Source organism: Xiphias gladius, chromosome 21, assembly GCF_016859285.1.
Source record: "Xiphias gladius isolate SHS-SW01 ecotype Sanya breed wild chromosome 21, ASM1685928v1, whole genome shotgun sequence".
Classification (NCBI taxonomy): domain Eukaryota; kingdom Metazoa; phylum Chordata; class Actinopteri; order Istiophoriformes; family Xiphiidae; genus Xiphias; species Xiphias gladius.
In genome coordinates this window covers 11,696,734-11,840,912 of record NC_053420.1, presented here as the reverse complement: position 1 = coordinate 11,840,912, position 144,179 = coordinate 11,696,734, and the positions used below count along the sequence as shown (strand labels likewise).

At 40.4% G+C, this 144,179-nt stretch overlaps 4 protein-coding genes and 1 long non-coding RNA gene across 6 annotated transcripts in view; 1 reads left to right on the top strand and 4 right to left on the bottom strand.

Annotated features, from left to right (window-relative positions):
- The window catches only part of shmt2 (serine hydroxymethyltransferase 2 (mitochondrial)), a 23,521-nt gene extending 21,178 nt beyond the window's left edge, over positions 1-2,343 (top strand). The window contains exons 11-12 of the mRNA XM_040115823.1: positions 250-357; positions 621-2,343. Coding sequence (XP_039971757.1) covers positions 250-357; positions 621-748 — 236 coding nt within the window. The 3' untranslated portion in view covers positions 749-2,343. The remainder of the gene's footprint in view (positions 1-249; positions 358-620) is intronic.
- LOC120783099 overlaps positions 1-4,021 on the bottom strand; it is a 4,336-nt gene extending 315 nt beyond the window's left edge. Inside the window, exons 1-3 of the long non-coding RNA XR_005706300.1 lie at positions 3,829-4,021; positions 207-334; positions 1-126 (exon numbers count right to left, since the gene is read on the bottom strand). The exon at positions 1-126 is cut by the window's left edge and continues 315 nt beyond it. This is a non-coding gene — a long non-coding RNA (uncharacterized LOC120783099). The remainder of the gene's footprint in view (positions 127-206; positions 335-3,828) is intronic.
- Positions 4,022-12,920: 8,899 nt separating this feature from the next.
- LOC120783257 (cytochrome c oxidase subunit NDUFA4) lies at positions 12,921-20,605 on the bottom strand. Its single transcript, XM_040116124.1, has 4 exons — positions 20,564-20,605; positions 16,461-16,546; positions 14,609-14,672; positions 12,921-12,977 (listed from the first exon to the last, which is right to left on the bottom strand). Exons 1-4 carry the CDS (start codon positions 20,603-20,605, stop codon positions 12,921-12,923), a joined length of 249 nt encoding a protein of 82 aa, XP_039972058.1.
- Positions 20,606-37,947: 17,342 nt separating this feature from the next.
- fam210b (family with sequence similarity 210 member B) lies at positions 37,948-47,494 on the bottom strand. The gene is made up of 3 exons (XM_040116365.1): positions 46,790-47,494; positions 41,062-41,261; positions 37,948-38,399 (listed from the first exon to the last, which is right to left on the bottom strand). Exons 1-3 carry the CDS (start codon positions 47,324-47,326, stop codon positions 38,183-38,185), a joined length of 954 nt encoding a protein of 317 aa, XP_039972299.1. The 5' UTR covers positions 47,327-47,494; the 3' UTR covers positions 37,948-38,182.
- A 7,485-nt stretch (positions 47,495-54,979) lies between these two features.
- ppp1r16b (protein phosphatase 1, regulatory subunit 16B) lies at positions 54,980-138,484 on the bottom strand. Of its 2 annotated transcripts, none has more exons than XM_040116165.1 (11): positions 138,317-138,484; positions 110,641-111,053; positions 82,703-82,773; positions 69,857-70,002; positions 67,817-67,920; positions 62,969-63,093; positions 57,526-57,651; positions 57,358-57,433; positions 56,862-56,991; positions 56,430-56,577; positions 54,980-55,802 (listed from the first exon to the last, which is right to left on the bottom strand). In XM_040116165.1, the coding sequence occupies exons 2-11, from the start codon at positions 110,906-110,908 to the stop codon at positions 55,329-55,331; spliced, it is 1,668 nt and encodes a 555-aa protein (XP_039972099.1). In that variant the 5' UTR covers positions 110,909-111,053; positions 138,317-138,484; the 3' UTR covers positions 54,980-55,328. The 2 variants fall into 2 exon arrangements, with proteins under 2 accessions (XP_039972099.1, XP_039972100.1); XM_040116166.1 differs by lacking the exon at positions 138,317-138,484 and adding an exon at positions 112,321-112,429.
- Between the last annotated feature and the right edge of the window lie 5,695 nt (positions 138,485-144,179).

Sequence of the window (144,179 nt, the reverse complement as noted above, 5' to 3'; positions counted from 1 at the left end):
GCACCTTCGTTACCCATCGACTATCAGCATCTGTGTAGATTTAACACATCTGGAGTCTGTGTGGATTCATTACTGAAATGTGAAGAAGCTCTGGGATTCTTCTTTTTTCCAAAGACCATATGGTTCCTAAGTAGGAAAAAAAGCAAGAAAATGAATAACAGACAGTTGAACTGTAAAAGTAAAAGGAAGAAATTGCTGATCCTTACTTTTTATTTCAAGCTGCAGGATTTGTGTTCTTGTCTGTCCCAGGTGCTCCAGCCCTGACCTCAAGACAGTTCAAAGAAGCTGACTTTGTGCAAGTTGTCGAGTTCATGGATGAGGGCTTCAAGATTGCCTTGGACGTCAAGAAAAAGACAGGTAAGCTTAATGTGAGAAGGGAGACAGATTACAGTGTAGCCTGGTGGTTGGCAAGAACGTGTGTCTAAATTTTTTGGTCTTTTTGTTCAAATCACAGTTTGAAACTATGTATTTTCTAGAAATGCAACAAATGTACGATATGCTGCATTTTATATTGAATTGTTGGATACCAAAACAAAAAAAAGGCCCTGTGGTGATAAAACAAAAAAAGCTAAAAATGGAAAGCTGAGCATTCGCCCTCTGTTTTCCACTGTCTTCTCCAGGAAAGCTCCAGGACTACAAGAATTTCCTTCTTCAGGACCCAGAGACTGTTGCTCGCATCGCTGATCTGCGCCACCGTGTTGAAGCTTTTGCCAGGCCCTTTCCCATGCCGGGCTTCCACGATCATTAGGCCAGTCAGAATGGAGTCAGGAGGCTGAAAGCCAGGTGGTGGAAAGCTGGCTGAGCAGAAGTATTTAAGGAGAGGGAAAGAGGTCATGAGGTAGTAAAATGTGATTGGTGACTGTAAATGGGGATGAATTTTGAGTTCCCTTTATTCCAATCAGATCTGGGAAACCACATTTTTTTAATACTTCTTTGCAATCATCCATCAGTCTATTCTAGTAAAAACATGGCCTCCATATCGAGGTAAAGGAAAAAAAACATGAGTTTTTTTTTTTTTTTTTTTTTTTTAAGAGCCGAAGAACTTATTTTCTATTGTACGTGTGAAGATTTTTCTCCGTTGTTTTTACACCATTTCTTTAATGTGTGTGTATGGGACGAAAAAATAACATTTCAAATCCAACATGACCAACAGGTACTGGGGTCACAGACTCTGTGACTTGATTAATGTATAAGTAGTTATTACAATAAGTTACACTGAAGAGTCTTAACGCTGTAAAGAGACTTAACTAAAGTCACTAATGTAGATTATTATATTCACCTGTGTGCATGGTAGTTTTTCTAATCTCATTTTCTCTTTATGAAACCAGGTAAAGTAGGAAGCTTCATGATGCAAAGGGTTGCTCTGCCAAACAATGTTGTGTTGGCCTTCTAACATTTTTGTGGGGGAAATTTTGCTGAAAATCACAAATTCACTCAAAATATCCATATTTGAAAGTTAGCCCTTTAATTTAGGAGAGAATCGTGCAACTTGTCTCGAAAGTGGAAGGGTCCAAGTCAGATTGCAAATTATAATATAATATGTCCACCTTGTTTTCTTTTGATGCTGTTGTGATTGCATCATCTTTTTTTTTTTTTTTTTCTTCCGGCATATCATAATGTCAGATTTTAATCACTCTATATTTTGTAATGGCAGATAAATAACCAAATGGAATAATAACAGCAATGTCATCCTGGATTATTTCATACTTTCCTTTAAGTGCGTTTACAAAGAGTATATACTTTTCTATATATTATTTTAAAGAAAAATTAACTATGTGAACTGTCATCATTTCACATATATCTTTTGGTTTCTAATACTAGTATGAATATCACTTGTTGCGCAAGAAAAAAGATGATCTGTGGTGAAATTTGCCAGATTTAAGTGTCATTTATTTCACCACGGTGTTCAATGATGGAAACTGAAGCAGCTGGAGTTGATAAAACATTTTCAGAGAATTTTGTCATCTGTCTGGTTAACAGATTAGCACTATTGTCATTATCACTGCATCAGTGAGGAAGCAAGATTTCTGTTTGTGAAATGGTCTTACAGCACAATCGAGAAAAAGGATGTTAGAAACGGTGTGGTAGTGGCTTACTTTGTGCAAAACCCAGCTTCTAATGTAAACCGAATATGAATTATCCAGATGACTAGTTTTTGACAGCCAATAGAATGAACTTTGCCAAAACAGACCAATAAGTATTTTACTGCACTGTTCATAAAGTCACTGTTTATCTGTTATCATCTCTGACACGTTGCCAGGTACTGTACTTTAAGTTTGAACTGTCTTTTACAGAACGCTTTTATTTTATTAGCTGATACCTAATAAAATTCATTAATGCAAATATAATTTGTGTGGTGTAACTAATATTAATATACATTACTTGTCACACACTAGTCATGACCAGCAAGGTGTGTGGGAAGATGTCATTCTGTCAAAATGTATCATGTTTGTCTGGACAGTCATGGTGCACGTTTGTGTTGGAGCATAGATGTGTTTGTGTGTTAGACTGTTTGAAATTGTGAGCACAGTAGTAAATTCTTAACTAGATATGTACAATAATAATTAGTACAATCACTTTTGGTTTTAGAGGATTGGTGCTGGGGTTATAGTAGTTTATGTGGAAGGGTTTCGATAAAAAAATGTGAAATAATAACATGTAATAACAATCCAAAATTAGTTTCACCACGTTTTACTGTACACTTTGTGCTGCAGTTTTTCTTCACCCCTCAGCAGACCTATTTTGCAGTTGTGAAATGTACGTAAGTACTTTTACTATACTCAAGTACTGTATTTAGGTATTTTGGTTTGTTTTGGGTATATTTTGGTGTGGTATTTTTTTTTAGGGGGGGGGGTACATGTACTTTACATGACTATTTTATTTCATTTCACCTTTATTTCATACACCTTTGATTCTTTTACTCCACTAAATGGAAACAATCTAATTCCTACTCCACTACATTTATATGACATTAACATATGCAATTTTACATACAAATCACACGATAAGCTCATAGAATACCGAGTACTTTTATCTTCGATACATTTTTGTAATACTGCTTGAGGACTCTCAAGGCAGGGCTTGTACAAGTATCTTCACAGTTAAGTGTCGATTCCTCCGCAGCTGTTTGGAAATGTTTTCCAGTCAGCAAGGGGTTGAGAGACAGCAGTTAGAGATGTAGTTACAGTCAGCCAAACTAGGTCGTATTTTGTTTTCAGGGGTCCAATGGTGGCATAAATCGCCCTTCCAGGTGACTATTAAAATCCCGACCGTGAGCCTTGCGAGGTCGTTCAGACCTAATCCGCGGGGGCGCGGCCTCCCTCCCGCACATGGCCTACTCTACCAGCGGCAGCACAAATCCAACGCACCCTTCTTGATAGGGCGGGCTATTTAAACCCCTCAATGCCCCGCGCGCTATTTGCCGCCGTTCGCCTGCTACCTTACAGTCAACCTTTGAGCTGAGTGCTGTGACACATCTTCAGATACTACTACTACAGTACTACTTACAGCACATGTCGCGTTTAAAAAAGACAAACAAAAAAAAAACATGCCGGTAACATAGCCTAATGTAGATAACGGCTTTGCGAAGGACATAAAGCGCCGCTTGCTGCCGCTAGCTGCCGCTAGCCTCTGTTAGCCTCTGTTAGCCTCTGTTGCCATTCGACTGCTCTGTTCAGTAACGTTTGCATCGATTAAGGGCTTCACGAATCACTTGGAAGGGCCGCACTGGACAACTTGGGACAGTTGCGACTCTTACCAAAGGATTTACTGTCCGCGGAGGGTCACTGCTTCATCGAGGTAAGCGGTGGCTACTCGTGGCTAACATACCTGTCATGATCATGTCCGGGCTCTGTCCATTTTGTTTCTTCCTGCGCCTGGTTCCATCCGCTGCCTGTCTTTCTGGCTGATTTATTGCCGATGGTGATCTGCTGGTTGTATGATGGATCCTATACTGCTCACAAATGCAGTGTTTTCTTTTGTGAAATACTTTCTTCTTGGCGTGGAGGTTGTTTCCTTTGGTTGGTTGGCGCCTGCATTGTCCTGTAATTCTGTTTTGTAGTTTACATAAATGTTGCAATACTGAGGGTATTTTTGTTTTAGGGAGGTTCACTGTATTGGCTCACTGTAAACCAAGTCTCATATTGTATAACTAAATTAGATATTAAAATGTGACTTTTTTTTTTATTGTCATCCTTGAATCTAATGCTTATTTCTCTGTGGTCAATGCCACTGCTGCAGCCACATTTTATTCTCAACCTTAAGATCATATCAATGTGCTGCTGTTTTTTTTTCTTTTTTTTCTTTTTTTTTTTTCTGCTGATCGGCAATGCCACATAGCATTTCATGAGAGCGGTTGCTCCAAAACAGAATATTTTTTTGTAATTTTAACATGCGTAAATAAATGATTATCTGTTGCAATGTTGTGGTCTGCTGCTGCAATATCATCCGTATTGCTGTGTTTAAAGGGATTCATCTCAATTCTCTAAATACTAGACAAAGTATACTGGAGGTGCTGTGTTGGGGAATGGCCACATGGCAGTTGGTTGCTGCAGGGTTTGTAGTAAAAGTCGATTTAGGCTGGCACTGGGCCTTACAGCTAATGCACTTTTGATGGGGCAGTTTATTATTGGCATGCCTGCACATTTACATCCAGCTCTGTTACAATCACTAATGTGCGGAGGTTGGTGTATGCTCGCAGGGTTGACAAAATCGGAGCCTAGATACCACACATCACCTCTGTACGTACCCATTGTTGGGGCCATTTTAGTTGTATGGCTATCTTTGTGTGAAATGTGTGCGCGTTAACACCTTATGAGCACTAGGTGGAGCATTCATCTATTTATCACCAGGGCATGGCTAAAGAAACATTTGAAGTGACTAATGGTAACTGGTTTTAGGTTTTCTGCTGTGAAATGATACAGTTTCTGACTATGCTAATAAAATACCCAACAAAAGTTCCCCTGTTAGAGCTTCATCTTTTGGTTATATATATTTTGGTATAGTTTGAAATGAAAGTGGATCAATAGCTTGTGCATTAATAACGTTTGGTGAGATATTGTTTTTGATTAATCATTTTGTTAATAAAATGTAAAATAGTATCAAAATACTTGCTTAATTTTACTCCAGTAATCAGTTAATCGACTAGTCGTTGCAGCTGTATTATTGTGTAGTGGAAAATCCATATCTAGCTCAGTAGAAGCTCTAGTACAGCAAATTATCCCTTTAATCTGTCACTATACTGGGTTTCAGATGATGCATATAATGGTGTGAAAGATATTAGGACAGATTGATCTCAAAGTTGTTGTGTACCGTAAATATTCTCTGCAAAGGTTCAGGGTTACGAAGACTGCGGATAAGCACCCAATAGGCCACTTCTGCTATTTGACAGTCGTGCATCATTGTTGAACACTTCTCACCGTGAAATTATCACTGAAGACTTTTTAAGTAAAAATTCTCTTTGCTAACATGGAACACCTGCGTGAAGACTCGAACATAAAGGGGGACGCATACCCATTCTTCTTTTTTCCGTTATGCCTGCGTAGAACAATATATGTGCAAATGAATATGTGAGCAACGTGCGCAGGTAGCATTGTTTGAATTGCATCAAAATTTATTTAGGTAGGAGAGTTTTAAGGTTCCCTTGCTAGTTTTTTGTCTGTCATTTCTTATAATGGAGCTTTCTCTTTACCCTATGGCAGTGTTAACACAATTTCTTTCCATTCCTTAGAAGCAACACAGATGAGTGATATCTTTTAGCAGCAGAACGGATTGTAAAATCGCTCTGTAAAATGAATAGGTCCATAAGCAAGAAAAAGTGCAATGAAAAAGTACTCTTCAGTTGTAATTGTCATAATTGTACATAGTATTACCCATCTGGTACATTTCCTCATAATGCGGGTCATATATCAAAGCCTTAAAACTCCCCTCTGATCTGCCCTATGCTGTTGCAGAAACACACACACGCACGCACACACACACACAGTTTCAAGTGAAAAAGATGATAAAATTCAGTTCCCTCGGTAGCTGATCTGACAATAAATCATGTCTCTTTAATGAGGAGAGGGATAAATGACAATGTCAGCAATTAATTAGAAATGTATCTTCAGTCAGTCTTTTGTGTGTGTGGGGTGTGTGGGTGGGTGGGTGGATTCAGTGTGCATGCATGTGCCTCTGTCACTTCAGTACCTGTCATAATTAAACCGGGCAGAAGTTGATATGATATATGAGTATAGACAGGCGGAACTGTCTGTCTGGATGTAATGATGTACCAAGTCATATTTAGACATCCAAGCCACACTAATGCGCTGTAATGAATCCCTTAATGAAACACGAGTGTTTCTCACAGTCTGAGAGGCATCACTTCAGTGTGTGCGGCTGTTGTCTGTCTTTACAGTAAACCTAATCCCGCTCCTAATCCTTTCTTGCCATGGCACCTGCTGCTACGTCTACTGCTAATAACAATAAGACATGTATCTACTGTACAAACAGCCAAATCCTGCACAGCGAGGCATACCAAAAATAGAGCAATGAATCACATGGGGGGGGGGATAAAAAATTCTGAAGGTTGAGAAAAATCTTAATTTTAACATTAATAAAAGACCAAAACACTCTATATTAAAGACACTGCACACCCACGCAGTTTTCACTTTTTCTGGCTATTCCGTTTGAAGGTGGTGAAGCTGTGGAGGGAATTAGAAGTCACCAGACTCCATTAAGTAATAAGAATTTCATTTAGCTGCTTTTGCTTCAGGGTCCCTGTGTTCATCATGCTGGCTCACTGTCACAATGTCATGGCTTTGTGGGACCCTTGAATAGAGCGGAGCCAACGTTAATGTTATTAATACCTCTGTTTTTACTACTGTAATAACTAAAAATGTCTGTGGGGAAAAAATACCTTTTTTTTTTTTTTTTAATTTTTTATTTCTTTAAATAAATATTGTTGCAACTTTGGCTTTTACTTTGTGTAATGTTGTTGGGTGGGGTCACTTAAATCTTTTGACTTCAATTATGTATTGCATTTTCAACATGTAAAAAAACTATATAAAAACTATATTGTATCCTTTTAGCTCCTAAAGCAATACAGAATTTTTATTTGACAGAGAGGATATGTTCCTATCTTTGTATCAAGGCTATTGGCTGGACTAATGACTCTCAGATGATACTCAGGAGGACAAGGAAATCTTTTCATCATCAATTAATTGTCCAACAGTGTCCCAGATCTGCAATCCAGGAAGCTGTATGAGTGTGCGTGTGTTAATGGATGCAGTGAGACTGTGCATATGTGTCTGAAAGAGTCAGTTGTACCTATTTTATACACACAGTTTCGTCTTTTACCTGTACCTTGAGTATACAAACATTTTTTTTTTTCACACCTTCAGTCAACATGCAGCAGGGAGCCAGTAATTGAAACCAATTTTTTTTTTTTTTTTGCCTCCTTCATCTCAATGGAAGCTCTCCTCGCTCCCGAAGCGATGAGTGATTCTAGGAACAAGACTGCCAATGCAGCATAATTCTTTGTCCAGCGTTTCACACAGCGTGAGCTATTCTCATTGTGTATATTATAAACATGCAGCTCGAATATTTAGGAATTCATAAAAGCAGGATGTTACCTTCTACATTGTCATATTTTATATGAAAATGTACATTCTGATGTCTGTTTTCAAGATGTGTTCACAAGTGGCTCACTTATGGTGTGGTTTAGCAATCTCTATTGGTCACCTCAGCATACTGTTATAAATTGTGCTTAATTAAAGTGCTTAAATAAAACTTGAAAATATAACACAAAGGTGTGTACGTCTTTGTGTATATATGTATATACATGTATACACATACACCGGTCAAAATTGAATTTCAAGTACATAAGAATATCTTCAGAAATAAATGCAAGTGAACCAATTTTTTAAAACCAGAATATTTTTGATAAAATTTCCAAGGCTACTGAACAAAAAGGAAAATAAACTTGCTTAATACTGAAATAATACAAACAGTAAATGTACCCCGGACACAATTATTGGCGCCCTTTTGATTAATTTTAAATTAGTTCCTCAAACAAACTCAAAAACAAATAAGACTCACCCCTGCTTATTTTTCAGTGTTAACATGATCTAAATTAACCATTGAATGATAATGATTTTACGTCTAAAGGGGCTGATTGTTTCCAGTTTCTTTTTCACAATGGCTCACATAGAGCTATCTGAGAGCACCAGAAATGCTATTATCAGAAAACAAAACAGTTCCATAGGCTAGAAGGCAATCACCAAAGATCTTGAAGTCGCTGTTTCAACAGTTCGTAATGTTATCAAGAAGTTTCGCAGTCATAAAAATGTTCAGAGGCTTCCAGGACATGATGCTATGAAGAAACTCAATGAGAGAAGGCTGTGAAGGATGCGGCTTGGTGCAGATTGTGGAAAACCACGCAAGTCATCTAAAGATCTTCAGGCTGACCTTGAGCAGGCTGGAGTGGTGGTTTATAGGTGAAGAAATGAAGCCCATTAGGAAAACAACACCCTACCTACAGTAAAACAGGGTGAAGGCTGGTGGGCTGCTTTGGTGCCTCTGGCACTGGAGGCATTGAATGTATCGAAGGAATGATGAAATCAGAAGATCACCAAGGCATTTTAAGCAAAAATGTGTTACCCAGTGTCAGAAAACTAGGTTTGAGGCGGAGGTCTTGGGTCTTTGAGCAGGGCAAGGACCCAAAGCACACATCCAGCACCACAAAAGAATGGTTGAAAAGGAAAAGATGGACTGTTTTAAACTGGCCAGCAATGAGTCCTGACCTAAATCCCACTGACAACCTTTGTAAAGAGCTGAAATCTGCCATTGCAAAAAGGACTCCTGCAACCTTAAAAGAACTTGAACACATAGCAATGGATGAGTGGCAGAAACAAAGCAGAAAGGCTACAAGAAACATTTATAGGCTGTCATCGTTGCCAAAGGTTCTGCAACCAAATATTAGTGAAGGCTGCCAATATTTGTCAAGGGTACATTTTGTTTGTATTATTTTACAATTTTGCAAGTGTTTTTTTTTTTTTTTTCCCCAATTTTCTTTTGTTCAGTAACTTGGGAAATTTTTATTAAAATATTTGGATTATAGAAAATATTTGTTTAAAGAGCCTGTGTTGCAAGGCTGCCTTTTTAATTATTATAAATGTAAATGGGATTTTGAACAAGGTTTTCTTTCTTCTGGAACAGAAACCGTGAGTTCTGTTTTTCAGCTTGGCGCTCTTTAGAGGACGTTTGAATTACATGTTCAACGGGTAAACCCCTAGCCACCAGGACACCCACTGGATCTTTTTAAAAAAGAAATTGTGTTACATTGTGAAAATGAAACTAAGCTGAGATGGTTCTTTACAATTCTACTGTCTCCTGGTTTACAGCTGTGAAAATGTCAGAAGAATAATGTTGATATAATACTTATCAAATGAACTATTAAAGCTTTTTTTTTTTTTTTTTTTTAACTCTGAAGCATGTTAAACCCAGGTATTTTTCTGTTTTATTTCAGAACTATTATAGAAGTTGTTGTTCTTGGTTTTGTGCTGCAGTAAAAGAGTTGACCCCCCCCCCATTGACATGGTTTTTTTGAATACGTTATCAGTAGGTCAGCACATGGATTTCATCTTTTTCATATAAAATTTAGTTGGGTAAGACAAACTAGTAAAAGTCTTATGAAGGGTCGCTCCATTTGGAGATATGGACAAACACTGGTTTGCTCTTTTGATTTTGATGTTCCAGCTCAGGGAAAACATGAAAGGATGAAAGGCCTCACTATCTTCACTGAATCAGTGGATCTGCCCAGGGCCTTGCAACAACAGCCTCTCTACCCCAGCGCTGCCACCGTTGCCTCCTGTTTTGCAGCATGTCCTATTTACTTATTTATTCGTCCCTCCTCCACCCACGACTCACTTCTTATCTCACCCATTAAAATTAATCCTCATCTAAAAATATCTACTCTTTCTCGTCAGAGGGGATGTAACCGAGGAGGAGATGGTCTCTCTCAATCTCCCTCCCTCCCTCCCTCTGCCGCCTCCTGACAAGTGCTCAAGTATCTGTGTTGAGATAGGGCTCTCACTTCAGCATCTGAGGTAGAAAAATGACAAACGCAACCTGTGTTTGTAAAACTGAGATCTCAATCACATGCTGCCATACTTTGTTGCCTACTTACTCCTGATTGGGATTGCACGTCTGCCGTAAAGTTTGAGACAGTTGCTAATTGCTGAAGAAACCCTACAACAGAAATTTGAGAAGGGACTGTGTGTTCGGTTTTTAGAAAACAGTCATAGTGAGGTGCACCGGTAGCTGACCTGGTTAAGTACATACCATGTATCAAGGCTGAGTTAGAATCCAGCGCAAGTTCGAAGCCGGCCCGAGCCCTTTGCTGTGTGTCAACCCCTTTCTCTCTTTCCCCTGCCTTTTCAGTCTATCTCTACTATTGTGATCAATAAAGGCAAAAATGCCCAAAATAAATCTTTTTAAAAAAAGAGAAAAAAACAGTCATATGTCATATCATACTGAAGTGTTGGAAAGTAAATGTGAGAGTGTGAATGTTTTTTTTTTTTTGTTTTGTTTTTTTTAAAAAGGGACAACACAAGAAAACAAAATCTCGCTATATTCTACAAGTTGTTATCCTAATTGCTAAATTGTTTGACGGTAATCTGCTAGTGTACGTCACCCTACTGATATTAACACACTGAGGCAGTGCAATCACAACGACCTGTGAAGCTTTTCAGGTTCTATAATAACTATCCCCCCTCTGTGTGTGACCTTGTGATTTTGCCCCAGTGTGATACTTTGGCCTGGCTGATTACCTGTCAGCAGGTTTTGTGCATCTGACGCGCACACAAACAGACAGACACACGAGCACACACACACACAAATTACTACCTGGCAACAGACAATACCCACTGGGCAGGTCACCACACTGTTTCAAGGAAGCATATTGCTGTTTAAAGGGAGCAGACGCGCACATACACATTAATGGTCCCATGCAGGGTCTGGAACATAGATTGTCTATTAAGGGGTATATTAGGAGAACTCAGGGGTCCAACATTCAGACAATTTGTGTGCCATTAGTGCAGGATATTATGATGTTGTCGGTGTCCAGTGATACTGAGTGAAAGCAGATATAAATACACACACACAGGTGCACAAAGACACAAATATTCATCATTTAATGAATGCGCCAGCATGGGAAAATTGTGCCAGTAGGAGGCATATTTGGAGAAAAACTACTGATTTGGAGTCTGTCATTTTCCTGCTCCACACCTAAGTGAAAATAATGTTTTGGTCTTTCCAGACAGGTAGTGATCAAACAGTTGAGTGATTTGTCTCCTTGGACCGCATCTTTCTCGGACTGAAAACTGGTTGAAAAGCGCTCTATGACCCACACAAATATTCATCTCTCATGATTAATTTCTATTTTGGTCCTCTTCATCTGCAACTTCATATCTCAGCATGTGTGACTTACTTGTCCCAGTAGTGTTGGATTTGTGATGTGATGAGCTCAGTAAATAATGCTTCTCCATTGGAAATTAAAAGCAAGAGTTTGGTTTTATAGAGCATTCTTGAGTTCAACAGCCAACCGCAAATATTGGCTTTTCATGGTATGCATAGCAATGTCACACACTTTTATTAGTTTAGCAACATGAGTGGCATAAAAAGTAGATAGGTTGTCTTTAGCCTGGAGGCCCTGGATAAGTGTCCTCTGTTTTATCCAATACATGAACTTAACAACCCTTGACCTTGACTTTTAAGAACCTAATGAGACTGTGGTGCTAGATTCTCCTGCACATCTCCATTGTGTTGTTGCAAGCCAGGGCACTTCACAGATATGTCCTGGACGGTGGCCTGGCACACCATGAAGTGTCGTTTTGCAGTCTGCTCAGTTGTGTGTGTTGTGGTCCTTGGTCCTTATTTTATAATCCTGTTCAGTTTTCTTAATCTTCCTGCATTGTTTTACTGTACTATGCGTCGCATCGCCAGTTCTTCTAAATATTGCAATCTCTCTCATACACTTTCATTTAATTGCTTACATGGTCTTTGCCTGACATACACATGCCACTGACATCTTTTTGCTAGGATAACAGTTGTTGTTGCAGATGTGGTAGTAAATGGTGGTTGTTATTCTGTTTTCATTGTAGTAGTAGTATAGTAGTCCATTTTTGACGTGATGTGATGACACAGGCAGTTTAATAATTATTATATACAATGGTTTCCCAGCTTGTCACGTTTTGAACGTTGTCTGTCTGCCTCTTGGTGTGGGGCAGGTAGCGTACAGTGAGTTTATCAGAGCTTTTTTCCTGAAAACAGCTCCCTGCTGCAAATGGAAATTAGGTTGACGAGAGCAGTGAGAGTGAACCAGAACAGCACAGTTTGCAGGTCTGAAAAGCAAAACAATGAGCTGAAAGATGCTAAAAAAGTCTGTAGAGCTCAGGGGAACGGCAGAGTTGGGAAATAATTCTCTGGGTTCAACACTCTGAACGACCCATCTCGCATCACTGTAGTAATTTGATTCATTGCTAATATAAAAATATTGATTAATGCAGCTGTTAAGAAAGAAGCTGTGGATCACTACCACCTTTTTAAAGTTGCTTTTTCATACAAGAGCACTAATAGAAAATATTAGCACAGATGATCATCATTATTACTGTAGCCCAAAGTAAAAAAGTTTTGTGATGATAAATACCCAACATGAAAATATGTAGCATATAAAGAACACTGTATATGATCATGTACTAAAAAACCAGCCTTCTGTCTTGTGTGATCTTTAATCATTTTTAATCTCAAGGTTACAATTCAGAGTTGCTGTTGCAGAGCATGAGGTGAGATTGAAGAAATGCACAAGAAGACGTTTCACATCAGTGAGGCAACAGCAGGAGGTCCGGCCAAACTTGGTGCCCCTGGAGTTGCCTGGAGGACCTTTAGAAGTCAGGGCCCTCTTTCTTCAGGCTCTTGTAGTCCGTGTTGATTGCCACAAACTGCAGAAGGCAGGAGGAATACATTTAAATCTGTTTTGCTTAAATTAAATTAATCAGTGCTGTCTTTAGGACAGCATGCCAAAAAAAAAGGGGTTAGGATTTTTCCTTTCCCTCGAGTGCAAACATCAACTCACTTGAGCCCCTTTCACACTGGACAAAAATCCATTAACCACCCACTAACATCTGGCTTTTGTCTTCAGTGGGAAAAGGATACGATCGGCATTCAATCCCGGGTCAAATGCCTCCGCAATAGTCACAGGTGGGTATTCGGCCCCAACTCCAATCGACAGTGATGGAAACATGACACCCGCGTGAACGTGCTAAGTTCGCCCCTTTGCCGGTGCGATGCTATAATGCACGTCGAAGTTCTGGACATTGGCACGTAAATAGCCAGGAACATTTATTAATTTTTACAGTCTATGGGAACAATGTGCCACAGCAATTTTGTTCTTCGTATGCTGCAACGTTGGCAAGAAAGCGAGTGGAGAGAGCTTCTCCTGATTCAGCCCTAACATAGTCACTGTCCTCCATGCTGCTCTCTTCTGCTTACTAACCCTGTTTTCCGATGTGTTTGTGACATCGAACAGGATAGACCAGGAAAACTTGTCTGCTTGCCAGCAGACAAGTTTTCCTTTCTGTTTTTTTTTTTTTTTTTTGCAGGTTTACCCACGTTAAAAAAACCTGCAAAAACACACTAAATTTGGTGTAAAAAGGGTATTAGTGGCAGACGCATGCTCACCCAAAAAAACTTATTTACCATGATTCTTCGTAGCTCATTTATTTCGTAGATTTTTCTTTTGCTTTTGTCTTGCTGTTGTCTTTTAGGGCAACAGTTTGCATATGTCATGGATAATATATATATTGTGAGACTACACGCATGTGTTCTGCATACATCACAGCCCTCCAACCATGAAAAACACACATTTTTGCACTGGAAGTGATTATTTTCTCCCTGTGTATTTTTCTTGGTTGGTCTTCCATTAAAACTCTTGCCTACGCCCTTTTCTCTCTTCTCTCACCCACTTCCCCCTCTTCATTACGATCGTTGTTTGGACTTCATTGGAATTTCGATGTGAGACCTTTGCCTCGCTATCGAGAATTAAACATGCCATGTCCTGACCTTTTGTCTGCAGTGACTTTCATTCCACTGCCAAGCAACGTGGCCTTGAAACCCTCATAAAACACTCTTTTCTCTGAAAAACACATCATCCAGATCTCCTCTTCTGGGGCCTGTAAGTTGGTTATTTTCCTGCTCTTATTTAGGGTCAGGGTTGTTAATATTTTCATTATTTTGTCTAGGGCTCTGGCCCTGTTCAAGAGGTAAGGCAAATTACTACCAACCACTAAAAACTCCCCGATCCATCTGCCTTAATTTGTTTTTGAAAGACACATTGTTTTCCTTTGAACAGATTTGGAGAAAGCCAAGAAGCAACCATGTTGATCTGACATTTTTTTTGCCAGCACTGGCTTGTCTAGCTCTTTTTTGGTGGGGTTTTAAGCTGATTGTGAATGTGAGGTTTTTAATGTGACTCAATGAAATGATGCCATTCTAGTCTAGATACATTTTCTGGCAAACTTGATTGATGTGGACAGGGAGGGGGCCATGCAGTGTGTGTGATGGGAATAGTCACCTTGTACTGGTAGGTTGGGTCGAGCTTGTTCCAGGGCTCTGGGTTGTTCCTCTTGTCCCAGAGGCTGCAAATGTGGAAAGATTCAGGGCATGTAGAATGAAGAGGAGAGGAAGAGGGAAGAGAGAAGACGGGACACACATGACAGAGGCATACATGATGATGGCAAAGAGCAGATGCAGAGAAAAAGAAGATATGGAGAGAAACAAATAAATAGGAGGAAAAAGGAACAGAAGGGCAGAGACAAAAGGAGATAAATACGTAGATGCCGGATGGAGACAAAAGATGGAAAAAAGAGAAGTGATTATGAGATGATGTGAACTCAGCCCAGTGACTTGGCAGTGCTCCTCTGTTCATTAACCAAAGTCTGGATTTCACAGTGCTCCACTGCGACTGTCCTTCCCTCCTCCTCCTCCCCCTGTGGCAGCACATCACGCCGCCAAAGCACAAACAAAGAGACTGAGAGGCTGATGGCAGAGCGAGCTCGTCTCCCCCCTCTCTCTCTCCATTACCACAAACACTAGACTCTCTCTGAGAGAGAGGCAGCCACTGACCACAGCACTCATCACCAGCTGGTGATGAGGTCAGGCTTTATGGCTGACCCTCAGAACAAGTGGTTCTGTGTGGCCCCAGATAGGACATGAGCAGTGCAAATTTACTGTATGTGAGCAGTCACTGAGTTCAGTGTGGATGGCGCAAATTGTCATTCTGACACACCACAATTTAGTACAGCATGCTGCGCTGGTTTTAAACTTAAATTTAACATGTTGCTATCAAAAAATACTTTGATTTGATAGTAGTATCAAATTCACTGCGCTCATATGGATGGTGATGGATTGCATTTCATCAAATCTGGATCCAGTGTCGGCTAGGTCTCACTTTCTACATTTGTAATGGAGCCCAACAATTAAATCATCAGGCTGCAATTATCCAGAGATTTTAACTTATCACAGATGTATTTAATGGATGTGTTGGACAATAGATAAGAAAAAAAAATTGCAGTAAAGAAATGACAGTGATGTTTTTGAGGTACTGTACACAGTTTGTGCATCACAGAACAGTATCAAGTTTATTTCTCCAGCCAGTACATATTGTTTTTACAAGTCTTTGGTAACCAAATTAAAGGAGTCCTAATCAAGTCTGTTTTATGTTAAAAAACAGATAAAATGTTAACTGACATTTAATTGTACTTAAGTTGCTAAAATTATAAGTAACTAAAACTTTGTCTTTAATGATATTCAAATTAATGCTCACACCCCACAGTTAAAACCCATAATGAGATGAGCAGCGTAACGTGAAATTTTGATTATATAAGTATCTGACACATTTAATTTAAAGGTGTGCCTTATTTACTCACAATTGTAAAATGGTGTTAGAGTGCTACTTTCCCTAACAAACTCTTTTGCCGAGCCCACATTAAGTAGACAAAAGCCCACTTTCTTTTTGGCCCTGTTAATAAGATCAGCTGATAATCTGCTACTGGTGACATGTCATTTCTTCTGGTGAAAAAGACAGACAGCACTAGCTAAAAATGAGAATCCTGCTACATCCATGTTTTGTGCATTGCTCTTTGCTAATAATAATAAGTGAGGGTAGATAAAGGATTCTATCAGATATTCATTTGTCTCCAAGCTCAGTGAGTCTGGATTCATTGCCAACATGGACCCAGTTCCAAAGCGGGACTGGCTATCGGAACCCAACCCCATTGGCAATATTGAAAATTTCAATATCAAACCAGCCTCAGTCATCCAAGGTTTGGATTCAGCTAACATTCTGTAAATACACGTATTATGAAAAGGAAGATGGAAGATTACTAAAATGGCTTCAAGTGCAGACAAACAACAGAAAGGCTTACGTGACGTGAGGCCCTCTTGCCAGACGGATCAGATAGAGGACGGCCCCTGTGATGCCCAGAGTGGTGAAGAAAAATTGAGGGATTAACTGAGGAGAGGAGAGGAGAGGAGGAATGCATTAATTCCAGACCACAGAGATATATGAAGGTAAACAAACACATTCTATCAAGTGGTTGGCTGTGATATGTACTACGAACATACACCTGTGTGAAATGCACACACACACACACACACACACATACACACAGACATGGATAGTTATTATTCTTGTTTTCCCTCTCGCTGCCCTCCTCCATATGCATGAGGCCCAGGCCATGTGTGAGGCAGCTCACTGTCATCTTGGGTTGAATGGGCAAGGACGCGGTGGAAGAGGGAGCTGCCGCATGTCAGTGTGTGCCAGCCTCTCCTCCTCAACACTACAGTATACCTGTCACGCTGAACAACAGCATCTCTCACACACACACACACACACACACACACACACACACACACACACACACACACACACAGACACACCTTGAGAGTGAAACACATGGATACACTCGCACAAATATGCACAGAAATTAGCTTACACGCCCAGTTTGCAAACTCAAACACACCGGCATGAATGTGCACACACACACAAACACTCTTTTATTTGATGTTCTGAGCAGTGATGATGACAGGAATTAAGATAGAAAAGCACATTAGGGGACAGGAGGATAATGTGATATGTCATCTCAAACACCCAAAGCTTGGTGCTACAATCCTCTCTCACCGCGCAGCATCTATTCATCAACACTACACTGCCATACATTTCCTGTCTACTTTGCTATGTGATGTGTGTGAGAGAGAGAGAGAGAGAGAGACCACTGGCGAACAGCTGGCCTCAGCCCACACAGATCTAGTCAAGCTGTAGAGAGATGAGAGTTTGATCAGGTTGAACTGAAGGATGTCTCCACTCAGCTGTATCTAGACATCTGTCTTCTGTCTGATTGCATTGTCACTTGCCTTGTTGTTGATTAGCAGAATTTCTGGTGTTCAGGCTTGGATATTCACTACTTTAAATCTGCGGTAGAGAGATGAATAAAATATCCTTCCCACGGCTACACACTCAAAACCACTCAGCACACACCTATTTAACAACTGTGACTCAGAGCATGGACTCCCTGCTTCAGACTCCACTGATCAGATGTCCACGTGTCAAAATGCAGTTTGACAGCAAACAGCTGAGTGAATGTAAAGATAATGAATGGGCCTGCCATTAACAATTATTTTTATGCTAATCTGCAGATTATTTTCTCAATGAAACGATGAATAATGGTTGTCTGTTTGAAACAGGATAGAGTGAAATATCACTATTTCCCAGAGGTGACATCTTCAAATTGCTTGTTTTGTTCAACCACCAATCCAGTGATAGATTTTTCACTATACAGTAGAATCCTATAAAACAGTGAAAATACAGTATGCATATTCTCACATTTTAGAATGTTGAATTGGCATTTCTGCTTGAAGAAATGACTCAATTAGGCAACTACCTTGATACTTGATTATAAATTTTCTCTTGAATGACTGATTAATTGACTTTTGTTGAAAACTTTTTTTTTAGTTTTACTTTTTTTGCATAATCCAATAATCGTCTTATCAATTTACTGTCATAAATGAGGGAAACATACCCTTCACAATTTTTAAGAGGCCAAAGTCTTCATATTTCTTCAAGTTCTTTTTTTTGTTCTATCAACAGTCCAAAACCAAAAAATATTGCATTTTTAGTTATATAAGAAAGACACAAGTTGCAATGCCTCTCATTTGTTAAACTGGAACCTGTGAGTGTTTGGAGTTTCTGATTTATGAATTATTTACACAATTAATTGATTTCTAGAATTGTCCATTTTCACCATCTAATCAGTTTTCTTAGACCAACCATGTCTTCTAGAAATTACATTTCTATACAACTAAACTGCAACAGCAAATACCTTTTTTGTAGGAAACCTAATCACTGGCTGGATTATGTTCGGTCTCAGAGTTTCCTTTGAATGAATGAAGCTGCACATTTAACGGCAGCAGACACACCAAGAGGTGGTTGGGGTGAATGGTGGGCGTACAAAATCACACCAGAGAGCAGGGTTTGCATTCACAGTCCCGTCTGTGGTTAGATTTAGGCAACGAAAGGATTTTGGAAAAATTAAGAGAGAGATCGTGGTTTTGGTTAAATGTAAATTAAAAACTTTGTGTCTGAAGTCACCGTCAACTGTCTCTGTATTAAGCCACGATCTTTCCTTAACCTTAACCAAGTGCTGTGAGAGTCTAAATTTAATAATAAAATTTTTTTAATAACACTATAGTCAACAGAAGTGGATATTGTACTTATCTGATATTTTGGCAGAAAACTAATATGTTGTCTGTGAGTATTTTAGTGATAATTTCTGTATCAACATATTTGCAGCTTGCCAAATATGTAAATTAAAGTATTATCCTCATTATGCTAGTGGGAAATGTAATTGCAACCGGATTACGTTAATACAAAGCGTATTTGCTGTTGCAGTTTAGTCCTGTATAAATCTAATTTCTAGGAGACAGGGTTACTTAGTGGTGTACTGCACAGTTAGCTCACCCAGCATGGGTTTTATGTTTGTTGAATTCTTCAACAAGGAGGGTCACTGTAAACTTCTCCAAGGTAGCCTTGGAAAAAAGGTCATACACATAGTGCAACACCAAGTTTTCTTTCTGTCTTTCTCTTTTTCTTTTTCACTCACACATGAAAGTGCAAACATACACACAGAAGCGCACCCATACTGTGGGCTGACTGCAGATGATCAGCTCGATCATTAAAGCAAACGCAAACAGCCACGCACACACGCACATTGCACGGAAGCAGGTCAGCTTTGATCACTGACACACACACACACCAAGCAAATAATCAAGACAGCCCTGCGTGTAGGGAGCTGTCCATTCCCCAGTGCTGATATCTCCACAACGTGCCACACAAGTGAGTGTTTCGCTTTTCACCATTCAGCCTGACTGATATAGGAAGTGTTATATACTCGCTAGAGTTCGATACTGTTACTGCCCTTATTACTTTTCTGGTGCACTGCCAAGCCAACCCCGTCAATCCTCGAATTTGGGTCACCCTCAGCAAAGCTCTAAGGCAACAGGGGAAAAAAAAAAAAAAAAAACCCAAGCACAGGCAGCTTCTGTGTCGCTCTCTTTCTTCTTTCATTTTGTTATGATAGTAATAAGGCAAATTAACATGTCAATGATACAAAGTAATTATGTGCAGTCACAGTACCAGTTTCAAACAAGTCAGTGATCGTAATAGGAAGTTAAAACAGTTGTTTTAATGTCATATGTAACAAAAGAATCTAAGCTCAAAGATCAACTTACTAGTTTTCTGAGCTTTCAACTGAATCTCGCTCTTATTCTGTGATTTGGAACAGGCTCAGGTGTTCATATTATATTAGTGTTAATATTTGTTTTGCCAAATATTTTACAGTAACTTCAATTTTCAGACATAAGTTCTGTAAGTAAAATGGTATTGAGGAGCTGGATAGATGCTAACTTTCACAATCTAGTTTACAACAGCACAGTCACACATTGCTTGCAGGATAATATTTTCCACCAAATGCTGGTGAACTTTTAATGTAATTTTTTTATTTTTTATTTTTTTAATTCTTCTATAATATGTACTGACTTTTCCATTTCCAAACTGCTGCAGGTCAGTGAAAAATGGCTTTTTGCTAATGTGCTTATTCAAATGTTAATTTTCTAAACATTTAGTACATATGTACAGTTTGTGTGTGTGTGTGTGTGTGTGTGTGTGTGTGTGTGTGTGTGTGTGTGTATATATATATATAATATATATCTTTTTTTTTTTTTTTTAATAGGTAGGTAAGTAAGTCCTTCTTACTCTGTGAATTCAAAACTTATGGCCTGAATATATACGGTGAAAGAATATAAAACAAATGTCCTAACAAAACTATTCACAATCATGAATGTTATATACCAACATATACACATACCGTAGCATAGAACAATCTAACATTACAGTCAGTTTATTAGGCCTTGCGTATAAACCAATATTTAGTAAATAGTAATAGAAGTAACCACAAGCCTCAATAAAACCTACCCCTGGGTGTTTCTTCGCATGTTGAATCACAGTCTTAATCATCTTTATTACTCTTCTAAAAACAAATCCACCAAGTAAAAACTAAAACATGTGAAAAGAAAAACTGACAGCTAAAGTCTGACGAATGTATCCGTGTGAGTGAACGTCTCTGTGCAGATTTATAGAAAGAGCTGTTTGTTAGCTGTAAGTACAATGTGTTGGCCAGTGCAGTGAAACCTGTTGCCAATCTCTCCCCCTCTCCTCTGCCCCAGTCCCTCTCTCCTATTGGATAAATGACAGGGGGGGGGGTGCGCGCACACAGTTTAATCCTTATAATCACGTCAGTTGAGGACACTGGTAGCTTCCACTGAGGTTCATTGGGTACGCAGTGTGCTAAATTGTTTTGTTATACAACAACAAAACCGCTGCTACAGAAAGTCAGATTTTTACTGACACAACAGATACAGACAGATGTTTACCAAACATTTCTCCGGGGGGTGCAGCAGTAGAGCAGCCAGTTCCTATAATGGGTTCATATTTAGACCTCACACCCACACTACAGCCATTGTGTTGGATACTTTCATGTATCATTGTTGTTTCTAAAATTGACGAGCCACTGTTTTTGTGGATAGCCATCACTCTATCTTTAAAATCATCCCCCAGCAGCCGTTAGATGTTGCTGCTTTTGCAGAGCATCTTGTTCAGTGTGAAGAAGGGAGAAGTAATAGTGGCATCCTTGGGTTGAGACCTTTGTCTCAGGCATGATAATGGCAATTGATTACTCAATGATGTAGCGCTTGCAGACCTTTCAGGTTCCTTAACAACACTTTGCAACCTAAAGTAATTAACACCAAAATGCTACACTGGGCAAAATGCACAGGTCATTACTTTCCTTACTTAAAGTACCTGTTTTGTTCTCACCATTTATCATGCTTAAGTGGATTAGGCAAAGTGGTTTCATTTTTAGCCATGCTGGTGTCATGGCCCTAGGGATGGCAACGTTAGTCTGCTGGGTCACCACTTTCAGTCTGGTCCAGACTGAAATACCTCAATAATTTTGTACACCGACATTAAAGGACCATAGAGGATGAATTCCACTGACTTTGGTGATACTCTGAATTTTCCTCTAGCTCCTCCATGACATTTTTTATTTTCAGTGAAATGTCTAGACAGCTATTGTATGTTTTGCCATAAGATTAGGTACCGATATCTATGGTATCCAGATGATGAATCCTCATGACTTTGATCATCCCCTGACTTTTAATCAACACCACCAGCGGGTCAAAGTGTTCACTTATCCAGCAAAATATTTCAACATGTACCAGGTGAGATGGAACAAAATCTTGTACACACATTCATGGCTCCTACTACTATCCTGATGACTTTGAAATAGTGTTTTGATTAAAATTTCTCTACAGCAATCAGAAGGATTGACATGAATTTTGGTACGAACATTCTTGATCCACTCAAGAGGACTTGTAAGAACTTTGGTGATCCCTTGAATTTTCCTCTAGCACCATCATCAGCTCAAGTTCAGTTTGTCCCATTCTTCTGTACTATAACCAAATACCTGTAAAACTAATGACATTCTAAAATCAACCTTAGCTTTACTTTGTGTGCTAATTAGCAAATGTTAGCATGCTAACATGCTAAAGTAAGATGGTGACCATGGTGAACATTATACCTGCTGGTCATTAGGATGTTAGCATTGTCATTGTGAGCATGTTAGCATGTTCATGGCACCCCTGCGCCTAAGTACAGCCTCACAGAGCTGCTACTGTAGCTGTAGACTCTTGTTAAACCACAACTTATACTTTGTTTGCATAAACCTGTCCTAAGACATGAACCTGAATGATCATGTTTGGAATAAAACAAATGTTGCCTACAGTATAAGTGTTAAACAGGTTAAAGAATACAAGACAGGACGCTGTAGTAACTTTAGGCTGAACCTCATTTAACTGCCAATTACTAAACACGTTGTTATCTCCTTTAGCAGTTTGTGAGATCAATATTTCATAGTATAGGGAGGATAACAAATCCTTCATCCATGTGTCAAGGCTCAGTTTGCACAGCCTGCATTATTTGGGATGTGCAGCAATTTTCCCAACTTTTAACTTGTGTTTAATGTATCAAAGTTGTCCAATATTTGGGAGTGATTTATGCTGTGGTGCCTTCATCCTGCAGTCTTGTGAGTCACCATAAGTTGTTTTACCTGACATTTGTCAGTGGAAAGAATGCTATTTCTGTATAACACATGACAAGGGTAATGGGTGCAATTTTTCACCCAGCAAGGATAGAGAGATTGATGAAGGATGATAGGGAAGGAAAGATTTTCAACAAAAGAAGATGGGGGGAAATGAGATGCATTAAGACGAAAGAGGAGAGAGAAGAAGTCAATATGTGCTCCCCCTCCCTCATCAGTCTCCTCCATTGTTCCCCCTAAAAGATTGCCAGCTGAGTGTTGAAAAGAAAAGACAGTTGCAATATCCAAATCTGTTTCCCACTGGTGATGAAGCTAAGAGGAAGAGCGGCTTTAATGAGATTTACTTTGTACGAATGGGTACAGAGGGCTGGACCTGTCTTGAGTCCCGCCCCCCCCCCAAACAAACAACCAATACATTCCAACACTTGCTTATACACTTTTGAAAACAAACATGTCACTTTACGTCTTTCTGTTTTTGTTGTATTCTTAAAGCAGCTATAATCATCGTGTGTGTGTGTGTGTGTGTGTGTGTGTGTGTGTGTGTACAGAGCAAAAGTTTTAGGCACTTTAGGTGTTTGGATTGCTATCTGTCATGCAATATCATCATTATGGCACCTGATGTGTCCCCGATAAATTCTGCAACATGTCAACTATCCCAAACATACAGTCAAAGAACCATCTAAGAAGGACAAGGACTTCTGCAATAGGTGATCTGGCCTCAACAGAGCCCTGATCTCAACATCATGGGGTCATTCTGGGATTACACGAAGAGACAGGTCCTCCAAGATGCTTGGAACAACCTAGCTGCCAAGTACCTTGAAAAACAGTGCACATGTGTACTGAGGAGAATTGGCACAATTTTCAAGGGAATGGGCAGTCACATTAAAATGTGTATATTCCCTCATTTCAACATTCCTTTATTTGGTGTTTTGGTGATGGTGGTAGAGCGCTGTCTAACACGTCGGTCCAAAATCTCCCATAGGGTTGAGATCTGGTGACTGTTAAGGCCATAACATATGATTCACATCATTTTCATATTCATCCAACCTTTCAGTGACCCTTTGTGCCCTATGGATGGGGGCATTGTCATCCTGGAAGAGACCACTCCCATCAGGATAGAAATGTTTCTTCATCGGATAAAGGTGATCACTCAGATCAACTTTGTATTGATTTGCAGTGACCCTTCCCTCTAAAGGGACAAGTGGACCCAAACCATGCCAGGAAAATGCCCCCCACAGCATAACAGAGCCACCAAATCCCCTCTCTGTAGGGTTCAAGCGTTCAGGCCTGTACCGTTCTCATGGTGGACGCCAAACATGCACTCGCCCACCTGTTGAAAATATGGTGAATGATGACTCATCTGACCATGTCGCTTTTTTTCCACATCTTTGTATACCAGTGCTTTATGGTTTTTGTACCACTGAACTCTCAAATGTGAATTCATCTTTGTAATGAGGGGCTCTTTGCACTGCAAACCTACTATAATATCCCTATCTATGTAATTGTCGACGGACTGTTCTTGCTGACAGTCTGATCACGTCCTGCACTGACATTCTCAGACACCGGAGGAAGAGCGGCTCTTCTGTTTTTCCTTACATAACCGTGATGCTCGTACACTAGTACGATATCAAGTGTGCGCTGTCAACCACAATTCCCGACCCAATTTACTGACGCCTTTCCCATAGATCTAAATGAAGCTGTCACTTTAGTCACTGTTCCTATTGAAACACTACCCGATTGAGCAGTCTTTGTGACTCAGGCTCCTGCCACCGTGCCAATGAATGCTCTTTCAAATCCACTTAGACCTTTTCCTCTCTCCATCTTGATCCAAATTCAGAATCAACTGGGCCTGCTCAGCGTTTTTTATACATGCCACAGATCATTATGGGATGTTAATTGCTTAATTGTACCATGCAGTGCAGCTGTGTGGAAGCATCTGCATTTGTTATGTTTCTCCACTCATTTATTCAGGTTTTTCCTTTAATTTGTCTCTCGTCTGTATATAAAAAAAGTTGGTATGTCAATGTCGTATTCACAGCTGTTTTCCACTGCCATCAAGTCTCCAAAAAGGCAGTTATTGCAGGTTTAAAAAATTCAAAAATTGTTATTTTTCACTTCTTTTTTTTCCTCATTCTCTGTCTTTGTCTTTCTCTGTCTGTCAAACACACATTCACACACACTTAATGCAAATATACACACTTGGGTAAGTACACATCTTTACAGTGAGGTCATGCAACTTTCTGTATCCCAGAAATCCACCACATCTTGGCACGCACGCGCACACACACAGACACACACACACACACACACACACTCAGTACTCTATAAATTTTCAACAAGTTTTTCTTTCATTTCTTAGAGAGTGGTGAGTAGTAGCGGGTCCCCTCAGTGACACAAGTGTGATACATCCAGGGAATACAGGAGCCTTATCCAGCTCAGCTCCACCTATGTACAAATAAGCGATGACCCCAACATGTGATCCCACTAGGATAGCTTCCGAATAATGGATGGCTCTGTTACTGATTTCTCTCCCTGCAATCTGATTGTAGAGATTGACTGTGACAGTGTTTATTTTGAATTTTGATCTCTATTTCCAGTCACTGGGCACAGGACCAGGGGTGCCACTATTAAATTCTAGTCCACATAAGAGGGTGAGACAGCCCCCCTACCCTGATGCATGTGATTTTTCTCAAAGCGGTATCTAAAACTCTTTTGTGGTTGCTACTCAATAAGAGACAATGAGTTTTTACTTGCTCCAACCTCATGAAAAGTGTAGATGTCCCTAATATTTTGGATATTAAGTGTCGTACAGTGTCACCTTCTTGCATGGAAAGGAATATTATATTATATATCCTCTTACTACTGGAACAGTCTGTCTGGAGAAATGATGATAAAATCTGATGCCTCATGTTGTAATTGAATTTCAATACCAAATAACAAGATACGCTGCTCACTAAACTGTACAGTTTGTGTATGTCAGAAAACTAACTGAACATACTGTATTTCCCAAATGCAGTACTTGCTTTTCGGTATGAACATTGTTTTATCTTGCTTTTCATGTTTTATTCAGGTTTAGGATGAAATCAGTAACCTTCCACAGAGCGTGATATATACGTAGCAATTTCAACATCTTTCTTTGGCCTCATACTGCACTGGCTGAAGAATATACATGTGGGAAGGGATGTAGAGATGGCTGTGGAAATGTACACCACCTTATGGCAGTTTGTTTGAATGACCGTATGGAACGACACCGTGATAAATAACATGCGGGGAGCGTTGTGAAATCCTCCAGTAGATGTACCTTGAAAACAAAGAGCATAGGGTTTATATAAACAGACCAGAACCTTGTGGCCTTGTCAAAAACGGTTAGCGCAGACAGTGTACAGAGTGAATGTGAGCACGAGGGCCTTTTAATAGACCACCAGACTAGTGAAGTGCGATGGCGCGTGATGAATAAATTGGCACGGCTGATATCATCAGCTGATTTTATCAAAGATATATCGGCATTGGCGTATAGGTCAGCTGATACGTAATAAGAAATTACAGTGCCGGAATCCCAGAAATATGTTTGAGGTAGTGTAATGTGGTAAAAATGTCACCATTACATGTTTGTCCACCAGAGACCATTTCTGTTTCAACTGTAAAATGTCCCAGTCAGTGTATGTCTTGGTAACAGTTCCTTAACAACCACATTTTTTTTAATACTACTACTACTAATAATAATATTAGAGCTGAAATGATTAGTTGATTTATTGATGATAAGCTGATTGGAAAAAAAAATAATTACCAGATATTTGATTGATTAATTGTTTCAATCAATTTTCAAACAAAACGCGATACATTTTCTGGTTCCAGCTTCATAAATGACCGATTTCGCTGCTTTTCTTTTTCATATACAGTATGATAGTAAACCGAATATTTTTAGGGGTTTGGACAGTTAATCAGACAAAATAAGTCCATTTGAATATTTGAACTATTTTTAAAAACAATTTTCTGACCTGTTTTTCAAAAAGCAATAACGAAACAATAATTAAAAAGTAATAAAAAAAATCTTAGTTGCCGCTCTAGATTTTTATTTAAGGGATCAATTAACAACATTTAAATCAATAAATCCAGTATGAGTCAGGCTTTAATTATAATCTCCTTAACAAGCGAGCCTTCTCCACAGAAAACGTCACGTGTGTACTGTCGTGCTATTTACCAGGAACAGACTAGAAGTAATAATAATAGCTGTAATGGTAACAACATGAGCTTTGCTTCTTTAACCACACAGAGAGATGAACTTTTCTTTTCTTTTTAGAGAAGTCTTGAAGAATGTAACTCCAAGAATTACAAAGCAGAAGATGAGTGGCGAGTACAACATCTGTGGGGAATAATCCATCTGCGAGTGATCTCATTTCAATTCTGAACAGTTAGTGCATATGTAAGAAAGTCATAGTTAGACTGTGGCCATCGTTATTTGCGATTGCTGTGAGCAGAAGGTGGAAGAGAGAGTTGTTCTTACGGCAGAAGGCATTTCAGCTAATAGCCATGTGTGAATGTAAGCATGAAAAACAACACAATCTGTTTCCAAGTTTTTCAAGAGGCTTGAAAAATACCAATTCCGCCGCTGCTGACAAATTATTTCTGTATGCTGTAGCACAGCAAGGACACACACAGACACACACACACACATTTCACATCTACACAGGCACATCCACAGAAATTACAGGAATCTGTTACCATGGTCTAGCAGGGCACTTGTTTTTATTAAGTGGCACAGTGGTGCATTTCAAACCCTCCACTATGAGCAGCACCTCCCTTCCATCCTCACCAGTGAGGTTTGGATGATGGTCACGACTTTGTGTGCCCAAACCTAGTCCCACGAGTTCTGCAGTTGCTTTGATGCATTTTTCAAAAGGGCTGTGACATGAATGCCAAAAACACATAGCTTCCAGTTCCTCCAGACAGCACACAGAATCCTCGCCATTTCTCCTTTGTCACATTTTCTTTGCCACGCTGGAATTTTCGTAACAATCATATAAGTTCTGTAGAGAAACCTATACTGTACCTCCACACTGCCAGCTGACAGAATTGTGGCAGTGCTGAACTTCTGTTTGGGTACACTTTGTGATAAAACTCTCTTTCTCTCCCCTCCCCTCTTCCTCTCTTTTTCTATTTGTCTCTTTCTCTAGAATGTTTTGTAGGTTAGAGCTGATTTTCTGTTGGTTTGTGTTCATCCAAACCTGGACAAAAATAAACCTGGAATACTTGAATATTGTCTCATCACAATAAACAACTTTACATTTTATTAACATTGGTTTTCTATTGTTTGTTTGTTTGTTTGTTGGTCATTTTAAACCCATTTCCCTTCTCTGCTTTTGGAACTGGATAGATTTATTTAACGCTGCACTAATCAGTATCTTAATATTGACAATGGATCAAATGACTATGTATAATATGAAAGGTGTCGCTTGTAGTGACGAACAAACTCCTGCTCTTACTGCTATTCTCAGCAAAAAAGCAGTTCTAGCCCCGCTGTGCGATACCTGCGCAAAACTGGCCTGGTTCCAGACCTCCAAGTTGGTGCCTACGTATCTGATTTTTTTCAGCGATTTTCAAATAGCTCCTGTGTGTGAGCTCACTGATGCCTGTTTTCTTGATTGGAAAAACAACAGAATTCTTACTTTGTGAGCACACACAAAGCCAAGTGAAGACCAGTGTCAGCTTCATTTCAAGTCCGTAGGATATAAAACATGTTGCACAAATCTTTTCCAGTACACCCTTTTTATATTCATCAACGTTGTTGTCCAACGTTTTAATCCAGCCTCTATGTTTGCTGAGTAAAATCACGGTGCATTGGAGAGGAGGTGTGGGATGTGTTTTCATTTTGAGGGAAAAACAACCAAGGCAATCAAAGCTTTGCAGGCATGATTAGAAATTGGGACGTCACCTTCCTGGTCCCAGAAAAAATTACCACAAAAATGTCAGCAAGGGTGGATTCAATTAATGCTGCTATAAAGGTTGTGAGTCAACATACAGAAATGGCAAATCTTAAATCACCATATTTCTTTGATTAACAGCAAAATATTAATTTTTCCAGGCAAAATAAAAACTTCTTCCAAACAGATAACAGCTGAAATGGATGCAGTGTCAGAATGAATAATGAAGCAAAACAATTTGTCACTTTTTCATCGATTTATCAGGCTTGCACCAAAGGGTTGAAAGGTAAACTTAGTGACTAGCAGGTGAATGTAGTGGAGCATCTAGGAGCTAAAAGGAGAGTGAATATTAACCTATTAATTAACTTATATTTCTCAGATTGCCAGAAATACGATTTCAAATGAATGCTAATGTTGCCCTGTGCCTGCGGGAAGTGCAGGTTAAAGCTTTACAAGGAGATTTTCAGCTTTTTCAAATGAGTTCATGCAACTGTATTTGAAACAAAACACCTCTCCTTTTGCCATATATTTAAAATTTAATAAAGTATTATTATCCAGAAACATGAAGAAAGGTGAATTCACACACTAAAAGGTAAGAGTTTTAAAGGTCCTGTATTTGTTTGCAAAGTCAGCCCCAGCGTTTGTTTCACATCTACTTTAGATGTATTAGTTCAAGGGAAGAAACGAAATGAACCTATTTGATTTTTTTTGTTTGTTTTTCTGCTTTCTCTCTACCCAGCATCCTAATTTGAAAACCTTCTCTTGTTTAAAATTCTATATAAGGTGCCAACAAATACTGCGGTTTCTGTATTCTTGGATGATTTCTAACACCACAAATTATTATCCCTCTGCGGGTTCAGCATGAAGCATGTTAAAAGTGCCTGGTTTTGTCAGTGGGGAAACTCTCTACCAGCATTATGGATTGACTTGAGTGTCATAAATTCTGCCAAATGGCCTAATATCATAATATTAGAGGCGACGTCATATCTGAATATGAGAGGAATAATAGCTTTTCCTCCTTCTGTCTGCAGGTCTTGATGAAAACCTCATTTTATTGCCACAATCATAATGGAATTATCTCCAGGTGTGATGAGGGCATTTAATGAAATCAAAGGATTACTTGCTCTTTTTCATGGGCTTATTAAAAGCGCCTTTGTGATAGAGGGCTGAGTGAGCGAGGCTGTTTTTTTTTTTTTTTTCTTTTCCCCCCCTCTCCACTCTGAGTGATTGTGTGCTTGTCAGTCTGGCAGTCGCACCATTTGTGGCTGGCATAAAAGCCTGCAGGGAGCCACAAGATCTGATTGGGAATCTTGGGGAGAAGAAGGGGGGAAAAAAAAATACATTGGTTGCTGCAGTGTTGTATTGATGTGTCTCTCATTTTCATGCCCTCAAAGCACACATAAAAATGTTTTTTCAATAAACGCTACACTTTGATGCATAGTTTATCTGTTCAGGCTATAATAATGGACTTTCTTTCTTTCTCTCGCTCCCTCTCTTTCTCTCTATTGGTGTCCATCCTTCCTTTCCTTTTTCCTTCTCCTCCCTTCCTGTTTCATGTCCTCTTCCTCTCAGCTCCTCTCTCCTCCCTCTTCCTTCCTTCTTCTGAGTTGTATCCGACTACCTCCTCCAGCTTGCCCAGCTTTAATAACCATCATGTGACTTCACCTCTCTATGGTTTCGAACTGCGTTTAGCATACCCCTGTAAATCTTATCCCGACATTGCTAGGGGGGAGACGTACACTATGGATGTTAAGTTTAATGAGCAGCACAGGCAAATCACAGTAGTATTGCCATCCATAATTCTCTTTGATTGAGTCCCGAATTGTAAAATCAATGTCTCCCTGCCCCATTTTCACTTGTAGTTAATATTTCTCCATATGACAATGCAACTTTGTTTCTTCCCTCATCAACCAGACGTGGCCTGAGGATCTCCAATCCATCACCATTTGATGGCAAATATAACTCAAATTATTCACCTTTTATTGTTTTTATCGACATTGCTGTTATGTTCATTTTTTCTAACGGAAAAGTTGTGTCCACCAGTGTTTTTTTTTTTTGTTTATCTCATCTTGCTTTAACTGAACAACAAAGTCCATAGGCGGAAAGTGCATTGACTTAATGCTTACTTTTACTTCACTACATGTCAGATAGGAATATTGTACTTTTTACTCCACTACATTTATTTGACGGCTTTAGTTGCTACTGCAGTACAAAACATTTGATCCTCTTAAGAATATTTGTTTTAAACTACATAGAAGTTGAAATTAGCACCATCCTACAGCTACAACAGTAAAATGCTACATGCACATGAAAGCATCTGACAAAAATATATTGTTTAATAATATAACACACATGTGGGCCATTGTCTGCATAATGAGGACTCTTACTTTTGATACTTTCCCAGCAACACTTTAAGCCCCCCTATAGAGCATTTCGAAGCAATATAGAAACAGTTATGTTATTATTAACACACTATAATGTGGTCGTAAGGAGATATGTGTTTGTTAATGTATTTGTTAACAACTGTAACTCTTTCTGTGGGCCATAAGTGCAGGCTTGTGTATAAAAAGATAATGAATGACAATATAGTAAAACAGTTGTAGTAATATGAGATGTCCTCATAAGAGTAGTTATAATCGCTGATAAATTATGTACATTAATATATACTTAAAAATGTCTTTATATCTGCATGAATGATAAATATGGGTACTTAAAGTAAAGTGGTTCCCTGTTTTTCTACTTTTTTCTACTAATACTTATAAAGTAAAATTTTAAATGCAAGACTTTCATTCATGCTTGTCTTTTTACATTGTGGTATTGCTACTTTTACTTAAAGGATCTGAATAGCTCTTCCACCACTGGTAAGGTCACAAACAGCCCTTTGGCTGACACATAACAATATATAGGAGTCTTAAAAAATATTTAACTACTCACTGGCCAATACTGAACAGCCCCAACAAAATTTCGGTTTAAATTACAGCTCGGATATCATAAAACGGGCTGTATATACATTAAAAAAAAAAAAAAAAAAGACAGAATGAAAAACTTGAGGTATTTCAGTAGGCAGCTGAGGGGCTGAGCATTACTCTGCAGGCCATCACTTCAGCTGACACCGAGGGTGAACGATGGTTACATTCAAGGCTGTTGTCAAGCTGTGATGAATAGCTTCGCCTAAATACTCAGGAATAATGCTTAAAACAGAAAATGAATCCAAGTTGTGAATAAATGTATTAAACATTTGTGTTGTGCCTGGTCAGCACGGATTCCAGTTAGCTCGAGGAAGGGAGGGAAGGTGAGAAATGGGGGAAGAAAAAAAGAAGAGTGGGCGAGTAGCAGTGGTATAGTGGCGCGAAATCAAGCACTCAGCAGCTCCACAATACCCCATTAGTCTTCATTTTCAGCAGGACATGCAACAGGGCCCTTACGTCTTGAGGAACAAACTAAAATTTATTGGACCGGCCAGTTCGGGCTAATTGAAAGAAATTGTCTGTCTGTTTGTTTTCTATTAGGTTTGTAAAGGGTGGTGGTTTGGGGCGGGGTGATGATCTGGGGCCTGAGCTTGTTGCCCTCCACTCGTCACCTCGGCCTGGTTCCCTGATAATGGTTTGATCCATGAGCGCCCTTCACTGAGCAGACAGCCTGAGCTCTGGGAATCATTTAAGGAGGAATCGTTTAAGGAGGATTTATGAGATGCATTCATTATGAAGTGTGCAGAGGCAAACAGACTTCGATGGGTGATGGCGTATCAGTAATGGCTTACAACGCTGTGTCTGCACTTGCTGCTGTTTTGGGTCATTCCTCTCCCGGAGTGCAACGTACTGATTATGACTGATCATCTCGACCCTTTGGTTTTGAAAATATTGTACTAGATTCCAATCCAGGATCTTCCATAAATGTCCATTTGGGATTATAGCATAATGTTATTGGTATATTGCTCATCATTATTATAGTGTCCAAGTAATTGGAGGCAATTGTAAACTTTTTTTGTGTCTTAAAATCTGAGAGTCACCGATTTGTTTCCACTGCAAGATACATTATAAACCGACCTAATGTGGCAGCCAGTTCAAACAACCTTTGCCCTGATCTGAATGAGCAGACATCTATTTTCCCTCTGTTAAATGATCAGAAAAGAATAATAGAAAATATGTAGAAGATAGTTTTACTTGGGATCCATTTTCATATTTTTGACCATGTTTTATTCACAAACGTCATTGCTGAGATCTACAGACGTGGTGACCCTGTACTACAGTTGGGTGCACCTCCATTAGATCTTGCAGAGCTACTATCTATTTCAAATTTGACCTAACATACTTGCCATAGTTGTGTGCACACACAGAACAACACGCATAAACCAAAACAATGGATGTTTTGACATCCGAATAAGTGGTTCAGATACTTTGTCTGCTCGTGTTGTCTGCCCCTTTCGACTCAGCTGTGAAGGAGTACCAGGTTGTAAAAAATACAGAATCTTCCTTTAAAGTATGTAATACTGATTGAAAACAAAACATTTTCAAAAACTTAGCACTTAAACATCCCAAAAGCAACATACTATTAAACTAATGCCATTGACAGAGACACATCTGACTTCCCCTAAACAAGAATCACTGTTTTTTAGTGTGTTTTTTTTCTTTCATACTCTAGAGATGAGTGGAGAGGAAATGAGGGGAATAGTAGAGGCTAGTGCTTTCCACCAACAATACAACACAATTCATCCTTATAAAATGCATCCTTATTGTTAAGAGATTTTAGTGGTGGAACGACTTGGAAAAAATTATTTCCTGGCTCGGCATCCCCATTGCTAAATCTCAATGTCACCCGCTGTGTGTATAACGTATTCAAGAAGACAGAGTGCGATAAACCAAAAGGCACAGGACTGCAAAACATCAACAAAAGACAATCATTTATAATGCAGGTAAACACGTTATATATATGATAATTAGCACCTAGACTACCGGTTATATGTGACGCTATTGTAGGACATTAGGATTATACACTACCAAGTCTGGATGCAAACATAACCATATGAAATCGCCAGATGTAGATCTGGTTATATTTCATTTTGCATTAAGGCTGGCATCTAATACAGGATATGTTTCATGTTTAGTGTGAGTAAATCTCCACTAGAAAATCTTTTGTGGAGACACATCCCATTAGCCCTTCAGCCAAATCAATATTTCATGCCCGGTATGTCTGTACTTTTTAAAAACATCATTGTGAATCCACTGACAGCAGTTGGACTGAAGACAGGAGCTGTGGCATTAATGGGCCCTGGGAAAGGATGAAGAATCTCAGTATCAATACATGTTGCATTCTGAGGTATTGCATTAACAAAGTGCAAACTAAATAACCCAGCTGCCTGTTAGACAAGTGACAGACATTCAGCTAAGTTACAGTAACAGTAAAAAACATTCCACAACTGCCAAAAATACTTTGACAACTTATGCCTGCTGCCTCCTCTCCCTCCTCTTCTCTGTCACAGGCTAGATAAACTCTGTCTCTCCCTCTCCCTCTCTGCTCAATTATAATTGCTCGCATTTAACAGCTGAGCTTCTGAATCCTGAGGAGCAATGAGAATCAGGAGGAGGCAGCGCACACACAAAAAAATAAATAAATGCACGCATCTCTGGTGGAAATTGACTGGCACCGGTGTTTAAAATAATAAGATGCAGCTGTTGATAGTAGCAACTGTCTCCGGGTTTACTTCCCCGTGGCCCCTGTGGCAGCAGAGGAGCCATGATGAAGGCAGACAGCTGACAGGTGCTCCAGGATGATGCTGCCATCAGGTGCATCTGCCAAACTTAACTCAGAGACAGGGAGAGGAGAAACAGGGGAGGGAGGGAGGAAAAGCGAGCTAAAGAAAAGGGTGCTCCAGCGAGAGTGAGAGGGGGAGAAAGACAAGAGTGGCCAAAATTTTTTGAAGAAAGGGGGGGTTAAAGCAAAAAAGAGGAAGGCGACAGGTAGTAAGCAGGTGAGAGAGAGAGAGAGAGAAAGTGTGTTTGTGTGCGAAGTGTGTGATAACATACACCTTGAAACTTGTTACCAGCCATTCCTGTAAAGAAATTCTAAGGATGTTTTTGAAGCTGCGAGGTTGACAGAATAGGTGCCTAGCAGGTCAGGAGATTGGGAGATGGTGGGAGAAAGGTAGTAAGGGTAATGAGAAATAATGGGCAGGTGCAGAAAGGAATGGAGAGGAAATAGTAAGAAATAATAAGGATGAAGAAATTAAAAGTGTGCAAAAAAAAAAGGCAGCTTGTCAGGAAGTGAGTTTCAGTGTGTGTATAAGGTGTGAGTGTGTGTGTATGTGTGTGTGTGGGCGTGTGTGTGAAAAAGGATATGCGCTGTTGCCATATGTTTATATATCACTGCATGCATCAGCACTTTGCAACTACTGTGCACACATGCCTTCCAAACTGTTGTGTGAGTAATGCAGCCTGAGTCAGACTATACACCTGTAATGGATTCACTCGGTGTGACGATGACTGTGTATCTGACTTTAATAAAAGGTGCAGCGGGCACAATTCAAAAGCTGAGGCAGGGATTTGAACCCGTCGCATTTTTTTGGGGGGGGGGCTTCATCACATTCAAGGCAAAGCAGATTAAGTGTTCACACATATCACAACTCAGTTCTGGGCCGAGCAAAGGGTGGCAGGGATTGTAACCAAGAAGCTGATCTGACCTTTCTTCTTTCTGTAATGTGTGTCTACCTTTCTCTCTCAACACACACACACACACAAACACTCTAATACGCAAATGCACAGCAGTGTGGAGGGCGAGGAGCCTGACAGAGCCCAGTGCATTGCAGATAGCCCGACAGAGTGGCTGGTAGCGTTGTCACCAATTTGTTCCTAGCCGTGGGGGACATGCAGGGAATGGCGAGGCGATGGCAGTTCCCTGTCCTCATCATGGCTAATGAGGCCCAGGCTTCTCCTGTGGATCTGTGTGTGTGTGTGTGTGTGTGTGTGTGTGTGTGTGTGTGTGTGTGTGTGAGTGTGAGAGAGAGAGATCGGTTTGTATCAGTTCGTGTCACAGTGCTGCCAAAGTTCCTATTCCTGAAAAACTGGGGTTGATATCTGGCACACACCACCATGCACTCTTAGCTCTTTCTTAGTTCACACCTCACCTGGCTGAATTATTCACAAGGCCAAGAAACGCTCGCGCAGACAGAGAGATTAGGTCTTGTTCAAGACAGCCACCATTCAATGCACTGCAGAGCTTCGGGCACACACCGCCACCTGAGGCTTGCTGGCTGAGCTGGCCGACCCGTCAAACCTTCGAGGAGGGAGTGAGGGAGGACAGGAGGAAAGAGAGGAGGGAGATGACACCGGACATGTTGTGGTAAAATAGTGCTAGGAATGATGAACCATCATGACAGCCTTAATCAAATAAGTTTTTTTTGGTGAAGTATTAACCAGTTAGCCAGAGTCTGTACAATTTCTGAATTTCACAAAATCTACATTGACTTTGTCGTTGCTTTGTAGACACCGATCTGTCACATGGAACAACGCTTAAGCATTTTATTGTATCGTTTCGGTGCCACGCATGAGGAGTGACGCTCCTTCTTGTGCTATAAGGGCTGGTATCTATCTCGAAGATATTCCGAGTACGGAGACGATCCATCCTATGAGAGATGGGGCTGCATGATGTGGGTTGTACAGGACAGGAGGACAAACAGCACCGTATTTGTAGTTCAGGAGCTCCTCCGTGTGGTAAAGAGGGGAAGTGCAACCAAAGGTGCTTCCTTCACACAACCCTCTCCATGTATTAGGTTGAAAAGTAAAGCAATAATATAATTGCAGTAAAAAAAAACAAAAAAAACAAACAAACCAAAAACCTGAAAAAGCTCAATTTTTTTTTTTATGCAAAGCAGCTTCAATATTCTAAATGCGTTTCCTCCCAGATAAAAATGGGTTAAACTGAAGAGTTGAAATCTGCAATATCAGAATAAATAAACTGGATGAAGAACTTTCTCTGCATTAAAAATAAACAATTATACAACACAGAATTTTCAAAAGTGCTAACGAAGACCAGTCTGCACCTGTTGAAACTTGCAAAAACCTGTCAGATTTGTGTTTACAGCTTGTTTCCACTGTTCCCATGTGGTTAAAAAAATATGACCTTTTTTAAGTTTGTATGCCTGACATGTTTACAAAATTTGTTTATTTCCATTTCATGATACACCAAGCCATCAGTTTTTATTCAGAGTCGAGTTTCCGGCCTAAACACACACTTCTCTTGGCTGTTTTTTTTCCCCTTCTCTCTCCTCCAGCTCCTGAGGGAAATGTTTGGCTCCGTAGCAGCTAAATGCTCCACGCTGTTAGCCAGCTAGTCGCTAACTTTGCCTATCTGCAGTGGGGGGGGTTTTGGAGCTATTCGTTCAAAACAGCTGGCTGCTGCAGCCGAAGAGGCTGAGTGTGCGGAGCGAAACAATAAAGTTGCAGATTGTAAAACCAAAACACTGAAAATGTCAAACTGAGGGGAACTGCAGTGTCAGGTGTAATTCACTGCGGGTTCGTCACTATGAGCGTCCCCTTTCTCATTAAACGCAGTCATTTGATGCATCCATAGAAACTTCATACTAAGAAGGGGCCAAGTAAAGTGATGTGATATAAACTAATTGACTTATTGTGTGATGGTGGTAATTCATGACAAAAACACAGTGTTTTGTGTAAAAGAGAACTTCCTTTTTAATATTTAAATAAAGTCCAATCAGAAAAAGAACCCTCAAAAAACAACATTCTTCCCCCAAACCTTGTAATGAACTACAATCAGCCTCGCTCAGAGATTAATGTGCTTGTAATTACTGCTTGGGCAGTGGCATTTGCAAAATTAGAGAGCAAGAGGAGAGAAGGAAGAGAAAATGGAGGCAAGGGACAACAGCAAAGCGATAGAAGGCGAGGAAAATGGATGCCAGGAGAGCAAAACAGCAGAAAATAAGAGTATAGGGGTGAGGAGAGAGAGAGAGAGAGAGAGTCTTGGCTAAGTAAGGAGAGACATAAGGAGAAATAGAGGAGAGAGGTAGGAGAAACAGAGAACCTGACTTATTCACATAACACCAGAACATGGCCTAGTCAGCTATCAGGGAACAGCGGAGGGGGATCGGCTTTTTCCACTTGCTCCTTCACAGCATTAGGAGAAAAACCTGCCTGCTGAAAAAGCTTAGGACTAACACTTACAGTCCCTGATCATACTTCTGATTGTTTATAAATATTTGAGCTTTTCCCAAACCTTACGTTTCTCATTTCTGAAATGCACAAACAGTAAGACATACTCAAATGCACTGGTATTTGGAGAGCCATTACAATTGTATTTTTTATCATATAGAAACACAATTTACCACTTCTGATTCTGTTACAACAGGAACTAGTGTAGGAAACCTTTAACCTGAATTCACAAATGCAATGAGAATTTGTAGCTGATGGCAAATGAGTAATTATATGCACAGGCATTTTAATTATGACCATTAACAGTCTGGATGTTTGTTGCTTAATGAGGAGGCAGAGGGACAGAGATGGGTCATCAGGGTGCAGGTGTGGGCGGTTTGAAGAGACCAGTCTTTCTGAAATGGCGCACAATGAGAGGCACGGACACCAGAGTGATGCTGATGCGGACCGGAGCGAAGAGCTTGTGTATGGCATAGGCCAGGACGAACGTGCTGGTTCCTGCCGCCATTTTAGAGCGAACAACTGCCTCGTTGAAGCCCAGTTTGCATAGCACAGCCGCCATATCGATCCCACTGGAGAGACAAACGACACAGGAAATGGCTTAGAAGTGCATAGAATTCACATATCAGGCAACCAATCGCACATTTTCTTCCTCCGTTTTTGTGGAGAGTGGCAATAGCTCACTATACACAGTGTGTGTTAACCAGGTGTCTTGTATCAGTGACTATATCAACCTCAACTCCACCCCTCTATTATCACAACTCTGCAGCACGTGTCATACAAAATAATGGTGACTCCCAACATGAGGTAGGTAGGTAGACTGATAGATTTCCCTAACCCCAACCCTCAGGGATTTCAAGAGATTAAACATCGAGGAGACGAGAAGAGTTCCTCCCCTTTGGTTCTGTACAGGTGGCGAGAAGTGCGATTCACATTTACCTCCACCAGGGGGAGCTGTGTACAATAAGTAATGTTTCATAATAGTTTACTTAACAGCTTCTTGACCCATTTCAACTGATGATATTATCTTAAAGAGCAATGCAGGTTGAAGTGCACGAAATTAAACATGTCAAACAGGCTTTAACAAGCTGTGTGTCACACTGCCTTCGCGAGACAGTTGTGGCATTTTCAACTGAACTATTCAAGGAAATGAATATGCAAAGAATGTGAAAACACGAGGCTTGGAGCTGCTTCAGTTAGTAGAGCCCCTCTCTCTCATATACACATTAACAGCTCTGTTGCACTCAGCAAACTTTAGTCAGCTAAATATAGGGATCCATCTGCACCCGGACAACTGTTTACCCAGCACACAGCACAGTATTAGCAGGCCACATGCCTGGGCTCTGTGGCCACACAGTAATAATTCTCAATGGTTGCTGGCTACAGAGTCAGTTTTCAGTTCAAGGGTAATTATCAGCTACAGGAGGAAATCTCCAAGCTGTCAGATAATCTCTGCCAAGTCTCTTTGGTATTCAAGGCCCTGGCGTGTGGCCAGACAGACAGACAAGGGCCCTGAAACTTGACCGGACTGATGCGCTTGCCAAAGTATGGGCGTGCGGGGCTGCTTTGGATTTTCTCTGTCCATCAACAGAGGGTTACAAAATGCAGGGAATACTGTGTCAAAGATTTTAAATTCTGCACATCATCAAAGCTGGAAGCACGGTTGCAAGATGAAGACATGAATTATGTTTTACTCGAGTGCTCAACAGGCTTTTAGTTTCTGTGTCTGATTCAGCCAGGAGTACTACTTTTGGAACAGCAGGGCAGGTAAAATATGGCTGACTGAGTAGAAATTTTCAGGAGCATATAAACAGGTCCCATTTGCGGCCAGTTTACAGCAGACATTTTGTGTTCCTTGTAGTAAAAGCTGCCCGTGGGCGAGTAATTTCCTGTGCACTTCTTTTGTTTTAAAGAAAACGTTTCGCTCAGATGCTCTCACACTGCTAGATAATATCAGTCAGTGATGTTTGATGCATTCCAGAGTTATGATGTTGGCTGTGTTGAGTCTCGCTCTCTGCACCACCTTTCCCTCAACCAGCCATGTCGACCTCTCTTTCAGTTAGTGATTTCTTACATTTACTAAATTTACTAAACTACTTAGGGAAACATTCAGACTATGTGATCAATATGCTGTTATGGTTCGTAGTCAACCGAGAAATCTCTCTTCTTCTTGTACAAAGACTTCCTCCTTTCAGTACTAAGCACCTGTATCTTTATAAGAATCCTCTTTGATTCTCTGGGGATGGCACTAATGGGGCTGCTGTTAACCATTATTTTCATTTTCAGTTAAGCTACTGATTATTTTGTTGATGAATAAATAACTCATTTAGACCCGCAACACTTAGTCGATTAATTGATTAGTCAATCAACAGAAAATTAAACGATTAATAAGTTATGAAGATAGTTGCAGATTAAGTAAAAATACCAAAAATTCCCTGGTTGCAGCTTCTCCAATGTGAAGATTTGCTGGTGCTCTCCATTTTATATCAATGCAAACTGAATATCCTTAGGTTTTGGACAGATTAACTGATAATGAAAATAATGGGTGGTTGCTGAACCTAATGTTGAATTGTTGAAATTTCAACGTTGTTGGATTTCTTGGTAAAATGATCATCCTCAGAATTTCCTAAAAGCTCAAGGTGATGTAATTAAATAGCTTTTGTCCAACCACCAATTCGAAACCCAAAGATATTTAGGTTATTTTCACACAAGACAAAGAAAAGCTGCAAATCCTTACAGCCGAGGAGCTGGAATTAAGGAGTATTTGGCATTTTTAGCTTGAAGAATCATTTAAATAATTAATCAATTGTCAAAATAGTTATTGATAGTTTTTTCTGTTTCCCCTCTGTCAAATTCTAGTACAGCTACACTTGACTTATCATTTATGTTTAGACAACTATAAAGAGCAATAAGAAAAATCTACCATAAAACAACAAAACAGGCCCAAAAAAGGTTTGCACCTTTTTTTTTTTTTTTTTACTATGTTAAAAACATTTTACGGCGGTGAGAGGTATCAGGCTATAAATCACCTTTTAATACTATCAAAGTAAGAAGTAATCTTGGCCTGAAAGAGAAAGTGAAAGCAGAGTAATGAATCTCTAATCTCAATTTTGGGAAAAAAGAAAAAAAAAAAAAAGGATCAATCCAGCTGTAGTACCCAACTGGAACTACTGTACTGTGTGTGTGCACCCCTCCCCCTACGGTACAACAAGCAATAATCTGCTGTTTTGTTACCTGGATATAAGAAGGTAGAACATTCCCAGAGACATGAGGGAGATCCCGATGTGAAAGGAAACCCCCACCGCTCCGTACTCCTTGAAGACTTTCTTTAGCTGTTGGGTCTTGTTGGGTTTCCCTCCCTCTGGCTCAGGCTCCCCTGGGGCCTCTTCAGTAGATAAGGAGCCAGTAGAGGCCTCCTTTAAATTCTGCTTGTCCTGGACCGAGAGAGGAAAAAAAATAGCAGGGAGTGAGCTAAACAAAATTAAATAGGAGGATGAATCGAGAATCGATCCCTGTTGCTACTGAAGTAGAGGAAGAGAGTATGACGGTAAGTAGACAGACTGAGGATATGAATGGCAGAGAGGAAGTAAATTAAAATTGTGAAGACAGTTTCCACTCAACAGTCCAAAACCTAAATATTTCGGTTTACAATGAATAATAATAGGTAGCAAAATCTCACATTTAAGAAGCTTTTTGCATGATATCTGACTTCAACAAAATCATCGATGATCAAAACGTTGCTGATTAATTTTCTGTCGATCACCTAATCAATGGTTTAATAAAAATCAAAGTCTTTATTTATTTATTTAAACAAAAAAGGCCAGAATTTCCTCTCCCTGATGCTCAGCAGGATCCCTGGTGTACAAAGGAACATGTTCGAGACACTTTGTTTAAACTGAGCAACTACAAACATCTTTTTTTTTTTTTCATTTTTAGGTCACATATAGAAATGCCATGTGTCATCACAATACAGACAAAACTGTGTGTTGTGATGGTGCGTCATCTGTTTTTCGAAGTAGGTCAAACAAAGCCCGAACTTGTATGAACTTCATCTATTCATCGTGCAGCCGGGTCAGCTGATTTAACATAGACTGCTGCTGTGTGGTTTAGGTAATTCACATAATCACTCACCCTTTCACACGCGCGCACACACACTCGCGCACACACGCTCGTAAACAAAGTCGGCCACTCTATCTTAAACGCACAAAGAGCCTCTCATAAGTGCACAAACACACCCACACGCTGCGCTGTGTTTGTGACCTCCAGACACACCACTCTCCAAGATGAACAACGCACCAAACAAAATCCGGCCGTCCGACATGTAGCAGGGAGCAGGCAGGTCACTCCAGTGTGCGCGGGTAATAATACAGATGAGTGAACTACAACACACAACAACAACAACAACAAGACCATCGCAGCAGACAACAGGGGCTGCCCGCAGACCACCGCTGGTGAAGGAATGTGACTCTCAGCAGCTAAGAAAGCAGGAATTTAAAAAAAAAAAAAAGAGAAGCCACAGTAGGTTTAGAAAATGTAAAACTTAATCCTCCTACTGACTCATGCCTCAAGGACTGGATTTTACAGATCACTTTGGGGCAGCAGGGTTGATTTGTTATTTAAGGAAAAAAAAAAGACCAACACTGACCATTTCATACATTTGGAATGCATAAGTACAAAGTTTCACATTAGGGAAAATTAACATGAATGTTCTCAGCACTGAATTGACTAAACAAAGCTGTCTGGTGTTGTCATATGGCTACAAATCATCGCCATTCTTTGGACCTTGTTTTGATGTGATCCACGTTGATTTCTCTGTACTTGTTTAGTCAGTGTCAAGACATTTTCTGCAACAAATACTACACTGAAACTGCAGGTTTACATAACACACATCAGTATTTTCCCAGGCTAATAGCTGGAACCTCTGTTGCATCACAAACTGAAGAAAAGCTCAACCTTTTACCAGTGTTTTCTTAAATGCTAGGACTCCTTTTAGGAATTTAGCTTTTTTTTTTTTTTTTTTTAAGAATAGCAGCACCACAGCAACATGTGACATTAGTGTAAATAGAGTCATAATGAAGATAATGATTATAGAGTTAAAAAAAAAAAAATTCTGAATCACATAGAGATGCAGCATTTTTGCACATTCCAAAACCCAGAGAGCTGCCTAGCAGCAACTCTGTGTGATTCAGTGTTGAATTAAAGTCATTACTTCAATCAGGAGATATCTGATAACTGAAGTATACAGGTCTATCAGTATGTGTCATGAAATGATGATGAAGCAGGCCACATCTGGCCATGAAACTGACTGTACATCACACAATTACTTTTGAGCCTCTGAAAATGAGGGACTATGTATAAAAATGGCTGTAATACCTAAACATCTAATGTGATATTTTTGTTAAATTCCTTGAATTGAAGCTGAAAGTCTACACTTCAATCACATCTTGTTGGCTTTGTTTCAAATCCATTGTGGTGGTGTACAGAGGCAAAATTATAAAAACTGTGTCACTGACATACTTATGTGCCTATACAGAACATAGTATCTCTGGAGCCAACATTTGATACTTCACAATTTATGATTCCCAGTGCTATGGACACCAATCGGTTGATACTCTGGTTTCAAACTCAGAACCTGAAGCAAACCGGTTCAACGTTTCATAGACTCTGTGACTGCTGCCGGGTGCGCATGTGAGACCTTGCTCACAGGCTGGTATGCCACTCATTTGCCTGATCACCCTGCTGTGGTAATGCAATTACATTTCATGGATCCCTTGCAGGTTAACTCGGGGTTTCAATTAGGATCAAGCATGATGGGTGAACAGTAATTACAGTATCAGTTTTATTCCCAATTTTCACCTTTTATTCTCTTTGATCAGGGTCCTAGTATCAACTGGCAGGAGGACGACATGTCCATTTGAAGCCTTGTTATTCAAATATCTCCTCTGCCAAGAGGAAACATGATCCTTCTCTGAGAAAACAGGAAATAGCTTGTGCCTGTATGGAATTAATCTATTTTTAGACAAATTGACATAGTGCCCACAAATCTGAGACAACTTAAGACAACTCTTTGAGCGGCAGTTTCTTCTTATAGTAGACTATCAAGTGGAGGTCAACTTGAACAGTGATGAGGACAAAATGTAGGCTGATGATAATACTGCAGGAAATGAGAAAATTAAAGAATACAGAAAAGAGAACAATGGTGATCTTGTGCATTAAAAGAGTAACTTTACAAAAAAGGGAGATAATCACCTGGCTTTCATTATAATTAGCTACTTATCTATAAAGCAAATATGAGTTTGTATAGACAATGCTTTCAATAAAGATTTTGGACTAATCTAAAGGGGTAAAGCTCTGTGCTGAAATTTTCAAAGTTTTACTATTAGAATATGTATAACTGCATATTTGTTGTACAATTCTTAATTTAAAAAAAAAAAAACTGCCATTTGAAGTCGTAAACTTAACATAAGCAACTCAGGGCCTCAAACCGCTTCCTTCACAAGTGACCCCATGGTCCTTTGTTATATCTAGTTTGAAAACACAAAAGCATCCAATGGTGTAACAGTCTCTGAGATTTTTGCAAATGTGCCGTATTCGTACTTTCATTCAACACACAGAAACATTTCATTCATATCTCGCTACGCCTTTTTTTTTTTTTGCTGCAGAGACATTCTGCTTGCTTCGGACTGTCGTTCCTTGTGGGCCTGAGTCGGACAATTAATCATGAGGGGAGAGACAATGGAGAAGAAGAAGAAGGGAACAGGAGGAAAACAAGATGATCTTTTCTCTTCATTGCAATTTGTCCTGCTGAATTTTGGTCCAAGCCCCCCCCCCGCATGAAGCCATAGTCTTGGTGATGTATTCACTGGCCTTCCAACAATGGACAATAGAAAGGCCAGAGTGGGCGAGGGAGCAGGCCTTTGCTTCTCAGCGGCGAGTCAGGCCGAGCTAAAACTTGAGGCAGGCGGCAGCATGGGAGGGTCATGTGAGCAAGTGGCCAAAGGGAGCTGTGCCGGGGGGGCGTATAGGAGGGGGAACAGTGGGACTGCTGTGTCTGATAACAGCTTTTCAGAGTCATGAAAACACATGCAGACATGCGGAGTCAGACAAAGACACACTCACGTGCACTCAGACAGAGCAGGAGGGAGACGTTTAAGCGGTGAATCCCTCCTCTCAGAGGCTGAAGCGGGAGCTAAACAGTGACGGCTAAGTGTCTGGCTGCGTCCTGAGCTGTCTAATTTACTGTCTTAATGAAAGGACTTTGGCTCTTTGCAAGAAGAGACAGTCAGCCTGGATCCAGTTTGCCCGCTTCGTAATGCTCTAGCTCCATGCTGGCAAACAGTGAGGATTTGAACCGATATTCACATGAGACGTGAGTATCCAGCGGAAGATGAATATTGGCTATAATCTATTTTCAGATTACACCCAGATTTACGAACCTTCTCTTCAAACCTTTGTGTTCGTTTTTTGTTTTTTTTCCATATCTGAGAAATTAATAGAAATAGGGCCCCAGTACTAGTTTGTTTTTGTAATTCCCATAGATATTTGAGGATTATAAAAGTCAGATAACAATGTATTTATTTTTTTTTAAATGTAAACACAAAACCTACACGAACAAAGGTTCAAGGATCCCTTCCCTTTGTTTTGCTGTTTGTTGTTTGTTTGTGCTTTTAAATAACTGTGACCAAGATTATGTACTGGGCAAGACATTTTAAAAGTTGAAAAATAAACCTGACAGTGCTCTTCGGTGGACAAACTATTAACAGCAGCACTTTCTAAATTACAGTAACTCAAACATGTGTTTAGCATTAAGTGCTCCAACAGGGCGACATACATACCAATGTACCAGCAATAAACGGATATAATCGGTCGAGGCCTAAATAAAATGTTCACAAAGAACCTTTTTTTTTTTATCTCGGGGGTTTCAGACCAAATATTACTTTCAAGCAGGTTAAAGTTGCTTTTTTAAGCTCTGTTGGCGACATAGCTGGATGGATGGAGTGTTGACTGGCGCAGTCGGTCCGTCGCTCTGCCGCAGACTGAAGCATCTCGGCAGCCACGACATCTGGAGCAGATGTGTTTTTTTGGGGGGCGCCCTACACGACGACTTCTGCGACGGCCCGACTTCACCCCTCGGCGACGCCGTCGGGTGGAAAATGCTCACTGTGAGACGGCGAACACGGCGAACGCGGCGAGTACCTGCCCCACCTGCTTAGACATCAGCATGTTAGCACGCTAGCACGCTAACGTTAGCATTTAGCTCTAGAAGCACCACGGCGCCCGAAGTGCCGGCGTGGCCGTGGATTCCTGGCGCGGGATTATCTCGAGACGGCCACTACGTGACTCAAGAGTGGGCCCTCGTGGCGTGGGAGAGAGCGCGGCACAGTCCCCCGAGCCTTCCACGAGCTGCAGGTGAAGTCCACGCACGTCTGCTTCTGCTTCTCTCTCCCACATCTTACTCAAATGTGATGGCGTTGGGACAAAAATGACTCACTCTTGACGATGACTTTCTATAAAGAGCCGTTTGGAGAGTCAAGTGTGTGTGAGTGTGTGTGTGTGTGTGAGTGTGTGGGAGAGAGAGAGCGAGTGTGTGGGTGAGTCAGCATGTGCTCCACCGGCTCTGTAAATGGCACCGCTGCCAGTGGAGGCTCGTGTTGTGAAAGCACGTCACTTATGCATCGCGGCGATGTGAGTGCAGACGGGGCCGCACCGGCTGCGCGCGCGTCGTGCACTGTTGTGTAACGAGCCCTGCCCGAGTCGCAGCCGGCGGGCAGCTTTTTGTACAACGTCACGGTTCCCACGGCGCCACCTGGACCCACCACCAGTTGAGCCCCGAGTGGACACGGGCTCGGACCCCGTGCGCTCTTATGCAACCGGTCACCGGAGGCGCGACGAACACGAACACACACACACACACACACACACACACACACAGAGACACTTGAGCTGCTTAGGTTAAATTTACCCCTTTGTCGCCGTCGCTCGTCTGCCGCTCGCCGGCATCGCTCTTCTTCGCGGCCGCGGATGAAGCTCCGGTGTGCATGGCCCCGGTCGTGCGGCGTCGACCGGAAACCCCCCACCTGCCTGTAAACAAGACGGTCCCCACCTGCTGCCCCCTGCCGCCGTAGCCCCCGCGTGCGCGAGCGAGAGGCGGCCTGGTAACGTCTGTTTTACCGCCCTCGCTTTGCAGGCTTGGGTAGAGATTCGCCGCTATAGCAGCCACATCGAGGTGTCCCCAGTCCGTGATTACAAAACCGGACGACGACTCCCTGGGATGCGGGTCCGGTGCTTGTTTCCCCAGGCGCGCAACTGTTGACTCGGCAGCCCCGACGGATACGCAGAAAGTCCGGCACAGCTGAAACGTGCGACCTTTGCGTAATGTCAGTGTGACGCTCCTCTGTCTGTTTGCTTTGACTTGCCCCAGAAACGAGCCCGGTGACTTGACATGGAAAGCCGGATCCAGGGCCGCTGCAGGCAGCCTCCCTGCGCGGCACAAAAACATCGTCGCCGGGGTCCCCTCAAACCAGCGCCGCGTATCCGATAGAGTCAGATGAGGCGTCCGGATGGCGGAACGAGGCTGGAAGTGTGTGTAAACATGCTGCCCCGTGCGCTCCCGTCCTCTCCTGGCCGATTAGCACCAGCAGCCAATGAGCCCTGATGCGCAATCGCAGAGAGTGGAGCCTGAAGTGAAGGGAGGGGGAGGGGGGGGATTTAAAGGTGTAACCGTGTAAATTCTCTCACACGACTCACATCCCGAAACTTCTCCGGGGTGCACGTAACTGAGCCCAGGGCACTTTGTTTCAGTAGAGAGGCAGCGAGCACTCATCCAAGCCATTCTTTAAAAGTATTGAATTCACCGGGGAGGGGAAGATTGTTGTAGTTTGGTTTCGTGTTTTTGTTTTTGTTTTGTTTTTTAACAGTAAAGACTTGGTCAAAAGGCAAAGTTGTGAGGCACAACGAAGACTTACTCGATAAAAAATGAACAGAACAACATGATTACAAGGCAAAATCAAAACGCAGTCCATAGCTCTACAAGAAATACACACAACTTAATACTCTTATTAGTAGGCACAGCTGAAGGTAAAACAAAAGACATCAGCCAAATAAAATGAACAAAGAAACACATAACAATTACATGCAATTTTTAGAATAAACAGTAAATAGAAGGGGCAGGTGATACTCCTCTATTGTGGTATATTTTCATTTTATTTCAAAATATGAACATATATTGTGACAATAACTGGAAATTTAAATATTTTTTTATTTTTTACATACATACATACATATAGAATATATATATATATATATATATATATATATATATATATATATCGTATATGTACTGCTTTAATGTCGTTTACTATTGACTGTTCACTGTCAGCAGTGTATGCCTGTGACCTTTGTCTTTTGAGATGCTATGTGCTGCAGAGATAAGGCTGTTCAACAGTAACTGTTGCTGACCACACCTCAAACGAAAAAAGTGAGTTACATGTAGTTCATCAAGCTTTAGAAAAAGCCACAGGCATTCTTCTAGTCCGCGTTCCTCTTCTCTCGCCCTTTATGTTTCTCATGTAAATTTAGAAACCGGATAGAAGTGTCAACAAAGGCCCAACCTAAAAAGGAAGTGGTGGGAAAGCACAAGATCAGACCTCAAATTCTAGATTTGCTCAGATATGGAAAAGTGGTGCAATAGTTCCGTAAAACATTTAATTGTTATTTGTCACAGAATCGGGTCAGAGGTCAACGTTGATCTGCTTTGGGATGTGTAAGAGAGTCATTCTTTCCTGTGACATTTGCACATTTTTCTTCAACAGACATAACAGGGGGGAAAAAAAAATGCATGTGCGCACGTTCACAAATTGAAAGCCGGAGAAGGAGAGGAGTGAGTAGGTGGAGAGATAAAGAAAGAGGGTGGGATGTTTTGGCAGGAAGCCACGAAAAACAGGCAGCAGACAGAGCCGCAGCGGGGCCCCTGACCTTTTCTCTGCTGTGCCACCAAACCAACATGTAGTCTGGTTTAAAACAGCGATTCATTTTTAAATCTCCCCTTCACGTTTGTAAAGAGGAGGTCTAGAGTTGAGAATGAGACATTCATTTGCCCCGCAGGCGGAGAACACTGAATGTAAATGTTAAAAGGTGACATTTCCACGTCTGAGTACAAGACCGATGTAAATGGGAACTTCTGCTCCCTCCCACAGATAGAAATAAGGGAAGAAGTTCACCCCAGTTCCGTAGAGAATGAAATGGAAAAGGCGACTGGTGAAATTCCCCAGAAATATCTTCATATTTTAGGCCAGAATTCATAACTTTATACAGACGTTAGCCTCTTCAGACCTACGCCTTGATTTGGTGGTTTCTTACTCGGGGACTGGTTCATTCGGTTTCCCAGAAATGACGCAGACTTCACACGCGTGACTAATGTTGAATTGACTTGCGTTAGATTGTACGCATGTTCTTGTTATTTTGTCCACCCTCTGGTAGACTGTGTTCCTTTTTTAAAATCTTTCAGCTTTTTTTTTTCCAGTCATAACCTCTAGGTCAATGTGACTTCCACCTTAATGCTCTCTGAATAGCGCGATCTGGTCAGCGTGTTGTTCGAAAGATCTCGTCATCACTTAGTCAGAGATGCCTTGGCCTGCGTCCCACAACACTGGTGCCAGACGACGCTACGGCAAGCACACCAAGTTACTCCTCATCACTCACCCGTCATTCCTCTTCTTTAAAATGATTTACAATCTGTGTTTTATCATCCCTCCAATAAATGATTTCCCGCCAGTGTTTTAACTGCAGGTCGCGGAGTGTCGCCTGCATTGCGAGCTGAGGAACTGAGGCAGAGGGAGGACGACATACTCAGAACCCTGACAGCTGGTTATTTATGTGGGACACTTTAGCGTTGACATTTGCTGTTGAAGGAAGGAAGCGTTGTGGCCGTGCCGATGTACTGTGGGAACCAGTCAGTCAGGTTTATTGAAACAAGCCTTTCTGCTTGTGGACTGTAAATGCAAGACTGTAACTTTAAAAAAAAAAAAAAAAAACAGAAGTTGAATTTCTAAGAAATAGATGAAAACTTAGGGGATCACCAGAGTTATTACTGTTCATCATGACAGGGACATGAATATCTGTTCAAAAATCTCATGGCAGTCCATCCAGTAGTCGAGACATATTCAATTTTGGTCGACTGACCCATATTGCCCTCCCTAGAGTTATGCCTCTAGTGTAGCTAAAAAATAATTCTTATTGTGATAATGATTGCGACCGCATTGCCCAGCCTTAGATCAAGGTGTCAGTAGTTGTGGGCCTGAAACGCTGCCTCGTGTCTGAGAGTGAGCAACCGACTTCGATCTCTGAGTGTAAATCCCTCGTTCGATACACTTTTATCAGTGGTCAGACTCGACTCATCCTACTTAGACTTCTTAAATTGAGGTCAAATAGGACACTGAAGCCCTGTTAAAGTCCGACAGATCCTGGGAACCTGGCAGACGTTCCGACCCGCTGAGCCCTTTCCTGCGTCTATTTGTTCTTTTTGTGCAGCATTTCTATCCATCTTCTGACAAACTGGCAGGATGGTCAATAGCTGCGGCCTCCTCCCGGCGCAGGCCCACTGTCAGGCCTGCCATCCACACTCGATCTGCATGCCCTTTTTTCTTTCATCGCTGCAAACATCCCTTCTTCCGCCGAGTGGTCAGTGTCTGAAGCAGCTCCTGGAATTGATGCATTTTTCTACTTTATCCTCCCGACTGTTCCTCAGTGGCTTCCTTCAGCATCCCTCCATCTATGTATTCAGCAGAGCGGTCGGTATTTGTCTGTTTGCTCTTCCTGGCACTGATCCACTTTGTCCTTCAGTGAAGAGGACTGAAGGACTGGGACCAGAGCCAGCTGGCCTGGGCTCAGTATAGCTCAGGCACAATAGCAAAGCCAGGCCACGATGACTAGGTTAACGCAGTCTGGATCGTGTGTTTTTGACACTATTCTCCTCCTCTCTGTCTATATGCCTTAGACACACTGACTGCGCGCAGGGAACTTCAGATGAAAGAGCGATTTCTCCTAACATTTGCTCAAGACACACCGAGGACTGTAACCTGACTGTTATGTTTGACAAATTAGTTCATGTTTGTATGGCTGGTTTGTTTTTCATCTCCCCGAGCACACATATTAACAAGCACGAGCTGTTTTATAAGAGCTTAATGCACTGTAAATAAGTTTCTCCGTAAAAGACAGTCAACTATGTCCATGCCAAGTAGTCAGCCCCCCTAAAATCGACAGTTAAATAGAGATAGGGATGAATAAGCAACCACGGTAGTCAGTGGGTGCCATTTTCCACACAAATGGTCACGAAGCAGAATCTGAAAGTGGAGAAAGTACAGTATAAATTGCAGGAAAAAAGGCCCTGCAGGCTAAAAAACACCCAAACTGTAGCTCAGAATAACTTCTAGAAACATAAAATGTCACTTTTTCTAAATTGTACTCCTTACTTCTCTCTCAAACCCAACTGCTGTGTGTCTGAGCAACAACTGTAAAATGTTGACCCACGCTCACCCCAGAACCAGTGAATGAGATGAAGCTCAGAGCAAAGGGGGGGGGGTGCAGTTGTAGCTGGGCCAAGAGCCTGAGAGCTGTGCGGTGAAGGATGGTCCAGCTTCTGAATGGAGAAGTAGACGGAGAGCAGAGGAGGCAGACATCTCAGCCTGAGAGAAATTGTTAGTAGCCTTCATACGGCATGCAGACATGTACCGCATTCAGTATATTCATCTCACCTGAGCAATAGAGTGTCTCAAAAAATTGAAAGAAAACACTGGTGCTTTTGAAAGGCACCAGTGGAGGGGGGGAAAAAAAAAGAAAAAAGAAAAAAAAAAAAGCGTTTCCCAAACAGGTCACTGATGAAAGCAAAGTAAAAAGGAGCGGAGCCATTAAATGCAGAAAAGTGAAAACATTTATTGTGCTTAATATGTGCATAAATGCGGGCATGAAGAACACATAAAAGGCTTGGATCTGGAGCTACTCTAGATTGCAGGGCTTGAATTAGCCACTCAGAGCCTGCGTTTGTGCAAATGCTTTTTAGCAAACTGAGTTTTCTCACTCTTCTGTATTTAATGGCTCGGCTTTTTCTTTGCTTTTGAAAGACGAGCAGCATTCGGAGTACTCAGTTTCTCTCAGCATGCAGGTGATGTGTCCACATTTGAGGACGTGCCTGGCCAATATAACTATGCGCACCTCATGTAGTTCAAATAATTCAAATCTCTGGTATTTCTTCCTCAGGCCTGCAGGACACATTCCAGTCAAAAGGATAAGAAATCCATCGTACCATTTCACTGTACAACACAAATAAGCTTCACTAATTCAGAGGAGACTGTATAAAATTCTCAAAATATACAATTTATTCAAAATATGTTAATGCAACCATCAATATATTCCAGTAATTACAAAATCAGTAGTTTTTCTTCTTTAGAATCTTATCCTTATGGACAGTTAGGCTTGCAGTCGAACACAAGCCTTGATCTATATACCATGAGAACACAGGTAACTTTTTAACAGGTGACTGTCCCTTTCTGGCTAAAACCGACCAGATCATAGTTCAAAATTGCACCAGCTGGATTGAATTTTACTACTAAGGAAGCAGATCTGAAACGAAAATTCTGTTGATCGCAGCAGCTGGAACAGATGTGAGTTGGAGTGACCTCAGTGTATTTCAGCTGACTCACAACATGATTATGTCACCTCCTTGGACACAAAAGAAGGAACCGAAACTTGGGGGGAAATAGTCTCTTTGACTTCCTTTGTACTTCCTCAAATTGAGTGAAAAAAACAAACTGCTTCCTATGAGGGTTCAACATTAAAAACTGACCTTTGCTGACAAATTGCACGGAAAAAATTCAGACATTCAGACACTGGTCACCGATCAGACGCATGTAGGTGCACTCAACTTTCCAGACAGATTTTAGACTGCTGAATGCTAGGAGAGGGGGGTGGGGGTGGCGCTGGGGGTGTCCACATAGTCTCACAGTTTCCCCCTTGACAACCAAATGTCTGCAAACACTGTTCATCAATGTGTGTAATTGTATTTTCCTATATGTTCCTCAACAGTAACAACACAGACATGTAAATGCAGTTCATGGGAACAGATACGGGGATACTACAACAAACATATTTACAAACGTATCTGTACAAATATTCAACGCTGTACAGTTGATGTTATGGGGGATAAAGTGGTAGTGGCATTCTGGGTAATCACACGTTTGCGGGGGTTGGCCATCAGAAACAAAGACAGCCTTTCCCCCAAAGTTTTCAATATCCTTATAAGTTCTCTTTTTATATCACGGAAGACTCTTTGGCACTCACAGGGAGATAAGAGGTACTGTTATGGGATTAAAGGAATAGTTCAACATTTTGGAGAACTGCTTATTCGCCTTATAGCTGAGAGTTCGATCAGGAGATTGATACCATTTCTCTGTTAACTTAGCACATACACTGGAATTAGGTGGCCTGGCTCTGAAAAAAAGGTAAAAAAAAAAAAAAAGAAATCCTGCGTACCAACACCTCTGAAGCTTTCTAATTAACATGTTGTATTTTGTTTCTTTAATCTGTGCACAAAACAAAGTGTAGTGCTCAACTGCTTTTTGGCCTGTCTTCCTGGAGTCTCTGCTGGTTGCCAGAGAATGGTCTGGCACATGAACCAACGCACTGTTTTTTGTACGGAGCAAGCAAACAAAAATAACGTGTTGATTAGTGATCTTTAGCCGTACTGGTACGTGGATTTTGTTCGGACAAAGCTAGGCTAGCTGTGTCCCCCCGTATTCCAGTTTTTATGCTAAGCTAAGCAGCTGCTCGCTCCCACTACATATCTATTATGCAGACATGAGAGAGGCATCAGTCCTTCTCCTTTAACTCTGACCCTTTGGATGAAGCAAATAAGCTTTTTTCCCAAAAGTTTGAACTACTCTAGTACTTTTTTGGGGGCTGGCCAGTTTATATTTTGTGTTTGTGAAACCGTGACACATTAAAGGTCACCTGACATAACACTGTACGCTCCCTACATACCAAATCCAAGTGTGGATTAATGTTTAAAAAAAACAAAAAACAACTGAGGCAAGCATAGAGTCCGTTTGTATCCTCAGGAAACTCATAACAACAGTAATTCATTACATTACATTTACAGTTTCTGTTAATGAGACAAATACAGTGACTGGGAGAGGATAAAGCCACACAATGGCCACCAGCAAAACAACAAAAAACAAAACAAAACATAAACAAATAACACTGTTATTTGTAGTGACACAAATATGAATCCATCCCAGTAGGATGGCTTGTTTGTGTTTTTAATAACATGTACATATAGCAGACAGTAACTGTTACTTCACTTTATCTATTTGATTTTCCATGTCAGAAGGTGCTTTGCTGGAAGATTCTCCAGCTCATCTTATATTGCATTCACACTCTCCACACACCATCCAAATAATAAATACACTCAACTTCAGGAACCAAAATGTTTTTTTTGTTTTTTGTTTTTACACATTACATTAATATCATAAATAAAGGAATGTACAATAATCTTCAACCATGTTCGCTTAAAATCATCTGTACGAGTGAGCACAAAGTGGATTATGCATAAAACAGAGCATGACCTGTCAGCTTAGGTTTGATATGAGAGGACGGTGAGGTGGAGCACAGTTGACAGAATACAATGACAGTTTCAAACACAAGTGCAGTACTATACTCGTTCCTGTTATCTCTCTCGGTAGAAGTACACTTCCTGAATATGTTAACACTGTTTTATGGCATTCCTTCCCTTTACTTATGCAGGCAGCATTTCAATGTGAGGGAGACGTCAGAAGAGATGTCTCGGATCTCTTTTTGCTACGTTTAGCTCTTTCTGAAGTACTGTATTAGATCGTCTTGTATTACAACATATCTGGACCGTTCTAGGATGGCCTTCCTGCACATTTTGAAAATGTCAAGAATATGGCGTAAAAGCAAACTATTGCAGTTCACCTAAGGAAATGTTGTGCAGTTACAAGATAACCATCCATTTGTAGGAAAAGCTCTTTTCCATCTTCATCTCTGAGGGCAGAACATGCAGTACCTTGAGATCGTTTCCACTCTCCTGATTCAAAATTTTTGATCCTTTCAAGGTGAAAAGCTTTTATAAAAAAAAAAAAAAAAAAAAAAAAAAAAAAGCTGTCCACACGTTGATTCTTAAAGGTGCACAGGGACAGAGAAACAGCATCTTGCACTCTTTCTATCCGTTTGGCATATCTCCACGTATGAAATGGAATTTTAATCCAAGTGATGTCTGGAGGAATCCAATTCCAGCAGGAGTCATGTGACAGGGAGGTATGAGGAAAAGTTTTCTAGACCTTCTTCAGGCCACTCATCTTCTCTTGAAGTTTCAAAGAAGTCGAGGAACGGGACGTTAAAAGACAGGAACCCTCCCTCTCTCTTTCCTCTGTCCTACAGCACAGGCCTCGCTTCCCTCCTCCCTGTGCAAGCCCCTCCACGTGACTGCGGTGTTACGACACACAGCAGCAGGTCCGCACCTTCGGCTGCTCTTCCTCTATTGGCTGTTTCAATTTGAGGAGGGGTGGGTCACCGCTTGCTGGCGTGTAGTAAACCGCGCTACCGTTAGAGGAAACGAGTGGCATGCGGGGGTCCTCAGAGATGGTTTTGGCATCAGTGAAGGAGTCTGTGGAGCCGTTGCCTAGGTGACCATTAAACAAGGGGTGATTCAACAATTTGGCAGCAGCCCTCTGTCTCTTCAGCTCCGACAGAGTCTGAGCGCGCTCCCTTGGCCAGGCTTCCTCCTGGGTGGGCTGGGCGGCGGCGACCCCGCCGTTGTCGGACGATGGCGTGTTGCCATTGGAGGGCGTCTGCGGCGGCACAGATGTTGCCGTGGAGATGAGGCCATTCTGTTTGCTGCTGCCGTCTTTGAGGATGGTGGGCAGCTTGGGCTTGTCTGGCAGCTCCACCGCTACGAATGGCTTGACCTGCAGGGCATCAATAAGGATTACTTTAATCCCACTGTAAGGCTTCTCTTTTAAATAATTAAATACATGAAGGCCTGACTCTGTGCAGGGGAGATCAGATATCTTTTTTTCTGGTCCCCAAGCTATCAAGCTCCAATAAAAAGAGATGTAAAGCCAATTTATTTGCTACATTAAAGAGAAAGCCTCCCCTTATAAGCTGTTCTTCAGTGCATCCCAGGAATCATTTTGTAACAAAAAGCAGAAATGTACTTTTTTGGTGTATTTTTCTACAAAACTGTCTCAACATAAGAAACAGGAAACAGGTAGAAATGCTGAAAATATGCAGATAATGTGCCTAAGCTTGCTGCAGTCAGTATGTTAGTGCTAACAGGAGTGACTGAATAATTAGAGAGAGCGAGCAAATTTTTTCCAGTAGAGAAAAAGCAACTGTAACAGTCTTCACTTAAGATGCTATGTGACCATGTTGCGTTCTTGTGTTTTGGCTCTACTTTTGGTTGAGGATTGTATTGCAGCTTTTTTCCACTGACAGACGTACACAACAGACGCTCAAAACTATACTAAATGTAATGTATAACTACGCATAGGTTTCTAAAAAACTAGCAACAACATAATAACCAGAAGACTTACATTAATCACTTGCTTATTCTCCTGATCAGACTCCCTCTCTTTCTCGTCCTCCTCCTCCCTCCCTCCCCTCCAAACGATGGCCTCCGTCTCGTACTCTTTACGGCATAAGTTGTGTCTGTCCGACAGGCTGGCTCGCCGCACCACCTTTCTGCAGACACAGGTAGAGATCACAATGAGATACAGCAACGAGGAAAGCAACATACCTGAAAACAAAAAGCCTTTTCTAAACTTAATTCAAATGTAATAATACTCCTTTCTAGATTGCTGTGTCCCCCTTTGAATCCTAGAGTGTCACTCTTTAATCCAATGCAAGGATCAAAGGAGGCTGATCTGCTCATCTCCCCTGTCTTTTTCAAAAGACAAAACTCAAAAATAAACTGTGACAAACACAGTTTGACAGCACTCACAACACCAGCAGATGTCAGTACTTACCCACGACTGCCTGCGCTGGATGTTCGCCTGCACAGTGAGGTCTTGTGTTTGAGCTGTGACTTCATGATAATGTCGTGTTTGTGTTTCAGATCCAGCAGGATGGCTCTGAACTCCTCATCCTCACACAGATCTTAAAGTGACATGGATGAAGGACAGGGTATGTCAGCTCCTTTGTGTTTGTCGAGGTAATTGTTGTTCTTAGCAATGCTATTAGTCTATACTGCTGGCTGTTAGCACATACTTTTAAAATTTTTACCATCTTACAATTTACCAATTATCAATATTGACAAAAACGAAAAAAAATGGCATTGATAAGATCAATAAAACTTGTTTAGTTTTCTCTTTAAGAAGATCTAAATCAGCATTAAGTGGGAAATAACCCTTAATGCAAAACTTGACTGAACAAGTTGGAAGTGAGACCCTGCCGAGATGAGACGTTTGTTTTCATAACCCCCTGCCAGGTGTTCTGATAAGAGTGTTGAGGGTTTAAATGTACCAATGGGAGTCTCCTCTAGGAAGGTCTTGGCATTGAGACTGGATCCGTGAGACACCAACAGCTCCGCCACATGCATCTGAAAGCACAACAACAGTAGCGCATTACATTACAGCGGTTTCAGAAACCTTTGTGCGTACACTTATCTGTTTCCTGTTGTGTTTACCTTACCTGACCCCAGCAGGCTGCAGCGTGAAGAGGCTGCCATCCGTCTGAATCTCTCAGGTCCATGCGAGCTCCCCCCTCCAGCAGCAGCTCTGCAGCCTGCACGTAGCCATTCGCTGCTGCAATGTGGAGCTAGAAGGGCAGAGGAGGCGCAATGATCAGATTTATCCAGCACCACAGGATTTCCTGTAGATATGCTCTCTGCATAAAAAACAACGTGGGCATACTAAAGCCACAATTTAGATGCCAAAGAATGATTTGCTACTGACTCAAGATTCCCATTTGAGACATCACATTACACCTGCAAAAGTCTACATCAGATATTCACTTGCGTCCAGGTTTTGGGGATGTGGGTTTGCCACTGGGCACCGTCAATCACTTATATTTTGTCAAATTAGGTCCACAACATTGTAAAAAAAGGCTCTGGCATCACTCCAAGGCTGATGGGGCGCTGGTTCCTGCTGGCTTGAGACCGCCCTCTCTGCAGGTCAGAAGCTCACTTGTGTCAGGAGCCAATTATCCCCGGAGCTGAGAAGAGTGAATCACCGCACAGTTTTTGGGTTGTTTTTTTTTTTTTAAACTATATCTATACCATCAGGAAATGAACTCTAGTCTTAACCTCTCACAACTAGCCTAAAATATCAAGCAGGTTAGAAAGATGTCTATCCCTGGAAAGGACTGTGTTTGAGCAGCTGGTGATGTTAATCTCTGGTTGTGAAGATGATGCATTTCTTTATTATTAGCAGTTGTGTTACACATTGGAATGTTACTGAAGAGAGAGAGGAGATGCACAAAAAAGATGAGAGCCAACATCATCGATCCCGATGCGGAAATTAGGATTTACTGTAACCGCTGGCGGAAAATCGCAGTCAATCACTGCAGGGGTTCAGACACTTGCACTTAATATGGTAGCGCTTCTTATAAAGTAGATCATTTTGGAATGACTCACTGAAGTAAATGCTACTACATTTGGAAGTGGGGTGGCTGCAAGAGGCCAAGAGAAACCAAGACCAACGGGAAACAAATGAGTTCATGGCAGTGAAACAGTGACATATAAAAGCTACTTACTGGCAATCATTATTGTTGTTCACAAACACAAACTACAGTATTTTTAGTACAAAGCTGTTCTGTATCTTTCTCCTGGAAAGCGTGAAGGCGAGCAAACTGCTACATGTACATAGAGAAAAAGCATTCAAAAATTGCAGCACTTTAATTGTGTCTGGGTAATTTTTAAAGCAGCCCTTTCTGCGTAAGTTGCCCATACTTATAATCCACACTACACATATCTACCAGAATGTTTACAAAGGCTGAATTCAGGCTTCACAGCACATCTGTTACGTCACTGGCTTCCTGACCTCTGAGTACCTGATGTGTTAAAGTGGATGTTTATGTGAGGTGCTACAATAAGAGAGCATCTTTGAAGAATCTGAGGAATGTTAAGGTTTGTCAGTTCCTGCAGGGCTCGGCTGCGTCCGGTTTTTATGCTTTTTCGGCTGATGCTGACGATGACTGAGACCCACTGCTGCAGGGCATCATCTCCGGGAATGGTATTTATCTAATAGGAGGATATGTTGTTTTTGTTTTCAAAAGCAAACCCCTCAGCAATTTCAGGGTTCTGTAATATTTGACCAAACACAGCATCCTAACAAAATAAAACCATGATGTCGAGCGATGTCACTTGAGTCCAGCGTTGGTTTGGTCTGAAGACTACAAGTTTGAAAAATGAATCAAATCTGACCTCAAGACCTCGGACTTCTGCGGGCCACTCCTAATCTCTGTTTAAGGCTACCAGCTGGAGGCTACACTGGCCTCTACTAGTATAACACATCCAAATCTCAGACTGAACTTTCAGCGGTCGGGTTGCATCGTGGGTAATGTAGGCACAAGAGTCTACAGCCACACTAGCGGCTCTGTGAGAAAGAGGTCCTCACGGGTCCACTCAATTCTGAGGAACCGAGACCTGACCCATGACCCAAGTCGGACTGAGTTGAGTAGGGACTTGTTTTGTTGCTGTGGGTCAAATGGACCCGACTGAATTTTGGATCAGGTCTAATTATCCTTGGTCAGAACTGGCTGTGCTGAGGTCCCCCCTCAGATCAGGTCTATCTTGTTTGAAAATTAATTTATGCACATCAGGTTCGGGTAGGTGTTCCAGGCACCTGTTTCGGATCATAAACACCTACATTTTGGCCCAGCGGTGCTTCAAGCTAAATGCTAACATGCTGATGTTTAGCAGGTAATGTTTACCAAAATTGTTCCATATTTAATGCTAATCCAAACCTCTGCAGCATGTACCCTGCCTCTTGCCCAAAGCATGCTGGGATTGGCTCTCTCTTTTTTCTCTAGTCTTTTGCCCACAGTGTGAAGACATACAGGTTAGTTGAACTGGAAACCTTTAACTGGCGGTAGGTGTGATCGTGAGAGTGTTTGGGTCTATCTATGTGTATTAGCCCTATGAGGGACTGGGGACCTGTTCAGGCTGCACATTGGACGAAATGACTGTATACGGTATAGAAGATGGATAAACCTTCTATTTTCATAAAAATAATCACAGTCTTTAACAACTGACCAATGTGTATATTATTTTAAATTATAATTTTAAATCATCATTATATGATTTTTAATATCTGTTATATGGTTTTTATCCTTTTTAATTTGCATTTTCAGTGTTTTATGCTGCATTCTGTTTAACTTTTAACGCATTATGTAAATGCCTGAACTGGACTAATCAATTCTGTCTGTGAGTATGAAGCTTAGTGTTTGGTGACCTTTGAAACCAATTTTTTTTTTTTTTTTCAACTATAGGGTAAGGTCCTTTATGTTACCCATTAATTTAATCTTCCAATTTTTACTGTGTATTTAATGTAATTTGATCATTTGTTCGCTGCCTTGTTTTTTTTTTTTTTTCCAGATTTTTAATAGTGAGAGTTTGTCACACTACCATACTGAAGGTTGCTTCCTCTCTTCTTCTTGTTTTATATTTGGTGTTTTTTCATTCGGTTGCATCAATGAAATGAAATTAAACTTCCACTAAACTGTTTCTCCTCTCGGGGTTTGATTAACCCACCCACCCGGAGTGAAATCATTGTTCCTGCACATCAAAATAAGGGCACAAAATGTATTCCACTGCAAAACAAAAGATTAACCTTACATAACTTCCTACCCGTTCCAGGTCTCTTCCTCTCGTCTTTGCCAGCGATTTTAATAAGGCATGCTCTAGTTTGCTTCATCATGCTGGAATGAAGATTAACAGGACGCATAAAGCAGGGGGACAAGCAGCTCAATCAGACAATCTGTGGGTAAGACTTTAAGCTTAACAGGGTTATTTTGGGCTACTACCATGTAATGTCCCTTAGCTATTTTCATCCAATGATCTGCCGCTGTGTTTACTAAGCACAGCTAAATCCCTGATACATAATGACGACTTCATTAAGGCATCTGACATAATACGCTCCACTCAGGAAATTATAGGCTAACGAGTTTATATGCCCCACTTGACTTTCTAATGCATCACCGCTCTGTGCTTCATCACAGATTTAGTGACCACTTCATCAGGTGCGTCTCCTCATTAATACACAAACAACTGACCTATTTGCACCCAGATGTGTCTGTGAGGCAGTATATAAAGAAAAAGAAAACCGCCCTGTCTTTGTTTCCATTCTCATGCACCTTCCTGTCCTCTCTGATACATTTGACACAACATGTACAACTGTAAGCACTATTTGAAAAGAAAAAGGACATGTTGGATACATTAATATTTAATAAACTTGTATTGGGTGGTGACTGGGTTGATGGAAAGGCCCCAGGAGTGTAGTGATGTGAAGTTCAAGCGTTACGTATTTGAGTCTTAGTTGTGGCCTAAATGGTGAAGAAGATCTAGAGGGCTGGGCACACTAGCAGCACGGGATTGAGTGGAAGTAAAGCAATTTTGTCTTCATCATCCTTCCAGGAATAGTATCCATAGGCGCTCTACTCTATGACATGTCAAACTGGAATTTGTCCTGGCTGGTCGCAAAATTTATGATCGCATGGCTGTTTCTTTTATATTTGTATGTAGCGCGTTAAAATCTCTTCTCATCTCCATTTTTGCAACCACCTCCCGAAGGAGCTGAATCCACCATTCAGCTTACTTGACGCACAAGTCCATGAGATGCAATACTGAGATTTGGGAGGTGTGACAGTCGGCTCCTCTAGGAGCCTTTGTGACCTACGGTTAACGATAACACCCTTCTCTGCGAAGGTTCACAAAGAGACTTGCGTGTATCTTGAGGGAAGCATAATTCCACCATAAGTCACTGCTTGCGATGCTTAATGGAACCTAAACTTTGTACATGGTACTTTAGTCTGTTTGTAAAACCGTTTATGATTGTAACGCTTCCATTTTGATCACTGGCAGATAATACGGCAATATAGGCAATACGGCAATATAAGGCAGGAGAAGGCAAGGCTGTGGCTATTTCCTGGAAACAGTATGTACCAGTGCAGACTAACTGGTGTCACTGTAAAACGTCTCAGTAGAAAAGATCTGTCCATTATTTTTTTTCAGCGCAGCAAAAGGAATTATTACAGTAGTACAGATGCTGAGTCATGTGCAGGGAAATGAACGGCTGTGTATGAATTTATGTGGTCTAAATGCAGCTGACTGCACTTCTCCTAAGCTTTGGTTATTGATCATTATAATGCAGATATCGTCACAATCTTTTTTATTTACTTGTTAATTCATGAATCACCATGTTTTAAAGCTTTTATCTTTTGTCTCAAATTTAATTATTTCTTACTTACACGCTTTGTTTTTTCTGTAATTGCAAGCTTTCTGCTCATTTATTAGGCTCTATGGGGGATTGTGTTTCATTTCAGATATCGTGACTGTCTTACTCACCAGTTATGAAACCACTTATGTGGGTTTTAAGCAATATCATTTAACAATAATGTGGGGAAAATGACATTTTCAGACAGTCTCTCTTGGAAGACATTCATAGTGTTGCATTCACTTGTACATTTGAAAAGTGGGAGAAATAGTTGTGTAAAGAATGAAAGGGGGGGGTTGAAGCTATTTGACCATCCATCAAGCAGCTCTGACAGAGCGAACTGGTGCCTTAATGGTGTCAGAGTCTGAATAAACTGCATGAATCTGTGGATACACTCTGCTGTACAGGCTGCCTGCGGTGTAACGGTGTAGAACAGACGGTAAAGCTTGAAATCTAAAAACTGTCGCTGACCAGGTGGGTCACATCATGGACCTACTACCTTTTTTAAACTTTTTTAAATGAAAACTTTCAGTCGGATCATTTTCACCTGGGAAATATCATTTTCTCAAGACCAGCACCACCAGTGTTGCCCAAAAACAGCGTCTACTCACTGTGGTAAATTGTGAATCACAATGGCAAAATTCTGCCCACAACTCCGAGTTAGATAGAAACAAACAAAGAAAGACAGCAGAGTGTCCTACCAGTGTGGCTCCCTGAGAGTCCTGCTGGTTGACCTCCTCGCCCTGTCTCAGCAGTTCCTGAATGTCTCCCAGCATCCTCCTCTCCGTTGACGCTCGTGTCTCGTTGATCATCTCCTGGGTGATGCCTGTCAATCAAACACAAAGGAATGAAAGAGATAATCACAAGGGAGACTGGCAGCACGCTGACGGGGGAAGTGTATGATCTGAGGCGCACAGAGCGCAGAGCAGCAACTCGGGGATGACAGCGCAGGGACACAACACGATGCTTGTACGTAAAACTAATTTCAAAAGTGAACCTTGAAGTACACTGGAAGTTTTCATGTGACAGCAGCAGACACTGCTTTTCTTGTGTCATAGTGATCTATAATTATGGGCACAACCAGAGCCAAACTTAGAGATGAGAAATTTATTACATTCTGAATAAAGTAAATAATTAACATAATTTTATTGGTTATAAGAAACAAATTAATTTTCAGATAATTATTTTCTGAGAAATGGGTAGACTATTTTTAAGATCAATACAGAGCTGCGTACAGCATTCATACTTGGATTTTAAATATTTGAAAGAAATTAAATCACTGATTTGCCTGGATGGCAAACAGTGGTTCACTTTTATGTGGGCCTCCCTTCCACTTTTTTGGCAAAGTTTTGAGGTGTTTGGCCCAGTTGAGGCTCAGGTAATTCTGTCTGTCACAACCACAATACGTTCATCCTTTAATCCTTTGCCCCGCTTCCAGGTAGGACTCCATACCGTGAAAGCCACACTTCAGTGAAAAACATATCCTCCCGTGGCTCAGCGGTAATGTATTGCACTGTCCAGCAAATTTAAAGAGATGCCAGAACTGTGACTCCTATATTCTTGCAGCGTATGACTACGTGCAAGTTATGTGAAGGATGAATTCTATGTCTATGAGGTCTAAAACTACAATAAATTAGTTTGACTGTTGTGGATGCAAATAAGATTGCATTCCTCTGTTAGAAAAAGAAACAAACCATTTTGATTTATTTGTCAGCTGGAAAAGGTTAACGATCCTTCAAATGAGAGCAGGAAATAAAAGCTCAAAGTTGTAATATTCACAAGAGTTCATATATTAGGTTGTTTTTTTTTTCCATGGATCATGGAGAACATGCCACTCTTACTTTAAATAAAAAGTAGGTGTAGACTGTGCATATTTTATTGCCAGTATTTCAGCCCTACGACCTTTTTTTGTGATACTGAGTTATACATTGAACCTGAAGTCTCAAACCTGCCATTTCAAAGTCAAACTCCGGTTTCAATGTCACCCGTTTCAGCCCACACTGACGCGTGATGGCCAGGGAATGTGATGGAGGTGCTGAAATATGGTGAGGAGGTAAGTAAAGTGGCATTTCTCTCTGAATTCACAATCAGAATCACAGTCGGAGGGGGTTTGAAGGCGCGGGAATCAGGACGATGACAGTTCACTTTGTCGACGTAAATGAAATCTGTTTGATCGACAGTCGCCCCAGCCCATCATAGTGAGCGATGCTATTTGGCACTCACTCATCCCACATTAGCTTCGCCTAGGGTTCCTTCCCTTTTCACCAAAGACTGTGGTTCAAGGGGGGGCCGGACGCAGCAGCAGTGAGCAGTAAACCTTAATTGAACTACAACCAATTATTATTTTCATTATTTATCGGTGTGTTAATAATTGTTTCTATAGGTCTTTCAGTCTATAAAATTTCAGACGATCGGGAAAAATATCCATCGCAGTTTCCTGTAAATGTCTGTAAAATGTCTTGTTTGTCTCAACAACAGTCCAAAACTTAAACATATTCAATTCAAAATGATATAAAGCAGATAAAAGGCTGGGCTCTCTTGACAAAATCTTTCAGCTGTAGCTCTCAGTTGACTAAGCGTATTTTTGTGCTTCACTGAGCAAGTTTAAACTGATTTTTAACTGCCCTGTCACGCAGGATCTGCCGGCAGATGAATGAGATAATGTTGCTTATCCAAGTTTGTTGCTTCCCAGAGCCCAAGGTGATGCCTGTAAATGTGCTGTTTTGTCTGACCAACGATCCAAAACTTAAAGATAGCGAACTCGAGTTCACTACATATATTCAACTGAATCATGTGAAAAAGAGCAGATTTCTGTTGAACCGCTGGAATCAGCAAGCGTTTGGCATTTTTGCTTAACCAATTACTTGAACAATTAATCAATTAAAGTTGTTGCCAAATAATTTTCTGTAAATCGACGAATCACTTCAGCACTAAATCAAACCTTCAAAATAATCCTTCAGAAACTATGTCCATGGTCATCAACAGTGTATGATTTTAACTGGCATTTTTCATCCCTCCATCATTGCTTGAATTTGATTCAGGATACAAAATGACATCACCTCTGTCAGTTGTGCAGCTAGTTGATTCGACTTGTCTAAATTCCTGACTCTTTCACCAGTTCAATTTCAGGTAGACATTTTCCTTATTTCCTTATCACTGTGGCTTATCACGGATGAACTGGGCTCTACAGGGGAGGATCAAAGAAGAGTCGGATCAGTCGATGCCTGCATATCAAATGCTGTGAATGTGTGTGTGTGTGTATTTGTGTGTGTGAGAGAGAGACGGCGAGAGAGGCCATGTGCCCGTCTCCTTGGTGTCTCTTGAGAGAGAAGTCTTATCCAGCAGTACAGTGCTGAGAACATTACGGAAGCAATTAGCAGCGGCGCTCTCCCTTTGATCCACTTAATAATCATTCTTCTCACCTACTGTACCGCTGTCTGCATTCTGCGGCTCGAGAGATCCTTTTTGTAAGCTGAGAACCTCATTTTCGATTTTCTGTTTTCTCTCTCCAAGCCCCCACCCGCTCTCTCTGTATGTGGGTTTCCAATATTGTCTCGGATCCAGGATGCAGCCCACACAATGGGTGTCATGTGTCCTATTTGCACTGTTAAAGCTATCAAAATCATTAACCCTGCACTTGTTTACAATACAGTACTTTTCATAACAGGGATTTCCTGACCTTAAAATTATCCAGGGAAATATAACTGAGCGGTCATGATGCTCTCCACCACCACCCTGCTTCCACAGTCGTCTTCTGTTTGCCACAAAGCAGCTCCACTGAAGCATTTGGGATTTAGTGTAACATTGAGGGGCACCTTGACCGTGGAAAATTCAAGTATTTGTCAACCTTCCCTTGTTTGCTACGGCTTCTCTAGCGTGTACACATGCATAATCGACAGCAACCCACAGCCTCACATAGAATTAAAATAGCTAATCTGTAACTAATTTCTGTTTTTACTTTCTATGAGACTCAATCGTCTGAAGTGATTTATGATTTTTGTAAAATTAAGGTTTATTTGCTTGCTGCCAGAAAGCGAATAAGTGCCATGTCCCAAAATGCTAAACTATTTCTTTAAACCAACCACATTTTAGTGGCCGATCTGGGCATTCATACTACAGTATTTCTCTCAACACAAAACCCCTGCAACCACCGATTTTGCTGCCTTGTTGTCAACTGTGTGCACACACACGCCTGCCTGTAGATGTAACTGCCTGTAGACGTAACTGTTGACTGGAAAACCACAAACACAACAGGAGCTTATGATAATGAGGCTGCATTTAAATAAAGCTGTCTTTCACCATAACTCTCTTTATGCCAGTGTTTGATTGTATCACACAAACAGAAATGCAAACACACCTAAGGCATCGCGAGTTGCCCCCCCCCGGTCATCATTTATGTGCATTTTGAATGCGTATGTTAGTGCTGATCTCCTTGAACTCTTTCTCAGTCATGTCGCACAGACAAATCGTGCCGACCGCGGCTGTTTACAGTGACACAGCATGAATATACAGTATTGCAATCTGAATCCCGTCGGGAGTGAGAGCACTGTGAGTATCTCAGAGCTCCTTGAAGTGTCGATCCTGAAACGGTGCGGGACACTAAGTGCTTTCTGAGGTCACAACCCCGCTGTCATCTTCCTCAGCAAGCTGTTCCTGCAGCTGAAAGACTTAAAGACTGCCAGAAGCCTCAAACACCCTTATATACTGCTGCAAAGGTTGAGCAAACTTTACATTGTATATTACATGAAAGGCAAGTGTTTGTGGGTCAAAAAGACAACTGTCAAATACAATTGTGTGATATTCACCTTTAGCTAAAACCCTCTTCTGAACAGCAATTGTCCAGTTATATCTCACTGTAACTAGGCACGGCATGTCTGTCAAGCTCTGAATTTCTTCGCATACCGAAGCTGTAGCAAGAGATGTATTCTTACACTTTAAGAGTTTTGGAGGATGATTTTCAGCCAATAACAAAGAACTGGATTAAACAGTGTTTATCTGATCGTTCCTTTATCCTAATCATATTTCTAATACTAGAACTAATTAGCTCTACACTGCAGTACAAGACCGATGCTGTTTCTCCACTGACATGTCTTCTACATGGACACGGGTAAGCTGTTGAGGATGCTGACTTTTTACGCCAGACACGCAGCTGTAGCTTCAAGATGTACAGCATCAAGCGCATATTTAAGAACCTTTTACAGGGTTGTAGTTTTAAAATGATTCAGTTAGAAACATTAAAAAGCCCGGCGCAGATAGTGTTTTCAACCAGTCTATGGAGCTAACGTTAGCTTAATTTGCTGGCGGGGGACAGCTGATAAAATCTGCTAGCGACAGTCTTTTTCAGTCAGCAAAATCAGTAGTAGCCAGCCAGAAACGAGAGGCCTGCTTTTGGCTGCCTCCGCCTTAAATCAAGGACTAATTGTTGGAGCAAATTACTAAGAATTTTTGAGTGGTAAATCCGGCATTGCTATCACCGTAAACAAAAAATATGCTAATCCGAAAGAGTCTGTCCACAGACCTCAGTGTCCCTTCAAACATTTACACGCTACCTCTGTTGGCCATAGCTGTCTCAATGATGTCCAGTGTTGGGTCGTCTTCACACAGGTCATAGGGCATGTTCCCATCGGAGTTGACCGCCAGCAGATCTGCACCGCTGTGAGAGACGAGCAGATTGATAATTAAATCTGGAATATTCATTGTTCTAAATGTACAATATCCATGGCTAGCTGCAGGACTATAAGAGGAAAAGTCGTTTCATATATTATAAGACTACTTAAATTATACTAATGGCACCATCATCTGCGATCCAAAGACACTCAAAAGGGTAAAAATAACTGACTGGCTTAATCTAAATTTGTGAGGTTTTCAGATGTTTTTAAAAGGTTTGTTTTGTTTATATCAGCAATGTTTTTAACCATCATAGTAAAACAGGCAGGCTGTATTTCATATTCCGATCATTTGTGAAAACCAAAAAAATGCTGACAACTGCCGATCTATAACTCTAAGTCTTGGACAGGAATGAAAAAAGTCAGTTAAAGCTGAACTGATGCTAAATAAATTCTTTTAGTCCGGAACAGGTTGAATTGCACCGTTCAATCGGTAATTTCACTGGTCAAAGTGATAACAAGTCAAAGTGATAGGATGAGTGGTTTGAAAAGTTCTGAATGTCAACAGATGGCAGCAGTGTGTCTGTATATCTTGTGCGTATATTGTGTGTTGTTTGCAGTTACTGCATACAGGCTCGTATTCAGCCCTGCATGTCCTCAAGCAGAAACAATATGAGGTGTGTTCACATACAGCATCTTAACTCATCTGCATCTGTACGTGCTTCTTTGTGTGCGTAAATGTGTCTTGCTGATATATCAGAGAATCTAATTTAAATAATGTCTACACTGTGTGAGATCATATGACTCTATGCTCATTCCATATGTGCAGGTGTGTCATATAAAGAGGAAATTTTTGCCTCTGGGAAACCTTGGTCAGTGTTATTGAATTTTGAATTACATTTGCGTAACCAAGATGACCAATAACAACTCAATCTGTCTCAGTAGTAAACCATTACATGTCCTGGGGCTGCGAGATAATTCAATTTTATTGTTTATCCACTTTTGCCTAGATTCAAATCAAAATTTATATTTTCATATCATGTTACTGTTTTACCAAATTCTGTTGTGTTAATTAGTGATTCAGAGCGAACTGTAAATAAAATTTGTCAAAATTTGTCTAAAAATTGTCTGATGTAACATATAACAGTGAAACACTGTATTAAACATCAATTTGATTACTTCAAACAGTATATGATTTTTCATACATTTGCCATATCGTGAAATACTGTACATTGATATTGGTAAAATATGTCTTTAATATTATTGCGATACTGATTTCAACCATATCTTCCAGCCTTAATATGTCCCATGCTTCTTTCACATTAGTGCAAAAAAATGGAGAATGATGCCATTTCTCCATCATGGCTGCAACCCATTTTCCAGTATGTGGTTGTGTAAAGAAAAAAGAAAAAAATTCATTTAAAAAAAAAAAAATAATAATAATAATTCACAGGTTCCTGCAAATTGCCTACTGTGGCCAACTGGGGAAGCAATTCCATTTATACCTGAATATCTGAAAGCCCAACCATGCCTGTTAGTTTTAGACTTCTGGTGTGTGTTCAGCGTTTTCCCCAGGGAATTGGTCAGTGGTTGGTGGCAAGCGCTGCCCACCCCTTTGTCTGGTGACAGATATTGATTGATCGAGACAAGTCCAGTTGATCAATACTTGTAAAAACTCTGCAAGGTTTTCTTTTTTCCACAACCCCTTGTGATGCAACGCTCTGATTATTTACTGCAACGTGTACATACAATGTGATTGAACAATCAGTCAATGATCTGCTGAAATTAAATATGTGGCCTTTACTGTCAGAGGTAGCACCATTTCTCATTTTCCCTGAGGCCTAATAAGCCTAATATTACATTTCATAAAAACGAAAGAGCCTCTTCTGACGTTAGAGGAGTGGCTCTTCATTTCAGGAGAGGTGGGAAGCCTCCTATAAAACACTGCAGGAGACCCTGGTGTAGTGTATCTGCATGACTTACTGTGCGATGAGTATCTTGACCAGTCCTGCGTGGCCACAGGTCGCAGCAGCGTGCAGCGGCGTCCACAGCTCATTATCCTGAGCATTAACACAGGCTCCTCGTTCCAGCAGGATCTTAACCATCTCCTCGTAGTTATCTATACAACACTGCACAGGGACAGAGGACAAGGGAGATGGGATATTTATTGTAACTGTTTAATTTTTGATACTGTAACACTTGCTGGTGTGACAGCTTAAAACCCCGGAATAGACACAGATAAAAACAGAGCATGGAGAGGTAAATGAGATGTAGAAAGAAAGAGAAGAATAAGTAAGGAGGTTGGAGTGGTGAAAGGGAGAGACAAGGGGGAAAACAAGGGGACAGGAAGAGAGACAGAGTCAGACGCTGTAACAAACAGTGTTAACACTTTGCACGGCGCGCGCGTTTGTGTGTGTCTGTGTGTGTGTGTGTTTTTGTGTGTGTGTGTGTGTGTGTGTTTATCTGCTCTTTTTAACTTCATTAGATAATGTGTTAACTCTGGCGACAAACTGAGATCCACGGTTTCCTCTTGTTTGAAGAAAAATCAAATGCTGGCTGAAAAGGAGCTTTTAGCCTGATGTGGCATATAAGCCACACGGTGAGTATTCAGCTCTGCTGCACTGATGCTGTATGCTTCAGCACCTTAATGATTGGATGAGAAAAGAGACTCATTTGTCATCAACAAGCACAGATGATGAAGAAGTCCATAAAGTAGTCAAACCCTATCTCTCCAAAACTCCTTTAACGGCATATTGCAGAGTGCAAACCTGAGAACACATTAAGCCAATTTGGACACAGTCAGTCAGAGATCTCAGCCATTGTGTGGGTTGTTCCCTGGATCGAAGACAAAACTGGAAATGCACCCATAACTCAAACCTATCCACAGACACAGAGACAAAGACACAGAGGGACAGAGAGTATTTTCCTTGTTAAACTGGGTGTGATTATAGGGTGGAGAGGAAGGAGAATTTTCCATGAAAACCATACTGCAATCAAGCTGCTGTCAGCAACAGCAGTTTTCTCCGTCAGAGCAAACTGGTCAGACTGTGGCAGTACCATGCAGCTGAAAAAAGACAAAGACGACCGAGAAGTCGAGAGAGAAAAACAACAGAGAGAGATAGAGAGACTGCAAGATGCAGACATGGGGTTAAAGAATGGGATTCATTTGTCACAGTGGGTGGGTCAGTAATAATCAGAAAACTGAAGGATTCAGAGCAAAGGCCTTGTTTCCTAAGTCTAAGACAGTCTAAATGTCATAGAATGTCTTTTTTCTTTCCAGAAACAGTTGTGTGTTTTTACCAAAGAGCGCTTTCACTTTTGCGAGAAGCCACTGGAGTGTTGTCGTTTCTCTGCTCTCGGTTTTGAAATGAAAATGAGATCTGTTGTGATGAAATGTAAAATCTCTTATGACAAAATGACTGCTGTTAATCCCATTATGAAGCCTGAATGTGCTCTACTGAGGAAAAAATAAAAGATTTGTAGCATATAGAAACAAAATAGAGATAATAGGGCGCAAAAGAACCAAACAAAAACATCAATTTGTTTAAACTGCTTATGCTGTTAAGGGTTCTGGGAATCAGTAGCCTATCCCAGCATGCATTGTGAAGGAGCCAGGGACCCTGGACCTGGACAGGTCACTTACTAGACTATCACAGGGTGAACACATGAGTCTCTAATTGTTTCCAATTTCCAATTCCCTCATTGCCACCCACCAAACCATTAAAGCCTCTGTGCAGAACTTGAATGTGACTATAGCATCATATTAATTATTCTGATATTTTTGTAGAATAATTATACATTTCGGTGAAATTCGTGGCATTGGTGGACTATATCTTGCTCTCAGCTCATCGTTCTGTCTTCAGGTTGTTCACCTACACAAATACTGTTCTTTAACGCCATTTTCCAGACTTTTTAAACTGATATATAAATGTTCATCACATAAACTAAGCCTGAAACTGCAACTCTTCTGTTGATTGACTTAATAGTTTGGCTCATTTGTCAACCAAAAACACCAAATATTGATTGGCTGTAGCTTCTCAAAAGTGAGGATTTTCTGCCCTTCTCTGTGTCATGTTTCAAATTAAACATCTTTGGGGTTTGGTCTGTTGGTTGTGCAAAACAAGACATTGGAAGAAATCACCAACTAGGCTCAGGGAACCTGTGCGGGTAATTTCTCACTACTTTCATACATGTTTTAGACAAAATGATTAGTTGAGAAAATGACAGATTCATTGATAATGAAATAAATAGTTTGTTCTCAGTCATGATATAAGCTGACTAGAGGTGAAACTGTGGGCAAGTAGTGAAAACCTCCCTTCCTTCGAACTCCTGTTACAGCAAACATTTCCCCCTATATAATGATGTATTATATGGCCATTACTTTTACTAAAGCGCCATTAAGGAACCTCGGCCATCTTACAGAAAGATAAGATGACAAGGTTCTAACTCAGCTTCCTTTCAGTGCCAAAAAGGGAAGTGACTTGTCTAAAACAAGTAACGTAAGCTAGGTAACTGGAAACCGATACAAAATTAATGTTTAACAACCGCCCAAAAAAAAAAGTAGACAAGTTACAGGCATTAATCAACAACCTGATCATCCTCCCTGCAGATGTGTTATTGCTCTTATTTACAAAGAAACAGTAAAATAAGATGCAAATGCCGTAACCTGAGCTAGCAGGGATTTGCCTGAGTCCAAAGGATCAGGATGAAAAACCGTTGATTTTGGGATGCTGTTGTCTGTTGTACTGAGTGATGAACTTTCCCAAAAAGAAGTTCTTCACATTTCCCACTCTTTGAATTTTCCAACACACTTTACATGCCGACCGTATAAACCCTGAGAAGTTGAGGCACGGCGAGAAGATGATGGATTTACATACAAAATGAGCTGAAGTGCGATCTCTAGATGCTTTTAGTATCTGAGTGTAAGAGTGAGAGCAAGTCAGACAATAACGTGGTGAGGCACAGACATAAATATAAACCGACAAGATGGAATTGCCAAGAAAGAGACGGGGGGAACAGATTAGAAGAAAGACAACAGTCACTTTGGGAAATGCAAAAAACAACAGCAGACCCTCCTCTTCAGCATCCAGTGGACATCATTAAGACTTGGTATTACTTTAAAATTATTATGGAATTGATGGGCTAACAGCACCAGTAACAGACCAATGTATGAGAAATGAAAGAGCAGAAACTAACTCTTAACCATGTTTTATTGTGTTACTTTTCTTACAATAAATAACGTTAATAAAGAGTATCAGTATCAAGTGTAATCCAGCCTGACCACAGGCCCTGTTGTATTGTGACAGGGCCAACAGATGATTTACTGGTTGAGACCGTCACCTTTGGCACCATCTACATCCCTGCCGACCTTAAAATAAAACCCCATGGGCTCTTCTCAGTCACCTGTACTCCATCTCTGTCTCTGCCTTCCTACCGTCTGAAAAAACCTTAGTCTGAATACACAGGGCTCCAGACTGCGACCAAATTGGTTGCATATGCGACCAGTTTTGAGAGAGTGCGAGTTAGAATTTCTCGTGGTTGCATTCCTGTGAGTGCATGATGATCATTATGGCTGTTTTGGTGCCCCTCCAGCACGGGTACTGCGTTAGCCATTGTGGTCGAAAGTAGTACTTTTTCTTCTTCACTGGCCCGGTCCGCCTCTCCCTATCTGCACTCTCCCTGCCTGCATTTTCCTCGTCATGAAGCACACGAAACAATCAGTTTAGCTGTTACCGTGTTCCAGAGATGAAGTGGTCTATAGCTGATCATTCTAAAAAACTAAATGAGGAGAGAGAGGAGGAGGCTGGAGAGGGAGAGCCAACGAGAGGTCCTGACTCCGACGGAGCTGATGAGAGTGCAGGTGCCGGAAGGGACAGACGGACTGAGCCGACGAAGAAGAAAAAGTATTACTTTCAACCCAGAGGGCTAACGCAGTACCCATGGGTGCAGTACAAGTGGAATGCTATACTGTGTGTGTATTGTAGGCAATGTGGCCCGTCCATTGCCAACGACATGGCCTGTGTCCAGGTTGTAGGAGTGATATCAGACAACCTCCGCGAAAAGACTGGCGACAAAAGTGCCTCCGCCCCCTACCAATAATTTATGATAGATGGTGCCACCGATGTCTCCAACAAAGAATGTGAGATTGTCTATGCCCATTGTCATTGATAAAGGAATGAAAAAAAAAAAGGCTGCAACCAACTGAGAAAGTTGGTAGCGCCAGTCCGACCGATGGAAAAGTTAGTCTGGAGCCTTGATATAACAATAAAAAAAGACTATAGCCCACACTGACGCAAGGAGAAAAATGGGTTGTGCACATTCTCTGAAGTTTTGTAACTTTTACTGCCAAGGCTATTCAGATAAGGCCGCTCTGACAGCAGTGTGGGGGGAGTACATAAATTATTATACAACACAAGAGAGGAAATGAAATTACAGCACAGATGCAGAGGATAGATAGCAGGATGATAGATAAGAGGTGAAATAGATGCATAGAAAACACAAACGCTGACTGACTGGAAACACGAATGGCTGACAAACACATCCTGTGAGTAACATTTTAGTTGAGGTAGAAAGATTTAAAACCTTTTCACACCGAAGTCTGAAAATTGTATCTTCCGGAAAAAAAGAAAGGTTAAAATTAACACATAAATCTTGAGTGTGCAACTGTCATACCGCAACAGTGTTTTGTTTTATTTTGTTTTGTTTTCTGATCTGTTTTTATTTCTATGTTGTTTATGTTCATTAAAAATCTAATTGACCACTCAAAGAAAGTTCATATTTGGTTATGAACTGTGGCTATTTACATGACATGCCCCCAAGAAACATAGTGTCTGACCTGCGGATAATTTTATCGTCTTGGTACAAGAATTTGTATTACAAGAAGGACAGCAAGTACAGATCCAAGAGAAAACTAGCGAAAATGCAAGAACCTGGGCAACACATGGCCTGGCTCTACACATCTCAAATTCCTCCGTATTCAAATAGGTCTGGTGTTGTGCTCATTGATATCGGTTTCCCTGGTTGGAAAAACATCTGAGCCGATAACGTTGTAGGAGTGATTAATAACAGCAATTTCATCCATCTTCCTATGCCGCAGCCAGAAAAATAAAATGACAAATAATAACTCTTATGTCGGCATATGCAAGTTAAAATTAGACTTCGTAACTTTTGAAAATGGAAATGATACACAGGATATGGAATCGAGAACCAGTTCCAAATTGTCTGACCCATTGGAAGTAAGGGTGGAAACACCGGCAGTGTGCTGACACATCTTTCTACACAACATGGGCTTAAATTCCAGGAATGCCATAAATTTGACACTCTAGGCACAAGTGCCACTGCTTCCCTACGAGCAGCACGTCTGTTACCGAGGGTAAATATCCTGTGTTATAATAACATTAGGGCCGTGCAGGCAGGCTTAGCAGATTTTTTCTTTGACTAAGAAAACCTAAATCGACATTTCCCATACATGGGCCCTACTCCCTTCAACTTAGGTAAATCTTACAGTCAAACAACTTATTTCAGTCTTTTCAAACTAACTAATGTTTGGCCGCACACCTGTCTGAGTTTCGTGTGCTACAGTAACTGAGTGGGGACTGGAGGCTTCTCTGCGTGCAGCTGCCTCTAGTGTCTACCGATGTGAGATGTCTAAGGGACACCTTTAAATTGTAGCTACAGAAAAATAACCTGGGTTACAGTCTTCCCCTCTAAACTGCATAAGTCTGCATGCACATCGGTCACAAGCCACACAACCCTGTGGGAAACATTGCATATGAAAACAGTGGTTAATCGATGGAGCTTTTGAACGCCTGAGTCACATGCATTTTCCCACTCTGTTGCTATACTGTGTTCACACTCAGAAATAATAAAACATTTGCATGACAGTGTGTAGGCCTCCGTTTTTTCCACAGGACTTGTTAGAGGAATCGATAAAGAATCGGACCGATAAGCAGAATCGATAATGCCATTGGTATCAATGAAATCTTATCAATTCCGACCCCTATTACCACACTCTTGCCTTTACAAATATAACTTTGAATTAATATGCAACAAAACACACCCAAGTCACTTATCTTCTCTACTTCTAGATATGTCTAAGGCTGCAACTAACAATTATTTTCATTATTGATAAATCTGCATATCATTTTCTCGATAAACAGGAAACAGAGTCTGATCGTAAGTGCTCCTTGCAACCGCTACCACAGATTCAGTGCAACTGAAAATGCTGTCAGCTTGACTCGCTACTGATTAGTTAGGACAAAATACCAACTATTCTCAAACAGAAAACTGCTAACACTGTCAGACTGAAACAAAATGTTAATTAAGTCTGATTATCAGGTTTGGCAGTATGGACACTGGGTGCCCCACCCCTCTTTGGTCACCCTCTCTTGAATTATAACTTTAGTCTACAATTTCTGATCTTTTTGAAGTGGAGGAAGTTAAAGAATGTGGAGAAGTCTCTGCAATATGTACAGTACGAGAGGAGAAAAAGAGTTACATGGCAGTAAAAGCAAGCAGGCAGCATGAAGAGAAAAAGGAACATATGAAAGCTAAGGCATGGAGATTCTGTTCCCAGGCACAGAGCACAGGAGGGGGTATGCTCAGAGGTTTCTCTTTTTTCTGATGCAATTTTTTTTCTGAAGAAATCTGCACTGGGCATGGTGTGAAAGAATCATTTGCTCATCACAGATCCTTTTTTCTTTTTTTACAGAGTATATATTCAGTTTTTCAGATAGGAAAGGAGACAGAATGAGCAAGAAACAGCAAAGTGTCTATATGACCTTCTAAAGCTGCCAAAAGCAGAAGTAGTACTGTGGGGAGACCAGTTTATTTGTCTCAAATACTTCCGTTGTCAACTATGTCCAAACAGCTGCGATGAGAACAGATTTCGAGTGAAAGACAGAAAAGCTAGACCCACACATTTCCTAATTTTTAAAAATGCGTGTTGGTGTGTGCAGGTGTGTATGAAGATATTCAATTGTCAAATTCAAACATCTTAATACATGGAGATGGTAATTCAGGGAGCAGGTTATGGATTTCATTTTCAGCCTGAGTCTGGTAATTGTCAATCTTGAAGATATAATTCAGGGAAAATGAGCAGCCTCATAAATCTGACAAGAACAAGACTCTTAAGAGACATACAAGCATGTCAAAGGCATCTGATACACTGATGGTTTAGCTCACATCTAAAGCTCCAGCCTGCAGCAGTGGCATGACAGATGTCTTCAGAAAAACCCAAGAGACTGCAACCTACACACCAGCTAGCAACTAGGCTAATCTCCTAAACGCCTTCTGAATAAACCCACATACTCCAGCCCACCTGCTAGCTCACTGCTAGGCTAATCTCTTAGCGGTTCCTCTGAAAGAAATGCAGGTATTTGCACCCACAAGCTAGCAACCAAACTAAACTTCTAGCCTTCCCGTGTAGATCTGTTGTATACCACCTCCATCCCTCTTGCCCTGGCAACAAGACAATGAAGCAAGCAAGGAAATAATGTGTCTTTCATGAAAACTATTCACACAAGGATGGGAGTGTGGTACCAGACAAAGGCCCAGATTATGTCTGTTTGGCTGGAAAACAACAGCAACAGTCTTGCTGGGATCCTTCAGTGGGCTGAGGGGACCGTGGCTCGGGTTGAGGAGCAAAATGACAAGGAAATCAGGCTGAGATTTTGACTTAGTGGCTGAAATTTGATCAGGGCTAGTGCCAGGAGGACTGTCGGCGGCAGAGTTGGCACTGAAACTGAAACACTGAGGGGTTAAAGTGAGCAAGGCCAGGACCTGGTGGCTGAGAGTACAGCTGAGACTGCGGGAGGTCAAAGGTTAAAAGAGGCTTTAAATTTTACCAAAGCTCACGAGAGTAACACAAATCCTGAAGAGTTAAGGGGCCTGACTGAAAAAACCCAAGGTGCCAAGTTCAGCTGTCAAGAATTAGACCTAAATGGCTAAATTAATTGAATTTGGGTTGTGACAAGCAACTCGGACATCAGTGGAGTAAGCTATGTAACCCTCTATTGAAGATTTCTGGGCTCTACTACAATTTTCACTGCCGTTGCACATCATCTCCTCTCTTTTTCTATCCCTCTGTCCTGCCCTGTGTCAGGGCACAAACACTAAATCATTTCTCTGAAAAATAATTGAAAGCACATTAATAGGAAACGGTACAGGTGCAAAGAGTGAATAGATTTGACAATCCCCCTGGTTATTACTGAATTTGGCGAGCTAGGTTTGAGAGCATGGTACTCAAAAGCTGACAGGTCTGAGTCGTCAAACGCTGAAGTACCGAAGAGCTGAATGACTAATGAAAGGTCTGGAATGACACGGGAATGCAGTCTCACAACTTCAAAGCTCTACATGATCAAATCCTGCAGATGATCATTTCAGCACAAGTTAAAAGTCCACCTCAGTCATCTTTGCATAAATATTTGAGTGGTTGAATCAGTGAAGTAAATACTTTTAAATGAGATTCCGGCAGTCTGTTGATGTTCTGGGTCACGAGGCCCAGTCGGCCACACCAGGGTCCAGGGTCTCAGAGCCAGACCAAATATGGGACAACATGACACAGGTGTGTTTGGAAGGAGACTGTCTCCCCCTACCTCAGAGGATGTTCAGACCAAAAATATCTCAGAGTACGTACAATACCTGACAGGCTAAACAAAATCTTAATACATTTTGTCAAGAGGGAATTAACTTATCAAATATAATGTAAAAACAAAAACAAAAACAAAAGGGGGACTTTTTTTTTTATAATTCATGGCCAACAGACCTTCTGGTACGAGCAGCGTCTAAATTGTGCATTGCTGTTAATGACTTTTGTTCATGTGCATAAATGTGGGTATGTAAGTACAAACATTTTAGATTCAAGAGCGTAGGTTTGGATTCAGAGGCGGCAGAGTTGGGTTTTGCATCTTTGCCATGCAGATCTCTGTGCTTTACTGTCTTATTTTTGACTTAGGTTGAATTCCAGTGTCTTTTTTAGAGAATGTTATTGGTAAATGAAAAATATTAACTGAACAACGAAAAAACTCCCAGGCTGCTGCTGCTGTTCAGTAAGAAAAAGACTACCCTGAAACAATTAAATCGAGGGGGACAAAAATAGGATTTTGAAAAGCGAGGGAGACGTGACACTTTCCACTTTCCCTTGCGCTGAATGTTACTGTAATGTGTTGTGGTAATTGTCTGAGTGCCACTCACCCAGGGGTTGGGGTGGCCTTCGGGAAGAGGGAAGAAAAATGATGTGTTTAAAAAAAAAAAAAAAATGTTAAGATGAGAAAAAAAAAACATACAATCCAGGTGGAGTCAGATGAGAAGATTAATTTGTTTTTGTTTTTGTACAAATTAAACAAGACATAATGTGTTATGTTGTCACCTTTGGAGGGAGCCAGGTAGGCGTTTCCCTGTTTGTAGTCTTTATGTTAAGTAGCCGTCTGCTGACTGTAGCCTCATATTTACTAGAGAGACAGCCTGAACCCAGCCCTACACACATTGATACAAACACACCCATGCCTGCAGAGCCTTGTCCTTGAAAAAAAGGGGCCTCCATTTATCCATCACATCATCCCACTGTGATCTAGCCAAAAAACTACAGAAAATTATACGCCTCTGTCTGAACTAAGGGTATCAAGGTGGTTTCAGAAAGCATTAACTTCTTCTCACGGGTTGCCATAGTAAATGTAAGTGTGTGAGTCCGTGTTTGTGTGTGTGTGTGTGTGTGTGTGTGTGTGTGTGTCTGTCTTTGTGCCTGTTCTGGCACATACAGTGCTCCTGCAAGTCAGTTATTGATTAATGTCTTATTTCACCGAGGTGAAACCAACCCTAGATAGGTATGACATCTCATTTAGAGAAACATCACCACCACTGTCCTTCATTTAGCTCACCCTCTGCCACATGCTGTCTGTGCCTGTGTGTGTGCGTGTGTGTGTGAGAGAGAGAGAGACAGAGAGAGAGAGAGAGAGAGAGAGAGAGAGAGAGAGAGAGAGAGAGAGAGAGAGAGTGAGAGACATCTCTTTTCTCAGTATCTATTTTTCTGTCATATATCTTCTGGCAACCACACAGTGTTTGTGTGGACATTTATGCATTCCCTATTGTGTCCCTGTCTGTCTGTCTGTCTGTCCGTGTGTGTATGGTGGTATTTTTGAAATTGCAGCACAACTGAAAAAGTCTCGTCTTGAAGACACTGTGCAGGCTGACCCATCCATATAGCAGATTACCGGGCACACACACACACACATTCGAAGCCAAAAGGTCAATCTGATCTCCTGGTAGCCAACGCCCCACAGCTTTTAAAAACACCAGCCACGCCAGTAGTGAATGATGGACTTCAATTTTCTCTTCCCCTGCTCCTTTCTCTGCCTCCCAGCAGGAGCCTGAATATTAGGCTTTGAGCAGCCGAGAGAGAAGGAGAGACAACTGCGTTGGCTGAGGCAGAGCGAAAAAAGGCAAAGAGGGAGAGAGGACATAAACTGTCAGAGGTACAGTACAACTGTAGAGAGAGACAAAAGAGAAGCATGGGCGGCAGTGAAGGATGAAAAGCTGAGAAGAAACTGAGGTGCTACATTAGCATCACGTCCTTTTGAAAGATGAAGAGTCATATTCCAGGGAGGCCAGATTTGTTTTATTTTACATTAAAATGTGACTCCACTTCAAAGGATAAGAAAACTTTGTGTAAACATTTTCTCCTCTGCACATAAAGAGGCCGTCCAGAACTTGGTGTGAGGTTATGGACGGAATTAAAGTTCTGAGTTTACTCTTTGTGCTAGAGACAAACGAAATGATTAAATCGTTGTTTACAGGTTGGCCCGTTTTTTCTTCAGCGTCTCCAACCTGTAGTAGGTGAACCTGCATGGTCATTAACTGCAGCATCTCCATTGACTTGTTGCTTGAGTAACCTACCCTTGTCCAAAATGAAATCCTTTCCAGCTGCTCTCTTTTGAAGAATGCTTGAAGTCAAGGAAAAGAACTTAATGATCCATTATTTACACAGACAAATGTGATTAGGGGCATTGATTTGGAATAGGTGGAAGCTTTGATTACCATGGCAGTAATGGCTCTAATCAACAATTGAAAATAGGCCTAATCTCCTCTGTCAATTTCCTACATCAGAATGGACTAATTTCCCCAATACTGACCTCATTTCCTCACTATCAAAAATCATTCTTTCAGTGTCAGTAAACCTTAACACTCTGCACAAGGCCTTTAATTCCTACCCCTGCAAACTAATTACACCAGGATGTGATTTAATTATATTCCAGCAAAGATGGAGATGGTGATGGCAAAGTAAGACTTGACTAATAAAAGGTTTAAAATAAGATACTTGTGATATTTTACTGCCCCGGCAAAGAACCAGAGGCAATATAAGGAGATATAGAATATTTGACAGTTACAGAATAAACTCAATAATACATCACACAGTTTAAAGGGCAGGTCAAACACCTTTTGAAAAATAATATGTTATACAGTTTTCAGTATTTTATATCTAATATAATGTTGAAACTGAGCCGTATGACAGTCTTGAAGAAGAAAAGTAGATTTGTGCTATGTGGATCACAATGATACAGAAATTGAATTCTATTTTTCTATTATGCCTTTTCCTAGGAAACCCACATTATTACATTTAGCACTATAAAAACAGATTTTTTTTTTTTTTTAAATGGCCCTTGCAAAAAGACTGAGTTTGCTATTCACATAGGAAACATTTAAGTTAGTTACTTTGAAAAAGCTTGGGAGATGAGGAAAAGATGACTATATGGTGCACAGTGTATTCAGTATTTTGTACATTAACTTCTAAATGTAATGTTTAGCCACCTTTGGAGATTATAAGTGATTTAAATTGGCTTCAACAACTGAACTTAAGTAAAAGTCCATTTAGGAGGATGCATTATGCATCAGGTTTCCTAACAATAACTGGTTACATTGCCATTATTTCCTTTTGCCTCGAGGAAGCCAATGTATGCTCCAGCCACTCTGTGACTCAGTGCATGACTGCGGTATATGAATTCATTCACCATTGTCATTATTATGAAAAGCCTGAATCAACAAGTCAACAGAACTAGAAAGTATTTAACCAGAGCAAGACACCATCTACCATATTATGGTCCGCACATTATATAGCCAGCTTCACTGAAAAAAGGGTTTGCTAAATTTTTTTGCTATAAACACAAGCAGTATATTTGAAATACATATCAAAAGAAATTTGTATATATAAACAATATACCTGAGTGGTATAGTTGTGAATGCAACATTGACACATTATCAACTTATAAGTCGATACTTATATATTAGATATAAGTCGAAATTATTAGCAAACTGCTGCTATATTTACACATCCAGCAACATTATTATTCATTTGGAGTCGTGTTTCTGACCACCTGGTGAATGTAAGTTTTGAGGGAAATGTCTGGAGGGAAATGGTTACTAGACCGCATTTATGTAGTGCTCTCACACACTGATGGTAGCAAGCTACGATGCAAGAAACTGGCCCGACCATCAGGAACACTTTGGGATTCACTGTCTTGCTCAAGGAAACTTTAGCATGTTGACAGAGCAAGCAGGGGATGAAGAAACTGCCAATCCTGCGATTAGTGGATGACCGTTTACCAGAAGACGCTTGGCCACATTTTTGGTGTTTGACATGCAGCTAAAAATCTATCTAACTACTTTACATCTTTTGTCATTTTCAATTTGAGATAAGACAATGAGTTGTCATTAGTGCCCCAGTTTCACGTGAAAATACTGAGAGGCTGAGAGGGACACGTCAGAGAATGAAACCGAGGGAAAGACAAAAACTGGAGGGAGACAACGACAGGTAGAGACAGAGACGGACAATCCTACCTGATGCAGGGCGGTGAGACCGTCTTCATTGCAGAGGTCTGGGCTCACATTGTTCCTCAGCAGGTAACGTACTGGTGGGAAAGAGAGATGAAGAAACATAAATGAAGGCTGAAGTCTCACATAACTATGGGCAACATTTCAATTTAAATACTTGATTTCCTTCAGTTCGCTTGAGTAACTGAATATCCTCTCAACAAATTAAACCAGATCTGGGGGTCTCACTCCACTGCATGTTTCATTTGTTCTAATGAGACCAAAAAAAAAAACCAACAAAAACAAAACAAAACAAAAAAGCCAAACATTCGGCGGCTGAGGATTGAAACATATTCAGCTTGCTGTCCCCACTTGAGGCACACATGCTGCCTTATGATACGGCTTTTCAGTTATAATCAATATTTCACAGAGAAGACGATGTTCTGGCTGCTGCAAACAAAACAATAGATGCAGGATAAAGGCATGATGAGATTCCATATAACCCAATTCCTCCTAATTGCTCACACAGCCCGCAGGTGCACCTCAACTTAACCTTTTGTTACCCAGTGACAGTGACACCTATCGGTCTGTGATACATTAATCGTACCGCATCATCGTGAAGCATGCCTGCAGCAACTTCAATCTCTCAAATTATCAGCCCTGCCAGGATGTTACCCAACTGACCTTGGAAATATGGATGAATGATGGGTGAGGGGAGAGGGGAGGTAGGGAGGGTTAGTGATGGAGGATGATGTAATGATGCTTGGGATTAAACTGTTTGTCCGTCTCATGGTCCAAACAGATAAACCCTCTGCCCGGACCCCAATTCAAATTATATCAGCTTTCACAGTCTGCACACTGGACAGCTGCCTGACTGCTAAAACTGCTAAACCTGCCCCACCTCATTATTATCCCTTGTTTTTGGCTATTCTGACATCTGCCTTTATTTTACAGACAAAAAAAAGAAGCAAAACAAACAGAGCGAGTGGATGAATCTGGTTATGACGGTGAGCGCTGAAAGAGAGAAGAGAGAGATTTGGGGTGATAATTATTACATCTGTCTGTTAGACTGACAGAAACTAAAATTACAGCCTTGCGGCTGTATGACAGCCAGTCAAGTCCAGACACATATAATATATGTAGTGAAGACTCTGAAGGAATTTAATAAAAAGTATTAAGTGTATTTTGACATAATTAGTGTATGAATTCTTTAGCTATGGCCAAAACGTACTTTGTGAGGTCACAGTGACCTTGACCTTTTACCACCAAATTCCAATCAGTTCATCTTTGAGTCCAAGTGGACATTTCTCCCAGACGTAATGAAATTCTCTCCCGGCGTTCCTGAGATATCGCGTTGACAAGATTGGACGGACTTGAGGTCACAGTGACCTTTGACCACCAAAATCTAATCTGTTCATCCCTCAGTTCAAGTGAACGTTTGTGCGAAATTTGAAGAAATTCCCTCAAGGCGTTCCTGAGATATCGCGTTCATGAGAAAGGGATGGACGGACGGACGGTCCAATAACGTGATGCCTGCGGCCACACTGGCTCTGGCACTGAGGCATAGGGTGCAGGTTTGGTTTCAGAAGATTTAAATCAGATATACTCTAAATCTAGCGAATACCATATGACAAAACTGGTTATTGTGCTTTCCATAATAATGTTAGTATAACAAAAAAAACTGAAATGCTGTGTAAATTGCTGCATTATCCTACATAAATTGTGTTTAGGTTTCTTGATAGAAACCTGATACTTAATAATAGATAATGCTGGTTTTTCATCTTTACCACAAGAGCCCTGTCCTTTACTGCATTACCTTTGATTTAAGTTCACTTCTAGTATGTACTTAGGAAAATGTTAAGATTTAATAAAAACACAGATTAAAGTCATATATGGCCAAAAACATGGGGGTTAGGGCTGTGCCTGCACTCTTCCTCTTATGCTGCTAATGGTGCCAACAACCACAGTCAGTAAGGTTGTATTTAGCCTGACTACACAGCCTGCATAGTTCATTAATCAATTAGTTGATCAAACAAATCAACAAAAAAATAATCTGCCATAATCTGCAATTGATAATCAATTAATTGTTTGAGTAGTATGCCAGGCAAAAAACACAAAACATTCCCTGGTTCCAGTTATTCATTTGTGAGGATTTTCTGCTTTTTTCTGTTTTATGTCCCTGGAAACTGAATATTTTGGGGTTTTTGACTTTTAGTTGTCAAAAACGAGGCATTTGATGACGTCACCTTGTGTTTCCAGATTATTGCAAAATGCCTTTTTTCATTTTATGGACCTGCCATTTAATTGAGAAAATGATCAGCAGATTAACCGATAATGAAAATAATTCTTACTAGAGCAGTAAGCTTCAGTGCTGCTTCTGTCACTATAATATGGGTACTGGTAGATGCACAAAGATATGAAGTATTACACTATCATAGTCTTTACACTGTGTTATTCAGCTATATGGCTCTCACCACATGCAGCTTTGGGCACCTTTTGTGTGAGACATTCAATGGCAGATGGAAAGCAGGTACTTTCAAAAGAGCCGCACCTGGCGTCCTTTTGCAGAAACCTTTCCGAAGTTAAGAACCATTCGAGCTCCCAGAGGAGTGCCCATGATATGAACTGTATTTCTATGTGGCAGCTAATAAAGACAAGGGAAGAGGGGTATGATAGGGAGGCAGGTCATGACAACAAGATGAATACCAATGAAAACTTAACAGTAGAAAGGTAAGTTTTTATGCACAGTGGCTGTGTTGTAGGGTTTTTATTTAAGCGAGGAAGTACTGTTTGACAATAACTGCAATTGGTCATGAAAAAAAAAACACATTGTGCATTGTGCAAAATGTGGCTGAGGGAGTGCTTTTTTTTCCAGGAAACTAGAATGAGTGCAGCCATTGCCAACGTAACTCATGTGTTTCCTGAAGTCTATTCGACTTCTATTAGGCTTCTGATAAGCATCTCTGTCCAGATATAACTGTGATATTTCACTTTGCCAGAACATTTTCAGTGTTATCACGCTCATCTACACCCATGAGGAGGTCAGCAGCAGTCACAGCTCCAACATCTGCTGTCTTAAAGATACAAGGCCACCAAACCGAAACCGGACAAAATGAGCTGCGGCTTAAACTGATGGCTCCCTTTCATGTGCTCCTGTAAAATGTAACAGAGGGGAAGAGTGAAAAATTACAGTGAGCGCTGAGAGATTGGTCCCAAGGTCATATACAGCGCAAGCTCAGTCTGACTGCACCCAATAAATGTCACACCCCATCTCTGCCTGAAGAGTGTACAACCTGGACTGTGAACAACATGTCAGGGGAGCTACAGTACTATCATCACAACTGTCATTAGTTACAGAGGTCTTTTCCTGGATTTCAAAATTATAAGAGGACCTTCCATATGTCATGTTTAGCTGCCCGAGGAGATTATATTTGAATTTAAAATTAATTTGAAAACTGCATTTAAATAAAACTATTCAGGAGGACATATCAAGCAAGGTCCTGAAAATAACTCACTGCATTACTTTTATTTTCTCTTGTCCAGAGGAAGCAGCGTATGCTGGAGTCACTTTTTGATTCTCAATAAGTGGTCGTAAGTGTATTAAAAGCCTGAAATAAGATACATAAATTACAGAACTATAAGGTTCTTCAATCTGTGTTTTTCAGTCATATTTATTAACCATCAGCTCCACTGAAAATGGTTTAGTCCGATTTATCACACCATAACAATTTCTACAGAAATTTGTATGTCACAGCAATACACCTAAGCAGCTACATAACTAAACAAACATCCCCGCTATGTAACAAATTAAGCGATAAATGAATGCACGGTGTGTCTGTTCTCACTCTTAAGACCAAGGAATAGAAAAATAAAATGGACTTAAACTGCCAAAGCATGTCTCTGCCAGTCAGGAACAAAAACTTCTGTCTGTAAAATAATTAGACCCAGACTGGAGAAGTGCTTAGGAGTTTGGTGTGATGACAAAGCCAAACAAGCTGTGTTGGAATCATTTGTATCATTTTTATTTACTTAAAGGAAGAGAAAACCTTGAATCGAACTGAAAAATTGACAAATCTGGATAAAAATGCATTCAGAGTCCATTTAAGACCTTATAACCTCCTGAAATGGTCAGTAATAAATATCTAATTTATACAATCCACTGCTGCACCCGCACAAACAGATTTAACCTTTTTTATTTGTATTTTTTTCCCCCTGCTTCTTCATTCACTGGAGCAACTAAATGACTACACTGAGTCAAAGTCTGGACGCGACAACTCCAAATGTGTAATGAGAAAGTCAAGAAAGGATTTTTTTAGATTAATTTTTCAAAGCGTGCAGGTGTTTCTTGCCCCCACATGCAGAGCTGTCAGAGTTCAGCTACCGTCGAGCAACACTGCATCTGGTGGGGGACTTCAGTAAGACAGATACTTGGTCTAACAGGAGCTTCAACCAAGTCTGCTGGTTGAATATGGCCACCTGATTAAGTAAACAAACTATTTTAGAACCTCTTTTATAACTAATGTTTTCAGTTTCTATGTAGAAACTGAACATTTGCAGCTCTTAACATTTTATATCGTAGATCAAATAAAATAAGGAGAAAATAAATAAAACATCAAGTGTTGTGAGGAGGCATCCACTTTTTTTTTTATCCACAGTATGATTTATTATAGATACTGTTTGTCATCAGCCACCTGCCCATCAACCAGCACTACAGCTGCAGGAGCTTCAGCCTCAAAAAAAGAGATGCACATACACAGAACCAAGATCTTATACCACACAGTGGGGCTTTTGGACCCCACTGTGTGTGTACACATGCCAATGACATCCTCATGTTTGTTATCAGACAGCCACGTACATGCACATATAAAAGACCACATGTTCACACAAAGAAATCAATCATTACTCCAGATGCATCCTGCTAACACTTCAGTTGTTTCCACTGAAGGTATGTGGCTAAGTGGCTATAAAATAAAACTCTCTAGGGAGCAAACAGCTGACTTCTACTTCAGTACTGCACCTGTCGAGCTCATCAAGATTATTTTACTTTAATGGAGACAGAATGGACAAGATTGGATGTGTCTGCATCTGTGACACTATGCACACAAATCTTTTGTCCGATCAAGAGGGCACGAAAAGACCCAGGTTTTGAGAATGTGAAGTGGTTAGAACAGTTGTTTTCATACATATGATGAACACATGTTGCAGCCCAGCAAACTATATGATGCAACCAACCATTCCTGCTATTCCTATTGTTAAAGGTGTATTTTTAGCCAGTCATCCTCAAAGACATTGATTATATGTCTAAAATATCAACTAATGTAAGTTTTGATTAAAAGGTGTCTCAATATCATTTTTTTTTTTTTTTTAAGGCACACCAGGCCTGTCAAGATATGGATTCTGTAATGTGCAAAATTTTTGTGAATGGTGTTGTATTAAGAGAGATACAAGACATTTAAAGAGTTTGGAGGGTGGTGCCTTTTTTTTTCTGCCTTTCCAAAAGCATAGACACAAGAACAAAAGTGAAAGAAGGATTAAACAGTGTGTTTATCTGCTTGATCTAGTTTTGTACCTACATAAGTAGCCCCAAGAGGGCTTCGACGTCAAATAAAGTGCCACAAAACAGTGAAGAAACAGATAAGAGATTAAAAACGAACATGTTGAAACAACTTTAAGTCAAAGAAAAACTCAACAAGTGGTTGCAGTATTACTGCAGCCGGGGTTAAGCAGAACTTAAGTCCAATCCATCTGACTAATGATCTCACTAATGCAAAAGTGTAATAACAAATAAAGCCTAGTCCTGGTCTGGAAAACATAATTCTGAATAAAGCAGAAATTCAATCTTCCTACAGCTCTGACACTCTGATCAGATAACAAAAATCCAATTTCTGTGGCATTCAGCTTGAACAAAACTGTATTTTAGCTTGACTGAAAACAATTCAGAGGTTGGCAGTTTCATGATAAATAATACATTGGCGTGAAAATAAAAAGTCTGGACGAGTGACAGAGTCTGAGTGAACAACAGCACTAGATAAACACAACACCCTGGAACACCCTGCCATTCATCTCAATTAAATAGTGACTGGTGTTACATACACAGAGCAGTCCTGAAGTATGTGCAGGTACATGTATGTTGGTCAAAACACAGTTACACCTTAAAGTAGGTCTGAGATTAGAAATTATTGTGTAGACGTGGGAGCCCCCTCACGTGTGTGTAGATTTTCCCCTACATGAGCGTATTTGCCACGCACACAGCAAATATATAAACAGATTCTGTTTTCCCTATATTTGGGTGTGGGAAAGCAACCAGAAGGTGACAGTTGTCTACTGGTGTATGCTGGATGCAGAAGTCAGAAAGCTCGGCCTGCTCTCAAGGTTGTACATTTTGCTGGAGACTGGCGTGATATTAGCAAACGCTCGTGCAGGCAGCACGGACACACTCAGCGCCATCAAACAGCCTGGTATTTGATCGTTTTTTAGGCGGCCGCGCACCAAAATATATGCATTGGTGCTGAATTGCTTTCTCTGGGAGAAAGGGTTGCCGCTGATTCATTAGTTAAGATGAAATGGATTTGAGTTATGGTGTGTGATGTATCTGACGATGTGAAGGAAAGAGCAAAACAGAAAGATGTGTCAACAGCTAGAGGAAAAAGAGAGAGATGGCTCAATTTGAAAACAGACTCTTGTAGAGTTGTATTCTTAATAATTATGAATTTTTTTATTGCTCTGCTTTGTTTCTACTCTCTTTTACTACATATTTTATGTTATACTTTGTTGTATGCAATATACTATAGTTACAATAAGGAGCTGGAGTGTGAATGTGAGCAAAGGTATAAAGAGTGTTTTCAGAATGACGATAGGCTCATTTATCATGTCAAAACACAGTAACACACACAAATGCAACAATACTGAGGCAATCTCAGAATAATTTTCAGGAAAATATTCTTTTTTATTCTTTTGAAATGAAAAAGAGTGGACAGACATTCTCACCAAACAGCAGCAAACTACATTTAATGCATTTTCTAAGATTTTTTTTTTTTTGCTATATTTCGAATTTAAAAAATATATAAATAAACAGTGATCTTTGCATGATCCGAGTCAATTTTTATGGAAAATGATACTCAGATTTTTGTTGGGATTTACCGTTTTACAGTTGTGTGCTGTTAAACAATGCATGTACAGTATGCATGTCAATTACAGTATGTGTGCTGGGGCGACAGAACTCTACAATAGTATCAAAACCTGTAATAAAAATCTAAAATAAGGCAAACCTCTAAGACCTGATTTGTCACGCACACATTCAGTACAAACCCTCATAATGAGACAGCTCGAACACAATGCGACCCTACTGGAAGAACGATGGCTGAAACATTTTGTGTTTTAAAATGGAAAAAAAAAAAAAAGAGAAAGCAGACATTAACCTGTAAACAACAAAACTACAAACAAACAAAATCCTTTTAGAGGCAAGAACTAATTAACAATGTAATTAACAGATAACTTAGTGGACACATTAGCTTGCACAGGGAGGAGGCAGAACAATTTAAAACCTCATACAAGGCACTTTATAATTACAATTAAAAACACTGTTAAAATTTAAATGAACAGATAACTTACTGGACACATTAGCTTACACAGGGGAGAGACAATATTATGTCAAAACCTCCCACATGGGACTTTATAATTACAATCAAAAACACTGTTCAAATTTCAATTAGTAGCTTTAGTCATCTTAAACAGAGTTCAATCAATCAACACCTTGCAAAACCACGAGTCAATTAACAAAGCTCCAAACAAATCACCTGCATTCAACCTGAATGTACACGAAAGCTGCCCACTACTTCCAATTTTTTTCATTAATTGATTTTTTGGTCTATAAAATGTCCAAAGATAGTGAAAATTGTCCACCACAGTTTCCAAGAGCCCACGTAGAAGTCTTTAAATTGTTAGTGTTATCCAATCAGCAGTCCAAAACCAAAAGATATTCAACTGACAAAGAGAATCCTCACCTCTGAGAGGCTGGGACCATAGAATTTTTGGCATGTTTGGTTGATAAAAAACTTTAAACAATTAATCAAATATCAAATTTCTTGTCTATTATTTTTCTGTTGACAGGACTAATCATTTGAGGATATTTACATCGGGCATAAACACTGCAAAAAAGATTTAAAATGTCAAGCAATCAGCAGCATAAACAAAACTGGGACGTGATAAAAATGGTGAATGGTGAATCGTGATGAGTTGTATAGTGAATGGACACCAAATAACAGTTGCTATTCAAGGCAGTGTCATTTAGACAACTTGAAAGACATTCAGTAGTGCACAAAGGCAGTGGTACAATTAAGTCATACTGTATATGGTATGGTGTAGTGGTGGAAAGTAACTAAGTACATTTACTCAAGTACTGTACTGTAGTTAGTGTCATTTTGAGGTACTCGTACTTTACATAGTATTTCCCTTTTCTGCCACTTTATATTTCTATTCCACTACATTTCACAGAAAAATATTTTACTTTTCACTCCACTACATTTATCTGATTGCTTGAGTTACTTAGTAAATTAACTATTTTGACACAGCACATGGTGCAAAAAGTAACTTGTGTCTATAATTAAATCCTAAAAGTCATATTTTCTTAAAACAAGTGGGAAAAAAAAAAAATCAGCCACTGCAATGAGATAATTTCAAGTTGTTTTAATACATTTAATAATTTATATAATTTATAGAATAAGGTGACACGTTTCTTGATTCTCAAGCAGCGATGCTTTATTCTCTCTTCATTCAAGTTTCTTGAAACTACTTGATTAGTGTCGGAAGGGTGAAAATAATCGAACTAGACCGGCAGATTCTTTCACTTACAGAAACACAATATTATCATCATATGAAATAATTAAAAACAGCTTCACCTTTATCAGCTAACATTAAAATGGTGCTTACATTTGAAAGCATAAGTGATAAAAATCAAACAACGTCATATATTAAAACACTTTGAAATGGGCCTTTCTGCATAATACTTTTACTTTTGATACTTTGACTAAATTTTGCTAATAATACTTTACTCCTTTAAAAGAAAAAGTACTTTTCACACTGTTGTACTGGTACTTTTACTTTAGTAAAGCATCTGAATACTACTTACGACCACTGGTATGTTGGGCTTGCTTTTTGGCACTGATCCTGATATGAGACCACAATTTGAAGCAGTATCTGCAATTAGGGCTGCAACTAATTTTTTTCTCATTATTAAATAATCTGCTCATTATTTTCTCAATTAATCGATCAACTGTTTGTCTATAAAATGTCAGAAAATCCAGATCTTGAGTTCACAATGATAACACAAAGAAAACAGGATGCAGAGAAAAAGAAGGGTGAAAGTAAAATAGAGTTGGAACTAGGGAGACACACCATGAATGTGATTCCTATCTGTCTGTACAACCACCCTATGGGACCGAGCGAACACACAAAAACGCAAAATCTTTAAAGTCAATCCATTATGTCACCATGGTGATTATCTACCACCCCACAAGCCAGTAACACAATGCTGCCAAAATCTCGTGCATGTCTTCCTGGGCAGGTCCCACAAATTCCCATTGAGGGAGGAGATGGAGCTGGACGAGATGCTTCCCAAAAGATAACAGTTATATTAACAAACAGTAGCACAGGAAGAGAAACCCACCCTTCCTTCCTGTTATCTTACAGTGCCTCGACAACTCTGTGTGTGTGTGTGTGTGTTTGTGTGTTTGATTGTGTGTTGGAGGTGGAAACAAATCCCAAGTGAATTAACTTATATAGGTCACTACTTTCCTGAACACTGATTATTGATGACAAGTTTTTCACAAACAATTATGTGGGCTTCAAAGAGGAACCAGGGTCATGAATGCTAACGTAAGGTTTCTGTGGTTTTCTATGTCTGCTCTTATTAAAACTGTAAATACTCTTTGAGTATTTTACAGTTTTAATAACAATCTCTTATTACATTACATCTCTTAATACATCCTCAGAGATTTGAGGATGTATTTTATAGTTGCGATAGTGACATCCAGGAGGTACCAGCAAAATATATAAATAGAGCCGGATGATCTGAGGGGCCTTTCTGGTTCATAAACCAAAAGCATTTGTGAGAGGCAGTCTGGTGCAAGGCCATGTAGTGTCTTATAAACTTATAAACTAAAGACTTTAAAATAGGCATAATGAGTGCTCTTAGCCAGCACTCGTGAGGCAGAATTTTGAATTAATTGTAGCTGATTAATTGTATTCTTCCGCAGACTAGAAGGGAGAGCATTGCAATACTCTTGCCTGCTAGTTATAAAAGCGTGAATCAGTCTCTCTGTGTTGTTCTGTCTGCCTGTGATGTTGTTCAGATGATGAAATTTTGTTTTTGTGGCACCTCACAATTAAAAAAGTAGGGGTCCTAAAATTGATCCTTGTGGTACCAAACATGAAACCTCATATTGTTTGGAGGATTGGTCATCTACAGATACAAACAATTTTCTTCTATAAAAATATGAGGTAACCACTTAAAAACAGTTCTAGAAAGGCCAACATTCTCACTTAATCTATGTAAAGGAATCTGGTGGTCCGCAATGTCAAAGGCAGCACTCAGGTCAAGTAGCACCAGAGCTGATGGCTTCTTGCTGTCGAGATTTGTTCTGATATTGTTCACTACTTTTAGCAGGGCTGTCTCTGTGCTTTGATATGTTCTAAAACCTGATTGAAACATTTGTAATTTAGTGTTTGAGTTTTAAAAAAGTACTTAGCAAGTTAAAAATTAGTTTGTCTAAAATGTTGCTTAAAAATGGGAGGTTTGAAATCAGTCTAAAATTGCTGGGTGTTAAAATATCCGGGTTCCCTTTCTTCTTAAAGAGGTTTTACTAAAGCATTTTTAAAATAAGCGGGGGAAGACACCAAGATGTGGTGAGTGATTTACTATGGCATGGATGTCTTCAGATACAGAATTAAAAATAGTTTTAAAAGGGGAGGTTGGAATTGGGTCAAGGGAACACATGGAGGGTTTCAGTTCTGTTACTATTTTCCTGAGTTTCAGCATCAACCAGGTCAAAACGTTCCAACTTGACATCACTCTGTACACAGGATACAGCGTGCTTGTTCCGCCTGCAGATACAAGATGTAATGTTGATTATTTTCTCCATGAAGTAGACTGCAAACTCTTTACATTTAGAACCTGGAAGCTTCATAATGTAGTTAGTTGTGGGCTTTACCAGATAATCTATTGTACTAAAAAAAAAAAAAAGTACCTTTAATTAGACAGAGAGATTACGAAATGTTTCTTCGGTGTATAAAGATGACAAATAATCCCGACTACATCTAAATGGCCCATGATGCATACAAACCAAACACAACAACTGCACACTACATCGCTCTGTTGTTAAGGATCAGCATTAGTCAACATTACTTGTTTGACATACATTTGTTTCGAGCTAAAACGATTAGTAAATAAATCAATTCAGTCACTGATATGAAAATAATAGGAAGTAATTTATAGTATTTGATAATCATTTCCGTCATTTTGAAGGTGAAATAGTGAACAAATGCCACAAATGATCAAGTTCCAGCTGCTCAAAAGTCAGGATTTGCTGCTTCTCTTTGTCATATATGATAGTGAACTGAATATCATTGGGTTTTGGACGGTTATTTAGACAAAATTTAAAATGTGCCCTTCGTAGCTCCGCAAAGTTGTGATTGGCATTTTTTTTTAATTTTCATTTTTAGACAAATCAAACAATTAAAAATTGAGAAAATAACTGGCAGATTAATCAATAATGGAATTAAGTTACAGTAGTTACATTCCTACAGTTGTTAATGTGGTTCTGTGTTGTATTTTATATGTTTATTGACAGTAAAGGGTCAAATCATATACTGTATGTCAACATAGCTTTCTTTAAACCTTCCTGCGAAGTTGGATTTGAACAGAAACAAGAGAGAAATTGCATTTTAAACTGATGTGCCTTTACAAGCCTGGGTTGTGCTGCCACCCATCACAATGTATACAAAGACTTCCTATAGATCATATCAGATCACACCGTAAAAGTGAGACTTATACAAGGACTATAACCTTCCATGTTTGCCATTACACAGTTCAGGATCTTTCAGAGAGTTCATTTTAGGATTCATCTTTATGAGCATACTTATTCCTGTTCATGAAATCCCTGACACATAATTGATGAGGAAGCCTCTTATCACAGCATAATGAATGCACCAATGCTCTGATCTATGAGATCAGTTGATGATTTTAAAATCTCAAACTCACATACGGTAAGAAACACAGTTCCTAACACTTACATGTCTCTTATCATGGAAAAGGAATATTTTTTTAGGGTACTTAGTGTGCAATGCGGTTAACATCATGGATGTTCTTATAGTCAGGGTTTAGCTCAGGGATGCTGACTCATATTGATCCCCCTGTAGGCTCATATCTCACAGCGAGTGATCACTGATAAAAGGGGGCTCGCCAGTGAAGTGAGGATCAAGTTAAAGATTGTGATATGAAAGGGCCTATGTGAGTTCAAATGCAGAGTCCAAGTGGAGAATTGATTTTCCTGCCAAAGTGTCTCTCTTTGGCATATTGAAGAGGCAAATACTTCTTTTGCAGCATCAGTAGCTGCAACAGAATCCCTTAAATCACATAGACGAGCTGAAACCTGTGACAGAATGGATTGATTGGTGTTCCCGGGATATTTGCCATCAACATCCGTGATGTGCTACTAACCGAAAAATGTCATGCCATGTATACTTAGTGTATAGTTTTCCACATGGTTTTGCAATTTAAGTTGTCTTTCCTTTTACGACATTCAACATTTGGGAAGACGTACTGTGCCGTAACAGGAATAGTTTTAGAAAATTCACTTTCTGACCGAGAGTTAGATGGGAAGATCGAAACTACTTTGATATCTGAAAGGTAAATAGGAAGCTATAGCTGGAAGCCGGTTTGCTGTCTCAGTTGCCGGGCAACCAGCAGAAACTCCAGGAAATTACCGGTCCGAGACAAGAAATAGTCTTGCACATAACCCCTGTTAAATTGAATTCTTGTTTTACATGTCCATTTTTACAGAGATTAAACAAATATGATATTAAGCGTTAATTAGGGAGCTTTAGACGTGCTGGTAGTCAGCTTTTGTTACCTTTGGACAAAGCCAGGCTAGCTGCTTCCTCCTGTATGCAGTACTTCTGCTATTTAATCTAGCTATTTAATCTATTTTGTTAATGTTGGCACTGATTCCAGTTAGGCTTAACTGTGTGTGCATGTTTTTGTGCACTTTTGTGCCCACACAATAAAGCGGGCGTAGTTACTGCCGCAAAATTTATAAAGACTTAAATTTCTTAAAAAGTACACAAGTCAAAACAAATAACATGGATACATATACTGATGGGGGCAGGAACTGAATTAGATATTAACCTTACTGTAAGCACTTCTTTCATCGTTAAAGTAAATTCCCTTAAACTATCTTGTATATCTCATGTATTAAAAAAAAAAAGAAAAAAGACACCAACCAGTGTCCTTTAAATAACTCTTCCTGGAGCTAAAAGGAAGCTGGTTTTTCTGGAGGTTTCTAAACCAAATACAACGCATGCTAAGGCGTATGCTGAAATGCTTGATGGGTTTTGTGAACGCGCAGCAGATTTTTTTTTTCAAACATTACAGGTCACGGGACATAAAGCACGTGTTATCAATATTTTGATATTAACAATGCATCACACGACTACTTGTATGTGAAAGATACTGCTTGTAGTGACGAATGCACAAAGAATTATCACTGGCCCCTACACTTCTCCCAGCTCTTCAGAACTTTAAAGAATAAAGTTAAATGCAAGTTTACTGTTTTGGTTCTCTCTCATTTCATCTCTCATAGCTACATTTCCAGCAACAGCAGGCAGCTTTTTTCAGCAAAAAGCTATGTTACCTGCCTAGCACCAAACTGCAGACAGACAACTTTAGCAAGTAGCTCGTGAACAAATTTTAGCAATTAGCAGCTCGAGAGCCAAATATTTTCCTCAGAAGTTAGTGAAGACAAAAAATAGAGCTAAAAAGAGAGTGAATATTGTAAAAAGGAACTGTTTGGCTAACATGTTTGCTATATTAACTTATAAAGTGCTGATGTTTTACAGTGTGATTACACTGTTAAAATTTGTCTCTCTTAAGCATTTTGAGGATACATGAAATGATTCAAAGGGCACTCTGTTGTCTGAAAATTTCTCATTCAACTCACAACACTGAGGTAATTGATAGAAATATTGCTAGTATTCATTTCTGTATTTATTAGGTTTTGCCATGACCCCATTTTATAAATTTTTTTTTTTCATTTACTGCAAATGGAAAAAAGGCTGATATAGAGCACACACTCAACAGGGCGCATCAGTTCCAAGAATGAGGTACTTTAAACTTATAACAACCAAAAAGCCCTAAACATATAAACAGTGCAGCAGTTTTCAGAAAATTAAATTATTATGTTCCAAGCTCTTCAGGCAAGGTAGCCTTCTCTTTCTTGCTTTCGGCTGTGCAGAAAGAAGGCCACTTGGCAAGTCCATAAGTAGCAACTAAATGACATTGGTTTTAGTAGGACATTATGAGAGAGGATCGTTGATATAATTAGTATTCCACTGTGTGTTATAATTATCCCCCGCATGATGAGCTATTATGGGACTTTAATTGTATGTTCGTTCCTTTAACAAATGTAGTTAGATAGCACAGCTGGGAAGGCAACTGGAAGACACAGCAAACTGTAGATTGGGATGCAGCAGGTGTTTTCTGGGTCACTTTCAGCAAATTAAACGCTTAAACAGAATAGACATAACATAATTCAAAGATCTCCGGTTAGGATTTGAAAAGATTGGTATTCACCCTAAAAACTAGACAGAGTTAAGGCAACCTTATTAATGTAATTAACAGACAAATCCTTCAAGTGGGCCACTGACAATTCCCAGGCGCTGTTTTGTGGTTCACAAATGTTATCTGACACTTGCTCATAGCAAGACAAACACTTCATCACATTAACTCCATCAAAATTAAGCTCAAATAATGAAGCGTTTTCACAAAGTACAGCTGAGACTGATGGGAATGGCATTAAGGGGATTGCCAAAATCATGGGGATATATCATCTGGGAACCATGAATGTCTGTACCAAATGTCATGGCAATCCGTCCAATAGTTGGTGAGATATTTCAGTCTGGTACAAAATGGTTGACTGGCTGACAGACCAACATTGCCATCCCTAAAGCCATCTCACTAGTGTGGTTAAAATTATATATAAAAAGAAAACATTTAAAAGATGATCAACTTTTACTGATCGTTTAATGTGGCAGACTTTATATGATGCACAGGGCCGTGGAACCAAACCTTGCTTCATAATCAGTCATATCAGTGCAGATTCACATCACATCAGATAGAGACAGATGGAGAGAGGCAAAACCATTTAAAAACATCAATTTTAACATTTCAATTAATACTCTTTCCCTCTCTACCAATTTTAGGAAACCTGAATCCAAGCTAAACTCCCACATTAACTCCTATAATTGACTTTCAACTGCTTCTTACAGGATTTATTTTATAGTATACAGGTCTGCTGACACAATCAAACTTTTTGGCACATTTGTAAACCTATATGCAGTATTTCATTTAAAAAGTAGTGTTCTAGTCGGGACTTGCTTGTGATCTACAGGGGTGAAAAAAAGAAAAACAGTGCTACATAAAGTTATAGAGAAAAACATCAGTACTGTTTGCCTCAGTGATACTCTGGACTATGCAGCATTGCCTCATCCAATTAGATCCACCGTGTTTGCTAAAAGGCATTAAGATAGTAAGCTTTTGCTGATTATAATGAAAGGGAGGGAGGGATAAAAAAAGCAAAATGGACAACTGTCAACAAACTAGCCAGAGCCCAACATGACAGCCTGAGCTGCACGTGGCACTACTCAGTGTTACAGCCTGTTCACACCAGAAAGGGGTCCTGCAAAATTACTCTGCACAACTTTGCAAAATATTTGTTTCAAGAAAACTGGGGGATGTAGTTGCTATACTTTCATGGCTAGTTGGTGATCTGGTGATCCAACCAGTTAGCAGTTGTCAGTCCCTCCATTTTCCCCCCACTGCTCCACCCAGTGTTTTGTTCACCGCTGTACATCATGTCGTTCAAAATAAAGTCATTTATGTGGAAAAAATTAAACTCTGCGAGTTAACAAGCTTGTAAACGGTCAGTTACCAAAGTTGTTAGCAGAGGTTAGTATCTTCGAGAACATTAAAGTTCAAACAGCTTGTTCAAGAGAAGTGTCTGCGAAACCAATTCTCTATTGGGGAACAGTTTTTACTCTGACAGAGGAGGTTAAATAAAGCTGGATGGTGCAAAATATTGAGAAAATATTTGTTCGTAAAAGGTTACCACAGTTGTGCATGAAAAAATTTGCACGGATTTACTTCCCGCTCACAAGAGAATCCACTAATCGTGGCGATTTCGTTGGAATGAAATGAATTTGCCTTTTTAAATGCTGCTGTGACCAGGCCTTTAAAGCCATTGATCAAGTGTCTTAAGATGAAAGATCTACTAGATGCTGGTTCCAAAAAAACTCTTGACTGTAAACAGACTTAGTTGGTTAATTTTACTTCTTCTAATGTGTTTCTGGGTGGCAATTTTGAAAATTATGTTTGCATTAAAAGGTATCTGGGGCATAAAGACGGGTGTATTTTTGGTCTTGCTGTTTGCCTTGATCGACAGCTCCTCAGGCTATAAAAACCTGCAGTGGTTGTCATTTGTTTATGCCAGCTAAGCTCCACTTCACTGCCCCCCCATTTGGATTTTATGTCTTCGGTAATAACTGATAAAAATGTCTGAGTCAGGTTGGCTTAGTATTGGGTATTTTTGATCAAATCTGAATCTAAAATCTAGTAGGACTTCTGACCCTGGGTTCTTTCAAATCCCTTACCAACTCTATTCAGGTTTGGTTTTCGAGATGTATAACTAACAACAGTAAGATACATTTTCACTTCCTCCAAGCTCACAGTTTACACAGTCATTCAGGTTCATCATATTTGTCAAATATACATCAAACGAACATTTCAGTAAATGATCTGAAAGCTATAATTCTGGCACTTTTGCCTCAGGGCAGTTTTACCCCAAAAATCAACTAACATCTCTTCATCTGCATTAAATAAATCCTCCCAGTCCACAAGTGTTCCTGGAGTTTCAACACATAATATTAAAAGGTCGCTGTAATGCTAGAGTTTATTATCATCTATCTAAGTGTTGTTAATGCTGCTGCCCCTGTTTGGTTTGGCGAGGCCTAATCCACACTGGATAATCCTGAATCCTATTCCTGGATTTATGGTAGGGGGATGTTCGTTCACTATTTTTTTTGGGGGGGGGCACTGGAAGATATTACAAGCTGATTTAGAAAAAGTGGGGGAGCAGCAGGGTGCTGAAGAGGCATTCAGGGAATTGGCAGCGGTGGATCAAGCCTGACTCACACTGCCACTTAACTGCCTCCCGCAGGCCAGCATGCAGGCAGGTGGGCTTCAATCACAGTCACTGATAAGGATGTGGGAAGGCTGACAGGTTGCTTGAGATGTAGACATGCTTCAAAGCACCCCGGCACAAATTTCAAAGGACCTGATTAGTGACAGCATGTGTTGTGACTGGGAGTAAAGCCGTTTCCCTTTTTTGCATAATAAAACTGTTTAAACTGATCATTTTTCCAACTGTGATACACAGAGCAATTGTACCAGATTCAGTTTGATTTATGATAAAAGATTCAGATTGCTGAAAATGATACATTATACAATAAATGCTCACAACTATGTCAGTCACTTTCATGGCAATACAACTACACCCATGAGAGTTTTGTCCCATTTAAATCTTTATTGGCAAGAGATTAGCAACATTAAATAAAAAAAAATAAAATAAAATAAAAAAATTTTTCCCTCCCTCAATTTATACAAAAGACATTGTTTGTCCATACCCTCTAGAGCAACACATAAAAGCATTTTCTGATCTGACACCCACCTCAGCAGAACATTACTTATCTGAACCCTCCAAAACCGTTACAAATTACCGTGAAAAAGGTTAAATCTGTTCTATGGTGTGCCACCAGTACGGTTAAGGTTTGGTTAAGTTTAGGCAAAAAAAAAACAAAAAAAACATGGCTAGGTTTTGGGAAAGATTATGGTTTGGATTAAAACAAGTCCTTAGTTAATGTTAGGGTAGCTTCGTAATTTGGGTCAAAATTACTACACTGTTAAGGTTATGGAACGACCGTGGTCATTATAAAAAATGTTGACTGTTGCTTAGAAATGGGAAACGAACAGCGATCTCCCGAGTCAAAGTCCAGTGTTTTGTTTACCCAGCCATCCACCCGACCTCCTCCATACACAGACTTTGTGGCTCTATAATAACGTCCAAGACTTCCTCCTTTGCTCCCGTAACGATTATTGCGGCTTCTAGAGGGCTTTGTCACTTGCACTGAAACGTGTTGTTTTGGGGACACTTGCCGAAACGACCGATGCTGACGTTCTTCCTGGTTGGACAGTCTCCCATGTATTAACGGTGTTCATATTGTTTTAACCAAATATCTTTTGGCTACCTGGAAAACTTTCTTCAGAGAAAAATACCATAGATTTCATATGGACCTTATGTCCTGCTTACTTTTCACCTTGGCGGCAATAAAGGAACAAATCTGATTTTTCCAGGAAAATCATCAATATAATGCCAATATTAGTCTTGCATATTTTTCCTTATATGCAATGATTATGCTTTGGATCACACTGTTCACTCCCACCCCTGACAGTTTTACTTGACAGCAAGTTAGCCCAGCAGCCACAACCACATCCCATATACTCCCCGTGTCTGCCACATACTATCCCCATGCAGCTGCAGCAGCAATGATGAGGCACAATTTGTGCCTGTGCAGCTGAGCAGCTCGGGGCCATGGCTGCCTGGACCTCTCTCTGTCGGTCTCAGTTACCATGGAAATAGGAGTTAACTTGAGAGTCGGGGCTCTCCCAGGAGAATTGACTGATGTGGAAGAGGGGAGGAGAGGGAGAAGGACATCTCAGCGAGCTCGCTGGCAGGCGACTGCTTAGTGCAGTACAGCAAAGAATAATAACAACAACAACAGCAATAAAAATAACAACAATAATAATAATAATAATAATAATAATAATAATGATTTTATGAGAACACTTTGAATGCACATGCAAAGACATGCGAATGAAAAGAAAAAAAATGAGTGGTGTAGTGAAAGTAGGGGACACAATGAAAAAGGGGGAATCAGTGAAGTGCTCAAGTTCAATAAATGACCCTTTGTTGTAGCGTGACAGTTACACGGCCAAGAAACGTTATCAATTATGAAGTGAAATAGGCCAAAATTCTGATGATTCCATGGCCCAATGAATCCTGCTCTTTCAACTGACACAATATCACAAACATTTATACTCCATAAAACAATGTACATACTAGTTCAAACAATCAGGCTGCTTCCACTTTTGTATCTGTACTGTTGTTTTTCCAGTATTGTTAATCCCAAATGATGTTACATGACCGGGATGAGACAGTCCCCTCTGTCCAGGCTGAGGTGCGTGAATTAGCATGGCGTAGAGGAGACAGCAGTGTCAGTGTGTGCCAGGCAGAGCAGCAACGCCTGGAGGAGCCGAGTCTGACGTGCACATAGAAGAATGTTAATTTAGAGAGACAAAGCAAGAGAGGGGAAGCCTGAGAGTGTGACAGAGTAGAGATGAATAGAGTTCCGTTGACCTGAAGGCTGCCCGAGACTCCATGAAAACTGCCCTAATCACAAAGGGCTGACAGGAAAGAAAAAACGAAAAAAGAAAGAAAAAAAAATGCCCCAAACCTCACAGTCTGACAGACGCAATGGTTAGGACAACATTAGAACAACTCGGTGTCTATAACCCTCTGATGTCAGGAGAATAAGACTAGTCCTCCTAATCACAGAAGGATTCAATAGATGCCACCTGCACAAGGATCTGTAGTTCTCAACCGTATCGCAGCCCTGCTCAGGGCATGAAATGTCAAATCCCACTTAAGTAATCAACCACTCAGAAATGTTACAGAAAATCAACAGTGATCATACGAGTGGAAAAAGCAAAAAATGCAAAGAGCTGGTGGTGAAGGAGTCTCAAGTGAGGTGCCTTAATTTTGTCACCAGAAAAATATACAGGGTTAGTAAAAAGGATCGCAATCATATCCATGAATGAATAAATGACTAAAGCATCTAGGAAATGCCCCATGGCCTTTTATGTTGTTGGCAGATTAGATGCAGTAAATGCAGGATTTTTGATTGGTAGATTTAATTGAGATTTGATTAATTGAAAATATCAGTGCACATCTGAACTCGCGGTACAGCAGACACAAAGACAGCAACACTTGAAACCCTTCTGTCAGCGGTCAAATGTAAGTACCAAGTGGGTGGGAACAAAGGCAGCAGCTAATGAGTATTTTAGTCATTATCGATTAACCTCTAATTTTCTAAATTATTTTAGTCAAATGATCATCAAAAAAAATAGTGAAAAATGCCCATCACAAATTCCGAAAGCCCAAGATGACATATTCAAATTGCTTGTTTTGTCCAACCAACGATCCAAAACTGAGAGATCTTGAGTTTACTGTCATAGAAGACTAAGGAAAGACGATAACATTCACTTTCCAGAGGCTGGCGCCAAAGAAATGACTTAAATGATTGATCAATTATAAAACCACTGCTGACTAATTTTAAGTGATCCATTCATCAACTAATTGATTCAGCTCTAGTTTAATCTTACCTGCACAAGATGACAGGAATTCACAAAAAGCTACTCAAACCAAGATACAGTATGAACAGCATCTTTTAAGATGTTAAAACTATGAGCATTACTTCTTCATTCCAAAAAGTTTTAGACTTTGATACCACAATTCTTAAGGTCTAAGGGGTAACCACATACCGGTGTCCTACCAGACTGTTCACCCTTGTTGTGATTTATGTTACAACAAATGATGCACAACAGAGAATGGCCATCTTACACTACAGCTGTCAAAGGTCAGAGGTCACATTGGCTTAGCTGAACATACAAGCTCCCTCTTGTTACAGATCACTACTCTCTTGTTTAAAATCCTTTGCAAAATACAAAAATAGCTACAGTTTACTCGTTTGTGCGGTTATGACAAAAAAATAATAAACAAAGAAGGTTAAGGCTCTGTAACAGAACAAATGAAACAGTAATTATGGAAGATACTGTATGTAAGGCTTCGTAATCCACAATCATTATTAAATAGGAGAAAAAGGAATGAAAAGAAAAAATAGGACAAAGAGACCCAGCACATATTAAATTGTGCATGCCTGAAATGAGCCCCTGAATCTCCTGTCATATCATTATATCAGATTCACTGTTTTATAGTGTTTGAATGTATTTGAGAGAAGTGGCAGATATAAAGCTCCAGGTGGCTTTTACTGGCTGGTAAATCTGGTTCAAAAGTCCATCCTTTTATGTCTGCGAGTGCAAATCGTTTGAAGTTTACCAGTTCTCATTTGTCTTGGTCCAAGATTATTGCTGCAATCTAACACAAAGTTGTGCAACACTGCACGGCACTCATCCCTGAACAGCACTGTGTATCTTTCAAAGTACTAGCTGTGGTTAGTTAACGGTGTCATGCGCCCAAATCATTACTCTTCCATCACTACTGACAGCCTCGAACGAGCAGGACATCTGAGTGGGGTTCTCTATCAGAATTAGACCGATATTACATCACATTACATTCATGTGGCAGACACTTGTTAGTCACCAACAAGAAGTGCAATCAACCTCCACAGGAACAGGAAAAAAAAAATTGTTAGTGCCTCCCTCCCGATCAAACATCTCGAGGACATCATGAGGCTGAAGATGTAGAGCTTTAATTGACTGCTTTTTATTTTTTTCCCCACTAAGCCTTACACCGAAGTTTATTTTGTTTCCACACCCAGCTCTAATGAAGACGCAGCTGTGTCGGGTTCCACTTAAGCACAGCGCTGCTTTGAGCTAAATGTCAGCATGCTAACATGCTCTCAATGACAATACTAACATGCTGCGGTTTAGCAGGTATAATGTTTATCATGTTATTGATCTTAGCTCAGCACGCTATCGTGCCCCCTGTGAGAGAGACTGTCACAACCTGTTAAAAATACAGGTTGACTACACAAGAGACAGAAAAGGGCATGTAAAGCTAAACGTTTTTACTACTTAATTAGCATTAAAATTCTATATCACTGGAAGGAATATTGTCAGTAGTAAATAAAGGAGGTGAAAGTGTTCATCTGACTGACACATAAGTAAGTAAGGTTTTTGGTAAATGGAGTTTGACACCAAAAATATCGCACTACTACTGTGTAGTAAATGATAGTCTGGTATTCTGCATCCAAAGCAGTGTGTTTGTGAAAGTCCTCCGGCCATCTTTTAATCATCAAGAAAATACTTCTGTTTACACAGAGAGAAGGTCACTGACTGTAAAGATCCAACACAAAGGTCCTACCGACAGGTTGGCTTTTCAATCTACAGTAACTTCCTATTAAACTCCACGAGAGGAGTGGGTTAAATCGCCCTGCTGGTATTTGAAACCAAGAGTAAAGGTTAACTAACATACAGCGTTTTAATGTGTTTCCTCCTATGAAAAAAAAAAAAAATCAGAAAGCTGGAGTGAGAAAGAAGAGTGTGAAAGAAAGAGACAGAGCAGACATCAATGTCGATGGTCAGCGTTTTCTTGAAAAATCGGTTGCATCCGATGAGATGTATTTTTGTTCGTGTTGCACTCATCTTCTTTTCACTCTGCTCTCGTGTGTCTTTTTAATGCCACTCTGTTGCCGCCATATGCCTGGGAGCAGCTAAGCCTCACCACTCTAACAAGGTAGCAGAAGACAAAAACCTCCTCCGAGACTTAATTTGAACACAGATATCTGGAAAGAGAAAAAAAACAGGGGACAAATCCACAAGCCAATTCTCCTTCCAAGGGGCGTTACTCGCCGCTGGAGTATTTTTCTATCCTGAAGTCTGGAGTTATTCTTCTTCTTCTGAATTTCGATGGTGATGATATGGCAGGAAAAAAAGGTGGTGAACCAAAAGCAAAAGCCACATGGCTAAAAATGGGTTGCAGATTTTAAGTGTGGCTTCTCCAACATCAAGTTACAAGTTATGATTTTCAGTGGGGAATAAGTGGTAATTAGTGCGCTGGGTGTTGCCACGTGTGTGGGTGAATAAATAGATTCCAGGGGTGGGAAACACAGAGCTGTAAAAAACTAACTAGGCAAAATACAACTGGGCATGCCACGGCTGATGTTCACGACCACAATTTTTGTGACAGGCAGAAGACAATTTCTTGTCAATTTATTATCCTCATTCTTTGGACATACACAGCTTTTTCCCTTCCATAGGGTATCTTTTTTTAATTATTTATGTATACTATTAAATGCTAAGTGCTTAAGTGCTTATTGTAACTTGCAAAATGAAATGCCTGAAGAAGGACCTTGCACGTAAACATCCATTTCAGACGTGGAATGAACTAGCTTTTTTTTTTGGCATGACCCGATCATCTGGAGCAGTTTGGGGTTCAGTGACTTGTTAAAGGACACTTTGAAAATCAGTTGGGGCTGATGGGGACTGAACGACCTCAAAGTCAGCTAATCACTGGGATGATCTGATTGCCACCAAAATGTTTACCGTGACCTGACCTGATGGTGTTGTCTTGTAAATTTAAATGCTCATTTTGCAGTTGTTTTATATTTGTAGGATCCAACTTTGTAGCTCACTTGAGTTGTTAAAAGTTTTCCCCTTTTCCACAGAGACTCTTGACTCCATTCATATCTGAGTCGTCTGACAACTCTATCAGACGACACAGCGTGTTAAGAGCAAATGTCAGGTCAGTCCATACTCTATGTATGTGCGAGTGGTGACTGTAGTTTCTGACCCCACTGGCTGCTCCTCTGCAGGCTAGCCGCTCTCTGGAGAGGAGCAAAACCTATCAGTCTCAATAGCTGGAGAGCTACGCAGAGAGACACTGAGGTGCTTCAGAGTAATTTCACAGTCATCAGCCCTCATCACTGTGAGAGGCCAGAGGGTTCAGGACGGTGGCAGCCAGAGGGCGAAGAAATGGGCTCAGACTCAGGATGCATCCCTTCCCATCCAATCCTCTCCAGCCTATTCTCTCCTTTCTCATCCCCTCATAACCAAGCCTCTTCAGGGTTTCTCTGGCTAGCAGACAGGCACACACAGAGACACACTTTTTTTAGAACTGGAAACACACACTGGGAAGTTTATTTACATTCATGCAATCGCAAATATTCACACCAACATGTCTTGCTTCTTCCTCTCTCCTTCTCACGACCACACAAACACATATAAACAAACTTCAGCTCGAGTGCACATCGCGTCCTCTGCGGCTTTACTAACTCTGCATCTCCTCACGGCCTAGTGTCTCGCTGCTCCCGCAGCTTCCAGTGAGGAAGTTATATTGACAGGGACACTGTAGTTCAGAGAGGAAAGAAAACACCCTCACACATACGCACACAAGAATAGACACACTTAAACACAAGCACATAAACATGCATACCCCCTAGAACAAAGATCTTAGTTTCAATAACACCATCTACTGTTCAATATACGATAAAGCTTACAAAGTACCCAAAAAACAGCAAATATCCCAACTATAAAACCTGCATACCCATAACCACACATGCACATTTGTCAGCATGCGCTTACACACATGCCCTCTGGTCAGCACAGCAATGCTCTGACTGCAACCGCAGAGAAAAGAAAGAGCAGTGGAAGAATCACAGGAAGCGATTCATCTGCTCCAGCCAATCAGGGATTAAACAGGAGTCAGTCCAGCCAATCTAACCTCTCATTTTATGGCCTTGATGGTAGTGGAGTCAGTCTCAGGTCAAAGTCTAAATCAATCTGTGTGTGTGTTCATTTTTACTTCTCCCTCCATCCCTTTCCTTTTATTCATCAAAAAACAAGGTAATGGGTGCCTCCTTTTATTTCTGTCCCCATCATCAATGCTCGGTTTGGTTGTACTAGCCACTGTTTTGCACATTAGGGGTCTAAATTTCAGCATTGATGCTATTTTTCAAAGACGCTCAAACATAATTCCATTATGACCCACATTTAATTTTCCGTCCTCTTTTTACTTAACCTTCAATTAAAAAAAAAAAGGTTGTTCGAGAGACTCTTTGATAGTGTCGAATAATATTCTTGTAAAAGCAGCTCACAGCCTGTGAACAGTATGCTGGAGCAGCATAGCGTGTGGAGTCATGATGCCTGAGCGAGCATTTGGGGACCAGGGGGAATGAGAGAGGAGATTATCAGGCTCCTGAGCTAGCCAGCTGCCACTGGAGCTGTGTGGGCAACATTACATTCTGCCTCCCTTTGTTTTTATCTCTCTGCCTCTTTCATGGTCATCCTCAATAAACAGCACTGATAGCAAATGTTTCTATGCCCGGGCACTGTAAGCAGTAAGGAAAACTGACAATGCATCTGAATGTCATGGATACAAAGCAAAACCAAGAAGAAAGAAATCTGCTCTGAGTGTGTCCAAATGAGCTGACATTTATTCAGATGTTTGCAAATTACATTAAATGTAAACTTAGTCGTGCAGCAAACAACAAAACTGAGTACACCCCTGGTCAGTATCTCTACAATGTTAAGTAATTACAAATTCTGTCCATTTAATACAGTTTTATTTGATTATAGCCAAAGCCCAAGAAGAATTAAGCCGATTAAACCGATAAATAGCAATGTATGACAAATTAAACCATAATGAAAGGTCCATATTTACAAATCAACTGCACCAAGAGTCGGTCAGACCCTTCATCATTGAGATTCCATTCCTTTATTTGTTTTTTTTAATTTATTTTTATATTTTGTAGGCCCGCCTTTATTTTTGATGACAGTTTCGATCCTCCTGCTCATGGATGATACCAATCTTGCACAGATCTGTGGATAAATGTTCTGCCATTCGTCACAGATGAGTCTTTTCAGCTGCTCTTCGCTGGAGCGGTTTTGTTGCTCTACCTTCCAGTTTGAAATACTCCAGTGGTTTTTCTATATGATTTAAATCAGGGGACAGACTTGGGCAGGTCATAGTTTTCACTTTTCTCTTCTTTAAAAAACTCTTGAGTGATTTTTGCAGTGTGTTTGCAGTGTTTAAGATCATGTCATGTTAGAAAATTCCTCTCATGGCAAGCTTCTTGAGACTGGGAGCTATCTTATCATTCAGTATTTGGGTACACAAACATGCATTCATAGTGCCGTTTATAAATGTCATCTCCTCAACACCTTATTCATTCATGCAGCCCCATATCAGTACACTCCCAACTCCATGTTTTGGGGTCGGCACTATGCATTCACTGTGGTAGTCCTGGCCAGGTCCACTGGACTGCATCTGATACAAACAAATTTGTTTTGGGTTCATCCAACCAAAGAATATACTGCCAACATTCATCAGGCTTCAATTCATGTTCTTTGGCAAAGTTTATACTTGCAGTTTTGGTGCTATTTTGTGAACTGCACAGAAAGGTTTCCCTTTGATACTTCATTGCGCCACGATTCACTAACGTCTCAATTCCTTGACTATGTATAAATTCTAATCTGACCCTACATATGCAGAGTATATTGTTGTATATTCATATATCCGTCCTTAAATGGGAGCACACATTTTGGTTAAATATACATTTCCTGCATCTGAGCGCAAATGTGTAGATGTTTCATATCTCTGGCCACCTCAAGGTTTTTCAGACGAACAGCCACAACATCCTTGTTCACAGTCTAAGAGGCTCAGCAGACTTCCTGGTAATTACACACAGCGCAGCCATGTACAGCAAAAACCCCTTAATGCTGTTCAAACCAGTTCCAAAACCTTTCACACAACACCACCTTTATCTGTGTGTAATGGGGTCACAGCAGAGTCAGCAAAAGTAGCAACACAACTGAAACTTATGTTTTGTTTAGTTTTTTTGGTTTTGTTTTGTTCGATAATATCCTTTTATGCCTGCTGTTTCTATCAAATCTTTATTTAGGTTACATATGAGGGTAAAATCCAACAGGCCATCCAGATAATACAAATCCCAAGCTTTCCACTGATTCTCGTGCCACCTGGAGCTTATACTGTACATGCCAGTTCACAGTCCATGTGGATGTGAATACTGTATCTGTGCGTGTGTATATACAGTGCAGAGCTGCTTCTACAATTTAAGAAATACTATGAAAATACACACTCCTTGTGGTTGTTTCCCTATCTGTAAAGACAGCTTGCACAAGCAAAGACTGTACAGTAGCACAGCCGTGGGCTGTATTTGTTATGATAAAAAGAGTTCAACCTAATTTCAAGTTAAAGTGAATTTAAATTAGATGCCATATCTCAAAGATAAACAGCCTGCTATCTTCCCTGCATCACTGACACACTGTTAGCACTGCCACAGCATTGTGTGACTGTTTGTACTGGAGGAAAACAATTATTATCTACAAATAGGGGGGCGCCATCCGTAGAAATTTTAATTAAAAGACTGGCACAATTTCATCTCCATGTGATAACTCCATTATTTCCCACTGATAAAACAGTCTTCTAGCAGAACAAATTCAGTTCGAACGGAGTGACTTCCCCTGGCAGTTTAAGTGGACAGGGCCAGCTAATCGTTTTCCTGACCTTGGCATTTTGACATCCAGCTGAAGTAGTGAGGTGAGTCTGAAATTAAAGTAATTATTCAAATGTGGCGTCACTGATCTTTGTGCTGAGTTTCACTCTGAGCTCATGAATGAAACCCCAACATATTTTAAGTTAGTTGCTTTGTTACAATGATAATAAATCCACAGTGGTTATTTTTTGTGTGCCCACTGGTCGTGTGTAAGTGCACTTTTGTAGCTTGTGTCATCATTTTCAAAACACTGAGCACTTTCCCCATGAATCTATGCTTCTGTTTTCTACTTTGCACATATAATAAATATTTTTTACTGCCCTTACCTTCATCCGGATCATTCCTGGCCGATGCCTCCAGAAGTGCCACGCTGGCGGCAAACGACACATGCCTCTTGGAATCTGCTTGATGGAGGTTGTTGGCGTTGCGTCCCTTCTTGTCTGCCTTTCTCTTCTTGCTCTGCATCTCCTTCTCGTACACGGCCCATCTCTTCAGCTGCTGTGTACGGCGCTTCTGGGCCGCCCGCAGCCTCTCCAGACTGGGCACCTTGTCCAGCTGCTGCAGCTCCTGGATCAGCTCCAAGTGGTTGGCCATGATGCCAGGGGACAGGACGGCAGTAGTTGGTGATGGTGGAGGGGTGAAATTAGGGGAGAATGTATTTTTTTAGCGGGGGCTGCACCTTCGGCTGTGGCCTCCTCCCATCATCGTCACCATCATCCTTTCAGCAGTGGTAAACTTCCTGGGAGAGGAGACAGAAGGGGAGAAGCTGAGCCAAGGCTCATAAACATATCAGCAACTTTTTTCTTCTACTTATTTACATCAATAAATAAAATGTGGTAGTCTGATGCAGTGTAACACTTGTAGTAAATCTTTGGCCACTAGGGAAACATGGACATTTTTAAGTGAGCATGGTCTGATGCACCAAAGAAAATTGCACAGCGGTGCATTTTAGTGGCCTAGTTAGAGAGACCCCAAGTTCAAGCTACCATACAACCAAGCACTGGATAACTGTTTTCAGGTTGTCTGACTTATTTCTTTGAAACAGATTGTGTATTGTGATGCCAAAAGATCTGAATAAAGTCCTATTTCTGTTCTATCCAACAGTGTGGTTCAGATCAAGGTTAAACAAAAATGAAAGCAATATTTTATTCTCATAAATGCTCCATTTTCTTCCATTATTGTGCATGATTTTCCAACCATCAAGATGATTCCTTTTAGCGTTCAGGTAAGGGGACAAATGTCCCTCTACAAGAATGAAGGCAAATTTCTCTATTTTTATCTAAATGGCTGAGCGGGGGTTGCAGTCGCAATTTTCCATTTACTTTGTGAGCCGTTACAGACCTCTTTCTACCATCCTCCATGAAGGTTAACCGCTTCCTGAGTGCTACAAGTAGATGCCAGTATGATGAGAAACTGATAATGAGGGAAAAAAACAGTACTAAGGCAGTGAGCTGAAGCGGGGATTTTTCATGTTGTTGTTACCTCGATGTACTCTGGCTAAACGTAATCATGAACAAAAGGCTCTTTTGTTTCCGTCTGACAATTTAAAGCTACACTGTCAGTGAAGCAACAAAAACCAGCTTTAGCTTCTCATAATATTTTAGAAATCTACCAAGAAAGCAGCAAACCGTGTGTTCAGTGATTCTATGGAAATCTACAAATAATTGTCTACATCGCTTTCAATATTACAGGTCTAAAGCCGAACCAGTCACATTTGAAATGTGAGTTAAATACAGTATATACAGACTAAATACAAACATTGAGTGTTTTGTGGTCCGACTAAGTGATTGAGCTTAGTCTGACCACTTCCTTTGAACAGCACTCTTAACAATGTACGGACATTTTAACAGCCAGAGAACATTCTCCTGATAAAAATCCAGCCCTTCGTAATCACTTTGTACACAAACACCTACACACATACCAAAACAAATTAAATTTTATATGACTTCCATGGCTTTACAAAAAAAAATATGCATGTTTTATGAATGACAAAAGCTCTTACTTACTATTTCACACATGCTGATAAACATTTCCTCATGTCTGCAACCCTTCACTAATGAAATCCTACAGTCCAGTGGCATCGCCTGATGAAGTGTGATGTGCCGCCACATCAAGTCTGTCTGCCCCCAACCTTATCTTACACTTCCTTTGCAGTTTTACAAACACCTACCTAGCTGCTAAAGATATGGACAGGAAACAAGCAGTATAATCACTTCCTACAGCATCACTTTCAGTCCTCAGTTTGCCAGTGCGGCGTGTGTGTGTGTGTGTGTGTGTGTGTGTGTGTTGCATTATCAATTGGCAGGCAAGTGAATAACTCAAAAAGATACCAGAATACAACTAAACCTTTCCAAACCATTGATTCTCAAACCTTGAGATGCACCATTCCTTGGCTTTCCTCTATAACAAAACCTATTTACCAGATGATAAGTGGAGATAGAGACGATAAGAGCTTATGTGAAAGAGCTGAGGAGTGTCTTTAACTCAGCAAATTGATTTACAGCAAATGATTTGTAAAGACTGGGTCAGGATCCAAAGGTCGATCACAGGAGGATTAGCAGCAGGGTCTCAAATTATCCAGGAGGAATTTCAAACTAAAGCTGTCAGCAATTTTTTTTTCCCCGCAAAGTCTTTCAGGGAAGACAGACAGCAGATGCAGAAGTACCGAGCGCTAAAAAGGTCTCTACCACAGTTTCATTTGTTGGTTTGAATAAAGGTCTGTAGAAAAGATTTTGGGGGGGGGGGGATTATGAGCCAGTACAAGTTAAAAAGCTATTAGTTAAGTATTGGCAATGTGGAATCTTTTCACAACTTAGCAGGATTTTTAAGATCTTCCTAAATTGTGGTCATTATGTCAATATTTATCATTTTGTCTAAGTTCTATCATCAACATAGCTTTCTCCTTAATTTCCTGTATGTAAATATATTCTGAAAGCACCATTACTTATCTCCAGAACAGTGTGATATTATCAATTAAGGTCATTAATATTGTGAAACTGTTTGTTCTGTCAGTGTCTCCTGTTCCTGAGGCACTGTCCCCACTGACAGAGGCACATCCATTCAAGTAATGACATGAAACAGATCTTTCAGCTCATTATGATGCACCGTCTGTGCTAAAACCATGCTGAAAAAGAAGACTGCTCAGATGATTTGGAAAACTGTGATAAACGTTCAAGAACAAGGCCACACAGAGCTCATTGCATGTGTCCATCCATGGTGTGTTTCATTTTTATGGACATACTTTATTATGCAAAATGCTGGATTTTACAAGGTAAAAGGTTCCTCTGAAGCACCGTGAATGGATCTAGACAATGTGTTTCCCCTCGCTCTGTTTTCCTCTGACATGTGAGCGCAGCGGGCAAACTGAATTAACTTCAGACAGGACGTGTGACAAACTAGAAACATCCAGTGTTTTCTTTAGCTGTCTTTGATGGTCAATGACATTAGGGCCGGCAATATGAAACCCCTGAGCTCCTGCAGATCCAATCAGGGGAATCAGAGCACAGGTAATGGTATTACTCATACAAACATAAAAACACACACACAAAAAAAACAAAAAACAAAAAACAACACCAATCAGTGAGATTAAAGCCAGAGACAAAAAAGCAACACACAAATATCTGCATTAATCAGCAGCTGATAACTACAAAAACTTCACTATCGGTCAGCGTTCACAACACATTCTGTTCAAGACTTGATTCTTGTAAAAGTTTACAGATACAGCGCAGACAGATAATGAGCGGAGCATAATTTAAAAAATAATCATCATGTTTTATTTATACAGCCCAACAGCAAAAATCACAAATTTGCCTTGAGGGAATTCACAATGTGTCGAGCAATTATAAAACATTTTATAAAATGTCAGAAAATAGAGAAAAATGCCCAAAATCCCAATTTCACAGCCTAAATTAACACCTTAAATATCTTGTTTTGTCCGATCAGCAGTCTAAAACCAAAAAAATATTTAATTTACACTAACAAAACAAAAGGGAAAAGAATAAAATCAGCACACGTTAGAAGCTGGAACCAGAGAATATTTTGTATTTTTGCTTAATAAATAAATACAACAATTAACACATGGTCAAAGTTGTTGACTATTAATTTTCTCTCCATCGACCAATTTTTTAAGGTCTAGTGTCCTCCCTAAAAAGATGCTAAAGAACGGTGTTTGTTAGTAAATATGCAAATGCATGCAATAAATCTATCATAAAGTATCAGGTCTCTGCCAATGACACTTAATTATTATTGCATTATCCCTTAAGATCAAATTAACATGCAATACTGTAATAATTTACACTGCGTTTCTAATTTCTTTTGTGGAAACACCATAATTCTTGCAGAACTCCTGACTTTACCCCCCCCCCCTCCCTAAAAAAAAAACACAAAATAAAAAACCCACCCAGACTTCTGAAACCAACCTTACCACAAAATAAAAATCATCAGTGGGAGACGATACTGCCAAATTAGCACGTACTCTCCAAGAATATCACAGATCAAAGACTGATATCCGTATTCCTACTCTCTCACAAGCAACCAAAACCCCATGAGTAAAAAAGGACAGCGAGCTGCTGGGCACCAACGCTCTCTCGATAGGAAACTAGTGCCTCAGCAAGCACAGCGGTTTCACTGTTTCACTGTGACGTCTTGCCAGCTTAAGCTGTTAATCAAGTGGCATGTGGAAAACAACACGGGGGGTATAAAGATGTTTCGTTTTGACTATTTGACCGGCACATCGACCGACAGCTTTCTGACAGATGAGAATAATGTGAAATTTAAGAGGGAAGCCTACATGCTGATATGTAGTCCTGATTCAGTAACATTAACAACAGGTGAACAAGAAAATGACCCTAGCACAGCCCTTGGCATTTTTTTTTAAACAGGTGAAGATAGAAGAAAATAAATCATTTGCTGCCCCACGGGGAGACTGTATTGCCCATTAAGAGCTTCAGCAGTACATGAAAAACAGGCAATGCGAACTCTCTGTGTACTTGATATGATTGTCGTAAGGCAGAAGACAAACTGTTTGAAAATATGTAAAACTCGGGGAGCTCTGAGCAACCGTAAGCCCTCTGGTGATATCACAGCCGGTCCCCAGAGCCAAGGCAGCAAATCACAGATTGACCTCAATCAGCTCCCTGGCTGCAGATAAGAATGTTGCACTCTGTATTTCACATTTTTATGCTAAAGGCACAGCCTAAATTTTGTACCGAATTTTTGAAAAGGCAGGTCAGACAATGAACATCAAGCAGCTGCTACTACCAGTAGATTGCAGTTCTGCTCCAAGCAAACCACCAACACAGAGTAACAATTAATAACAAATTTCTTTTAGTTTTGTTTCTGTTCTTATTCAAAGGTTGTCGTTTTCACAAATTGGCGGCTGCAAACAAATCACAAAACACCTGCTTTGTTGTGATTAAGATCACAAAAATGCAACCCTGCCTCTCACGCTGCTGAATAAAATATAAGTGGTTTGGCCATGGTTCTCAGCCTGGAAAAGGGTGGACTGCTCCCTTTGGGTTGGGAGCGAGTCGTTGCCTTAAGGGGAGGAGTTCAAGTATCTCGGGGTCTTGTTCACGAGTGAAAGGAAAAAAAAAATAATAATAATCGAGCGTGAGATAAACAGCTCGTATTGGCGCAGCATCAGCAGTAATGTGGGCATTGTACCGGACCGTTATGGTGGAGCTGAGACGGAAGGCAAAGCTTTCGATTTACTAGTCAATCTACATTCCAACCCTCACCTATGGTCATGAGCTTTTGAGATATTTGAGCATAGAGATAGGGTAAGAAGCTCAGACATCCGGAGAGAGCTAGGAGCAGAGCCGCTGCACCTTTGTGTCAAGGGGGTTTAGGCATCTGATTAGGATGCCTCCTGGACACCTCCCGTTGGAGGTTTTCCAGGCACGTTCAACTAGCAGGAGACCCTGGGGTAGACCCAGAACAGGCTGAGGGGCTACGTACCTCATCGGGCCTGGGAAAGCATCAGGGTTCCCCAGGAGGAACTGGAGAGCGTTGGTGGGGAGAGGGTCGTCTGGATTACCGTGCTTAACCTGCTGCCACTGCAGCCTGACTACCAATAAGCGGTAGAAAAAGGATGGCTGGATGGATGGCTTGGACTTAAGAAATTACTCTTTGCCTCAAAAGACAAAAGACACAGCATCTCCGTGAAGCAGCCTTTCCATTTGACCTTTCAGCCATGGATCATGATTGCCTTTCTTGTTAAAAGTCAGTTTCTGTTACCCTCTGCTGACCTGCCAGACAAGAACATTCAGAAAAGGTATATTACGAAAGGCAGAGACATAACTTTAAAAAAACACGATATGCCAAACAAAAAAATCCACATTTTCCAAGGTAAATAGCTCAACAATGTAATTGTTACTAGCGTGGAGCCTTTTACTATAGCTCACTGGGCTAACCGCTTGAAGAGGCTAAAGAGAAAAAAAATAGGGTAGTTTAAACATTTCACTTGTCATGGCCACCTGTTCAGTACAAAGGCTCTGTCACTGAGCATTCAATCATTATGATCTATTTTCTCCTTTTCATCACTGACAATTTTAACGCGTCTGTGCGTGTTCATGATTTTCTACACTTATGAAGACCAAATGTCTTCTCAAGGACAGAAAAACATGTAACCAGTCCTCGCCCGATTAAAGCAGCTGTCAGACCGGAGGTAAATTTAAATGGTATTAAAAATATGCTAAAGTTGGGGAATGAATGTCTCAAAATTATATCATCACAAAAGAGTGTGTGTGTGTGTGTGTGTGTGTGTGTGTGTGTGTGTGTGTGTGTGTGCGTGGAGCAGTGCTGACATCAGCTTTAATTCCCTAATATCTCCACAAACCAGATGGATTGAGGTCATTCTGGATCTTTCATCATCATTATGAAGGTGATTTGGCACAAAAGGCAATACACTAAAGACATATAGATAATAGCAGGACAGTACATCTCAACACAGGCAGGATTTCATCTAAACCTCTTATTAATATTAACTCTGCTGATTTGTCCATATTCACTGCTTCCATGTGAACTTTTGGATAGTTTTCCCCCAGTTTTCACTCCACATGCACCTCAACCAACACGTACATGTTTGTCAGCAGCAGAATAAACATTTAGTCATTCAATCTAGCAAAAAACAATTCCAACTCAAGGAACATTTACTAATAACAAAATTGTTCAAGAGACCTTTTGAGTTAACTAACGAGCTCGCGGATACATCTCTATGACAACTGAGCAAACTGACTAAATTGAGTAGGTCGATAACAAACTTTGACTCTCACAAGAGAAGTCCCTAAAGTGCTATGGATGAAATCATAAAAACTGAGCTGATGCATAGGTCAACAGATCCATCTCCGTGACAAGTGAGCAAACTTCAGCCACTAATGAAAACTGTGTGATAAGGTTAAAAGCAACACAGCTTGTAAATGGACCTCGTGGTGGGACTGAGTTGGGTTTAGTCATACAACTATTTCCAAGGTCAAGAATGAACTTCAAGACATCCAGTTTTAAAATAAGCTTCAACATCCATCATTTAGGCAACCTGTGATGCATTTACTGTATGTGTGACATTTACGAACACTCTTCTATGGTGCTGTTAGCTTTCAAACTCAACTCTGTTTTCCAGCCACCAATGGTGAAAGTAATGGTGTATGTGTAAATCATGAAAAACACTACTTTAAAAACAGTTGCACGTGCTAGTGTTGCCATGTGTGAAAGGGGCTTTGTGTGCTTAAAGTTATAATTCTTAAAGTTTTTTCATTATATCACAGCTCATTTTTGATACTATTAATGATGTGCATTTTTCCTTTAATAGCCATTCAGTGTCTTTACCTTCAGTATCTCTTTTTATTGTAGTTTTTTTTTTTTTTTTTTTTTTGATAGTGGTGGAGTCCGGCATCCCTGTGCTTGAATTAGATTACCAACGTCAGCAAAAGGGAATCAGGGGGAAACAATGCATACATGACCTGATAGATGAAGAGTTTCAGTCAACATGCTGCACACCTCCAACTTCTCAGCGAGGTAACCAACTCCTCTCAGTGTCCTGCTGTTTTGTAGAAAATTACTTGTGCTGTGTGCAGCATGAAATCAGATTGCAGCTGCAATTATTCTTCACTGATTCTCAGATTAAAAACAACCTTGGTTTGTTTGGCTGCACTTTAAACCAACACACTAGTTATCCCTTTGTTGTATTTCTGACAAAGTAACTGCTCAAGCAGTGTTTATTGTAGTATTAAACCACATTTGCTTAAGCCACCAGTAACCTGAGTTGCCAGCAAATCAACCAGGAACAGTAATAAGACAATAGTGGCAACGATGTCAGAAATTTCTGCTCCAGGCTGGAACCAAATGGATGTTTTATCTGTAATTAAAAGGCCACGCTTTCTCTAATTTTAAGAAAATCCCTCCACCATTCAAATACACCCAGTGCAGTCACTGGGAGTTTTGTGAGAACAGTTCAGGAAGAGTTGAACAAGAGTACAAAACGTTAAGGTAAGGCATTGCAAGGTAAACAGTCTTATCTATTCATTTCTTAGAATTTAAAAATGCATTTGAACCCATTTGGGTTTTCAAGCGGAAGTCGGTCACTCGTGTTGAATGTTTTTGTTTGAGTGCCAACAGAATCAGTGTCCTAATGCAGATTCTTTTTGAGAGAGAAGACATTAATACTAATGGACTTGAGGCTCAAAACAAGGCCCGGTGGTCGAACACCAGCAGGCTTTCAAATCTTTCTTTCCACCTCTACCTCCTCATCAAAATACTTTGAAGGAGGAGACTGCACATTACTCATCCCTTCCTTTTATCTAAATTATTTTTAGAGAGGAGAATGTGACAAACCCAAGGCTGACAAAAACAAGGAGGAGGTCAAAAGGTTTTATCTTTTAAAAAAAAGAAAAAAAGTTTTTCTATCGAAAACACAAGATTTTTTTTTATTATGCTAAGTATGCACACCTCTCAATTCAGCAGCTAATAAAAGACTTTTAATGACATCTCAAATGAAGACCATATCTTTTAAAGACTTCCCATTCAGTCACTTTCATCAGTTTTTAATGTCTGATATCTTTATAAAAACATCCCCATAATGCGTTAGATAGGCTTTTCATAATTACAATGCTAATTTTCCTGAGGTAGTTAACAGATCATCTTTAAAATCTTTTACTTCACCTGTTTAACTGCAACAAAGATGTGCAAAGTTTGACAGCTGCCCTCCCAGCTGTAAACAACTGTAGGAGCAAGTTGCTGCCAAAGTATGAAAACTCCACCCACTGAGGCTGTGACCCCGTCAACCAGCAGCTTGCCATGAAGAAGGCCAAGGACCCATGCCAAGGACTGGACCCCAAAAGAGTGAATGCATTTGCGCTGTGTTCCTGTGCTGCTGGCGAATCCCGCTCTACTCTCACAGTCGCCTCTCTCCTCCTCACAGTACATCATCTGCTGCTACGATGAGACAAGCTAATGCTGTTATCAAGTCTCTGCCTGGCACGAGCAGATGCGAAGACAAACATGTACACAGGACCGCACAGGACACGTGACCAGGCAGCAAGAGGCAAACACATCTGGGAAAAGAGGACGTCTATAGTAAAACTGAGTAGAGGTGAAACAAGTTTTTGGTTAGTCGAACAGAAAGTTGATCAGCAACAATTTTGATGATCATCTTCACGCAAAAATGCCGAATCTCTCTTCTGAGTTTGCTACTCTCTCTTTGTTTCATATGATAATTAATAATTTCGGATTGTGGGCAGACAAAACAAGTAATTTAATTTGGGCTCTGTGATGGTCATTTTCTGCTTTTTTCTGACATTTAATAGACTATAAAGCTCATCAATCATGACAATAAGCTTAAATTATAGCACTAACAACAAACTTCAGTATATAAAGATATACTGGTGAGAAAATTCAAAAAAATAGTTGATTGAAACAGAAGTAATCAACTGCAGTTTTAACAACTAATTTGTTATTTCTCAAGCAAAACGATTAAAAAAAAAAAAAAAAAAAAAAAAAAAAACAGACAGTTGGAGCCCATAAAAGAAAATGTTGAAGGATCCCTGCACACAATGGCTGCAAATAATGATTATTTTCAATATTGAATAGTCTGGCCATTATTTTATTGATTAACTGATCAATTGTTCTGTCTCTGAAATGTCAGAAAACTGTGAAAAATAGAGATTATAGAGCCAATGATGATGTATTAAATTATCTGGTTTTAGGTGACCAACAGTCTAAAACTCAGTTTACATTGGTATAAAATAAAGTAAAGCAGAAGATAATCACTTTTAAGAAGGTGGTACCAGAAAACCTCTGGCCTTTTTGCTTATCATCCAATTAGTAGCGATTAATTTCACAACTATGCTGTCACACAGACAAACACACAAACACACACACACACACACTCTGCACTTTGCATCACCAATAATGTCAGTATCAGTGCATGACATTTAGCAGCAAGGAGGCGTGTGCTGTGTCAGGACGCTCCGCATGGAGACACAGTGGCGGCAGTGTCACACACAATGGTCACAGTGTGTCTAACAGAGTCTGTCTGTGTGTCTGCATTTTATCTACATGTGTGTGTATTCATGTGAGTTGTACAAACCCCTCTATGTCATGAGAAAGTGTGTGTACACTGTGTACGCATGCCTGCTTGTGAAACTGTGGCCTCAGCAGAAGGACATAAAACCGTTTCCCTCCACTCTGCTCCCTCTCGCCACCATCCTTACCCCCCACCCACCCCCTCACTCACCATCCGGACCCATCGTGGCCCCCTAAGTCCCTGAGACCCTCATGTTCCAGGCAAGTGCTTATGTTTCCAGGTCCCACTAATTTATTTAATCACCTACTAATACCAAAGGTGGGCCAAGCTGATTAAAAAGCCCACCGAAACCACTCAAGCAGATAGTAGCAGGAGTTACAGCTGTCGTACCACTGACACAGGCCATCATTCACTGCACAGATACAAGCACTTCACTTACTGCAGAGACCGTGTATCACTCCAAGGTCCTTAATCACTGGACTCACTTGGTTTCACAGCTGTGAAGTATAGGAGACAATTTCACTGCTAATTAAAGTAAAAAACTGTCAGAAATTTATTACAGGATTTCGTCAAAGCGCTAAGGTGAAATAGAGTATTGAGTCCTACATGGCTATACAAAGTTTCTCTTTCAATCGTTGTTAAGTTTTAACGCCACCTTTGGAGGATTACAAGGGGATTATTTTATAAAGATATTTGCACCTCTCGGTCCAATTTCATGTTTAAAATGAGCAATATAGCCTCGTGGAATGAAATGAAATGACTTCTCCTCATTTCACGACTTGGCTGAACCATAAAGACTTTTGCAAGGCGAGGGCCTGCTCTGATTTCATTACTGAGCCTACGGAGGTGAGAGGGGATCAAAGACAAAACCAAACACATAACATGGGACTTGTGCAGTAATTGCCAGCACAGCATGTCTGTCACCGATGTTCGTGAAGGTGACGGCCCCAGCTTAAGTATTACACTTCAAGAAAAATCAATGCATAGCCCACTCTTTGCAAAACAGAAACATCTCGACAATGTGTGGCATTTAATCACATGCTAATAGATGCCTCAGGGATGTAGCACCCCAGAAATATCTTGATGTTCAGTGTCTTTTACGCCTCAGAAATTCACTGCAGGACTAAACAGAGTTGATCAAGATTTAATCAGTTCCAAGTCAGTGACCTTTACTATTTACCAGATCTATACTATTATTTGTCGTGTGCTGCCATTCAAGCTGTTGGCCTAAAAAATTAAATACTGCTTTTGATTTAAAGAACCATTCCAGTTTATTTCAACTTGGGTCTCATTTTCATAGTTTTGTCCATCATTCCTATCAGTTATGATAACATTGTAACTGCCAAAGTTGTTTTTGAGATATGGAAACAAATATAGGCAGGGAACACAAGCAGTCAGCAGTTTAGCCAGATTATCTAAATCACTTAATTTGGACAGAAGATCCAAAAATTAAGGCATCCAAAATATTACTGATAATTCCTCACTGCAGAGGAAGACTGGAACCATGCAACTCAATCTAAACGTCCGTTACCAGGACATGCCGACTGGGTCCTTGCTGGCTTTGGTCATACATACTGTGAAATGTTTTTATACAGTCATTTTTAAAATTTCTTTTCAAGCATTTTTGTGTAATCTTTTTTTTTACTAGAGATCCTAGATCTCAGCAATTAACTTGGTGAGTAAAATGTTGTTATAACTGATAAAAAGATGGCCAAAACTATGAAAAAAGACCTGAGGTATAATAAACCCAAACTGTCATGATCAGACAGCGAAAGCGGCACGTAAACTCATCTCACAGCATGTTTTATAAACTTAACTTTTACCCCAACGTCCTGATTATAATACACCAGCAATTATTTTGGGCCAGAGCCAATGTTGAAAAAACACTCCACAAAAGGCTAGTGACACAGCACATGGCCATTAAAACAGGAAGCAGTTGGTTTTGACTGTTGCACTGAGATTTGACATCTGACCTTTCTGACAACCGCGGCCATTAGCCGAAACGCGACCCCTGGCCATGTCAAACCAAAGTCATTGGAGTCAAACTGACAGAACGCAGGTCTGTGTTTAGAGAGCCAGGAACACAAACACGCACGCACGCACGCACGCACGCACGCACTTTTAAACACATTGGTAGTCACTGTACATTCACCCTAGAGCGAGCTTTAACTACTGCTGCAGGATTTTCCATGCAGTTCCCCTCAGTGAATTAAATCCTGAATAATATTTTATGCTGTGTATGATTTATTTAATTCCATGTTGTTTGCATTGTGTTTTCAGATTCCAGTATCATAAATGTTAGTGTGTGGTGCATGTGTATTCAATATTGGTCTAATGTCTGTTATGCACTGATGTAATGTATTGATGTTTATATATATATATATATATATATATATATATATATATATATATATCCTTTATATATCCTTTTCCCTAATTGTACATTCTGTATGTTAATCTTTGAATCCTGCATTATCTTGCTTTACTTTAATTTAGGAACTGGATGGTTCTCATGCATTTCTCCCTTATGTTGTCTGATTTTAAAGTGTGTTTCTCTTCTATTCTGTCATGGATGTGGAAAAAAACATGAAAATGTTACATGTATCATTCTGGATCCTACTAATCCGCATTTAGTCCAAACAGGATTCGGTTTTGTACATTTTGCGATTTCTTATAGATGTGTCATTTATTCAGTTTTCTCCATAAAAGTTTCTCCCTAATGGTATGAACCAATCTGTCAGTGTTTTATGTTGTGTTATGTCATAGACGTCTCGGCTCCCTTTGTAGAGACGGCAGCAGTTTCCCTTTTACGACTAAAAGAGAATAAAGAGGAAACTTTCTTACGCAGTTGCAGAGAACAGCAGATGAGTGGAAAGTAAAAGCAGAGTAGCAGCTGCGGCTGTATGTAAACACATCAACAGAAAACACTTCACTGAGCCATGGAGTTCCTCAAACTCAAACACACACACACACACACACACACACACACACACACACACACACACACACACACACACACAAAGAAACAAACACATCTGGTTTAAGATTCAGATCTTAAACTTTGAAGAATGCCCTAATGGATGTTTTGAATCAAGTGAAGCAACAGGTGGCCTCTTGGTTATGGTGGCTAGCTGGAACACCACAAATGACCAACTCTAAATTTCTGAAGACACAAACATGTAATTACACATATATATATACGCAGTATTTTATACAGTATTAACAACCCTGGGTATCATTTACTAGTTTTTCAGCACTTGTGATGATGAAATACCAATACCTTTACCAAATTTGCTGTTTGATACCTTACACTTTGACAAATATAAAAAAAAAAAAATTCTACAACACTGTTTTTTATATTTAACAGAAACGTATTCTTTTGCTTTATTGCTATGAGCTAAATTAAAAAAGATTTGATACCTCTCTTATATCGGGATGGTAAATATGAAGCTACAGCCAGCAGCTGGTTAGCCAGCGCAACACAAAGACCTGGAAAGAGGGGGAAACCGCTAATCCATCTACCAGCACCTCTAAAGCGCATTAATCAACATGTTAAATCCTGTTTGGTTTAAGCTTAAAAACTGCCGACACCTTGAGCGTGACAGTTCATTCTTGGCTGATTCTGATTCTTTTCATTTCGGTACATGACAGTTTTCAATTCTCAATGCTATTTATAGATGTCAGTATTTAAAAGCATTGAAGTTCCATACCCAGCCCTAAATATCAGGATCCCTGCAATCAACTGGTAGCAGAGCCTGAGATAAATATTTGAGCTCAAATTTAAAGAAACGGGATGCTATAAAAACTGACAAATACAGTGTAGAAGAATTGATGCAAAAAACATGTATCATTGAGATAAATTGATCGAGATCTACTGTATGTTGTTGCAGCAATGCACCACTTCTCTCTCCAGTCAACAATCCAATTCTCCCCTGTCTCTTCCTTCCTTCCTTTCTTTTTCAGCCTACCAAGTCTTCACTTCTCCATCCCTCTCTCCCTCAGCGTCCTCTAAAAGGACGTCTTTACTCTGTCTGGATTACTTGTCCTAGTTGGCGCTAGGCGTGCTGGTGGGGAGAGAATTTATTTTCTTCCAGTGGAGCCTTGATTTAAAGCACTCAGGTCAACTTGATTCTGGGTCATCGTCTCCCCTGTTGTAATGAACCAGGGCAGTGTTAGACAGCTCATTGCATATCTACAAAAGCAAGGTGTTGAGGTGCTACAGGATTCCACAGCTGGCCAGCTGCATTCAGAACTGAGACAAGACGACAACACTTTCTTTGTTGGCTTTAGTTTTTGTGTCCAAAAGGAATTGAATATTGCACTGTGAAAATATGAAGCAATAAGCTCAACTCATAAGCGCACAAATTACATTAGTTTAAGTCTACATAAGCCATTCCCTTGATGCTTGAAAATACTAAGCCAGCAATCTTGCAGTAAATCTATGTTTCTGTAACAGGACTGATCCTGCAGGGCCTACTGACCAACATGTTAGTGACCAACATATTAATCACTGCCACACAACGCCGTTGGCACCACAGTCATGCACAGTCCACATTATAATTCCTATTAACCTAATTCATGCCTCGTACGTCGTCCTGCCTGACACAGCCAGGTTAACACCACATCAACAGTTCCACCATTGTACTGTTTTCAATCCAGTATACAGCAGCCTGGACAAATCCAGAACTCGCCTCCAATAACCCAAAGGAAAAGTGTAAGATATGGGGGTCAGTGACCTTTTACAAGTCCCCCTGGATGAGGGGGGGTCACCTAAGATGGTGGTTTCAATCTGAGACCTTATATTTCAATTAAGTTCTTGTGAGAGTAGCAGGCATCACAACTTCTTTAAAAGACTGCAAGAACAAAGTAATACTGTTGTTTAGACACATTTTCCCAATAATCTATGAAAATACGGTGTCATTTCTCACATTTTGTCTTTTACTGTGTCTTTACATTCTCTTTATTTGGCCAATTCCAAAAATTCTACTTTATTACTTAGAATATCTGCTATGACACTACAACGAAGAACATCGTTTCAAGTCTATTTCAAGTTTATCTTGTTACCCAGCCTTTCAATCTTGTTTTTGCTGTTTTGAGTGAAGGGAGGCAGCGCCAAAGACAAATAATGCTAAATGTACTTCATCCTAATAACTAAAAAAGCCTGAACAAGCCAAGAGATTTTGGCATTGCACTTTCATCCACTCAAATAATGCCTCTGAAGATTGACAGTCCCATCTAAGGACACATGCAGGTGTTACAAAACAGCAGAATTTATCTGACACTTTCACTTAATGGACTTTATGGTCACACGCTAGCTGAATCATGGAGGAAGAAAACAGTATTTTAGTGGGATCTATCAACATCTATATGGAAAAACAAACTCAAACTAAAATGCAACCTGCCCTCTCTCAAATATTGAGACATGCTAAGATGTGCTATCAGTCTGCTACATTGTTCTTGTGTGATGTGAATAAAAATGAAGCTACACAATGTGGAAGAGGTAAACAACAACAAGACACTTTGCATGCTCTTGATATGTTCGTAGTGGAATCAGAAGAAGATTTATTCAAATTCTCGTCTCAGATTGATTCATCTTTGTCTCACGGTCTTCCATCTGCCACAGATGGTAATAATGTGAGGAAGGACAGATGTAAATAAATAGCAGGTAAACTGAAAACATGCGTCCCAGTGCCACATTTTGACAATTTTGACAGGTTTTGGCATCTGGCGTTCAAAACTCCAGCAATCTAGGCCAAATGTTACACTTTTTTTCCAACACAAACCCACCATTTTGCCTGTAAGAGCCCAAATTCCTCTTTCGTTTGTATACGGCTATTACTTATTCTCCTAGAATTAAAGCCAAAAAAAATCTAGCAGAAGCCTTAAGGATTGCTTGTTTTTTCTTTGTTTAATATGGATATAAATAATGATCTGGTAACTGATTAATCATTATACTGCTAGATCTTCTATTTGTAGCAGACCCAGAGACACAAAAATATGTCAACGAATACATACAAAAACATTTTCCATCCCTGAACAAGGCCACCACAGCATCAGCAGCAGGTCAGAAGGAGGCCAAAGCCTCAGATTACCCAGCAGACAGTGTGCAAATTGAAGGATTGAGCACTCTTACTGTACATCTCGTAAGCTTCTTTGTTTATCTCTGTTCGTGCATCTTTGTTCCCCCTTGTTCATAAATCTGAGACGAAAGTGGTTTCAGACTTATGGACCCCACTGAATGTTTCTAATCAGTTTTTCTCACCAAAACGAAGTCAAACAAATTCACTTCATGCATTTAGAACCACAACTGATGATTATTTTCATTATCAATTTATCATACTTCTCAATTGATCATCGACTTTCCAGGTGTTGTCTTCAAATTCTTGTTTTTGTTAATGTAAAACAGAGAAAACAGAAATTCTTCACATTTTAGAAGCTGGAACCAGAGAATGTCAATTGTCAAAATGGCTGCCATTGATAAATTGACTAAACATTACAGTTCCAAATATATTTCCTTCCTCATAAAACATTTGCGAAGACAACATTTAAAAATAGCTTCTGGTCTCCTTCAATGCCTTTACGGGCACATTATTCAATAGTTTGCACATTACCGCCACCAATTGTCCAGTCGCATAACAAGATGGAACCAGCAGCAAAAATGTGCACTGCAACTCCAGTGTGTTCTTATGCTACAAAACAAAAAAGGGGACCCACTCGTAAAAGCATGGCTCAGTAGCACTAATATTGGTCAAACGCTCCACAAGGTACCTTGAACATGTTGTATTACCTCATCTCATGAGTCACAAGCCATGTCTGTCAGAAATATTGCATAATCTATACAACACAGACAAGTCATGTGGTCAAAGACATGACAGACTTTTTGCCATGTACAGCAGATTACCTGTATATGACATCCTGGACTATTTTAAACGTCTAATTTTCTCAGATAATTAAACCAGAAATGGTGCAGGTTCCCTGTGTGTAAGCAGCTTAAACTCAGTCATCTGTATTCCTGTCCTGCAGTCCATTAGACCAACTTTGAAGGAATATAATTCACCTCTTCTCACCAGCAGGCACTTTGCAGTAAAGATTCATGTCCTGTCATGTCCAAAAAATAGTTTAATCATTCTTCTTGCTCTGCTTTTTCTATTGCACGTCTGTAGTCTCCATTTATTTGTCATCTTCGTTATTGTGTCATGGATCTTTTTATTCCTTGAGATGCTTTTTTATAAATGTACGGCTTTTATTTAACCTGCCCACCATTTTTTTTTTTTAACATCAGCAGAACAGTGTGCAAGTCCGAGGTATGCAGTGAGATGACCAGGTTTACAGCTTTCAAAAAGGAATCCAGAGCCTCCAGCTGGGGTTCACAACCTTTCCCAAAAAGACACTACACTGATCTCCTTCCCACAACTCAATTTTGAAATGGATAAATGTCTGGACTGTTTGTTTTCTGCAGATTTTCCTATGTGGGAGGCTTTACAAAAGGTTTCAACCCCAGTGCAGGGAAAACCTGGCCTGCAGCCTCTCTGCACAACAGCAGCAGCCCATGTCTTAGTCCTGCTGTACTGTCCCGGTCCTGGGTGGGGTTATTCGTCCATCTGCTCCACACTGACATGAGTGAATTGTGTTTATTTTAGACCAATCTGTCTGTTTATTTATAAAAGGGTTTGACCATAGCACGCCCTGGCCTCCAGGTTCTAACAACCCCCCCCCCCCCGCAGTCTTCCGGTTCACTCTATATCCAGCCAAATTTAGGAATATCCTCTCTTTTTATGTTTCTCTTTCTTTTCTGAACTGTTTTCCCTCTTAGTCTTCTCTCTCTCTGGAGAGTCTGGAACTCTGTCCCGCTGTTGAGTCATTTCACTGCCTAATGATAGTTTGAGTCCCCGGCTAAGACCCAGCCAGAGTAAACAAGGCTTAGACTCAGCCAGCCTGCAGTAAGTGTCACTTCTAATCTACTACCAAACCAAGATGGGTGCGCAGTGAGTCCGCACTGTCCCAGTAACTGCGGGCATGGGAAGAGTAAGAGCTGCACATGCCGATTTCTCATTTTACTATGCCGCAAAACAAAGATCTCTCTGTATCTGTAAGATTCAGAAAAGTAGACACACACAAAAAGGAGGAGAGTACAGTTGATCTCCACAATCTGTTCTTCCTGCTGGACAGTGAATCTCAGTGAGCATAAACTGAGTGAGCTTATGTGTCACTTGGGGTTTGTTCCCATAAAAAAAAAAATAAAATAAAAAAATTGGCAGTCAAATACATTGATAAAATACTTTCTTCAGGTCGTTATATTTCGGCAAATTTGTAATTTAGGGTGCAACCCCACTACCAGATCAGTTTGAGTCAGAGACAGTTTGCCAAAAATATGAACACTTTGTTCAATCTCATGCGAGGTACGGTTGACCCAAATGCCCAAGTTTCAAAGCTTCTATCGTTGCCATGGTACCATCCATATCAGTATTTGAATGCTGCGTTTATTATTATCATCACTATTATTATTATTATTATTAATGTCGGCATTACCACAAAATCCAACGTTATTCATTATGCATCACCATTACATTTAAAGTTAGTGATAGCTTTGTGTGCCACAGCTCTCGGCTAACGTTACCAGCACTGACACTGGGACAGTAACACATAACCATATGCCTGGCTTACAAGTTACAACTACGCTAGCAAGATGTTGAAACAAGTCAAGCCTCTGGAATAAATTCAAAATTTGCGAAGATGACCCCCAAAAAGTCGAGTGCTAGATATGCCAACGGAAACTGGCATATCACAATCCTTGGTTGGCAAATCACCTGAAAACTGTAAGTAACAGCTTAGCCGTCTTGCAGTGTCGTTAATGTTACTGCGACCTGCATGCTAACAAAGTATAATGTTTAATTCTGATCTTTGTTTTCAACTCACATTAAAGCCTATCTACATGCCATACAATATTCATCCTTCAGTCGTGCTCACATCGCTGCACTAATTTGCACACTGTTTTACCTGTACTCGGTTTACATGCATGTGCCTAAACAGGCATGGGCAATATTTCCTGGAAATGGTGGTAAACATCTGCACTTTGTGAAGGAATGAATATTCAAATGTACCACTGACAGGAACAACGATAAGTCAGTGTAAAGGCAGATTAGCAGGGTTAGTGGGAGGTGGGATAATCACACCTCGAGTTCAGATTTAAAACAAACCCAGTGTTAAGACACATCATTATTAACTACATGTACATTTTTTTATATAATATTTCCTAATTATGTCCAGTTTTTAGTGTGTGGAGTAAGAATTTGAAGTAAATAATGGAAACATTGTAAAAGGTAGAAATAAAAATATTAGTTCTCAGTCAATATAATATATCTTTCTGGTTTGACTATCAATCAATGCCAGACTACAAAGCACACAGAGAGCACATACCTCTGCCAAGTATGCGCAATGCTCTAAATTTGTCATTTTAATGGTAGAAAATGTTCAGAAATTTTTAATCCAAATTTGGATTTGCAACAATGCACAGTCACAAATAATCATGGGATAAATATGACAGATTTCTCTCATTTAAGTTATTCAAGTATTCATTGCTAAAATAGCAAAAATGCTCAACAAAGCCTTATGCCACAACATTAAGAAAGACTTTCAAAGCTATTAGGGCAGCTACAACAAAACCAAACACTTGTTCCTTTCTACTAAATTGCTTTGAAAGCTGTTTACATGATTTCAAATCCATCCTGCTGACAAACAAACAGGACAGAAAAACAGTAAAAACATTACTTCCTTTGTGGAGATAATCGTGTAGCTGGAGTGAAACCCTGTAGGACTTTGAGCCACGGCAGTAGATAGCTGACCGTGTCTCATACTTCCTGCCCCTTCCGTACATTAATGCTGCAACTGGCGCTGATCAGTTAAGGCACATGCAGGGCATGACCAGCATCAGGTCTGGACACCAATACACCTAAAACATTTGGTCTCTTCCTAAAAGGAGGGTTTCAGACAAATGTGTGCTCGCTCATCAATATTTAAATAGATACAACTGTTAACCTTTTGGAGGGATCCTGTACTGAAGAAATCAGAGCTTTGGATCATCGGTTATCACCAGTTTATAAGACCTTAAAACCCGTAATGGGTAAAACATTAGTGGTTAACAACGTGTGGTATGTTTGTGAGCAGGAATGTTTGTGTGTGCTTGAGTGTGTGTATTTAGGGTTTTCAAAAACACTGGGCCATACTCAAAAAAGGGCAAAAAATGACACTTGCAGATACATCTATCCTCACACTCGCACATTGAAAAGAGGCTTATAGACACCGAGGGCAAAAAAAATAAAAATAAAAATAAACAAAACAAAATATTCACACGCATGCGCACACACGCACGCACGCACATGCACGCTGCAGCCTTGGTACAACCAGGCACTAGAGTGTGCGGCCAATTTTAGACCAATGGGTGCAGAGTGCCGACAGAGGCGTAAGACAGAGCAAACCAAACATTAAAGGGCCCATCTCAAACAGCAGAGGGAGAATTCATAAAAACAGCCTTCACACAAGCGCACACACACACACACACACACACACACACACACACACACACACACACACACACACACACACACACACACACACACACAGAGAGAGAGAGAGAGAGAGAGAGAGAGAGAGAGAGACAGAGAGAGAGAGAGAGTTGGAGAGAGGCTGTTTCAACCACACTTTCAATGTTGGCTGTATTTTTCCTTTGAAGTTCAACAGCTGTGTTCGTCTAATCTAAGAGGCATTTTGCTCATCAGGAGAGCAGAATAAAAGCATGACTCTTTATAGACAGTGAGGGTTTTTGGAGACCTCATATAAATAATCTATTTACTACAGACTACACATGATGAAGATACACTCAGTAGGACACCGGGAAATTCAAGCGTTTCGTGTGCATATGAGCAACTATGTGCCAAAGTCAAACTGGACCACAGAGGCTGAGGCGTGCTGTGCTTTCCTCAACAATGTGAGGAAAAAACCTTTACAATGTCCCCCTGGTCAAACGCCTCTGATCTCACTTCCTGTTCACAGTGCTTAACTGACTCAGATTGTACGGTCGGCTTCTAAAAACACCATCTGCAAGATATGCTGGGCTTTCACACACAAAACACGCAGTGAGCTACAAATACAATATCAACCAAGTAAAGGCTGAAAAAACCCTGAGTCACAGAGGACCCCTCGGAACGCACGAAAGCCTCTAGTGACAAGACAACAACACACTGTGCTGGACGCACGTCAGTACGCAGAAAGGCAGAATAATACAAGAGCGAAAATCAAAATATACCCTTTATGTATTCTTAGCAAAGCAGCCTTCTTATAAGCTTGTTGATATGTTTGGGGTTTTTTTTAGATAATTTAATGAGTTTTTACAGGACTGTATGAAGCTTAAGTGCCCGGGCACGCTAGGAAAAAGCACAGCGAAGTCCATTTGTGCATCCTCGCAAACAACATGATGCAGGACGTTTGATCCCGTAGAGACTACTTGCAGTGGCTGCAGGGTTAAATAAAACTCTCTATCACAGTAAATGTAATTTTACGTCACACAACAGATGCATATATATTATTGAGATATGATACAAATTTCTGAAAAACCAGTTGAGAAACTATTTATTTTAAAATAACCAGACTGGAATTTCTGCTTTGGTTAATCCAGCAAATGAAATACCTGACAAATGAAGGTACTTCATCACATTAATGCCAAAATCCTATAAAAATCTAATATTGCCCCTTAACAATCCTGATTTTTGGTCTGAAATATTGCCCACAATGGCCTGATACACCCAGATATATCTAAGGGAGAGCTGCCACATCTCTGATTTATATTGTCTGATGGTATACATCGTCGTATCACCTACCACTAATCGGTGCTGGCCAATTTTTGGTCGTGGCAAATAGATTCGACAAAATAAAGAAAACCAGATAAAAGCAATGGCTTGTCTGCCTGAAATGTTCCTGTTACAAATACTGCTGTGTGTTCGGCTGATTGGTTAAGACACATACTCCATATGATGATTGCAACGTAGCCAGTTTGACTTGGAAGCTTTGTTGCACATCATTTCCCCCTTTCTCTCTCCCTCTTTGTTTTCTGTCACCGAATCGAATAATTGTTTTTAAAATGTTTCAAAATATACTTTTTTTTTTTTTTTTTTTAAATGCTGGCGTGACTGAGCCCCAATAAGTAGGACGACTGTCTCAAAGAGCTTTTAACCTTTATAACTTGTCTGAAACCTTAAATTGGGTTTGAAGATAAATGGCTTTAATTTTCAACAAAGACACACACACAGGACTGATTGACTGGGAGGGCATTGTGCCAAAGCTCTACTCTACAAAACAATGATGTTTGTGGTTTTATCCTGCTCCTCGGTGAGCGGTCACATGAGGGGCTCTGTCATCCCAGCATCCATCAGCAGGGGATCCACCATTTTGTGCGCTGATCACCTAAATACCTATGCTGCCAAAACCCACCACTCTAGGGACAATCTGGAGAATATGATAATTTCGATGCCCGCTTGTTTTAATTTGGTCTAAAACCAGGTATTGGCACAATTTCATACCACTGCCGCACATTTGAAAACTGACTTTGCTGCAAGACAGACAGACAAAAACAAGATGAAAACATACCGGAGCTGAGCAACATAAGCCGATCGACAGAAAATTTATCGGCAACAATTTTGATATTTGTGATTAATCTTTTTTCTGGTTCCACCTTCTCATTTTTGAATATTTGCGTGGTTTCTTGGTCTTCCATGATTTTAATTTGAATATCTTTGGGTTCTGGACTAAGACAGGATATTTGAATACATCATCTTCGGCTCTTAAAAATTGTGATGGACGTTTATTCACAGCTTTCAGACATTTTATGAACCCAACAGTTAATAGATTAATGCAGAAATTAATCCACAAATTATTAGATGATGAAAATAATTATTAGTTGCGGCTCTAAAAGTCACAGTTACAGAAGGAAACCGCATCCTTCGTGTTGCCACTAATTTTGAAATGGTTTCTCTCTTGACTGCTATATATTTTTGGGAGAATGTGTGTGAAAAAAAATGTACCTGTCAAATATTCCTTCATTAATAACTTCAAGTCACCCACTATACAAAAAAAATAATTCTCAAACCAAACCTACACTACACTTAAATTAAGTGTGTATCAGAAATGGCCATGAAATGTGACAGTGGACTGTGAGGGCCTTTAAGTAGCCTTGATAGCTGCCCTGAGATTTGCCTGTCTCAGTATTAATACCACAGATTAGCAGGCAGTGCCCGGTTGCTCACTGTAATCAGAACGCTGATCTAGTATAATCGCTTTTCAAAAGTAAGCAAGGACACTCGTTTCAGGCACAGCTCGGAGAGGACGTCTTAAGCAGCAGGAGGTCGACAAACAGATTTTCGATTCAAACATGAGAAACAGACTTCCTGCAAGGACTTGTAAAGGGAAATTGTTTTTAGGGGGGGGTTTATTTAGTAAAAATTAAAAAAAAAAAAAAAAAAACTTTCTTGGTGGTTGTGTGTCTGTGTTGACTTGCTTTGATGTCAGTAACAGACGGTGCCCGGCTCCACTCCAACTCATATTTACGGAGAAAGTGAAGCCGGTGTCTTTCAGCGTTCCTCCTGGGCCACTTCGGTTTCAATATTTTATAAGCAACAGCCAAATCACTGTGTCGAATAATTAAACATCAGTTAGGGTACAAAACTACAGAGAATATATTATGGAGGCAGCTCATCAGTGAAGAGGAAGTAATGAAGGAGAGCGGTGGGGCTTCTCAGACACTCAGAGAAATCTAATTTTGCCATTACACTGTATAAAGCCTTATGATTGATCATCTGAAATACCAGAGGAACTGCTGGTTGTAATGCGCAGGAGTGCAATGCCAATGTGTACGTGTGTGTGTGTGTCTATGTGCATGCATTGGGTCTGCAATATTATGTTTTCTAATGTATGAAAAAACATCTGTTACTGTGCATAATTTCACCAAATATGCGGTTTAACTCCATGTGGAAGGAAACATATCACTCTTTCGACGATTAGTTTGACTTTAGAGGGAGAACTGAGGCAGTTGTTTATTTCTCTGGTTGACTCGACACAACTCCATTTCAGAAAAGACCCATGTATCAATCAAGGCTAAATCCATGATCAGCACAATACAATTACAGGACTCTATATTATCTGGTGTCTACAGAATATCCACTAAATCACAGGAGGCTTAGTGAAAACTGTATGTCACACTTACCCACTTCAAATGTTTTTGTATTGTATCAAATTTAAATCCAACACTGAATCAAAATCCTTTGAAATATTTTCAGGTCGAGCTTAAAACAAATGTATGCAATAAGTTGAGTTCATATTTAATAACTACACATTTATCACTGAGATCTAAAAGAATTAGTGGGTCTGCAACTAATGATTATGTTCATTATTAAACAATTTGCCGCTGACTTTCTAGATTAATCAATTTATCTTTGGTCTGCAGTTTTCAGAATACAGTGAAAAATGTCCATTATAACTGCCTTGCGAATGTTTGCATGAAAATGACCAAAAAGATTTATCAAGCATCAGAATTGTAGCATTCGTCTGCCGATGACTTGTCGTGTAACTGACCTGCTATACATATTATATATGTGCTGATGCGGTAAAATACATATCTGAATGTATGGTATTGCCGTTTCAAAATAAAATGATTCAGCGGCGTTTAACAGCACCATGTATTTTACCTCTCGGACCCAGCCACTGGAGCCAAACCATAGTTGCATTTGGGGCTGCAACTAAGGGTTATTTTTCATTATTGATTAATCTGCCAGTAACTATATCCACTCCTCGTTTTTTCTATAAGATGCCAGAAAAGTTGTGAAAAATGCCTGTTATAAATTCCCACAGACCGAGGTGACACCTTCAAACGTCTTGTCTGACCAACAGTCCAAATATTCACTTTCCTATCATGCGTGAAAAAGAAAAACATAAAATCCTCATATTTGAGAAGCTAAAAACAGCAAATATTTGACCATTTGTTTAAAAAAAAAAAAAAACAACTAAAATGATTATTCAATACCAAAATAGCTGCCATTTAATTTTCCTTCAACTGACTAATCAATTAATCAACTCATTGTTGCAGCTCTACCTGCATTTTATCACTTTCAGGCAGTACGGCTCTCTACACATGAAATCTTGTTTTCCTGTGGAGAGATCAAAGATGCTGAACCTCATAGTAGCGCTACCTTAGGTCCTATGCATCACTGCATCGCTGCTGTGCTTAATGTTCATTAATTTTTAAGTCTAACTTGTTTTTTGTTGACTTTTCAGAAACAGCCATTAAGCAAAAACTGTCTGAAACCCAAACGCTACGTGTGATGGGTGAAAAAGGTTTCATGCACTCCAACCCTTCTGGATCGAGTCTTTTTTTTAACTTGTGTTCTTCTCCGAAAGAGGACAACTGCCTTCCTGCCAAAGCAGTCTTTGCTAAGCTTGCTGTTTTAGTTTGGGAAATTTCCGGGGGCTTTCCTGCTACGTACCACACGTTGGTGACATAAACCTACGCTGCACTTCGCCCCTGCACCCCGTCTACCAATGTGCACAGCTCATATACCGCTGGTCATATGTAAGGACCCAGAGCGTTCGGGGCTGAGGTTACTGATGGGCCTAGTTTGCTTTACATGTCTTCTTTGCATTGAGAGGTCCACTCGTGAACATCACATGTCAAAACTGAAACAGAACCATATGTTGTGCAGTGCAGTGCGAAACCTTGCTCATAAAACATAAGATGCCCAGCAGAAAGTGCCTATATGTAATCAAACATTACAGTCTGGATGTTTGTGATGCAGGCCTGCACGTCGCTTCTCAGATACTCACGTTTGCATGCACACATACATGTGTATGTACGTGTATGTTAAGTATTGTTTGTATACATGTAGGCAGATGCACCGTCTCTCTCTTTCTTCTCTCTAACAGCTCATTTTCAACATGCGCCGACAGGCGTTGCAGACGCTAAGAGGAACAGCAGGAAGGCGCGCTCAGGACGTCTCCACACATCAAACATTTAAATGCCAACACTGCCAGGCAGGGATACCACCTACTCTAGCAAAATGTCCATCTGGCACAAAGTGGGACGAACACAGCCGATAATGATTTCCATCTTTTCTTTGTGTGTCGGTGTGTGAACATGAGACAGGGCATGAGGGCAGCGGCGGAGACAGAGCCTGTAAATGGTACAGCTCTCTTGTCATCATTTGTACTAAGGCTCTCATAGATTTTGAATGTGGCCTAGTCTGTCAGTCTTTTAAGTAATTTATCGAGCAATACCATCGGTCATTGCTTCAGGCTTATCAAATGTTAGGATTTCCTGCTCGCCTCTGTTTTATATGATTGTAGGCTGAATCTCTCTGGGTTTGAAACTGCTGATTGGATGAAAACTTCACCTTGGGCTCTGGGAAACTGTGATGGACATTTTCTGAGATTTTAAAGACTAAACAATTAAAACCATTAATCTAAAAAAAAAAAAAAAACAACTGATAATGAAAAAATGTTTAGGTTTCAGACTCTTTGTTACGCAAAGCAGTTTAAGATTTTGACTTGGGCTCTGGGAAATTATGATATGTATGTGTCACTATTTCTGATACTAAATAAATGGTTCACTGATTGAATAGACTAACTGAATAATTAATATAAAATATTAGCAGCCATAACTCCCCTAGTGACCCAAGTAAAAAACAGAAAAGGAAAAAAAAGGGAAAAAAAGTCTTAAAAACCCAGATTTTTGTATCATGAAGATGAAGGGGGGGTAAAAGCAACAAACACATTGTACATACAAAAAGGGGGAGGGGAGTTAAGATGTGTGCATATTTTCCATTCAAAAGTTTTAGAATAAGACACTGCTCCTCCTTCAAAGCCTCAGTTTACAAAACCTCAACGTTTGCAGCCTCGGTGAGCTCTCCCCGCTCCTGCACTGCTGACTTATTGAGTTAAAAACTGCAGAAGTCCCTGCAGCCTTCAACCATTTCAAACTGTGTCCAAGTGTCCCAGCAGCCGAGGCTGCTGCTGCTGCTGCTGCTGCTGCTGGAGAAACGCCGTGGTAGGAAAAGCCATGTGTAACACTACAGCGGTGTAACGTTCAACATCCCGGGGAGGATGTTGAAGCCGATCTGCTAATCTCGTGCCGTGCGGCCGAATTTACAGGCGCCAGCAGCGGAAACGACGGTTTTTCGCCGGCTGGATCGCAGCTTCGGGCGGCGCTCGGTGACCCTGGAAAAGCGGTAAAGTGAGCTAGCTAAAACTGCTCCAAGAAGAGTCGGACATGCCCCCTCTCCGCCTGCCTGCCGCTTTTTCCTCCGCTGAGAAAAATCCCCTTCTCCCCCCTCGCTCAGTCACAACCAGTCCCCAGCTCACACCTCCAAACCACCCCACGAAAAAAGAAAAAAGAAAAACAAAACAAAAAACTGAAACTGTCCACATGTCTAAATTTGTGCACTCACCTCACTCCGGGTCGAGATGTTCACATGGAGGCGAGAGAAAAGCGGAGAGCGAGCAGCGATATCCCGGAGGTTTAAACTTGTCCCGTTAGTAGAGACACGGCAGCGCTGGTAAGAAACGTGTAATGTGTGACTCTGCAAGCGTGTGTGTGTGTGTGTGTATGTGTGTGTCTGCGGAGTCTCTCTCTCTCTCTCTCTCTCTCTCTCTCTGTGTGTCTCTCACAATCTCAATCTCTCTCTCTCTGTCTTCTCTCCAACACCAAGTCACTCCTTGAGGGCGGAGCTGAGCGGGAGGAGGAGACTGAAGGGCGGATGCAGCCTCGGCGAGCGGCGGGGTAGGTGTGCGTTACCCTTCCACCTACCCGAACTAACTTTCAAGTTAGGGGAGGAAAAAAAGAAAAAAAGTCATATGACCGATATTGAAGTGCGCGAAAACAGCTATTGTGAGCGGTGAGGAAAGTTTCCGCTGACCCGCTGCTGATTTAACGCCCCCTCGCCCATAAAACAGAGCTGGTCCCGGGGAGCATCCGCACTGGTGGGACCAGTCGCCCTGAGGCGACCCTCCAGGGGGGGGGGCTGAGGTGCAGGGCCGGCTCTAGCCATTTTGGGGGGGTTTTCCAGGTGGCTGGCCACTGGCTTGCGGTGGTGGAAAGCAACGAGTCACATTTACTCGAGTACCGTACATAAGTAAAAATTTGAGGTACTTGTACTTTACTTGAGTATTTCCATGTTATGCTACTTTATACTTTCCATCCACTGCATTTCAGAGGGAAATATTGTACTTGCTACTAAACAAAATGTATTTGACAGCTTTAGTTACTAGTTACTTTTACTGTGTCCTTCTACTTAAGTGGGATTTTTCACGCAGGGCTTATACTTGTAACTGAGTATTTTTACACAGCTGTACTGGTACTTTTACTTAAGCAAAGAATCCGAAAGCTTCTTCCTCCACTGCCGGCTTTCCATTCAGTTTCATATCCTTCGGTCTGTGTCTGAGTCTAGCAGCTATCGTAGCATCATTATCTAGCATTAGCTTTATTGCTACTTAGCTAGGTAGCCACTACAAATAAAAAGTCTATGCACAAAACAGTATTTTAATGTTAACATAAGACGACATACCGCTATTAATACCACTACTAATGGGTTTTCTTTTCCTCCTCCGTTCTCCGTTTTCATCCTTGTGCACATGGAGGCTTGGACCTTTTGATTATGAAATAATTTGAGCTAATAATAAATGAAGCGTCCCTCTGGCTGATCCCATCTAGCGTGTGCCATCAGTCAGTCGGTGTTACGTCCCGGACTCGGGCGGAATGACGCACAGTTGCGCATCAGTCGGTTCCCATCATCCCCCACTTTCAGTGCACAGTGTGCACAGTACACGTGCAGCGCAGGGCAGATGAAAAACAGCGAGGCGCAGCAGCGTTTATTCCATCATGTTGTCAACTTGTGATGGACAGTTCAGGGGGCGCACTACGTTGATTATTGTAATTAAAGGGCTGTTTTTGTTGGTACTGTTGCTGCGACCATGATTATTAAATCATATCCAAACAGTTGTTGGATTTGCAAAATGACAACTGCATCCTCCAAGTAAGTCCAATTTATCTGCATTTAAGAGTAGATTTAATGCTACATTTATATTGTTTTTTGCATGGGACTTTTCACAGCTTTGTGTAACGTTGTGTAACGTTGTATTTATTGTACTTTTGACTCAAAAAAAAACCAACCTTTCAATTTGACGCTAGTAGGGAAGCAACTAACGTTAGCTTCCCAGGCTGTCTTGTTAGCTAAACTTTGTGTTTGTTTATGATCCGTCCACACGGTTTACAAATCTTTCTGATTGCAAAAGCGAGAGCACACTTTATAAACCATGCGCACAGATTTATAAACCAAGAATACAGATTTACACTTGGCTCATTTTTGTTTTTTTCAGCTGACCCTGGGGAGGGGGGGGTGCCCTAAGTCCCTGCAACCCTTGATATCTTTTGTTTTAATTATTCCAAGCAACTCGAGCTTTCCAGATGGTTTTCTTTAATATTATACTGTTTTCCCTACCAGTAAAAGACCTAGGCGTAGCCCCGAAGCGGAATGAATGGAAACAATTTATGCAGTGAGTTCTCTACCTCCTGAGGAAAAAGGTGCTGTATTGGCCTGAATATAAGACAATATTTTTTTCAGGAAACTAGGTTTAAAAACGTGGAGGCCATCTTATATTGGAGGACGAGACAATTAAGTGTTCATTAATTACCTCAGATATTCTTTTGAATGAAGAGTTCTTAGCGAGTTCTTAGCAAGTTCTTAGCGTCTCCCGACATCCTCACAACAGAAATGAACCAGGGAGAAAATCTGTCAAACAGCCAAAAATTACATCTGTCACAGATGATGTGCTGAAAAACAAAATTAGAAAAGTTTTGCCTGGGCACAGACACAGACTACATATGATGTCTGCATAAATGGCTGGTCATACATTTTACATTGGAAACAGACGGTCAACGCGGGCCTTTGCAGACATGAACAGATGACAAAGTTTACATCACGCAGACCCTTGCAGCAACGCGGACACAAAAACTAGAAATTTAGCTTCCACAGTCTTTGTGATCCGAGGAGCAGGCCCTGACAGTGTGCACTGTATCTGAGCCTCCCTGACCTTACAAATAAACACATGTAAAACCTTCTTCTCCTCGCACGTTCACCCACATGCAGCCCAGAGAATCAAGAGTCAGCCTCTGTGCCTCTTTAGCGATGGTCTCCGCGCCCATAGTCACCTCGAGTCAGTGCTCTTTCCGTTCCGAGTTGTGTCAGGTTCTCGCATACTAGTATACCAGCTTGCAGGTATATATCGGTCTTCATTAAATCTAACCTGCAGAAAACCTACCTAAACCCAAACTGCATGAGTAAATTCAACAAGCGACCTGATACAGTCGGACAGGTTCCAAAAATACACCTGAAGATAATCAGACCCAAACCATAATGCAGTCAACCCAAAGAGACCTAAATAGACAGCAAACACCAATTCTGGCAGAAGCACGATACCACCACCAATTATTGAGCAGCGAGGGTTGAGGCGAGGGGCAGAACATGTTATTTTGCTATACACCACAGTTCACACTCTGTGTCTTGCCTCAAAAAAGAAAAAATTTTCCTGCAATGGTTTTGGCCACGCTGATGGCAAGTTTGCTTAGCAATAGAACAGGCCATTACCAAATTAGACAAAATATATGTTTGGACCCAACCAAAGTCAGATCATCCAGCTCAGATCTCGGCTACAAGACACTGAGTGGACCCATCTTGCTGTACATTAACATGCCTCTGTTTACAAGCACCGACGACTTGTGTATGTCGACATACTTGGCCCATAAAGTTGATTCTAATGCTGTGCTGCTTTATATTCATAAAAAAGTTAGGACACTTGAAGACTGGTAAATGTGAATAACTTGTAAATAACTATATGGTGGTTGCTGCCTAATGACCATTAAGATGAAGAGTTTTTGATAAGCCAGTAGTTAATAATTCAATAAGTCTAATTCTTGTTTGGGACACTAAATTTGCTGTGTATTCCAACCACTCACCCTGATAAAATTACATTTTTCTACAGACTCTCTGTTTAATTTATTATTTAGCAGTTTTTTTACTTTCCTTAATGCTCATGAGGTGTCAAAAATACACTGAAGTGGAAAATAAAATTATTGCTTTGTCGGCACAGCCTCTCTGGTAAGACACTAGACCTTGAAAGAGTCTAATGCACATAAAAAATGAATGCAGTTTCTGAGATTTCTCTTCCACTCTTTAGAATTTCCCCTCTTTATTTCTGTATGTTTTGTCTCTGCCTACTTGTGTCTCCTTTCCTTTTTAATTTTCTCTCCTTCTTGTCTTTACTTCCTTGTCTGTCGTCTCTCTGTGGCCACACCCTGAGCAATCACCCACCCATCACATGAAGTGAATCAAGTGGCATTTTCTCAGTCGTACCGCATAGGGTGGAGTAGTTTTGAGGCTGTGTCAAAAGGCCTGTGTGCAATCAAGAATAATAATTAGTAAAAAAAAAAAAATAAATAACAGAGAAAGAAATAGGATAAAGGTTCAAAGATGAAAAACTATGTGATTTACGTATTAAAATGCTCAAGTGTTTATTTTAGTTGTGTAGTTTCCTCTAAAATGTACATATGTCAAAGGCAAATTATAAAATAATATTTTGTACACATGAAGAACAGTGCAAAAGCTCAAAGGATGCACTGAGGACAATGTGCTGCACCCTGTCTCCTAGAGATTACTTTTATATACTAATTGCAACCATAAATATGTTTTGAAAGAAATGTAATGTCAACCCGGTTATGTTTACTGTTAATGTTAGACAAAGCAGAAGATGTACAGAGGTTCAACATCCTGATGGCCTGAGCTCCGGTTCTGCAACTAGGTGTATACAGTAAGTCCTGCAGAGATGGGGGAGTGTAGATCCTATGGTACACCACTCTCTGCGGGTACAGCTCTGAGCGGGACAGTTCGTGATGCTTTTCACATCATCTGAGCAGAAGGTCTTTAGGATGCCCAGAGAGACTCGGAATCTCTTAAGCTGTCTGAGGTAGTAAACGAGCTGGCCCACCTTTCTTTTCTCTTTTAAATTATTAAACATTCAGTGATTCAATTATCATTGTTGTCCAGTGAGGAAAAACACTTCTACTCTGTGGGCTCCTGAGGATTCCTCGGGGATGAAAGACTTTTGATTATTAAGAGCAGCTTTCAAGTGTCAGCTACTGAATACTTCAGGTCAACGTGAGTCAAAGCAAAATGATCTCAATATAAAGATCTCCAAGCTTTTGAAAAGTGACAGGTAAGGACGATTGCCACAAGGTTACAAACCTGCAACACTCATAAGAAATGACAAACATAATGATCATAACATTTTATTAAAATATAATGATATCCAAAGAGACTCTTGGATTCAGTGGGGAAATTTTAACATTCAAACACGCTGATCTGAGAATCTGGGTCAGCAGTAATGGTTGCCGAAGTAAAGTATTTGTACATACACTCACCCCTTTCTCCCCTTAACCCCAATCTTCCTGGTCCCATGGCAGCTGGAAATGGCAGACAGGCTCAAGACTTTACTCGTTACATATTTCATGGATTTGCACTTGCCCCACATTTCCCAAGGAGCAGAGAGGGGTGGTTGTGTTGTTTTGGGAGTGGCACGACCAAGCAAAGCCCACAGGTAACAGTTAAGAATAAAGATTAGGTCTTTGCCTGTGTCCCCTTAAGTGTGCACTTGAGTTTATTCCGGAGCAATTTAACTTTGTCCAGGAGAGGCAGGAGATGCTGACTGTAAGGTGCTCAAAAATGATTAATCTGATCATTAAGCGCTGCGTTTGAAAGTGAGTTTTGAAGTCCGAAGCTTTCCATCATCAGGTTTTATGGTTTGAATAAGCAGGCAGACAATCTCCCCCCTGAAGGAGTGTTCCAGGAAAGACAATCTTTGTTTTTGTGGTGTTATTAAAAATCGTTTTATAAATCTGCTCCACAATACACAGCACGCCTTTCTGGCCTGCGTTGATCCATCCCCTCCTTTATGTGTCTGTCTTTGCCTCTCTCTTCTCTCTATGGTGAATCAGTGGATCAGTGCCAAGAAGATGTTGCAAGCAATGAGTCCATGTTGTCAAATCAACGCGTATGTGGTACGCTCTTATCATCAACTTTTTTGCAATCGATTGTATATCAATCAGACTGTTATTTATCACAGTGTAATTTACGTACTCATGCTGCATTGCCCCTTTTCTTTTAAGGATGCTGCAGCTTATGTTATTGACCTGTGTCCTGCGGTTAACAGCGCTGCGTGAACAGAGAGGGCTGTCAACACCATAATGGGCTTTACACTGAG

Coding starts and splice junctions, on each gene's coding strand:
- LOC120783257 (XM_040116124.1), bottom strand. CDS start 20,605: ATGATTAAGACTGTGATTCAACATGCGAAGAAACACCCAGGG. Junction 16,547..20,563: donor ATGCGAAGAAACACCCAGGG/GTAGGTTTTATT, acceptor TCCTCTCCTCAG/TTAATCCCTCAATTTTTCTT. Junction 12,978..14,608: donor ACCCAACCTACCAGTACAAG/GTGACTATTCCC, acceptor TGCCTTCTGCAG/TTTGTGGCAATCAACACGGA.
- fam210b (XM_040116365.1), bottom strand. CDS start 47,326: ATGTTTTTGTGCCGCGCAGGGAGGCTGCCTGCAGCGGCCCTGGATCCG. Junction 41,262..46,789: donor CGAGCGACGGCGACAAAGGG/GTAAATTTAACC, acceptor CTCTCGGTCCAG/GACAAGCAGAATTTAAAGGA. Junction 38,400..41,061: donor TTCTACCTTCTTATATCCAG/GTAACAAAACAG, acceptor TTGTCTCTCCAG/TGGGATCGATATGGCGGCTG.
- ppp1r16b (XM_040116165.1), bottom strand. CDS start 110,908: ATGGCCAACCACTTGGAGCTGATCCAGGAGCTGCAGCAGCTGGACAAG. Junction 63,094..67,816: donor GACAGCTATGGCCAACAGAG/GTAGCGTGTAAA, acceptor TTTGATTGACAG/GCATCACCCAGGAGATGATC. Junction 56,578..56,861: donor TCCAGCGCAGGCAGTCGTGG/GTAAGTACTGAC, acceptor CTGTGTCTGCAG/AAAGGTGGTGCGGCGAGCCA.